General features: G+C 33.4%; 1 long non-coding RNA gene across 4 annotated transcripts; it reads left to right on the forward strand.

Moving 5' to 3' along the window:
- Nucleotides 1-12,620: 12,620 nt before the first annotated feature.
- Nucleotides 12,621-118,256, forward strand: LOC124075522 (uncharacterized). 4 transcript variants are annotated; one of them, XR_009224398.1, is made up of 7 exons: nt 12,621-14,833; nt 17,925-18,087; nt 46,038-46,150; nt 53,524-53,708; nt 55,243-55,372; nt 103,828-103,865; nt 116,888-118,256. It is a non-coding gene; the product is annotated as an uncharacterized LOC124075522 (long non-coding RNA). The 4 variants fall into 4 exon arrangements; XR_009224397.1 differs by lacking the exon at nt 17,925-18,087 and adding an exon at nt 45,393-45,598; XR_009224399.1 differs by lacking the exon at nt 17,925-18,087.
- Nucleotides 118,257-144,179: the final 25,923 nt, after the last annotated feature.

Consider the following 144,179-nt stretch of genomic DNA (forward strand, 5'->3'; position numbering starts at 1 on the left):
ATTGGCTTTTTTCTCTTAGCAACATATGATTGAGTTTCTTTCATGTCTTTCAATGGTCTGATAGCTCATTTGTTTTTAATACTGAATATTTATTTGTCCCTAAAGCTGCTGAAGTACATCTTGGATGCTTCCAAGTTTAGATGATTCTAAATAAACTTGCTGTAATCTTCCATGTGCATATTTTTGTATATCTGAACTCTTTGGTCAAGTCAACAAGAAAGCAGGAAGAGGAAGACAGGAAACTGAGGAAGAGAAGGAGACAGATGGAGGAAAAAAATAGAAAAATGAGGTAGAAGGAAAGGAAAGGAGGAAATGGAAGAAGGGATGGAGGAATGAGAGAGGAAAAGGAAGGAAGGAAGAAGAAAGGAAGGATAGAAAGAAGGAAGGAGGAAGGGAGCAAGAGGGAAAGAAGAAGTCTGTGTCTGCATAATGCTTCAAATTAACTCCATAAAATTATAAGAAAGTGTCAGGCGCTGAAACAAATAGTGTGGTCATGATTAGATACCCAGGAAAGTAAAAAGTTAAGCATAAAATTTGAGCTTGGTGAATGAAAATGATTTAAAATATATTAGTGTACATAACTTCTTGTCAGTCCCAAGTTTATTTGATTCAGAACAGATTTTATTTAACATATATGGCCATAAGAGGAATTCTTAAGCAAGTTCACATTCTACTGATACAATCCAGTAATTTATAGTTAAATATAAAAATATTAACATCTTCTTTCATTTGGAGTTCAGCTTCTATTTTCATTTCTAATGTGGATTCTCTAAGGATATTCTAAATGTGAAATACAGTATAAGGAATGGGATGGTATCATTTCTGATTGTTGAGTGGTCTGTGGGGAAAAATTGTAGCTTTTTAAATTTATACTCCAGAAATGGGTTAATGTGTTCCTTCTTTTCAAGTACCACAACTAGTTGACATGCTTTTGACTTTAATATACACATACTTGCAATGCTGTGTTTACTTTTGCAGTAAATCAACATTTACTTTTATTGAACAGGGTAAGGATATGCTTGTAAATTATTATACACAAGAATTGATTATTTATATATAATTTTATATTTTATAAGATAATTTACACATGATTCAGAGTTATCAGCTCTTTCAGGTTACTCTAAATCTCCTATTTTAGTTGAGAAACTCTCTTTCCACCTTATCACTTTTTTCAAGTTTTCATAAAATTAAGTTTTGTAATAAGCCTATGGATTTCCTAAACAGCTTTAAGATTTTCATATTTTGGGGAAGATAAAAGATAATTTTATCTTTTATATATACATCAAATGTGTGTGGGTTTTTTTTTGTATATATATATATACACAAATATATATATATATATATATATATATATATATATATATATATATATATACAAAAAAAAAAACCCACACACATTTACATTTTGTATATATATATACAAAAACAGAGCGTTAGTTGCCAAAGAAAATAGTGTTAACATGATCAAATACCCAGAAAAATAAACTATAAAGCATAAATTTTAAACTTCATGAATGGAATGATTTGAAGTAGTTCTGGTCACATGGTCTTTCTGATAATCTCATATGTAGACATATAGAGAGATAAAAATTCACATTGGACCATGGGCTTCCACTGGGGAGCCATCCTTGAACAAACTAGTTAGTAACAGGACATGAGAAGGATGGCAGAAAGTCATTGGTCTCTTACTCATGCAGTCAAGGTTTCAGGTGGCAATTTAAATCTTCCCTGTTTTCCCAAAATAGTCTTTTCCCCATTTTATTGTTGTATTATAATTATATATAATAGTGGGATTGATTCAGTGTTACATATTCACACATACACACAACAAACAGTATGATTTGGTTAATATTATTCTCCAGTGTTTCCCTTTACCTCCCCTCCTCCCTCACTCTGGTCCCTTTCCTCTACTCTGCTGGTCTCCCTTTGATTACAAGAGATTCCTCCACCACACCTTTCTTTTTCTTCTTCCTCTCTGGTTTCCACACATGAGAGAAAAAACATGATCCTTGACTTTGAGAGTTTGGATTATTTTACTTATAAAATGTTTGAAAGTTCCATTTAATTTCATTCTTCTTTATGGCTGAATAAATCATTTTTTTACACATAACTCATTTTCTTTATCCATTCATCGATTTATGGACATGTAGGCTGGTTCCATAATTTGGCTATTGTGAATTGTGCTGCTATAAACTTTGGTATATGCGTATCATTAGAGATGTGCATATAAATACCAAGGAGTGATATAACTGGATCATCAGGTTGTTCCATTCCTCGTCTTTGAGGAAACTTCATGTTGATTTCCATAGTGGTTGCACTAATTTCCAATCATATTAACAGCATAAAGGTACTCCTTTTTTGTCCCACACCCTCTCCAGCATTTAAAAATATTTGTGTGCCATTTTAACAGGTGAAATCCCAGTGTAATTTTGATTTGAATTTCTCTAATTGTTAATGATGTTGTCCTTCTTAAATATATTTGTTAGTCATTTTTATTTCTTCTTTTGAGAAGTGCCTATTTAGTTCATTTTGCCCATTTGTTAACTGGTGTCAGAAGAGAAGCTTAAAACAAAGATTTTCTTCCATTCTTTAGTTTCTCTCTTCACATTCTTAATTGTTTCTTTTGCTGTGCAGAAGCTTTTTAATTTGATACCAATAGCATCACATTTATTAATTTTTGCTATGATTTCCTGAGTGTTGAGGAGGTCATTGCCTGTTTCTATATGCTGGATTCTCAAACAGATTTTTTTTTCAGGAGTTGCAGTTTCTGGTCTCATACTTAGGTCCTTTACTCATTTTGATTGGCTTTTGTGTATGGCAAAAGATAGTGATATAGTTTCATTCTTCTACATATGGATATACAGTTTTCCCAGCACCTTTTGTTATAAAGGTTATCTTTCTTCCAATGTATGTTTGAATTGGCACTTTTGACAAGGATCAGATGGCTGTATCTGTGTAGATTTTTTTTATTGTGTTCCACTGATCTAAATGTCTGTTTTTATACCAGTACCATGAAGCTTTTATTACTGTATCACTGTATTATAATTTGACATCAGGTATTGTGATGTCTTCAGTATTCCTTTTTTGACTTAGAATTGCTTTGATTGTCTGGGTTTTTTATTCTTCCAAATGAATTTCAGAACTGTTTTCCCTAGTTCTGTGAAGAATGCCATTGATATTTTGATGGGGATTGGATTGAATCTGTGTGTGAATTTTGGTAATATGGCCATTTAACCAATATAAATTCTGCCATCCATGAACATAAGATATTTAATCATCTTTTTGTGTTCTCCTCAGCTTTTTTTTTTCTTCAGCATCTTGTAGTTTTCATTGCAGAAGTTTTTTACCTCCTTGGCTAGATTTACTCCTAGGTATTTTATTTTATGTTTTTAGGCTGTTTTGAATGATAATGTTTTCCTGTTTTTTTTTTTCTCAGCCAAGTTATTAATGGTATATAGGAAAGCTATTCATTTTTGTATGTTGATTTTGTAAACTGCAACTTTGCTGAATTTATTAGCTTTATTAGTCTTCTTTCTGGTGAAACATTTTGGATCCTTTAAGTATAGGATCATAGTATCTGCAACAGTAATAATTTGAATTCTTCCTTTTCTACTTTTACCCCTTTTATTTTCTTCTTTTGCTCAATTGCTCTGGTTAGAATGTCTCATACTGTGTTAAATAGAAGTGAAAGTTGACATTATTGTCTTATTTCAGATTTTAAAGGACTTGCATTCAGTTTTTCTCCATTTGAGAGTTGGTTTTGGAGTCGTCATGGATAGCCCTGTGGTGTTGATGTAAGTTCCTTCTATTCCTAGTTTATTTAATGAATGGGTGCAGAGTTTTGTAGATTTCTTTGCATCTATTAATATGACTATGTGATTTTTGTTCTTAATCCTATTCATACAGTGACTTACTTATACTCATTTGTATATGGTAAACTATCCTTGCATCCTTGGAATAAAACCAAGTTGTTCATGATGTATAGTCTTCTTAATATGTTGTAGAATATGATTTACCATTTGAACATCACATGGAGACCTGACTTCTGAGCACCAAATTTAAATTCAAGTGAACACTTCCTCATTCTTCCTCCTCCTTCTCATCAGCAGCATCAACATCAATTTCTTCATTGTCATAGCTACCAGTTAGTGGGTATTTTCTTTATTCAGCTTCTCTTCAGAGCCTGTTCTATAGCAGGCTTTAAAAGAGCCACTATGAGTATAAAAATCTACTCCCATTCAATATGCCCAAATATTAGCTCATCCTCTTTTTATAATTCAAGCTATTTATTGTATGCTGGAGTATCAAACCATCCTAATACCTCAGTGGTCTAACAACAAAGACTAAAGACCACTTATAAAATGTTCCTGTCAATACTCAGAGGTGTTTTTCATATGGCGCATGCAACCTCAAAGGTCACCATGAAAAGGGAATATTAAGATAGGGGAAGCACATATTTAAATGTTTTGACTTTGAGTGACTTAAGCATAGCTTTCTTACCAATCTAATGGCCAGAATTAGTAACCTTGCCTTGACATCACCATACTTTAAATATCTGGGGGATTATACTAGTTTCTGGTTTATTTTCACTGGCACTTCACTTCTCCAAAATATTAGTGGATTCTCCACTCGATAAAGGAACATTCAGTCAACATAGATTCCTCAGCAACTTCATCCTCACCTTCTCTCTTGAGTCTTATTAATTTGGTACTTAGTTTTTGTTTGTTTGTTTGTTTGTTTTGTTTTTTTGATCAATAGGTTCAAGATGAGTTTGTCCTTTTCAGGAAAATCTTTGACTTGCTATTTCCAAATGCTTTGACCTGACTGTTCCATAAAAAAAAATCATATCATTAGTAGGTAACTAAAAATGTATAGTCTATGTAAATAATCTTTAATAAATAAAAACTCTTGATACACTTATACAAACACTGAGAGAAAATGTCCTACACATAGTTAATTGTCTTAATGAAAGTAATTGGGTTTAAGGTAGAGCTAAAAATACATTCATGTGTCTACTGGTTTGTAAATTTTAAAATATAGTTATAGACTGACCTTATTAAGTGTATGTCAGATTACTAGGATAGATGAGTATCATCTGTATTAGTATTATCATGTATAGATAAGATCAAGGAAATCATGGAAATTGCCCCCAAGCATCATAGATGAACTGAGACACAATTCAGGTCTTCAGACATTTATTTATTGATAATTTTACTCTAAAAACTAAATTAGACTGGGCACAGTGATGCACACCTGTAATCCTAGTGGCTCTGGAGGCTGAGGCAGGAGGATTGTAAATTCAAAGCCAGCCTCAGTAACTTATTGAAGCCCTAAGCAACACAGCAACACCCTGTTTCTAAAGAAAATATAAAAAAGGGCTGTGGATGTGGCTCAGTGGTTAAGCATCTCTGTGTTCAATCCCCAGTACCAAAATAAGCTGCAGAAGAAAGTTTCAGAATCATTTGTATTGCATAGAAAATAATTTGTATTGCATAGAAAAAGTACCAGCTTATTCTAACAGATTGAACTTTATAAATATATATTCATGGGGTTTTAACAGTAATCCAAAAGATAGATAAGCATACAAAGAATAGGGCACAGGGATCTTGAGAAATAAATGTTATTTAAAAACCAAATGTTATGTTCAATGGAACCCCAGAAGACCATGGGAGTGGGAAGGACACAAGACTGAATGAAATGTAAGAAACCAACCCAGATTTATACTTTGTGTAAGAGTTTGAGATACTAAAAACAAACAAACAATGTGGACTTGGTAAGGACAGGCTTTATTTAAAATAAATGTAGCAAGGAGGGTTATAAAAGAACGATTGCAGTAGGGAATATACTCTGATGTTAAGGTCTACAACTGTCTCAAGCATTAGACAATAAGTGAGTTTCTTTTATGGAAAGATTAAACAAGGCTACACAGAACCAGGTTTATGGAAATGGTTTACTTGTAGCAAGATCACACAGTTGATCTGAGAATGTTTTATTATGAGGTCAGCCTGTTCTCAGGAGGCACTACCTCACTGCTCAGGCTGAGGTGGATTGAAGTTTAGGGGCCTTGTAGAAAGACAAACTTAACCAGAGTTTGGTTAGCAACATTTTTCCCCCCATGGACAAAGGGGAGCAAACAGTTCAGCTAATCATTTATGAGACAAAGATGGATTTTTGAAAGATTTGTGTCTTGCCTTGTAACAAGCAAATAGGGTGCCCAGGAGTCTGATCCAAGTTGCATGGGGCAGGGTGTTTTTGTGTTTTGTTTTGTTTTTGCAGTGTGTCATTTCCAAAGCACAAGAGAATTGGGTCCGGGTTCTTAATTTTGACGATTTTCCAAGCTCACAGAGCTCTCATAAAATTCAACATTGTCAAATGTATTCACCAATTTCACAATACCACCTAAAGAGCACTATTTTTGAAAGCAATACAGGTGTTCCTCAGGGAAATATTGCCAAATTATACATAATGAGATGCTCATTTGCCATTAATGATACCTATTTGTAATTTGCTGATCATTGAGTTTTTATAACTAGTACATTTGATATTTAATGTTGCCAGTGATATATTCATTAAGCAGAATATCTAAATTAGCATGACTATTTTTCTTGCTGAACATCACCTTAGTAGTCTTCTATAATGAGTTAAAAATCTGTAACCTGGCATATTATTCTCCAAGTGTGAGTAGGAAAAATGGGGAATTTTCAAGGCATCCTCTACTGATCAGCCAAAACAACATTGTAATATTGATGAAATGGTATGCTGGAAAAGTGGAAACAAAATCAGTAGAATTTCACTTCAAAACGTACCTTCTATATTCTGAACCAATTATTAAAAATGAAACCCATTTACCTTAGAGTCTGAATGCATTCTCAAAAAAATCAGAAAATTAATTTAAAAATGGCAAATTACAAAAATACACCTTTAAATATACCTGGGCTTTGTGTGTATGTGTGTGTGTGTGGTGTGTGCATGTAGCATGTACATACAGATAGATTGTGTGTACACACACACCATACATAAAAACCATCTATATATGCATCCTTGGATTCTCTTTTGAACTCATTTCGATAATGTTCCTGGTTTCTTCATTAATGAGAATAAAATTTTAATGATCCATTCATGTTTATCTGAATGATGGTCATGATTTAACTTTTTAAGAAAGGTAAGAAAAATTTCTTTTAAAACCCACCTGCATTTTAAATAATAGAATAGGGATTTGAAAATTGGTTTGTCTGGTTCTAAACAGAGTCGATCATTTTTGTGCACTTTCTGCTGCCTACTCTCAAAAGAAGCCTGATTTCTGAAAGAACATTTCCTCCCAGAGCCAGAGGCAATGTGGCTGTTTACCAGCTTAGTCATCCTGGATCTCTAGTATTTGAAGTACTTGACTATTAACTCTATGTTACCAAATAATTGAATGGGCATGATGTTTTTTTCTGAAGAGGAAAAAATGGGCAAAACTTTGAAGTAGCACTGGAGAGTAAAGGATGAGAGACTAGCAGACATTCAAAGAGACAAAGCAGTAGAAGAGAGTGAAGGACGATGAACATCAGCCAGGGGATTTGAGGGCTGGGATGAAGAGATCTGATTAGCTAGCTCAGGGGAGAAAGAAATCAATAGGCAAGATAAGCTGTTTGAAACCATGAATTGAGAGAAGACCAAGTTCAATCTTGGGCATGAATTACTTTTTCTAAGATTCATACATACTATGTTCAGCCAGGTAGGCTTAGGAAAAAAAAACTCCTTTCTAGTCTCCAATGAATTCATAAATGTCTACTGTCTAAAATAAAAGTAGTTTGGAATTAAAATGTAAAATACAATAAAAATACTTAGGACTTTTGTTCATTTTTGGTACTTTTTTAAACTATTACTGGTTTCAAACAAACAGTTGGGGACACAATGGTGAATCAGCTGAATGTTGCTTAAATAAGAGAAAAATCAAACTGAAAGATAATCAAATGGAATTAAATTATAATGACTTATTCTTTTACTGAAAAGAAAAAAAAGACAAAGCGGCTCTTGAAAATCCTTATTTATTGATTTTGTTTTATTTGACCATTGCAAGAACTAATTTAACAAGATTGCAATTTTATCTTGTTAGTACAACAAATTGAACCAAATATTCTAGACACATGATTGATAAGTGACTAGCAAACATACTTCATCACTGAGTATTGAAATTATCCACAAAATAAATTGTCTTTGTAGGAGGAAAATAAGCTTAGAGAAATAAAATAATGCTATTTTGTACAATGGCTTATTAGTTATGGTTTGGATATGAGGTGTCCCCCAAAAGTTCATGTGTGAGACAATGCAAGAAGGTTCAGAGGAGTAATGATTGGATTGTGAGTGTCTTAAACCAATCAGTGAATTGATCCCTGATGGGATTGATTGGGTGGTGGCTCGGGTGGGGTGGGGCTGGAGGAAGTGGTTAATTGGGTGTGTGGCTATGGGTTATATATTTTGTATCTGGAACTAGAGTCTCTCTTTATCCCTCTGTTTCTTGATCACCATGATGTGATCTGCTTCCTTATGCCACATACTCTGCCATATATTTGGCTTCACCTCGAGCCCTGAGGAATAGAGCCGGCCTTCTCAGGAATAAGACCTCAAATAAACTCTTTCTCCTCTATAATTGTGCTGGTTAGGTCCTTTAGTCATAGCAGCAAAAAAACTGACTAAATAAATAAATAGCTCAGAACCACATATTTGAATAGTCTCTAAGATACTTGTCAAATTAACCCATTGACTCAGTGCTTGCATATATTCCCCTCTAGTGCATTTCAAAACACCCCTGTCCATAGAGTTTAATAACTTACAATATTTTAGGCACGCCTTTGGTAAAAGAAAATATATTAAAAACATATGTTGAATTGGTTTGTACTCAGTTTCTTTAAAAGTACAAAAAGTCAGTGACTAAAAAAAATGTAGAATAAAGTTAATTATTAGTGCTTTCTCTTTTTCCATCACCTGTACTTAAGAATATATTTCAGAGTAAATTTCATGCTTCTGTGTATTTTATGCTCAAATGGAAGAAACTATAACAATTTAGGTAAATAAGAATTATCTGTAAATGTGTTTTAATATATTTGAATTGTTCCATGAAAATTCCTTTGTGTGAGTATTTGAAATTAATTTCATTTCTAGTAAAAAAAATAAATGAAAACAATACCATTTGGTAAACATTAAATCACATTTGCAAGGAGATCCTGAAGCACTTAATTTTCAGGAATATTCCAACCTCAGAGGCTGGGGTTGTGGCTCAGTGGTAGAGCACTCACCTAGCACAAACAAGGCCCTGAGTTTGATCCTTAGCAACACATAAAAATAAATAAAATAAGGTATTAACAGAGAGAGAGAGAGAGAGAGAGAGAGAGAGAGAGAGAGAGAGAGAAATATTCCCACCTCAGCACGAATTTCTGAGTTTTTCCATTAATTTCTTTACACATAAAACCAACATCTTTTTTTTAAAAAAAGAAGAGAGAGTGAGAGTGAGAGAGAATTTTTTAATATTTATTTTTTAGTTTTCGGCAGACACAACATCTTTGTTTGTATGTGGTGCTGAGGATAGAACCCAGGCCGCATGCATGCCAGGCGAGTGCGCTACTGCTTGAGCCACATCCCCAGCCCAATAACCAACATCTTTTGATGTTGTCAGGATCTGAGCTCTGTAGTTAGCACTTAAAAAAAGCATAATGGAGAACACAGATATAAAATGAATAGTTATTTAATTTATAAATGTGATAAGATAGTTATTATAGTAAAATGTAAATGATAACCTCACTTGGAATTTTGACTTGATACATCATATACTCTATATTATTTTGAAATCATATAAAAATTAATACTGTTTTCTTATTTTAGGACTTTTCCATGAAAATATAAGTTCCATTATTATAAGTCCTGGAAAAAATATAAGAGAATAGAGCCTTTTCTTGTGAGTGTGTGTGCACGTACGTGTGCACACCTTAATGTGTGTTGTGTATGTGTGTATAAAGGAATGAGAGGTAAGAGATATTTCCTACAAATATGGTAACTAGAAAATACCTTTTCAAAAACACAACATATAAAATGAAACTTGAAGGATAGAATTATACAAGCTCTTTATAAAGAGCTTGAGGAAGGATCAGTCTGACAGGTAAAACAACAGATTTATGATAAAAATCACAGAATATTTCAAAAGCATAAAGGAAGTCAGTGTTGCAAGGGTGAAGTAAAGTGAAAAAAAAAGTGGAAAGAAGTTAGATAAATGGGTGGGAAAGGACTTAGAGCATAGAATTTCATTCTAATTATCAAGAGAAACCATTGATGAATTTGATTGGGGCAAGTCAGCCTCATGGAGTCCCTGTGGTTGAGATGGGCTTACAACTAGGGTCATGAAAGACTTGCTTATAAATTAAACTATGATAATAACGTGAAATAAAATGGTGAATGTGCATCTGGAGGAAAAATAACTTTTAATTCTATTGTAAGTATACTAATAAAAGGATTTGATGAGGAATTGCATGTTTACATATGAGGTTAACATTTTCTCTTTTTCTAGAGAAAGTGGGTAGTAGGCCGAACCATTTTTTAGGGTGGCTCTGACTACATCTCCTCCATCAGCTTTAGAGTCCTAGGTGTCTAGTGCTAAAAGATCAGCTTCTGCTAAAGTCTCTCAGGGTATTGAGGTTGGAGGTGGTGAGAGTCCTTCAAGAGTTAGACTTTGTCTTCTTAGATCCCAGTAGTCTCTACATGTTCTAATTGTTCTTAGTCTTGAACATTATCAGCTTCTCTTTCCAACTTTTGATCTAGCCAACTTGTTGTGACTCTATACCTGAAACAAGACAATAGCCCTGAATAATTTTCTCCATCAGCTCCATTCATCTCTACTACAATTTTTAATTTTTTAAAATCACTTGTTCTACTGCATTTTTTTATCATAATGTAATGGGTAGAAATATGCCTATCAGTACAAGAGGGAAAAAAATGGATTAGAGGTAAGGAAGATAGTGAACAGAGTAATGAAATATACTTCTTGTCTCTCCTCCTATGTTCCCATGATTTGTGAGGTAAGACCATGAGTTTGGTCTTCACAAATGATGGAAAGTTGGGGTTTTCCAGAATGGAGAGCACATTTAATAGGGAAACATATCAGGATATTTGATCACTGTTGAATGACCATATAAGGTTTGTGGTAATTTAAAATTTCCACTTAAAACTTTTAGTTACGGAAAAGTCACCAAGCAAAAACAAATAGCTGAGTTTTAAATCACAGTTGAAAAAATGCTGAAGAAATTTGTAAAAATATAAAGGAGGATTTAAATATTGTACTTAATACTTCTAGTTTGTGTTTTGAACTAATATTATTTTTTCAGGAGGCTATTACAAATTTTAATATATTAATAATTGGTTTTATAATTTATAACATCTTGACAAAGACTATAGTGTTTCAGGAAAATAGTGAGTTTTTATTTTTATTTTTATAATTCTAATTTTCAAAACCACTTATATCAGAAGAAGAATCTGTTGAACTATGTAATGGAAATAATTCATGTCAGAATTTATATAATAATGAATAACCAGAAGAGAATTTGATTTGTCATATACAAGTTTGACAGCACAATTCCATAAAAAAACTGAAAAACAAAATTCATGTTTATATTCTATGCAGATATACCTCCTTTGTAGTATTTATGATTGTGTGCAAATGGAAATATTGCATGCTGGTAGGAAGGATTACAATCTGAAACTACCTGGCATAAATTTTATACTTTTATAGTTAGGTTTTGGATCTCTATTTTCACATGAGATTTTATGGAATAGTTACATTTTCTCTCCAAAGTCTTTGTAGACATTTCCTCTAAAGGTCAAAAATATGTGCATTTTAAATCCTTCTACAATTAATTTCTGGTGAATTTGTATTTTAAATAATTCCTTCTTTGACTTGAAAATGATCTAAATCATCCAAAATTATAGACAAAACAAAAATTGCTGACATTCCCAAGGGTCCCATCTAATTTTACAAGTAATTATTTTAATTATATAATTAGGAAACATATTTAAAGACAAGCCCACAAATGTTTATTAGTTTAGAAGTCAAAGGAAAGAGATCAATATATGAATTTGTGCTCATCAGCCAAACATTGTGATCAGAAAGCCTTTGATGTATCATTTCAAAGGTATTTAAAAATCTCTAAAAAATATAATAGATAATTTTAAGTACCTGTATTAGTCAGTTTAAGTGGAGTTCTTCACTTTAAGTTGTGAATCATTTCTTATCACAAACTCTGTTCATTTCTGTTGATTTTTCTTGACTAAAAGTTTAAAAGCATTTTTTCTTCACAAGTTATCTTATGAATATGATCAATGATAACATTAGCAAAAACATTACAAGCTACCAATATTAATTTTCTTATGTATATGAAAAAATACTGCAAAAATACTTAAAGGGAAAAATAACTACTGTTTGAAATGATATTATTATACACTTTTACTATTGATTTTTCCTTATTTTAAATTATGTAAAATCAAATGCACATAAAAAAGCATATCATAATTAGCATTCATGCACTTGCAGTACAGAATTTAAAGCAATTTATATTTATTTTAGGTAGTTTTAATGTGGTGTGTGTGTGTGTGTGTGTGTGTGTGTTTTAATAAGCTGATGTTTATAGAACAGATCCAGTGTGCTTATAATGCACCAAAATAAGAGATTGTCAGACAAAGTGAAAGTGTACATCTTCATTTGCAAAACAAAAACTCGGGCCAAACTGGAGTCAGGGAGTTTGGCATATTTGAGGATTGGTGAAAAGTTGAGTGAATTAAGAGAATAAGCCTAAACTGTTAAGGCTGAAGGGCTTAGGGACTTTGACTTCTGCCAAAAGATTGTGAGTTTAGATTCCAAGAAAAGTTTCCAAGCTAGGATTTTATCTGTAGGCAAGTAGAAAACAAACAAAGAGGATTAAATTGAATGCTAGTCAAATTAGAAAAAAACTGAGTTGTTGGAATTGAGACTGTCACAGAATGTGAATGAATAGCTGCAGGTTAAATAGAATATTGTTTAATGAGCCAATGCCACCTGAGATTTCATCAGAAGGTGATAAATTGAAAGCTAGTGTTTTTTTAAAATCAAATTGCTCTTCTTCTTAATGTTATAGGCAATTAAGAATTCCTATTTTAAGTAATTCTTTTTAAACTTGTATTTCATCTATTTCCCAAATACATAATGACTTTATTGTTCTCTTAAGGAGGAACATTCTTCCAGTTGTATAACTTTGAGTAAATTTCTGGAAATTTAAAGATAATCTGACCCTGGAAAAATTCTTAAATCTATTTAGTGGAACTTTCTAAATTTATGTGGACAATAAATTTTATTGTTCCATAGGTTGTTCACATTTTCTTTTCTGTAAAATAACACTCAGGTCTTTTTGCTGTGCTTTCATTTTTCTTAAAATTTATTCATACATTCTGGATATAAATCCTTTATAGTTTCTAGGTAGAAAATCCTCCTTTCTATTTTTCAAATCTTACAATAACATACTTCATGGTATCTTATGAATTTTGATAAAAATAAATTTTAATTTTAATGAAATTATCTTCACCAAGCTTTTATTCCATGTTATTACTTTTGTATCTTGTTTAATACATTTCCATAACCAGAACTTATTAAGATATACAGCCTGGATAAACTTTGATTATAGATAGATGTTTCATCAATAAATCAAGGTTAAAAACAAGTAGAAGAGAGAAAGGGGACAGGTGGCAAAATATAGAGAAAGGAAGCAACACAAATGGAAGAGAGTAAACCAACTCCAACATCTGTGACTTTGTGCACTTCATGTTAAACTCCCTGTCTTATCTCGCTCCTCTATGACTCTTATTTATTACACACAACTTGTTACTTGAAATTTATTTATCGTTCACAAGGGCTTGTACAAACAAGGAATGAGTACAGGGTGACGCCCCTAGAGGGATTACAGTGCTGGAGGACTCCTTCAGTGTCCTGCTCTGGTTCTACCACTCTGCTGCTCTCATCTCAGATCCCAGAACTGGCTGATACAAATTCATCAGTTGCTAGTAGAATCCTTATCAAGATACACACACACACACACACACACACACACACACACTATAGTCCACTTAGATGTGTGACCCCATTTCTATTAAAATATGAGATACTGAAACAGAGGGAATATTGATCTTTACTTCATTTTATATGACATAATATCTTAGACACTTAGTAAATACATTAGAACTTAAGTGAAATAAAAAGGTGAGTAGAGTATAAAGCCAACTGAAAAAGTTCTAAGTACAGTAAGGCCCTTGGTCTAGTCCTCTAATTTTTAGCATGGCCTATGGTAATTATGGCCAAGCACATCTGATAAATCGGCCCAGGTATTGGAGAACGTAAGGGAAACTCTGTAATTGATGACTTAATACTTAGAATCCACCTACTTTGTATGGTACATTAGAAGTTTGTGCATATACTTATACTTTCAATAGAAAAATGCCACATATTAGGGCTTTAGTGAAGAAATGTATTTATCTCTTCATTTATGTATTCATGTGCTTTGGGAGAAGAGAAAGAGATACAATTTTAATATATATTTCCTAATTTTATTATGCTAATTAAAATGGGTATTTTCCAGTTGCTTTATTGTGTTATTGATTTTTCTCCATATTTAAATTTCTAAGGAAAAAATGACAATGAATGTTCACTCTTATTTTATAATAAAACCAAATATTCACTTTTCTCTGGCATTAAGCTTCTGATTGCAGGCCTTACCTAAAGAATTCCTGTTGGGCACTATGGATGTACTAAAAAGAAGAGGTAGATATGCAAGTGGAAATGGTATGTTTTATAAATTGTGGGTGAGAAAAGACTAAGAATTGTTGGGATAACACTATGCATTAAGAAAATATAGAGGGTTGGGCTGGGGCTGGGGCTCGGTGGTAGCGCACTTGCCTGGGCATGTGTGAAGCACTGGGTTGGATTCTCAGCTCCACATATAAATAAATAAAATCAAGGTTTATCAACAACTAAAAAAAATGAAAATATAGAGGCTAGATTTTGCTGGGAACTCTTCTGGATAACAAACACTGGATAATTACAAAGAGAAACATAAAAAAGATTTGATGAGTAGGAGGTGATGATACATTTATGCATGAGTCCATCCTGGTCTTTTAAAAATTTTGACCTATTGTATATATATTGTATATATAAAACTCGTTTGTTGTACTTAGAAGTTTTTGAATTGTCAGAATCTCCAGATATTTCCTAACATAAAATCTTTACAGTATCTATCATGTAATGCTAAGACTAAAGCTTATTTTGAGTGGTTTCAACCCACCAGAAAGAGAATGGGTAAAACAATAAATACCAAAATAAATACCTAATGTTAAATATCAAGTATGTACTGCATACTAGAATTCTCTAGGGGTGCAAAGTATAAAAGAACAAACAAATATAGCCTCTGTTACACACACACACGCACACACATTTTCTTTGTTTAAATATGGGGAATAGTGGTTTGAACCAAGATCTCCCTTTTGGGTTACATTGGCTTTGTAATTGGTTTTCTCCAGAAGAAAAGTCAATATAGTATGCTGACAACAGATTAATACACTAAGTTAACTGTCCTTTAGGTTCCTTCAAATATCCATTGTTATAATAACAATCTCATGTTAAAATAGAGTAAACTGAAAATAACCCTATCCTGACAAATAATTTCTGAAGGATGGCCTGAAACAATTCAAAGTCAATTGAAACAAAGATAGATGATCAGTGGAGAAATCCAGTATTTGGAAGGAAGAGGAGGAGGAGAAAGAGAAAGAGGAGGAGGTGGTGGTGGAAGAAGAGGAAGAGGACTGAAAAGCATTTAATAGCAAATACTAATGGTGAGATGAAGAGTGGTTGTTTTCAGTCAAATTTATCTAATTGAAATGGCTTTCTAATTTCAATTTAAGTCATATCTGAAACAAGTTAAATTCTACCCTGCATTGTGTCAGATCATAATGGCATGACATTACAAATCAATGATGGAATAAAAAATAAAAGCTACTCAACACCTGGAGACTAAATAATATGCTACTGAATGAACAATGGGTTGCAAAAGTCATCAAGGGGATTAAAAAAATTGTTAGAGGTGAATGAGAACACAGATACAATGTATCAAAGTCTCTAGGACAGTATGAAGGCAGTACTAAGAGGAAAGTTCATTGCTTGAAGTTCATTCCTTAAAATAAAAAAAAAAAGTCAACAAACAAATGACTTGCCACTACATCTAAAAGTCCTAGAAAAAGAAGAACAAATCAACACCAAAAGCAGTAGAAGACAGGAAATAATTAAAATCAGAGCTGAAATCAACGAAATTAAAACAAAGGAAACATTGAAAAAAACTGACAAAACAAAAAGTTGGTTCTTTGAAAAAATAAAATTGACAAACCCTTAGCCATGCTAACAAAGAGGAGAAAGAAAACTCAAATTACCAGCATACATGATGAAAAAGGTAATATCACAACAGACACTACAGAAATAAAAAATCTCTTATCATAATACCTGTGTTCCAAATATATACTCTATTAAGAATTCCTGTTCATATTCAACTTGATGTCTCTGTCCTTCTCATGAACTCTTCTTGACTTTAGGCAGAATTTCTTACTCTGTCTTCCTTTCAAAAATAGTCATGAAGACTGCATTTAGGTATTTTGTTGTACTTTAATTGTATAAATTCCTTAACAAATAATTACTTCCTTGAAAACAAAGCTGACATCATTTTTTGAAGATTCATCCCTGAGATCAGTATCTTTCACACATTGGACACACGTATATACACAAACAGACACACATATGTGTATATACTTTCATAAAAAAATATCTGTCTTGTGACGGATTTTGTGTGTATGTGTGTGTGTGTTTGTGTGTGTGTTATTACTTTGGTTAAGTAGAGGATCTTTCTAAGCAATTGTAAAGTCAAGGTATGATTTTTATCTTATTTGTTGTTTTCCTAATTTCTTTTTCTCTTACTATTAGAACTCATATAAAATACAAAGAGGCTGTTCATCTATCTATTCAAACATGTTGGAAATTTTGCTGTGTCTATTGACTGGTAGTGCTACTACTGATAGATTCCAAATTCTAAGAGGCATCATAGATTTTCCTGATACTGTGGGAAAAAAAAATCCCAAGATGATTATAACCTAGAAACAGCCTCTCATTCATTCTGAACTGACTTCTATTTTCTTTGAACCCATTATCTTCCATTCTCAAAACAGTTCAAACTCGAAAAAAAAATGATTAATATTTTTGAATTTCATTTCCTTAACCTAATAATATGCCTTAATTACTACTGATGTATGATATACAAATATGGAAAGTGATGTAATATCTAGTATTTAAAGAATGACTTTGGGGCTGGAGCTCAATGGCAGAGTGCTTGCCTAGCATGTGTGAGGCACTGGGTTTGATACTTAGCACTACATAAAAATAAAACAAATAAGATAGAAGCATGCTGTCCATGTACAACTACAAAAAATTTTTTTAAAAAAGACTTTGATATTTGCCTTCACTTGAATTCTTACATTGCAGTTTGTTTCACAATCATAAAAGTCAATTAAATAAGCGATCAACTTTGTTTCCTTGCCTATTTCTTAATGTCCTAAAATGAATTTGGATACCCCCAAATATTATCACATAATTAATTTAATGCCTTAAGACCTATCAAGGAAATTCTTATTATAGTAAAAGAAGTCTGACGAAAGAATGTTAAAGCATACTTCTATGGGGAGGGGCAGGGAAGAGAGAGGAGAGATTGATTTTTTTTCCATTTGAAAACTGTCCCACAGCAGAGGTTTAGAACTTTAAGCTGAGATCAAGCCATGGCACCCTTTGCATGTTATCGGTCATTTATACTAGGTTTGAATGACCCACTTTCTTTTTCTAGATGCACTAAAAGTGAGTAGAAAATACGTGAGAAGTTATTTTCATCAGAAGGGATGCTTGGCATTGAATTTATTTTGAATTTACAAGAAATCACTTCTTTATCTAATGGACCCTTTAGACACCTGCTTTTCTCTTTCCTTGAAGTAACTGAAACACCAATATAGGTAAGCCACTATGTCATCCTCTATAATTAGATGGGTGATCTTATCACACTTGATAATGTATCTCTCATGGTATTTTTTAATTAGCCGAACATGAAATTTTAAGTCTTGACAAGATTCAACCAGTAAAAGAAGCTCAGTTATATTAAAATGAGTTTTTAAAAGATAGGTGAATATATTCATAATATTGAAACAGATTACTGTATAAAATCTGGTATTTGCTAAATGAAAATGGAGAACCTGGTATCAGATTAAGTCAGTTCTCCTAAACCTGTGCATTGTTCCTTGTTTAGATTGTAATTATTAAAAAGAACAAAATTATCATAACATATTTTTAAAAAATAGACTAGGTTATTTTCACACAAAATTGTGAAATCATTCATATTATGATATTCATCAAATATACTAGATTCATACTAAATCACTAAAATTAATGTACCTAGCCAAATGCCATCTTCCTACTATTTCTTAAGCTTGGTTTCTTTTCAAAAGGGTTAACATCAATCAGATACTCATTTTTAAATTTATATCCTTTATTTTTAAAACCTTAAGGTTTAAAGAAAAACTGAACAACTAGTACAGATTTTGCATATACCCAACATCTTCCATTAGTATGAACGACATGCTGATTTTGGTGGTATTATTAACGAAAGTCTGTAGTTTACATTAAGTTTCACTTTGGGTTGTACAGTTCCATGGGTTTCACAGAAGCATATTGCCATTTATCTACTTTTATAGTAATATGCAGAACACATTGCCTTGAAAATGCCTTGTGCTTTACCTATTTAACCCCATTCCCCTCAAACTTCTGGCTATAACTCAACTTACTATTTCTTTCACTTTGCCTTTTCTTAGAGATTTTATCGCATAATTATAATCTACAGTTCAGACTGGCTTTAAGATTCATTTCAGCTTCCTCCATTTCAGTTTCCTACATGAATTAATCTATTTTTTAATTGTGGAATAATATTTCATTGCAAACTATAAACCAGTGATTATTTATCCACTCATCTATCAGAGCACATCTTGGTTGTTTAAAAATTTTTGGTATAATATATAAAGCTATTGAAACATTTATATGCAAGTTTGTTATGGACACGGTTTTCATCCTCACATTGGAAACTTAGAGCACAATTGCTAAATTATGTGCTGAGGCTGGGTTTAGCTTTATATTTTTCTGTTGTGATTTTTTTATTCTTGCCAGTGACAAATATAAGTTCTTGCTGGTCCATAGCCTAACTAGAATTTGATGTTCTCAAGAGTTTTGGATGTTAGACCTTCTAACAGGTGTGTTGTAATATCTTTTCTTAATTTGAAATTATATAATGACATAAGATGTTGAACGTTTTTTTGTGATTTATAAATCTTTGATGGAGGCCTTTGTTTGTTTTTGTTATCCTATCATTAAGTTCTAAATATCTTTGTATTAGGCAAATATTTTCTTCCAGTCTAAGTTTCTCTTTTTCTTTTTTTTTTTTTTTTTTTTTGAGAGAGAGAGAGAGAGAGAGAGAGAATTTTAATATTTATTTTTTAGTTTTTGGCAGACACAACATCTTTGTTTGTATGTGGTGCTGAGGATCGAACCTGGGCAGCATGCACGCCAGGCAAGCGCACTACCGCTTGAGCCACATCCCCAGCCCCTCTTTTTATTTTCTTAACAGTGACTTTCCTGGCAAAGAAGTCTTAAATTTTTGAAGGAAATTAAAGAGATATGGATAGGTAAAGAAGAACTCGAATTAGCACTATTGGCTGATGATATGATTCTATACTTAGAAGACCAAAAAAATTTTACCAGAAGTTTTAAATTTTAATAAAGTTTAACTTATTTTTTAAAAAAAATTATTTCATAGGTCGTGCTTTAGTTGTACATAAAAACTTATCAAACTAGTGATTACCTACATTTTTCCCATTTTACTTTCCAGAAATTTTATAATTACAAATTTTATGTTAGGTCTAACATCCATTTGGTTTAATTTCTAAAGCATAAATTCTGTGTTGAAATTTTTATTTCAGCATACAAATGACTGATTGTTATAGGACCATTTTTGAATAGACTGGGTTTCCTTTACTACTTTGTCAAAAGTCAGTTGACTATATTTGTGGGGGTGTGGTTCTAGGCATCTATTGAGTTTCATTGTTTTACTATTGTTTCTTTTACCAATCCCACAATGCCTTGATGACTGTAGCTTTATAGTAACTCCTGAAGTTGGTTAGCACCAGTCTTCTGAATCTGAATCTTCTTTGGTGTTGCACTGGTTATTCTGGGTCTTTGGATTTTCCTTATAAAATTTACAATCAGTTTTTCAATATCTGCAAATTCAATTGCAATGGCACTGAGTATATAGTGCAAGCTGGAAAGCAACTCCACCTTAGCAATATTGAGTCGTCCTATTCATGACCATGGATATCTGTCCAGGTATTCAGAGGTTCATTCATTTCTTTTATCAGACTTTTGTAGTTTTTCTCATGTGGATGTTTTTATGTTTTGCTAGATATATATACCTAAGTATTAACTTAAATTTCCAAGTATTCACTACTGGTATATATGGAAGCAATTGCCTTGTGGACATGAACCTTTTATCCTGCACCTTGATACGATCCTATATTCTTTCCTGGAGTTGTATTGTTATGGTTGCTATTGTTGATTCTTCATTTTCTACCTCAAAAATCTGTGAATAGGAGTTTTCTTCCTTCCTTCCCATTCTATATATTTCTTTTTTTCTTCTTCACATCTTATTGCCTTAGCAATGACTTCCAGTACAATGTTGAATAGGAATAAACAGTTCTTTGTTTGGAATCATAGATTGAAAGTGTCCAGTTGTTTCACCATTAGGAAAACTGTTAGTGGTAGATTTTCCTTCTCTTTCTTTGTTTCTTTTTATTTTTTATTTTTTGGATGTTCTTCATTAAGCTAAAGATGTTCCTCTATTCCTAGTATGTAGGAATTTTTATCTTGAATAGGTGCTTGATTTTATTAATTTTTTTGCACCTATTGATAAGATTATATAACTTTTTTCTTTAGAATCTTTTGATGTGATAAATTACTTTAACATATTTTTAAATATTGAATCAGTCTTACCTGTGGGATAAATATCATTGGTTTATAATGTATAATTCTTTTTACACAGTGTTAAGTTTCATTTGCTAATATTTTGTCAAGAAATTTTGTATCTGTGTTCACAAAAGATAATAATCAATTTTCCTTTGTTATAATGCCTTTTTTCTGGCTTTAATTTTAGGTAATACTGGCCTCATAGAATGAGTTAGAAATTATTCTTTTGTTTATATTTTTGGGGAAAAGATTACAGTGAATTAGTGTCATTTCTTTCTTAAATATTTGATTAAACTTCCCAGTGAAATCATTTGGATCTGGTGCTTTGTGTTTTGAACGTTTATTTATTTTTTGTCCAATTTTTAAAATAACTACAATTGGGTTTATTTGGATTGTTTATTTTACCTGTGTGAATTTTGAGAGCTTATATATTTCAAAGAGATGTTCTGTTTCATGTAATTTTAAAGTTTGTGAGTGTAAAGCAGTTCACAATTTTATTGTCCTTTAACATTCATTGGATAAGAAATGAAGACCTCTCCTTCCTTTCCAACATTAATAAACTGTATCTTCTCTTTTTTTCTCATGTTCAGCTGAGCTAGATGTATCTTATTGACATATGCAAAGAATGAGCTTTGTTTCCATTGTTTTTCTGTCTTTCTTTGTGCTCTCTATTTAATTGATTTTTGCTCTAATATTAATTATATTTTTTTGTGTTTGGGCTTATAGTGCCTTTATTTTTCTAGTTACCTTAACCTGGAAGTTTGTTTAATTTTAGTTTTCCCTTTGTAAAGTATGTATTCAATAGTATAATAATATTTAAATACAAAATATTTATATTTTAATATCTCCTGAGGCTTTGTTCATAATCATATATTATTTAGAAATATTTTTCTTGATCTCCAAATATGTTGGTCTTTTCAATCTGTCTTTCTGTTATTTATTTTTTGTATAACTCCTATATTTAAGGGCACATATTGTATCATTTCTATTTTTATAAATTTCTTAATGGATGCTTTATGGACAAAATATAGTCAATTCTGGTGAATGTTCCTTATGAGCTTCCCAAGAATGCATAATATGCTATTTTTTGAATGAGTAATTTTATAAATGTCAATTAAATCCATTTGATTGATAGTGTAGTTTGTTCTTTACTGATTTTCTTTTTAGTGGTTATGACAATTACCAACAGAGATGTGTTAAAATCTCTCATAATATGTTTGTACATCTCCTTGAATTTCTATTAGTTTATCAGATATATTTGCTGTACTGTTGTTAGGTACATTTATTTTTAGGATTGTTATACCTTTTTGATGAATTTCTTTCTTTTTCTTCATACAGTGTTTATTGTTGTCCCTGATAATTTTTCTTTTTCTGAAGTTGCCTTTTTCAGAAATTAATATAGCTGCTCTCTTTTGATTGACATTAGAATGGTATATTTTTCTCCATATCTTTATGTTATTTTTTTCCTCATATTTAAAATATTTAAAGTAAGGTGTATTTTTAGGGGGTGAGAGCTACCAGAGATTGAATGCAGAAGCACTCTGCCACTGAGCCATGTTCCCTAGCCTTATCTTGTATTATATTTAGAGACAGGGTCTCACTGAGTTGCTTAGTGCCTCGATTTTGCTGAGGCTGTGTACTCTTGATCCTCTTGCCTCAGCCTCCTGAGCCTCTGGGATTACAGGCGTGTACCACTGCACCCTGCTAAAGTGAGTTTTTTTTTTTTTTTTTCTTTATGGATCACATAAAATGGGTCTTGATTCTTTTGATTGACTTGATAATTTTTTTTGGTAAATCTTGAAATTACATGGTGTGAATTCAGGAACTTTATTCTTGTTTTTGGAATTATCCTGGCTATTGAAATTTCCTATCTTTGTGAATAAACTTATTAATTGTATAAAACAATTGTCTGTATATATTAAGGTGATCATGTGGATTAAAATTTATCCATTGAAAGTGTAATTTTAATAATTAATTTTTAGATATTTAGCTAATTTAGTTTCCCCGGGATGAACTTATAATACTTTTTGTATATTGCTGGGTTTAATGTACTTTTTTTTTTTATATAAGGTATTTTTGTGGAAGTTCTTAAGGGACATTTTGTTATAATGTCTTTATCTCATTTGCAAGTCAGAGAAACTCTTTCTTTATAATATATGTTGGGAGGTTATTCATTTATTTTTGGAAAATTTGTGTAGAACTGACATTTTTCTTTAACATTTGGAATGATGCACTATCAAAGCCATTTAGGCAAGAGATATTCTTTGTTTAAAGACTTTTAACAGTAACTTTAAATTTCAATAGACTCTTTTACTTATCTGTATCTTTTTGAGGCCTGTTAGTTTCTATCTTTAAAGAAATGTATACATTTCATATAGTGCTGAAAACAGTGTCATAAGGCTATTTTTAGTATTTTATTTTCTTCCCTTGAATACCAGTAGTATTTTCAGTAATTCTTATAATATTTTTTTAGTAATTTTTTATTGATACCTTTTCTCTTGTTCTAGATAAATATAGACAATTTATTGGTCTTTTTAAAAACTGTTTTTTGTTTCATTATGTACTGGGGATCAAACTCAGGGCTTTCACACTTGTTAAGTTAGTGCTCTACCACTGCATCATACCCTCACTCCAAGAATAAGATATTTCTTTCTTTTCCTTTTACTTTAAAAAAAGAAATAAAGAAATAAATCTTCTTTAGATTCTTGAGGTAGTAGCTTACATTGTAGACTTGAGATCGTATAGCATTTCTTATATTTAATAGTGATGAAAAAAATCTGCTTCAACATTCCACATGTGACATCCAGAAATAACTCTAATCGAAGGCCACTTTCACCTCAGCAAGACCACAAAAATAGTTGTAGTTGGCTGGGCTAAGGGAATCTTCATTCTTTCTCCATTTATAGAGATCATTTGGTTTTCAACTTGTGTCGTGGCTATGTTATTCTTCTATAATTTCATTTTGAGAAAAGGCTTTTGTCCTCCATATTAATTCATTTTTTGTTAATGTTATCTAAAGTTAGATTCTGAAATTTGTATCCAAAGTACTATAATCAACAAATTTTGAAAATACTTCTGAAGGAAATAGATTAATGGAATGTTGAAATATGAGACACTTTTAAGTTTTCCCTTGAGTTTGAGATGCACTATTAGTGTGTAGTCTTCTCCCAGAGACTAATTTCAATGAGTCAGATATATATTTCAGCAAATGTGCACATCAAATAACATTTATTAAGGCCCCTAATTTAATTTGTGCAAGCAGCTTCTATATACATACATCCATTATAGTCCTCACAACCTTTTGTGATACTTGATATGCTGGGCAATGGTCTTAGTCTGTTTTGTCTTCTTGAGAGTGTAACCTTGAATCATAGACCTGTATGTGAAAAGTTCTGTAAGACTATACTTATAAAGGATTTATGCTCTATAAAGGTTTTTCTTGTAATGAATGGAAAAAAAGATAGTAGGCCTGTAATACAACTTTCCCAGCTTTCTGCATTAAAATAAATGTATTTTCTGTGCCCTATGTTCATTTCTTTTTAGTGCTTTGTTTTTTGTGCACTTTTTTTTTTAGCAAATCCTTCTGTATTTAACTTAAACCAAGATAGTGTTGATATTGAATTAGGTATGTCTTTATCCATATTTATTTCAATAATATAATAAAATCTAAGCATACTCAGATAGTTTAGATGACCAATTTATATACAGTAACTCCAAACTCTGTCAGAATCAGCATTTTTGTTTGTATTTACAATTATGCTAGCACCAGAAGTATGACTTTAATTGTCTATGGGTAATGAGAAAAGAAAAAAGGCAAATTTAATAAGTAAAAGATGACTTTGTGCCAAGTGAAAGCCCATTGATTCACAGCATGCTTTACAAATAAAATTTCCACAGCCCCTTGAATAGAGGAAATGTGGTAGGAAATTTAATCCTCAAAGGACCTGGGAAGTAGAGAAATACTGACTCAGAAGAATTTGCAGCATGGCAGTCAGTAACATATTCCTACAGCAAGTGGCAATTTAGTTCAGAAAAACCCTCAGTTGACATTTTAAATAAATGTTGTTAATTTGGATTTTATTGGTTTTGCAGTTTTTCTTTTATTTAATGTATACATTTGTTTTAGTTTATGGTTATATAAAAGCTATAACATTAGGAGTTTACACTTTGTTTTATGTTGGAACATATTTAAGTAACATTATCATCAAAATAATTTAAAACTGAACATTGAGAGACTGAGACTTTTTTCGCTTTTAATATAGCTTTATATATTTATTCAAATTGGAGAAACACCACTATAGAGCAACATATTTATTTCCAAAGTCAAATATTTCAATAGCATCAAGAAGCAGGGACCAACACCCTGGAAGATCTTCTGATTCTTGTCAGTTTGTTGGACAAGAGGGTAGTTAGAAGTTTTTCTCTACTGTTTTATTTAGTTACATTATTGTTTTTTATTTTTAAATTCTTTCCATTTTATTTTTTAAAATTTGTTCTAATTAGTTATACATAACAGCAGAATGCATTTCAATTCATTATACATAAATAGAGAATAACTTCATTTCTCTGGGTGTACACAATTTAGAGTCGCACCATATGTGCAGTCATACATGTACTTAGGTAATGATATTCATCTCATTCAACCATTTTCCTGCTCACATTCCCCCTCCTTATCCCTCCCTCCCCTCCCATTTTTAATTTGTATTTCATTCCTCTGTTAATATTGTAAGTAACAAATATCAGTCACAAAGCTTTAATTTTTTATGACTTATTTTGCATATTGTTATTAACATTTCTTATACAATTCACTACTTCTTTTACTTTAACTATGAGTTTTTAATATTTTTATTTCTAAAAATAAAAATATATAAGAACTCTGTATTCTGAAGAAGAAAATTTTTATTGAAGCCTCTTCTATCTTACTGTCAATTCTCAAAACCTGTAGCAAAGGCCACTGTGTTAAGCAGGCCTATCCTGGTATTAATCAACTTCAGAACTAGTAATATGACATAGTAAGGAGTCTCTGGTGTATTCTATGAATATAAGAAATTTGGAAAGTAAGTTTAAGATCACATTAATGCCAAATATATCACAATCCTATTTTGCAAATGCAACTAAAAATAAATTTTAAATTTAAAAAAAATAACAAAATATTCTTCTAGGATTTCTGGGAAGCCTTAGGTTGCATGTGTGGCATAAGGTGATTATAGAATTGGCTCCAGTGGTAGCAGAGGCAGGCATGCCACATGTACTAAATGACATTGGCCATGCTGTTGATGCGGTGATAATGTTGATTGCAGCAGGAGCATTTGTGGTAAGTGCTATTATCACCAGTGACATGGCAGTCCATGCTGGCAATGATGCTGGATGTGTGGAGGACAGCACAACTTGGTATTTGAAGATCATATTCCTGCCAGAAGCATTGGCAGTGGTGATATGGATGATCACATCAACAATAGCCTGATCAGTATCATTGGTCGGGTTGAAGGCATGTGTATTCACAGCATTTAAAAACTGACAATCAGTATAAAATAGCTGGGAAGGATAAAGGAAATGAATATTTATCTCTATAACCAATTCCTTTCACTTACCCCTTCTCCCTTGCTCTTTAGATATAAGGTTGCATGTCTCTCTTTTTTTTTCTCTTCTTGTTCTTTGGGGAGACACCTCAATTTCAGACGATGGAAAGCATTAACACACACTATTGAAAGTCAATATGGAATTTATAAAATAGTGCAAGTATCACTTATGTTTAAAATAGTTCTGAAATAGTTCATATTTTTCCATGTTACATTCATCTAAAGGGAATGGCAGAGAAGTACATAAATAACAAGTGATGGTATGAAGTAATCTTGCATTTAGTACATGTGGAGCAGGAATTCTGAAAAGAAATTTGGCTCTAAGTTGAGAATTAAATATATTAAGTCATATGTCCAGAAGTCCCACATATATTCCCACATCGATCATTAAGAAGTTATGTGTGTGGCAAGGGTTGTGGAAGTGGGTGAGGATATCAGATTGTTTCTATTTAAAGGAGGGTAATGGACAACAGATAAGGTGATGTTCCATCACTCTCAACCAGACACTAGGTACAGAGATGTTGGAATGAACAACATAATATGAAGGAAGTGAAAAAATAAACAAGGAATGATCAAATGAATTGGAATGGGAGCATATCCTAGGGAGGTCTTGTAAAAATTACAAATGAAAAATTACAAAACAAAATAAGTAAATAAAATAAGGGGGAAGCCATTAGTGTACAGGTTATGAAATAGATATAATTTAAATATTTTATCTTAATGGAAGGATAAATATATAAAAAAATGAATATTTACTCAGCCATAAATAGTGAAATTAGTTCACTTGTAGGAAAGTAGATGGAACATAAGCCAGTCTGAGATAGTAAAAAAACAAAAAACAAAAAACAAAAAAAAAAACCAACAACAACAAGATTTCAAAAACATAAAAGAAAGACCAGTAGAGTACAGGATGGGAATTAGTGAAAGGAAGGAGGCGAAGAAGAGAGGAGTCATGAGGAATGGAATACATTACTATGACAATACATGAATTATGTATTATATTAGAATATTTTTATTTTGTTATAGAAAAAAGAACTATCAACTAAGGTATAAAGTTTAAAAAGCAATTAAATATTATAATTTATAAGTTAATTCTTTTTTCTGTCTGTGTAGTAGGATCATTTACATTGTAACAACAGAAAATCCAATCAATTTTGGTTTGAGCACAAAGAGGAATGTTTTTCCTTCTATCAGTGAAAAAAAATATGTCTAGTATCAGGTTACCAAAGATTCATGGCATCATCAGAACATCATTTCTTTGTAACTAGCACTCCAGGAGTGGACTCTCCTAAGACCAGAATTAAGATGAGATAAATGAAGTACTTACCTCGTGCAAAATTTAAGTGGAAACCAAAACACTCAAGATAAATAAAATTTTACCAAGGTGATTTTATATGAAGATTAATATGAAAAAATACATGATGAACAAAATATAAAAATTTTAAATAAAGATAGACTCTGACAGCATGATAATGGACCATATTTGGAGCTTTAGGTAAAATGTAAAATGGGAACCCCTATACATATGTTTTTATGAATTTTTTAATAGCTAAGTTCTTTCTATAACTTTATTTAAAATATTATTTATTAATCTGATCTATTAAAGAGAGTAAAATTAAGTTCTAACTTTGTGTAAATAAAATATTTCAACTCAAACTGAAAAAAAATTATGCTATGTGTAGGTGTGAATACATCATAATGAAACCTATTATTATGAATAATTATAATTTACCAATAAAAATTAAAACATCACATAATTATAAATACATGAAAAAATAAACATGCTTCTCTTTGTATTGTATGTCTCTTTATCTTACACCTTAGAAAAATGCAAAATGTTCAGAAAGAATATCTACCACAAATGAAGACAACAATTCCATGGATAATATAAAAATATCTTTAAAAACAGATAATTTAAATGTATAACCTATCCCAGAAATATTTGGGGTCCTGCACAACTTCAGGTTTTGGCACAAAATTATTTTGAAATGAAGACAGAAATTATAATTGCCAAATAATTGTTTTCAGAGTCTTATTTTAGGTTAAACTATTTTAAAATATTTAAGTTTTTTTAAATTATTATTGATCTAAAATGATTTTATTATCATAAATAACAATGGCCAAGAAATGTTTAAACAAGACAAATATGAGCAGGAAATTAATAAAAGTTTAAACAAGCTCTAAGAATGTAGGTCTTTCTTCAATTGGGATATTCTTGTCATTTAGTTATGTTTAACCTGAATTGAAATACAAGAAAGAGTCTCTCTTCATAATTTTTTATTGATTCCAAGTTTCAGATACTACCATAATTTTAGTCAATAATTTTAGTCATAATTTAAGTCAATAATTTTAGTCATAGCCATTGGAAATATTGTAAGGTACCTTATAGGGAAAAACTTGAATAAGCAAAATAAATTGCCCATGATTTCAGATAAGGCAAAGAAGTTTTCACTTTTAATGAGATTTTTTGTTTGTTTGGGGAATGGAGTCTATTAATTTAAAAAGAAATAAGCCCCAACTGAGTTGCTGTGGAGAGAAAGGTAAGGTATAGGTGTATCTCTATGGGGTGTGCATGTGTGCAAGACACACACACACACACACACACAGAGAGAGAGAGAGAGAGAGAGAGAGAGAGAGAGAGATGGAGAAAAACAGGCAGAGACAAAGCGAAAGATGGAAAGAATGGTGTAGGAGAACTGTCTTACAAACTTAGAAGCAGTCTGAATAATATTCCAAAGCCTGAAGAAAGAATTTTAAACCCTGGTTCTTGTTTCAAAATTCATTCATTGGTTCTGGATTAATCTACTACTAAAAACATGGTACTAAGGAAATCCAATGGATTAACCATGTTTTTCTTTTCTTTCCTTTTTTTTATCCTTTTATTTTTCTTTTTTCTTTTTAGATACACATGACAGTAGAGTGTATTTTAACATAAACGTACATGGAGTGTAAGAAAGACAGTACAATGAATCTGACATAACTTTCCTATGTTCTTATATGACTATATCACTAGTGAATCTCTGCATCATGTACAACCACCAGAAGAGGATCCTAATTAGAAAAAAACACGTTTTACTTAACAGATAACATTCATTCATTTCCCAGGAAATTAGCAGATAAGAACAGGACACCTGCCTAGCTTTCTTTCCCTGGGGGCATTTCCCACTTGCAACATAGAATAAAAGGGGTAAAGTTATCACAGGACGGTCTCTTTAACACATTTTCCCCAGTCATCATCTCCTGCCTAAAGTCTATCTTTCATGGAATTCTTTTTTCAGGAATCCAAGAGCTTACTCAGTCCAAAGAGATGGGAAATTCTGCTTCCAAATATTGAGCAAAGAAAATTGGGGAAATTAATATTTTCCTTTAGCGCAATCTCTGTCAGCTCCTGAGGGCGATTTTACAGAGTGATTATCTGTGTATATTGTGGGGACTCAGGTCCACTGACATCATGACTCTGCACCTGATCTCTGCAGAGTATGAAAAGCATACTAGGCAGTATGTGGGAAGCCAGACTCCATGTCACAAACCCCCTCCTGGATTCATTCAAGGTTCTTGATTGCCTGTGTCATTTGAGGTTACTAGTAATATGTGATACCAAGTAAGATGTTGATTTGTATGTCTGTGCTTTGACAATCTGATCCTGAACTTTGGCAGTTGACTACATGCTTATAAATGCAAAAATGAAAGAAAAATAGATATCTAGATTACATATATTTCCAAACCACTAACATATATACTGAAGATAGGAGAATAAATGAGATGAAGGGAAATACAACAATGAGAGGTAAGAGGTGGTTGGGAGAGGGATGAAGACCTCTTCAGAAATAACCTGGTTGTTCAGCATCCAAGCCCAGTGATACTAACTGAAACTCTGTTGAGTCCATAACCAAATCTGGCTGAGGGAGAACAACAATGAATTCTGATGTCCGAGTTAGGATATTGGAAGTGATAATTTTTGAATTATGAAACTCATGATTGTATTGAAAATGATAATAAAAATACATGTATGTACACTTATCAAATAATTATAAGGTGTTTGCCAGATGCCTTAAAAATGTTTTCACTGACATCCTAGATGCCCAATGTTTTCAGTCTTTCTACCTCCTATCTCCATTCCTAATAATCACTGTTGTGCTAACTTTAAAGTGATTTCTTTTTTTTTGCCTGTTTTTGTAATTTAGAGTTGTATTTACAAATTTGTATTTATTGATGAACTATGTATTTGTTTCCTACCTCTCTTAGCCAGTTTTTGTTTTATCAGTATCAGAAAATATTGGTGGTGACTTTTTAAATGGGATAAGAAATTAAAGATAACACTCATCTTTTTAATAAAAATTTGAATAAGTAGAACATAGAAACCAATTTTTATAGATTTCTTATCCTTAGAGGATCTATATCCAAGTTATGTAATTGACAATTCAACAGGCTTCTTCAAGTCGGAAATAGAATTGATTAGAACTTAGAATCTTAATACTTGCCTGTTCTATCTTGTGCCCAACTCTTGTCTGTAGGCTCATCTCACTTGCTACCTGGTCTTTGCACTCACTCAGTGTCTAGTGTGAGTGTCTAGGCTGAACAGAGGTCACATTTGTCTGTTAGTAATGTTCTTAGGCAGTAGTTATGCCATAGGCATATATTCTTCCCTTTCCTTTTCCAACTTTGCATTACTAAATCATATTTTCAAGATAATGCTAAATAATTATTTAGCTATGCCATACAACTCTTAAAGAAAGAAAATCTTATAAGGGGATAATATGCTATCATTATTAAAATACAGTATATAGTTCAACAGGAATAAAATGATATGTCACTACCTAAAGAAGCAAATTAGTAAGGTGTAAATTTTGCATCATTCCTCCATTAAATATGAAGACAATATTTGGGACATTGGATAACATTTTGGTAGAATTAATTCAATTGCAATGTACATTGGTAATTATGTATATTTTCAGTTTTTCTCCTAGTACATCTACAAACAAAACCACAAGATAGTTGTTTATGTGTATGAGGGCAGTTGTGTTTTGGGGTATTCTATCAATATTTCTCAGAACCATGCAGTTCTGAACTATGGGATTAAGGGCTTTAGTACAATTTTCATACAAAAGCAAAACAAGTTTAAATTATAAGACCTACAAAAATTTGATACACAATAAAAACATATTAAAGCTTCTTTACACAATAATCATAAAAAAGAAGCAAAAAAAATTCAGGGGATAAAAATTGGTTAGGGAAAACAATACTGTATCATTCAACCATAAGAAGGAATGGAGTACTACTGATACATGTGCCAACATAGATGAACCTCAAAAATCTTATCAAAGAAGGCAGAAATATAAGATGACACATTGTATCATTCTTTTTATAAGAAATATGCAGATTAGGTATCCTAGGGACAAAAAACTTATTGGTAGTTATCAAGGAATAGAGATTAGGGACAGGGGAGTGACTAATAGATAAATGAGATTCTTGTGAGGTAATGGAATATCTTAGAATGTTTTAGAACTTTTTAAGGCTAGTTTATATGATATTTGCACAATATTGTGGATATACTAAATATTTAATTTTAATTTGATGGTTAATTTTATGTTATAATGAGTTTACTTCCAATAAAACTGTTAGTTACACACATATATGTTTATAAGCATACATGTATAAATACTTTAGAATTTTCATATATTTGATATGTGGATTTCATCCATCCCTCCAAGTGCCTCTCCACTGCCTTCATCCCATTTATGTTAATAATTTTTTAATCATGTTTCATTCCTTCAGATAGGGGGTAGTTCTTTCCTAATACTGTCTGCTACTCTAAGATTAGAATATTGTAATTTAGACCCAAAGTCTGCATCTGACATGCATGTAATAGTAGGGCTTTTATCTAAATTTTCTGCTTCACTACAACTGTCTCATTTCCCCCAGAACCTCTGCATTTCATCAATTACTATACTCTCTTAATTATAGTTAGAAAGACTTTTAAAATCATACCCCTACTTACAAACAATTTGGTTTGTCAGGTCCTTCGTCAGTTCACTGTTATAATCTCCAACATGGAGTCATTTCCAGCAGCTTCTAGCTGTATATAATATTCAAACCATTTCTTCTTTATTTTTCTAATTTTAAGAAAATTGAATTACAAAATTTGTAGAGTAAAACACAGTGAAAATACATACAACCATTCAGAATGATATTGTATGTGCATCCTTTCAAAGTCCCTTCTTTTAACTATTCTAACATTTTTCAAAATGTAATATCATAATACATTTTCCTTTCTGTTATGAATATAACTTTAGATTATTTTTAATGTGATTACAAGAAATGATGAAATGAACAAGCTTGTATATGTAAACAAGAATTACACAAAATGTGCCTGGATAATGTAATTGAAAAATGGAGCAAAGTATGAACACAGCATTTGGATTTGGGGAAAGTTCTCTCCAACATAGTTTCCATACATGTGTCTGCTTCTGAGCTCAGTATCATGTTGCACTTTTCTAGTGATCTTTTGACTATATTCTATTGACTTTACTTTTTTAAAACTTGATAAATATTGACATATAGTGGGTAACTCCCTATACTTCTTAAATGTCTTTGTATTTCTAAAATAAACCTTATTTTTCTAAGGTAATATTGCAAAATAAGTTATATTTTGTAATCAAATATATTTCCAGGCAAAATTAATATTTCAAATAGGATTTATTCACATAAGCCTTTGCATTAATGAGATTGGTTTTTATTTAATTTTCCTTCTGCTATCATGTTTCTGTTTTGCTGTTACTGCTATATTAGTGTTAGAATGACTTGGGGGTAGTGTTGTTTCTTTTAAGATTTCTCTGAGTTGTATGAATTATAATGTAACTATTTGGAAACCCACAAAATTCTGAAAGTAGCACTCAGTTTCTGACTTTTCTGGGATCAATGATATGGCAACAATTTGCATATTACTGTTTATTTTAAAAGTGTTTACACATTCCCAACTTTTCAAGTTCTATAAAATATCTTTGGCACAACATTTTTTATGTGTAATACACTAAGCCTGACTTCTTGGTTTGATTTCCTGCTCTGCATTATTCTCTATACCATTTTCCCCTATGTATCCTACAAGCAACCATATACATATTCTAGATGTAGCTATTATTTTCCAGAATCCAACTTTAGATAGAACATCAAGCTCCAGGAATTCAGTGGTAGTCTTTCTTCCTGTCCTCTGAGGGCCTCAACATCCCCACTTTTAGTTATGGATTTCTTTTCCAATTTCATCACATTGAGACATCCAATTCTCTTTATTATTTTCCTATGCTAGACTGTCTTTATAACTATTTTTTATTAATCTGTCCATTTACCTATTAGGTAGAATACCCTTATCTTGGAAAGACAAGATAAGACTTTCAACATCATTGAGGTCCAGCATCTCATTTTCTTGTTTGAATTTCCAAACATGTCCTGATTATTTCACTTTTGTTCAGTGAATTCTTAGTTGCAAAGGATGTATCATTATGTGAAACACTGTTTGTGATTGTATTCCAACCCACTTGTCCAGCCTTCTTTCTTGCCAAGTCTCCTTCATTTTTGTCACCTTGTACCCTGGTCATAAACATTACTCAGTAAGAGTGACAGAGTTGCATATGCTCTTCTCTCACTGTGGGGTGATTCCCACCTACGTATGTGACTTGTCCTTTCCTATGCACTTCTGATGCCTCGTCTTCTGTAAAGTCCTGATTTAATTTTGTAGAGTTATTTTCTGTGGCACCCTGATCATATGTAATTTATAGCAATTTACCTTCCAGAATATTTTTTGATCCTAGTTTTCTTTTGTTAGCCATCTCTATCATTTTCTTAATCAGGCTTTACACTTGGAGCCCACCTCATTTTTTTTTCCACTTTTATTTCCTATCCAATAGATTCAAGGTTATTTTTGCATGTAGATTTTTAATCTCCCAGTTCAGCATTACAAGTCAACCATGGCTGATAGCATGCTCTAATTTATTGTCTTGGATTCACTCCAAAAATGGATAATGATTAGCACTCCATCTAAAGAAAGTCAATATCTCTACCCTGAACTTTTGTGAAATTGTCAGTAAAAAAGAAAAATGCACATAGTTTTGGAGAAAAGGAGAAAACTGAATCTTGTCCAAGAGACATCTATGTCCTATTTGGTAGGCAATGGTTGGCTATAATGTAGGATAAAGTATATGTTGTTAAATTTGCATTTGGTCCATTTTGTTATTTTTATATTTCCCTGATATGTGATCAGAGACATTTTCATATTCTGAGTTCTTCATAAACTCTTTTCTATGCAAGCAACTTTCTTCCAAGACCAACTTGTCTTATTTTTCTTAATTCTGAAAATGTGAAGTGGATTATTTGCTAAATGTCAGGATACATTGGCACATTTTCAGATAATTCATCTTCTGGTTTAAATAGAATTTATTTTGGCCCATATGTAAATTACTTTTTTCTTTATTCTATTTCAATATATTTCCAGGCATTGTATGAATTTCCTCACAGTGGTATATTCTATCAGATACTGAGCCCACTTAATGGGGATATGCAGAGATGACTAACTTGCAGGTATACAGGATGTTTTGGGAGAGAAAGAATGGAAAGAAAAATAAAGATCAATAAAAGCAAATCCTAGAAGGGAAAAGGGGACAGGAAAGAGGAAAGACAGTGGAATGAACCTGACAAATAAATTCACCACCGTGTATCTCCATTTCATGTACAACCACAAGACTGGGATCCTAATTAGAGTAAGATGTACTCCATGTTTGTATGAATATGTCAAAATATACTCTATTCTCATGTATATTTAAAAAGAAAGAACAAATTCAAAAAATTTTAAAAATACAAAATTTAGAAAAGCAAAAAATGGGAGTGTTTTCTTTGTTAAAGTAATGCTATGGAATTTACATACAATGTTATATTCATCTCTCATCTTAATTATTAATGGAGTTATTATAGCTCCTGTTCTAATTGTGAGATAAATGTAGTTTCACAGTAGATAAATAGTGCACCTGTGGTCATATAGTGTGTTCAACCTCATATGGCATCTAGAGCTGCTAAAGTTTAGAAATTAAAAAAAGGACTATCTTTATTGTACAATCAATTTTCTTTTTGAACTTGTATTTCCATTCCATTATTCTAAGATTTTTTAGAGTGTAGAATTGATTCTAAAACATGTGTAAGAGATATAAAAAAGCATTTCTTATATTATAACAAAAAATATCAGTGTTAAAACTGACAATTTCACTATTTCTACTCCAAAAGCTAATGAAAACATATATACTAACTACTGATGGGTTAATGACACACTATTAAATAGAGTATGCTCCTTTATGGAGATATATCCTGCAATAAAAAAAATAATCTAAACTTTAATAACAAGCAACATAGACATATTTCTTTTCACCATTTTCAAGAACAGTGTACACTTTCTCAAACAATTCTCCTTGTGAGAATGACTGCTAGTTCATTGGGAACAACAGATGCACTTGGCCCCATTGACTGAAGTACTTATACTTCCTCATATTTTACTTCTTGAAAACATTTAAAGAAAACTGTTAAAGTTATTACAGTTAAAAATCTGAAACCAAATTTAGCACAAGTATTTTTTGATACTAAATGTTTAAATATTTGAATGTTCAAGTGACAATAAAATGAACAGATAAATCAGCTTTAGACATATGTTCTGTGCTAACTGCTACAGAATCCAACTGAGTGATCTGCATTTCCCTTGTCACTGTCTTACATATGTTTCCATTAGACTGAAATCCCGGGTTGCATATAACTTATTACTTGTGCCCCAGTTGATTTCTTGAATCATAAAGCTGTATAACATTTGGATGCCTTAATTATATGCTCTTGCTTACAGGAAGAACAGTTTTAATGTTTAAAATAGAGAGTAGGAAAGGAAGAAAAACACCTAATACCAAAATGGACAAACTGGAATTTTTTTTCTCCAATAAAATGTAAGGAAAAAAAGAAACACTTTCAAATTGGCAAATCAGGAGAATCCAAGATGGCATGTCAGAGGGAGGCAGCATTCTGCCTTGCTCTGTGACATGAACCTCACCTAGTGGGAACATTGCATCTCTGAGAATGATAGAGGTGAACTGTACAGCTAATATTGTGCAGAAATCACCAGTGCTGTGTCCCCATCCCGTCCCCATGAAGGGCTCAGGGCCTCAGCATTCAGCAGGACTCCTGGCTCCCGACACCCAACCCCCAAAGTTGTAGCCAAGCAGGGCTCACAGGTGCCTTAGCAGGATCATCTATTAGCACCTCTGCAAAACTCTCAGACTTTTCTTCCACGCAGATCACTCAGCTGCTACCTAACCTCAGCACAATGCCATCACTCAGCTCCCCCAACTCCACCTGACACCCCAGCACTGGAAGTAGACTGCATCCATTTTGGCTCACCTTCCTTGCCATATTTGGTGGGGGCAGCTCTAAGATTGGGTCTTCAGCTGGACAGGTACCTGGTTTCCAACATCCTCCTCTCCCCAACAGCGGTAATCTAGTACAGTAGCTGCCCAAATTAAAACAGCTGTCAGTGGGACGGGTGTGCAGTGTGACTAGGACACTGCCCACAGGAGCCCTGGGTAGAGAGTTCCCTCAATTGAAAACTGCAAAGGGAGAGGGAAACAGGCAAAAGTTTGGAGACTAATAGAGAGACCAGGAACTGGGAAATCTTCAGGCAAAATAGGGTGTTAGGACTGGGTGCTCAAGTCATATGACTGGACCCCAAAAGAGACCCTTGAGGTGCAGTCTCCCTGAAGGAACTAGAAGATGCCACTACTCACTTCCAAGCATCCTGCACCAGGACCAGCCTTCCTACCCTGGTTACCTTCACCATCCTGAGGGCAGAGACACCAGCTAACAACAGACAACCCCACCTATTAGATGAGAAGGGAAGCAGGAAAGATACGGATCTCTAAAACTAGCAACAATCCTGGTTTCTTCCTTTGAGAAATGTTTTTTTCTTTTTTATTTTCTCCTTGTATCCTCCCACCCTCCTATCGCCAACATATGTGAAACCAAGAACTTTGCATGAATTAGGATTTTGAGGACTGGGACATCTAAATAATATAATACAGAGGTATTGTATGTGACACTCCCCCCCCTTTTTTCTTCTTTTGGTTTTCTTTTCCCTTCCAATTTTTACTATTTTAACATCTTCTTTTTTTTTTTTTTTCTAAATACACATGTGTGTTCATTTTATGTACTCGTCTGGCTTCCCATGTTCTTGTCTGCCCCAAACTATTTTTTGTCCATTCTCTTGCTACTAACCCTCTCCATAGATTTCTCTTTCACACTTCCTAAGAAATATTAATTCTATATCCTCACATCCTTCCTCCTCAGCATATCATCCTACACCTCACCCCCAGCTCATTGTCCACTGTCAGAAACTGTAAACCCTTTTATAAACCTACTGATTATATTATAAATAATAATCAAATCCAACATTTCTGTATATTGTGAACAAACTGTAAACATCTTAATAGCAATGAATTGTTCATAGGTGGTATATTGTTGATATTGGGACCTGTTAACATTGTCATCCCCCACAAAGGAGAGGTTGTGGAGCCCTACATGAGCACTACAAATCAACAAGGTAAAAACAGTGACATCTCAGACCCACAGAGTGAGAAGGGAAGAAACACGAGAAACCTGACAAGAGAAGAAAGTAACAAATCAAGATACCACGTTATTAGAATCCATGGCCAGCAAAGCAGAATAAATGACAGAGAAGGAGTTCAGGATGTACATGATTAAAATGTTCTGTGAACTGAAGGAAGATATAAGAGAGCAAATACAGGCAGCAAAAGATCATTATGACAAGGAGCTACATAAACAAATACAGCAAGCAAAATATCACCTCAACAGGGAGATAGAGGTTCTTAAAAACAAAACAAAACAAAACAAAAAAACCCCAGAAATCCTTGAAATGAAAGAAACAATAGACCAAACAGACCACTTGGAATATAGGAATATAGGACATCAGACAATGAAGACAAAATTTATAATATAGAAAAGAATGTAGGCCACACAGTGAAAACGTTGAAGAAACCATGAGCAGAACACTCAAAAAATTTGGGATAGCGTAAAAAGACCTGGAACAAAATTTAAAAAGAAGATCCTGGAACAAAATTTAAGAGTTATTGAAATAGAAGAAGGCATAGAGTTCCAGACCAAAGGAATGAACAATCTATTCAATGAAATAATACCAGAAAACTTTCCAAACATGAAGAATGAGTTGGAAAACCAAATTCAAGATGCCTGCAGGTTGCCAAATTGTACAAAATCACAACAGATCCACACCAAGTCATATTATAATAAAACTGCCCAACATACAGAATAAGGAGAGAATATTAAAAACCATGAGAGAAGGGAATTAGATTACATATAGGGGGAAACCAATTAGGATAATGGAAGACTTTTGAACACAGAACCCAAAAGCTAGAAAATCCTGGAACAACATATATCAAATTCTGAAAGAAAATGGATGTAAACCAAGAATCTTATATCCAGCAAAATTAATCTTCAGATTTGATGATAAAATAACAACCTTCCATGCTAAATAAAGTTAAAAGAAGTTATAGCTAGAAAACTGGTACTACAAAACATCCTTGGCAAAATATTCCATGAAGAGGAAATGAAGAACAATAATGAAAATCAGCAGAGGGAGGTAGTACCTTAAAGGAAAAAATAATCAAATAAATCAAGTTAAATAACAAAAATAAACATATATGACTGGGAATACAAACCGTGTCTCAATAAATTGGCAGATCAGCATGTATCTGGTCACAGTTCCCTTCTGGAATTGATAGTTCCTACATTTATAGTGATTCTGCAAATTTATTCTGAACCATAGAGTCAATAAGTGTTATTAATTTCATTCTTTATTCTTATGCTTGATCTATAACTACTTAAATGCATTTGAAGATAACAATCAAAAACAGGTTTTGGAGGTCTGAAATTTTGAGTATTAAAGGAATGCTCTTCAATGTCTGGATGCTGAGTACTCCAATATTAAATAAAGATTGGCACAAGTTATATTTTTCATGAGTTAAAATATTCAATTATAAAATAACAGGATACAAATTGTGTAACCAATAATCTCCAAAGTGAGCAATATACAGCAAGTATGAGTCTTTGTTTTTCTTCCCTAATATAACTTGCAAACAACAAACTATTAGATAAACCACCTTAGGGAAACCATGTGCTTAAATAAAATGGTATAAAATATTCAACAGCAGAATCGCTGGAGTTTTTGTTGTATTATTTTGCTTTACTTTGAAGGGAGAGTAACTGAACCTAGGACTTGCCTATGCTACACAAGTGCTCTGACACTGAGCTATGTTCCCAGCCCCCGATAATTTAATCGAACCATTTTTTAAGATTTTTCCAATTCAAAGATACATGCTTTGTCAGAATATGAGACTTCTTCTCCTAGTCTACAATGAAAACCATTAATCAGAATCATCTGGAGAATCATTTTATTAAGAGGGTGCAGATAAATAAGCCATTTGCCTTTTACATATTTATTGTTAACTTAAATGAACAGGTTTACTCTTGCCACTCATGAGTTATAGTCATAAATGAACAGAAGAGCTTCCTATAAAATGAAGTTGGAAGATGTTGGGATTAAATATACATCGCTTTCAAATATACTGCTTATATTTTTTCCATACAAAATAAATCTATTAACTGCAACTCGGTTTGAGCATAAGGAAGTAAACAATCCTTCTGTCTATGAATAATTCCAGTTGAACATCTCTTTCTTCTATTAAAAAGCATAGAGACATGGTCGATTTCTGTGATGCCTTTGCAACCTACTTTGTGCCCTCTTCCAAGATAGTCAGGATGGATTCTTCGAAGAACATACTAAAGAAATCATTCAACAAAATTACCCATTTGTCTCTGTTCTTTTATTTTCTCTTTTTGGGGACAGAAGGCATAAATTTGAAGATGTTTTTCAATGGCTTTTTGTTTGTTTTGATTTGTTGTTGTTATTTTTTTTTTCTTGGGACTAGACAGCTGAGAAGGTGAAGAGTGTGAGCCAAGGAAAATAATTAAGTATCAAGCTATTATTGTCTCAGGACATGAAAGAAAATAAACTAAGAGGAAATGCTTTCAGTTCCTATCAATAGTCTACAACTTGGCTTTTAAACAGCAGACAATTCAAATATAATGAATGTGCATTTGATTGAACTTGCCCTTTTGCAGAGGAAGAATAGGAGTAAATGGGTTGTGACAATTCATTTGTCACAAGATGCCACTCATGTTGTAAGGGTCCATTGAGAAGACCTTATGTGAATCAAGGCCAGTCAGGAAAAGAGCCCTGTGAATATTCAATGGAGCTTTTTTCAAACAACAACAACAAAAAATACATAAAGTAAAAATTTTCTGATATGAAGGTGTACTTCATGTTTAAAAGAGCAAAAATGAGGAGAACATATCTGGAGAAGTGGGCACCTAGTGGGTAGGGATAATCGGGGTACACCCAGGGAGATAGTCCAAAGCCAGAACACACATGATAATGAAAGGCATAACAAGGCTTGGTTTTGTTTGTTTGTTTGGTTTTGCTTTGGGTGAGGTTGGGAGTCATTAGACAACTCTGATCAAAGGAGTGGGAAGGTATGATTTAAGTTTGAGGATGTTATTTCTCTATGTAAAAAGATGGTGGACACAGAAAGGGTAGTTAGGAGAGCAAATATAGTAGGCCAGACTGAGAAGGGTGGTAGTGGAAAGGAATGAGTTTCTGGGTTTCTGGTGAAGTGGATCCAGCAGCATTGCCTTAATGGATTAGATGTATGATATAGGGCAACTAGTTGAGTAGAATGGCTTTGGACAAGCTGGGGAAAAAGAATAGTAGCTTTTTCATTATTATTATTATTATTATTATTATTATTATTATTTATTTTTGGAAGGTTTGGGTATAGAAAATTGAACTCAAGAGTTTGGACATGAAGATACTTTGTTTGCAATACTTCTTAAATCTACTTTGAAAGAGAGGCCAGATCTGAATCTAAAATTTTATGTATCCTTTGTGTAGAGTGATTGAACAATAATGCCGGATGAGAGCTCATAGGGAATCAGCATAGAATGAATATGATTCAAGGACTGAATCCTTTGCCCTTTATTATTTGGAGGTCAGAGATGTGAGGAAGGAGAAGCAGAGGGGACTTGGAGTAAGAATGAGGGGAATGAGGGAAAAGGGAGATAAGTAGACAGAAGATGGCTAGCCAGATGGATTTGAATGTTCAAATAATTGACACATTTAAAGAAAAAAGAAAGACAAAGTTAGTTAAATGCTGCTAACAGGTTTAATAGGGTGAAAACAGAAAAAAAATTAATTGTATTTAGCACAGTGGAAGTCATTGGTAAAATTGATAAGACCCTTTAGCAGTGTTAAGAGATAAAGCTTCCCTGCCATGGGAAGACAAGAAATGAAGACAGCATCAATGACTCCACATAATTTTGCTGCAAACTGAAATAAATGAATTGGATGATAATTGACTAGAATCTAGTAAGATGATATCCAATGCCATATAACACTGCAGTGTGTTTACCTGGAGATGGATAAAAGACATCCCAGGTTTGTTTCTCCCACTAGACTCCACACTTCCTGAAGGTCAGAGATCTTCTAATTGTTACTCGTGTCCACTTGCACATTTGAGATCTGTAATGCCTGATTTATCAATTTGCCAGTAAACATTTATGGAATGAAAGAAGACTGTTCTGGGTTTAATTTTGACCAAGTCACTTCATTTCTGTGCCACACTGTTAATAGATCATAGAATTTTAATCCTGACATTCCATCAAAGTCCTAAGAACATTTCTGCATTTGACATTAATTACTCTGACTTAGGGAAACTTTTAACTAGAAGAAAAAATAATAACAGAGAAACATTCAAAACACTGAATCCTTCCACTGGAAACTTTCACTAAATCCCAATGAAATCTGGACCTCCTGGCACATGCTGACATAAATCCCAAGCTTGGGGAATGTTATTTCTCTTTCCTCATTATGTTATTAGAATATACAGCGATTGTAATTGTAAGCAGTGGTTGATAAACAATTTTAAGACTGAGCCTGAGGGAACCAAAAGAGAAGAACTAAGAAATAAAATCAAATTAGAAAGAGCAGAGCTACACATTAACATTCACAGAGATGAAATGTTTTCTTTTCAGTTGGAAAAAAAAAAATGTCTGGCCTGAGCTCGTCCTATTGTCCTGAATTTGAATAACAGGAAAATCTGCATTCCAAATTGAAGATCATCAGATGTGCAATATGGCGCTAATAAAAACTAAACAAACCAAACGGGTTCTTCTAAATCTGTTGTGTAATATTTCCATATGGAAGTGAAGAAGCCTGCACTTTATTCAAAATGATCCTGTAAAGGAAAATTTGAGTGCACAAATCCCTACACTAAAAAGCCCTGAATATGAGTTATGTTTGAAAATGTTAATTGTGTCTAGAAAATTTATGCTTCCTATACTGCAATTCAGATAGCATTATTGGTCTGTAGCTTCATATTAGAGAGCACTGGATTCTGTAAGATTGTATTCTCAGTACTTCATTGGAATTGATTGCTGCACTTAACACTTGAATAGAAAATTCAGAGAGAAAAATTTAAAATAATAATAATAATAAAAAGAAAAGGATACCTATTATTAATCCAGAGGAGTGGGGTCTGGGGAATAAAGTTAAGCTCCATTAATTTTAACAATTCTAGTGAAGGTTTTGTACACTACTGAAACTTTCAATATTAAAATAATTGGACTGCCAATTACTTTTCTTTCTGAGATGGAAAGGGACATACAAAAACTTCATTTTATTTTTTCTCTCTGATATACCCATTCATGTTAAGCACAGTATGGTTGTCTCAGAATGACTACATTTAAAGTCATAAATGTATCCTTAAAGAACAGTATCTACAGAACTACTCAGATCTAATTTCATGTCATGTTATAGATATACAGTGGGCTCTGAATCTACAGATTCTGCATCTTTGGATTTGACCAACCACAAATGAAATATATTTGGGAAAAAATTGCATCTGTATTCAACATGAATAGAGTATTTTCTTATCATTACTCTCTAAACAATATAGTATAAGACACATTTACACAGTATTAGGTATACAAGTAATAAATAAATTATTTAAAATGTAAGGAAAAATGTATATAGATTTTATACATATACCACATCATTTTTATAAGATAGTTGAGCACCTGTGGATTTTTTGGAATGTATCCTCAGAAAATACCAAGAAGCAGCTGACCATATACATTTTATTGTAATTTTTCTTATATCAGAAGTTCTCACAGCAACACAGTTTAACTTTCTTGTTTACAGATAGAATATCTGTGCCCAAAGAAGGGAAATGACTGAAACCATAGAAATCATGAGGGAACAGAAGTTCCTCATGAGTTAAGTTTAGAAGTATTGTAGCTACACTAGGATCCTAGCTGTTGTGTTTAAGATCTATAGTTACCTACCTTAAGAATGAAGAGCAGGAGAGAGATCCAAGATAGCCGACAAAAGGGAGGCTGCATTCCTTGTTGCTCTGTGACTTGGGATTCAAGCAATGAGAATACTGTTTCTCTGTGAGTTATTAGTGAACTCCCAACAGCTGCTCCCATGCAGGAATCCTACCCTCTGTGTCTGCACAGGTCCTTTGGCCTCAGCATCTGTGCAGGACCCCCGCATCAGCACACACACACAGGACGCCCTGACTGCCCACCTGTGCAGGATCCCCAGCTACTGCTCTCACACAGGACCTCCAGCCACCACTCCTGTGTAGGAACCAGGTCGCTGCGCTCATGTGGACTCCCATCTACCAACATTGGGCTGCTATGGTCAACTCCATCTTGAGACATTGCAACTGCTGCCACAGCCCCCATCATGCAGAAGCCTACACCTGGGGACAATGGACAGGGTCTAGAGAGAGTGGCCTGCCACAACATTGCACGCCATAGAGCTGCATCTCTGAACACACTGCCCAATGCCACCGCCTGGCCCACCTGACACTCAATCTCTGAAAGTGGCTGCCTCCATCTAGGGACACCTTTTTCACCATCTTAGGTTATCCTTGCAATCATCATCACCATCTTTAGTTGGGGCAACTTCCAGCTTGGGACATTAGCTGGGACCTAGAAGCAATATCAAGTTACCTATAGTCCTGCAACTCTCCCTTCTCCCCTACAGCAACTAACCAGGCACAGTGCTTGTAATTATGTGGCTAGTCCCTAGCTCACAAAGCCTGGTTCTGATCTTCCTGATAGAAATTAGCTTTCCACTACAGGTGCGCAGACCCAAGAGTGCAGCCCACAAGACCTCTAGAGAGAGATTTCTGATGTTATTTCATTGAATACATTATTCATTCCTTGGTTTATAACTCTATGCCCTCTACTATCCCAATAATTTTTTTTTTAAATTTGGTCTTTTTATGTTTTCCCATAATTCTTGGATATTTTGCTCATGGTTTCTTACCATCTTTACTGTGTTGGTCAGCTTCATTTTCAAGATTATATATTTTGACTTCATTGTCTGAGGTTCTGTCTTCCAAGTGATCTAATCTGTTGGGAATATTTTCTATTTAGTTTTTAATTTGTTTTATTGTTTCTTTCATTTCAATGATTTCTGTTTGTTTGTTTGTTGTTTTCAGAATATTTATCTTCTTATTGATATCAGATCATAATAGAATGAAATTAGAAATCAATAATAAAATAAAAAATGGAAGTTACCCCAATACCCGGAGACTAAATAATGATATTGAATGAAAGCTTCATGGAAGAAAGAAGAGAAGGCCTAAAACTCAGAATTTAGCATTCTTGGTCCAACTAATCATGTGCACAAGTTAGAAAAGGGCAGGTAACTTTGGGTCACAACATTCAAAAGAATTCCGTTTCTTTCATAATCATCTTGCCTGGGGTTATGGAATTCTCTGAGTTTAGCTCTTATTTCACTGAAGTTCAGTTTCAGTTTATATATGTTCAGTAGTAGTTGAAATTCAGAATTCAATTTTCTGGAAAACCCAGTTCACATAAGAGGTAAACAGTTAGAGGCAACTATATTATGTGGGAATTTAGGAAAGGAGTAAAGGTAGGATATCTGGGAAAAGGAAGATGGAGGGAGAAATGTAATGAAGTTTAGAAGATAGATTGGAAAGATATGGGGAAATGGGAAAGAACTACATAAGGAGAGAACTAAAAGATAGGGAAAAGGTAAATTTTTTAAAGAGAAAGAGAGAGGGAGAGAGAGAGAGAGAGAGAGAGAGAGAGAGAATTTTAATATTTATTTATTTTTTTAGTTTTCGTCAGACACAACATCTTTGTTTGTATGTGGTGCTGAGGATCGAACCCGGGCCGCACGCAAGCCAGGCAAGCGCGCTACCGCTTGAGCCAAATCCCCAGCCCCGAAAAGGTAAATTTTTGTTGCTTCATTTTGTCAAATTTCTCATTAGCTTTGGACAAAGAATCTTAGCAAAATAATTTGAGATTCAGAATTTTGTTTGGAGAATTCTGCTTACCAATCATAAAATGTTGTCCATAATAAATGAGAAATCTTAATTCCTTTTTTGAAAAGTGGCTTTCAAAAAAGTTTTTTTTTTCAAGTCAAGCATTCCTCGGATTGGTTGTAGAAGATCCACATTGTTTTTGATAAAGTGTCCATTTAGAGAAATAGGCACATGAATTAGGATTATGATTACAGTAAAAATAAGAATGGAGGAGATTTATTCTCATGCCACTCTATGAAATAGGATAATATTTGGTTAAAAGTGATTCTGTACACCTTGTGACTCGGGCCTCCCATCTGAAAGTCCCTACTATCACTGATCTGGCCTTTACTGATCAGCTGGTGCTGTGTGGTTGCTAATGTTAAATATTCTAAAAGTTATAATTACAAATTTATATCTTATTTTATTTTTGTAAAAATAAAACATTATATTTTATGTCAAGATAATAATGATAGCTATCATTATTAATACCAAATAGTACATATCAATAATCAATCCATCTTAAATATTTCAAGATTTCAAAACTGATGTAACATATAGCTCCTGGAAAGTCTGAAAATGAGATTCTGAGGCTGGCACAAATGAAAGGTGCTGAAACTTTGTATCTGTTATTTCTTCCAGACTTGGAGAAAAAGATGAAAAAAAGATCTTGAATATTTTATCAAGTTTAAAGTAAAACTTCATTAATATAAGAACTCATTTTATATCTCCTAAGAAAATATTCAATGTTTCAAAAAAATGCATGAAAAAAGTTTTTGTTCTAAAAATATCATCATGTCAGATTAGGCCCCAACTTTCTTAATGTGACTCCTTTGGTGCAAGAATTAAAATCAAGAATCATTTACATAAAATCATCCATGTGTTAACCCAGTGGTCCATAATAAAGAATAATGAATTTTGGTATATTGAAAAGAGAAAATATGGAAATTTGGAAATCTGGTTATGACTATCCAGGGGTTTCTGTGGAGTTTCTGACTATGGAGACTGTAAGGACACTGTAACAGATTATGAAATCATTGCAGCATGGTCTCAGGTGTACATGCTGAGTAAACATTGTCTTATTTCACAAAAATATGACATGTAGTTGGTTTAGGATACTAGCTATATCTGAAGAGGTTTGCAACAAAAAAGCCAGAAACATCAGTGGGTAGCTTCTCTTTTACTTATGTCAGTACTGAATTCTTATTGGTTTAATAAGTTCCGATCATCAAGACTGCAGAAACATGTTTCTAGGATTAGTTCTAGGGCCCATGATTTTTTTTCATATTGGTTCTGTTTTTATTAGTAATACAATACATATTTCTTGTGCTCAGGAAGAATTATTACCATATTTAAGTAACATTTTATATTACTAAATTCATCTAATATTTTTATGAGAACAATGTGATTAAAATGATTTATTTTTAAAAGTAGATAGCATATTATTATTATTTTTTATTATTAGTTGTTCAAAACATTACATAGCTCTTGACATATCATATTTCATACATTTGATTCAAGTGGGTTATGAACTCCATTTTCCCTCCTATAAAGATTGCAGAATCACATCGGTTACACATCCACGTTTTTACATACTGCCATACTAGTGTCTGTTGTATTCTGCTGCCTTTCTTATCCTCTACTATCCCCCCTCCCCTCTCTTCCCCTCCCCTCCCATCATTTTTTAGTGCTGAGTAATACTCCATTGTGTATAAATGCCACATTTTTTTATCCATTCATCTATTGGTTCCACAGTCTAGCTATTGTGAATTGTGATGCTATGAACATGGATGTAGCAGTATCCCTATAGTACACTCTTTTAAGGTCTTTAGGGAATAGTCCCAGAAGAGGAATAGCTGGGTCAAATGGTGGTTCCATTCCCAGCTTTCCAAGGAATCTCCATACTGCTTTCCAAATTGGCCGCACCAATTTGCAGTCCCATCAGCAATGTACAAGTGTACCCTTTTCCCCACATCCTCACCAGCACTTGTTGTTGTTTGACTTCATAATGGCTGCCAATCTTACTGGAGAGATGGTATCTTAGGGTGGTTTTGATTTGTATTTCTCTGACTGCTAGAGATGGTGAGCATTTTTTCATGTACTTGTTGATTGATTGTATGTCCTCCTCTGAGAAGTGTCTGTTCAGATCCTTGGCCCATTTATTGATTGAGTAATTTTTTTTTTATTGCTTAATTTTTTGAGTTCTTTGTATACTCTGGATATTAGTGCTCTATCTGAAGTGTGAGGAGTAAAAATTTGTTCCCATGATGTAGGCTCCCTATTTACCTCTCTTATTGTTTCTCTTGCTGAGAAAAAACTTTTTAGTTTGAGTGAGTCCCATTTGTTGATTCTTGTTTTTAGCTCTTGTGCTATGGGTGTCCTATTAAGGAATTTGGAGCCCGACCCCACAGTATGTAGATCATAGCCAACTTTTTCTTCTATCAGACACTGTGTCTCTGATTTGATATCAAGCTCCTTGATCCATTTTGAGTTAACTTTTGTGCATGGCGAGAGAAAGGGATTCAGATTCATTTTGTTGCCTATGGATTTCCAGTTTTCCCAGCACCATTTGTTGAAGATGCTATCCTTCCTCCATTGCATGCTTTTAGCCCCTTTGTCAAAAATAAGATAGTTGTAATTTTGTGGATTGGTCTCTGTGTCATCTATTCTGTACCACTGGTCCACCCGTAGGGCCCATGATTTAAACACACCAAGGATTTAGCAGAATACAACAGTTACTAATAGGGCATTATGTAAAAATGTGGATGTGTAACCGATGTGATTCTGCAATCTGTATTTGGGGTAAAATTGGGAGTTCATAACCAACTTGAATCTAATGTATGAAATATGATATGTCAAGAGCTTTATAATGTTTTGAACAACCAATAAAAAAAATAAAAAAAGAAAAGAAAATCAGAAACAGCATTTACACATTATCTAATATAAATCTGCTATTGTTTTTATTTTATTTTATCCAGATGAGAAATACACATTTTAATAGGCCAAGTAATTTTTAAAAACTCACAAAGGCATTAAAAGAACTTACTTTACTGGATTCCTGAGCCATTTTATATTCAAGAGAATAACTCATTAGAAACATTTAATTAGGGCTGTGTTGTAACTCTACCACAGAGTGAAGTGTAAGGCCTTAGGTTTAATCCCCAGCAACACACACACACACACACACACATACACACACACACAATGGATTTTGGGGAAAAAAAAGAATCATTTAAATAGCCATAATAGTGAATAGGAAGCAAATAATTAAGGGAAGAATCAAGAAATAAGCTTCCTTCAATCATATATAAGATTATTTGTATGTGTGTGCATATATATACACACACATACACATAATATATATATCTTATGTGTTTATATAATATATATGTACATACATACTATATATATATATATATATATATATATATATATATATATTCATATATACTTCCTTCACATAGTAATTTATTCATTCATCTACATATTCAAAAATCTCTGAGTTCCACCCATCATGCATAGTTGCTATAGATATAGACCTTAATATTACCCACTGGGAGGAGGTCACCTTGTGTTCAAGGAGATAAACACAGGAATTGATAATAATAATAACTACTATTATTATTATAAAGATACACATCAGATATCATGGTTACACAAAGGGAAGTAGAAAACGGTTCCACAGAGATGATAGCTGAGATGATATAAAGGTGTTTGCAAATCAATGAAAGGATGGATAGTAAGGAGTTGAGCAGAGAAGGAAGGCCATTGCTGATAAGAGGATGCTCAGTGGACACAAACTTAAAGCTAAGAACCGGCTAATGTTTCTGGGAAGAGCAGGTGATGCAATCACACATATACTCAATAAATATTGTTGACTACTGGTTTCCAGGAACTCTTTTAGATGTCAGACTCTTAAGATTATAAGATTATGTTAGCATTTCTTCAGAAATTTACCATCTATACCTTTTATAAGATTATCACAATTTGTAGCATTTCCCAGATGCTAAGGTGTCTCTGCCAGCTTTCACTTATGATTTACAGCACAGGGTTGGAAACACATATCAACTCGAAAGCTTTATAATAGCTGAGCTTGCATTTGAGCCTACTTAAAGCACTTTTCAAGTGAAAAATCAGGATATCTCCAAGTAATCCCCCATTTTAGACAGTTCATTCAGGGGAAATCCAAGAGATTTTTATAGCATCCAAAACCAACAACCATAAACTCCATCTTTGTATAGCTGGCTCTTGCTGTGGTAACAAATTGCCCATTTAGTGATATTAAACAAAACAAGTTTCTTATTTTTAATTCTGTGGGTCATACATTTAAAATACATTTCACTGAGCTTAAATAAAGTATTATCAGGTCTGTGTTTCTTTCTGAAGGATCTGAAAATGAAAAGAATCAGTTTTCTTAACTTGTTTAATAAGTTAATTTCTAAAGATCACTCAATTTCCGTGGTTCATAATCCCTTCCTTTAATCTCACCACCCTCCTCCTTCCATTATTTCCTTTCATTTCTCTGATTCTCCTACCTCCTTCATATAAACTCTTTTGAATATATTAACTATAATTTTAACTATAAAATTAGTTCAGAATAATTCTAATCTCATAATTTTTAACTTAATCATATCTGCAAAGGTTCTTTAACCATGTAGGATAACATATTCACAAAGTCTGAGAATTCAGATAAGGACATGGTGTGGCTATTATTTAGCTCATTATATAATCTGTCAAATGGCTCACAAAAATTCATATCCATCTCACAGACAAAAATAAATTTATGACATTCCAAACGTCTCAACTTATTATAGCATCAACTCTAAGTCTAAAATCTCATCTTAATTTCAGTTGAAAAGCCTCAAATCTCATCACCTAAATAAAATAAATCAGATATAGAAGTTACTCTGGATGAATCTTCCTGAGGCAAAATTCCTCTTCATCGTTAGACCTATGAAAATAAGTTATATCCAAAACACAAATCAGTAACTACTATAGGATACCATATATAGATATTCTCATTTGAAAAGGAGAAATTGGAAGGGGAAACAGAGTTCTCAGCAATCTTTAAGACCTAACAGGGAAAACTTTATAAGATTTTAAAACCTGGAACAACACTCAGTGACTCAAAGCTCTTCTTCTGGGCCCAAGGAGATTCCTGCAGGGACCTTGGCTTTGTCCTCTGAGGAAAGACTTATTTTGTTAGCAAGGCATGAAGGGCAGTGCATGATTGTGGCTGAGTAGTTTCATTATCCTGTATCCCGGCCTATGGGAAGCAGCCTTTTCTCATTTCAACCTTTCTCTGATCCTTTCAGTGCAAGCTGTCTGTTTCTGCTGTTACAGCATTGCCAAAGCATTCTGGATCTTCTGTATATTTTATAGAAATTTATTCCATTAGTCAAGAGGCTCCTCCACAGATCTTTCTAAATATGATGGGCACAATATGTTTTTGTGCCTTTCCCACTTTCTAAAGTTTGAGTTTATTCCTTGTTGTGTGGCCCATTTATCTTCAAAGCCAAGGATGGATGGCTGAAACTTTATCATACTTTTTTTTTTGCCATTGACTCCATCATCATAACTTCCATGACTCTGACTCTCCTGACTTCATCTTCCATTTGTAAAGACACTTGTGATTACACTGGGCTCACCCAGATAATCCTGCTTCATATCCATCATTTAAGATCAGTTGACTGACAACTTTAATTTCATCTGCATCCTTAATCCATATTGATAGGTGACATATATATTTTATTTCTATTTGGCACATTGTTTATCAGTTTAAAGCTCTAGACAAGTATTGAAATACAATGGAATTCCTGTATTGGGAAGATCTGTTGCTGATAAATTTTGCACATAATAAATACATATGTGCACACACTGAGTGATATATAAATATATAAAAATAATGTCAGCTTTGTGAAAATTGTAAATCAACATACTGCAACACAATACAGTATTATCTCAACACAAAACACTATAGCCTCTGCTTTGTGTTTATTCAAGAAAGTAAATCCTTCCTATTGGGATTCTCATTTACTGCTGGTAGGAGTACACACCAGTGTAGTCATTACTGAGGCTAAATTGTTGGTGCCTGAACAAATTTAGTGTAACTAGAGCCTATGAAAATAGAAGTTTTCCTCCAAGGACATAAACCAAATAAGTTATCACTTTAATTTACAAAGGCCTTGTGCAAAGGATATTTCTTCCAGTTCTATTTATGGGGCTAGGAGCTGGAAGCAACTTGGGTTGTTAGTGTAGAATGGATAGATAAAAATATGATAAACAAAAATGCTTGTTAGAAAGAACTATAAAGAAATTAAAAATAATGATCTTTTAGGTGTAAATAAAATGGGGGAGTCAAAAATACTGACAAGGGAAACTCATTGTTATAAAGTTTAATTACATAAATATGAATATATATTCAAAACAATGCAACAACACATATAAAAGATTCACATCAAATACATTAACATGATTGTTTATTAAACAAGGCATATGTCTCAGCATCTGAGACACCCAAATACTGAAAATTCAAGAGTGATGGGAACAAAGGGAAATGAGAAAAGAGTAAGAAGATCAGTAAAGAATTCTTAAGCAGGGAGATTTGAGAATTGTGAAAAATGAAAACAATTTCAGGTGAATTCAAATGGATTAGCAAAAACTGATATGAAGAAGAATCTACAAACATTTTTTTTTTTTTTGTAAAGGGACAGGCAAATACTTTAGGCTTTGTGGATTTTGTTTTTTATTAAAAATTCTATGTTGTATGAAAGCATACCTATAAAGCATGTGACTGTGATTCTAAAAAACTTTATTTACAGAGAATATTTGAATTTCACATAAATTTCATGTTATAAAACATTTTTTATACTTAAAAAAGAGTATAAAGATCTAATTCCATTGTTCCTACAAAAAAAGAAGTTGGGCCATATGCACATTGTTTGCTATAATTTTCCAATCTGTGTAATAGGAAGAAGAAAGTGCTAGGCATCCATCAGTTTGTCTAGAATATCAGCTTCTTTTTGGATAAAAATATTTACTCAGTAATTATGATGGTATTGTTGCAGAAACCTTAATAACTTTAATTAAAAATTATTCTTGGAGATTATTAGGCTTAATACAATAAAAATATTTGGTAATATATGCAAATTAATACATTGTAATTTCTCCTACTCTTTTTCTATGTTATTTGTAAAAATTAAACATGGGATACTTTTTTGATAAATAGGCTCCAGGATATAGAAATCTTTTGTTTTTTCAACTGTTTGTGTATCACAGTTTTTGTTTACATTTTTTCCAGGAACTGGGCCATGGGAGCATATTATAAATCATTTTCCAGCAACAGAAAAAAAAAAAAACCCAATAATTTAGACCAAAACTTTGTTTTTATGTCCAGTATGCATGCTGTTCCAGTACCACTTTGGCTAATTCCCAACCTTTCAAGGAGAAAAATGTATCCATGGATGGTAATTGAGTAGACTGAAAGTAAGTATATGTCATGTTCCAACAAATTAGTACACTTTAACATTCCCTCAAATAAGTGACGGAAAATGTTACCCATAATCTTGTATGTACGGAAATAAATGTAGATATGTTCAACTTTAATGCAAAATACTTTTTTGAAGTTGAAGAAAACTAGGTCATTATCAAGTTTGTTCAGATGCCAGTTTACCTTATAATTCTATACAAGCTCTACTTTTGTTCATTACAGACTCCAACAACCTCAACTAGTTGCTTATGCATGAGGTTGAATATTCACATATTCACCATGTTGTGAAGTCGACAACTTTAAGAGTTCAGGATGGACTAGGTGTTTGTGACTCAGGAATCTCGAGTTCATAGAAAGCTATTACTTCTATAATCCCAATTGAGAAACAGTAGTGTGTTTGTAAACACACACACACACACACACATAGATGCATGTAAACACACACATACATAAACATGTACACAACTGTGTATATATTAGTAGATATAAATTACTTGAAGAATATGTTATACAAAATTTGGGGTTGTGGTTTCTTTGAAGGTTCATGGATATTTCAGAGATTCCTGAAATCATCTTAAAAAATCGAGAGACCATAGTTTTTCTTAAATTCTAAAATGTGCAAGAATAACGACTGACCTTTTCCTCATCTACTTCAAAAACAAACCCCCCCCCAAACCACTTACACACACCAAAAAAGAAAAAAAGAAAGGAAGGATGAAAAAGGGATTATAGTCTTCAATTTGAGATACTCTTAGAGATACTCTAATTCTCTTAAATCCAAATATGAGCTAAGCTAGATCATGAGAAAGCTACATCAGAAAACTACACCTACCACTTAATTCTGGCTCCACATATAATTTCTTTTTTAAAATTTTATTATTATTATTTTTTAAAATACATGACCACAGTGGAATGCATTACAATTCTTATTACACATATAGAACACAATTTTTTGTATCTCTGTATATAAAGTATGTTCACGTCAATTTATGCCATTATACATGTACTTTTCTTTTGCATTACAATTCTTAATACACATATATACCACATTTTTTCATATCTCTGTTTGCATATAAGGTATGTTGACACCCAATTCGAGTCTTCATACATGTACTTTGTATAATGACCATCACATTCCACCGTCCTTGCTAATCCCCTTCCCCCTTCCTTTCCCTCCCACCCCTCTTCCCTATCTAGAATTCTTCTATTTCTCCCATGTTCCTCCTCCCTACCCCCACTGTGAGTCAGCCTCCTTATATCAGACAGAACATTCAGCATTTTTTTTTTTTTTGGATTGGCTGACTTCACTTAGCATTATCTTCTCCAATGCCATCCATTTCTTAAACTAAAACTAAATTACTTTAGCATCTCTAAGAATATTTTTGCCTTGTTTACCTAGGATGATTTTCATGAATAAAAGTTCATGCACTCTTATTGGAATTGTTGTGGCAATTTTTTCTTTGTTCTGAATTTCAGGAATTGTTCTATTTCCTGTTCATCCTAAGAATCTGACTTTTTTTTTTCTTGAAGGATATTGTAAATGTTAATTTAAACATCCAGGGAGGACTCCCTCCGAAGAACAGAGCTCATCCCTGGAAAGAAGATTGAACTAAGGTCATACTTATCACATGAAGAAGACAGATGATGGTAGATAATCCAGGTACTCAATACTCAATTCTGAAGTTTCTTTTGTTCTTAACTGTGTGGCCAGGTACTCTCTTCTGAATGAAATAATTGCTTCCAGGGCTCATGTATACCTAATTATACTTATAGCAATAAGTATCCCCATACTTAACATCCAAAATATGGTGACACTAAATACAAATTCCTTAAATAGCAAGCTGTACCAAGAGAAGAAAAAATAAAATACAATTTTACAGTCTGTTAATTTTTGCTTCCTTCTATACTCTTTAGACTTTAGTTTTTTGAAAACATTATTTCTTCATTTAAAAAAATCTTTATAGGGTCTAAATAACTAACGGATAAATATTTTTTTTAAGTTCAGTCTTTGATTAACAAATGACTTTGTTGATCACATACTACATGCAATATTGACTGACATTTATTTTTCTAAAATATCTAATTCTACCCATGTTCAGTACACATGTCTGTAATCTGAGCAACTTGGGAGGCTAAGGTAGGAGGATTTCAAGTTCAAGGCTACTGTAGACAATTTAGCGAGATCTTGACAAAAAAAAAATTAAAATATATGACAATAAAAATCACTTAATTGAAAAAAAGTAAGCACAAATGGAAAATATAAAGCAATAAATTAAATAAAAAGTTCTGGGGATTTAGCTTAGTGGTAGAGGGCCTCTGGATTCAAACTCTAAAACCACTAAAATAAGATAAAACAAAATAAAATGAAAAGTCCAATTTAACTGTCTTTCTAACACATCTGAACAATGCTAACAAATCCTAAAAAGCGGGATCAATATAATGTTGCAAGAATATAATTGATTACGCCCATATTCCATTTGCCTATGATCTTATTTGAAAAGAAGGTTCATTCAATGAATCTCTTAGATGCTTTCTTTCCAAGAATTACACTGTTGTTGGAGATAAAATTTTGGTAAGTGCAAAATAAATGTAGTTTTTTTTTTCTTTTTTTCTTTTTGGGATGAAGTGCTGTTAGCTCTAGGAAGGATCACCATATGTGTGACACAGCTGGACCACTGAAAAAACAATTAGTGAAAGTGTGTCATGAAGACAAATTTGACCTGAAGAAAAAAAATCTCAGCTTTTGAAATTTGAAATGTGCTTTATATCTAATAATCAAAATGCCTTTAGGGGATTTTCTTTAATTTTTCTAAGAAACACAGCTTCCTTTGTTGGTAGGAATTGGTAAATATGCATTTGAGGAAGATTTTTAAAGTCTAAGACTACCTTCTGGGGTGATTATTAAAATGTGGAGTGGTTTCTTAGGCTGCCTACCCTGAAATATTTGCAAGGCATCAAGTTCAGTAATTTGCACAACATTATTTCATTTACTCCTCAAAACATAAGATGGACTTTTCTTTCAGGCTTCCAATATTAATAGACATTACTTTTTAGAGAAGTTGAGGTTACAGAAAAATTACCCAGTGAGTAAAGAGGGTTTCCATTTAAATCTTCTCTATTCAGCACACTCACACATTTGTTAAAATGAAATTAATTACATCTAGTACATTATTATTTACTAAAGTCTCTAGTTTACATTAAGCTTCACACTTCACATTGTACATTCTACAGGCTTTGACAAATGCGTAATGTCCTGTATCCATCATTCCAACAACATTCCCCACATGCTGCGTCTTCATCCCTCTACTCTTCACACCAACCCTTAGAATTCTCAGTTCTTTCCACTTACTGTAAGTTTTATATTTACCAGAATGTCATATAATTGGAATTTCATACTCTGCTGTCCTTTTATATTGGTTTCTTTCACTTATCATTTCTCTAATTTAGGATTCCTCTAGTACTGAGTATGGTGGCACATACCTATAATCCCAGTAATTGGGAGGTTGAGGCAGAAGAATTGCAAGTTTGAAGTCAGTCTCAGCAATTTAGTAAGACCCTGTCTCAAAATAAATTAAAAAAATAAGGATTTCTCTATGTGTTTCAGTAGCTTAAGGATTTACTTCCTTTCAGAGCTGAGTAATATTTCATTGGATGTACCATAGTCTTGCCAGTGACCCACGCAGATGAGATGAACTGCGTTTAAAAGAGCTGCATGCAACATTAAGCTAAGAAAATGGCAAAAAAGCACAGGGCACAGAAGTAATTTGCATACTGAGGGTAAGACAGCTCTTTGACCTCAAGGGCCAGCTCCCACACTAGAAAAGGAGCGCTGGAATGAGAGCATGCATATAGAATCTCTTCATTTTTATTTTTATTTTTATTTCTATTTTTAATGTAAATTTTTTATTTATATATGACAACAGAATGCATTACAATTTTTATTACATATATAGAGCATAAGTTTTCATATCTCTGGTTGTATACATAGTAAATTCACACCAATTTGTGTCTTCATACCTGTACTTTGGATAGTAATAATCATCACATTCCACCATCATTAATTACCCCATGCACCCTCCCTTCCCCTCCAACCCCTTTGACCTATGTAGAGTTTGTCTGTTCCTTCCATGCTTCTGCTCCCTATCCCACCATGAATCTCCTTATATCAAAGAAAACATTTGGCATTTGTTTTTTTTTTGTGATTGGCTATTTTCACTTAGCATAATCTTCTCTAACTCCATCCATTTACCTGCAAATGCCATGATTTTATTCTCTTTTATTGCTGAGTAATATTCCATTGTATATATATGCCACACTTTTTTTTTATCCATTCATCTATTGAAGGACATCTAGGTTGGCTCCACAGTTTAGTTATTGTGAATTGTGCTGCTATAAACATTGATGTGGCTGTGTCCCTGTAGTATGCTGTTTTTAAGTCCTTTGTGTATAGACCGAGGAGGGGAACAGCTGGGTCAAATGGTGGTTCCATTCCCAATTTTCCAAGAAATCTCCATACTGCTTTCCACATTGGCTGCACCGATTTGGATTTGCAGTCCCAGCAGCAGTGCATGAGTGTACCTTTTTCCCTACATGGTACCCAACACTTATTGTTGTTTGTATGCATGCATAATAGCTGCCATTCTGACTGGATTGAGATGAAACCCTAGAGTGGTTTTAATTTGCATTTCTGTAATTGAAAGTGATAATGAACATTTTTTTCATATATTTGTTGATTGTACATTATCTTCTGAGAAGTGTCTCTTCAGCCATTTATTGATTGGGTTATTTGTTTTTTTGGTGTTAGTTTTTTGAGTTCTTTACATATCCTAGAGATTAGTGCTCTATCTAATGTGTGAGGGATAAAGATTTGCTCCCAAGATGTAGGCTCTCAATTCACCTCACAGATTGTTTCTTTTGCTGAGAAGAAAGCTTTTTAGTTTGAGTCCATCCCATTTATTGATTCTTGATTTCAATTCTTGTGCCACAGGAGTCTTATTAAGAAAGTTGGAGCCTAATCCCACATGATGGAGATTAGGGCCTATTTTTTTTTTCTATTAGACACAGGGTCTCTTGTTGTATTCCTAAGTCCTTGATCCATTTTGAGTTGAGTTTTTTGCATGGTGAGAGATAGGGGTTTACAGAACCCTAAAGAAAGAAATCAAAGAAGACCTTAGAAGATGGAAAGATCTACCTTGCTCTTTAATAGGTAGAATTAATATTATCAAAATGACCATCCTACCAAAATCACTATACAGATTTAATGCAATTCTGATCAAAATTCCAGTGACATGCCTCATAGAAATAGAAAAAGCAATCATAAAATTGGAAAAATTTATCTGGAAAAATAAGAGACCCAGAATAGCTAAAACAATCCTTAGCAGGTGGCATCACTATACCAGCCCTTAAGCTATACTACAGAGCAATGGTAACAAAAACAGCATGGTATTGGCACCCAAACAGACTGGTAGACCAATGGTACAGAATAGAGGACACAGAGACTAAACCACAAAACTACAATTATCTACAAAGGTGCCAAGAACATGCACTGGAGAAAAAATATGTATGAAAAAAAAATGGTGCTAGTAAAACTGGATATCATTATGCAACAAAATAAAGTTAAACCCCTATCTCTCACCATACACAAAGAATTTCTATTTTTATAAGGGGACTAACAAAGAAGTTTGGATAGAATGTTCTTTGTCGGGGTTTTTAGTCCTCGTTCACTCCCATCCTGCAGGAGAGATAGGGAGAAAACACTCCAGCCAGGACAAGCCAAGAAAGGAAAGGGCCGACTGGCCGCCCACGGAATCAGCCCTCCCTCGCTGGAGGACAATCAGAGGCCTCAGGGAAACCAGTCAAAGCAGGATCTCAGTTTGTTGAGAAAACACACACAGCTAATATAAGGCACATGAGCCAATCAGGATAAAGGTCAGCAGGGTGAGGAGAGTTCATGTGTACACCCATTCTACAGGCAGTAAGGGGAGACACGAGCTGTCCACGAGGGTGGAGGGGTTCTGAGCCTATCCTAGAGGTGGTCTGATTTTTCATCACAACCCACGGTAATGCCTTCTGGCTGATTGCCATGCGCCATCTTAGCCATGTGCAGCTCCAAGACCAGGAAGAGAGCATCAGTCTGCAAGTTAGGTTTCCTTTTCTCCATCATAGGTTTCTATTTCTCTGATGTGACATGCCCTACAGTTCTTCACCAAATAAGGAAGGGGATAAGGTTTCAAAGGTGGAGTCTTGCTTCCTCATGTCTTGTGGTCAGCAGATTGATTGACATCTTGGCAAGTCACACCCATCTCAGGTGCTGTGTGGGATCTTAGGAAGAGCTTGAGGGGAAGGCACACCTGCATCATGCAATTTCTCCCTGACAGGAAGCCTGCAATGTCAGGCCTATCCCCTCATATGGCTATGATTTACAATAGGTCACATACAGAGCCCATGGATGGCTCGTGACACCACAGTATGCTTATCTATTAACTTATTAAAAGATGTCTTAATTACTTCTAACATGTGACAATTATGAGTAAAGCTGTTACAAACATTCATGGTATGAACCTAAGTTTTCAAATTATTTGGGTAAATACCTAGAATGTGATTGCCAGATTTTATGGTAAGCTTATGTTTAGCTTTATAAAAAAATTATCAACTTCTCTTCCAAAGTAGGGGTAGCCCTTTGCATTTTTTGCCAGCAATAAATAGGAATTTCTGTTTTTCTGCATCTTTGTAAGGATTGGTGTTGTCAGGTTTTGGATTTTAGCCGCGGAAATAGGTATGCAGTGATGTCACCTTATTGCTCAAGGAGATAAACCAGTGAGGGAGCTGAAATGAGAGCTTTGGAGCCAGTGTTCCTGGTACAGTAGTTTGTCCTGATACTTCCTAGCTGTGTGCTCTTAGGCAAGTTATTTAAAATCATTATGACTTTAGTTTCTTCATTTGTAAGTAGGTTTGGTGATATTAACTACTTCATAGGGTTACTGCATGAAAGAATAAATTGGTTTGTTTAAGATTCCTTAAAGCCAGGCGTGATGGCACTCGACTGTAATCCCAGTGGCTTGAGAGGCTGAGTCAGGATGATCATGTGTTCAAAGTCAGCCTCACCAATTTAGGAAGGCCCTAACCATCTTAATGACACCCTGTCTCTAAATAAAATATGAACAAAAGGGTTGTGGATGTGGTTCAGTGGTTAAGCACTCCTAGGTTCAATCCCTGGTACCAGGAAAAAAAAATTAAAAAAAGATTTCTTGAACTGTGTGTTGTGTCAGATGTATGCACGAATATTAATATTAATATTAAAATTAGAATATTAGCTGGCATGGTGTGGCTAATTTTTTAGATGAAAACAAAACATCCAAATGTATTGGTTTCGAAAGGAGTGCAACCAGGGTTTAAGTCCAGGTTTGTTTCTGAAGATATGTTCTTCCAGTATTCCATAAAACTTTTTAAGTTGAGAAAGACAGTGCTCCCATTCACCAAGCTTCATGGCCTATCCAGACAAGTGTGAAACAATTAAGTTATAGTTATGCATTTTCCAGAGCTCAAATTCCTAAATGAATGAAGCTGACAGAGTGTATCTTTGGGGCCGTCTATTTCTTTTTCCCTCCTATTCTGTGTCCCTCATATGTCCAAAACTCCATTTCTCTTTGCTCTCATCCTCCCTCTTCTGGTTAAGTGGAAAGTTTGATTGGCACCTAGTGTTCCATCTAATGCTACAACATGCACCAATTAAAATATCACTGAAGATCCTATATACAGTGTCTTGTATTATTACTGTTATTCTTCTGATTTAATTCTAAGAAGACTCATAAATTAATGCCACCCCTTTGCGTATCTTTTAAGCTTATTGATTCTAGGATAGTGTCAATAAGTTTAAAGGAATACATTTGTGTTGTATGCAGAAGACAGGCCTGGAAGTCTCAGTCAAAATCTCATTTCACTTTTAATCACACTGCACCTGTCACATCCCTCAGCATACATGGCACTTGAAACCTATGTTCGAATAAATGAATGGCATGTGGTCCAGGGCTGAGAACTCGAGAGCAATGTGTCAAATCGATCACATACACACATGTACACACACACACACACACACACACACACGCATGCACACACACAAAACAAAACGAAATGAAATTAAAAAAAAACAAAACAAAAACATAGAGGACTTTTCTTCCTGAACAGGAATATAGCAGAAAGGACCATTGGGTTGCTGGGATGCTCCTATCTGGGTGGCATGGGCAGTTTCTCTTAAACCTGGGCAGAATTATACAGAGCTTCTAGTGTGACAGGATAGGCTGTTTATCCTATCACATTGTCAGTGCTGAAACCATTTTTTAAATATTCTCAAAGTTTACTATTTTTATAGAATATTGATATTGCTTAAATATACTTCTATTTGTAAGTCATTATGCAGTTTCTTAATACAGCAAACATTAATTTGGAATAAATTAGACATCAGTTACCTATCATATGGGGCTCTGAGCCCATCATTTGTTGTTCTACTGCTGGTATTCTTTGAAATGAAAATCTCAACTTTGCAAAACAATTACCTGATTTATTTTAATTAGAAGTTTCTAAGTTCACTTTCAGCTTTGATTGGTGATTTGGAGTCATTGCATTATCAAATTATTTCAAAGTGTGATGAGATAATGTATACATATAAATAGTTTGCTTACAAGCTATTTGTGTCTAAAAAGACGCAATATCCTATGTTCTGTAGTATTTACACTTATGTGTGTTTGCACTGACATGTGATTTCTTTATTTTACTGTCCTTATTCCCAACTGTGGTTTTTATTGCTATTACAATATTGTTCATGATGATCCCCTTTAACTTATCTTTAATTATTTCAAAATGTTTTGGTTTCAGAATAAAATGTAAAAATGCTACAGTAAAGAAACCAAATAAATAATTTCTATACTATCATATTCTATCCTATTTAACCATGTGATTAGTTTTCTCAGGAGAATGTTTTTGAATGTAAAGTTTAAAGTCTTGGTCATTATAAGAGATTAATCCTTTAGAAAACGCTTTTAGCATTTGTTACAGAAAGTGTTTGTTTGAAATACAGCCTCATCACACATGGGTCTTTGGTGCAGTCATCATGGAATTTGCTAAATAGGAGCTGATGTTATTATTCCTGTGATTAAATTTGCCATAACTTGCTTCTGTGGAGAAAAAAAAGAAACATGCAGTGGGACAGATGTTAAAAATCTAACAGCTTCATAGCATTGTTGTGGCTCTCAAGGAAGACAATGTATGTGAGAGTTCTTTTTATACTGTCTTAAACTACACAAATGTTAAGTTTCTCTCTTTTACCCTTTCAAGTATTTGGCCCTCTTCCAAAACTTTAAACTTTCCTTCTTAATATTGCATTACTCGATTTAATATTAAACAGTTGTCAGAACTACAGGTTTAATTAGTACAGATAATTTGCTCTAAATTGTGGTTGTTTACCAAATATGCATTTTCTTTGGACTCTTTGGCATCCCAGAAAAAGATACCACCCACCCTCTTTCCTTCTTATTTCATCCTCCTTGATTAGAGATTAATGGAGCCATGGATGTTGGATTCTGTCCAAAACTGTGGCCTGCTAAGTGCCCCATTCTGCTGAATTAAACATATCAAATTAGGCTAGTGCAGGTGTTTAGGAAGGAATGAAGAGCGCACATTCCACCTTGACTAATATATTTTTTCCAGTTGGCCCTGGGCCATCACACCACTTGTTATTCCTGTGGCATTTGTTATAAGCATCTCTTGCTGGTCACTGAGTTCTGTAGGCTTCAGGTCCTTTAATCATGCCTTTTCCGTGGTTTCTACTCCTCTGAAGGCCATGTCACAAAAGTGACTTTTTGAGAATTAGTATATAGATGAACACAAACTCATCAGTCACTAAGTCTCTTTCTTTTGTCTATTTGGATTTTTACCTTATTCTAAGCACTCGACAAGTTGATAGAATAAGTGCAGGCTCAGTGGCATATCTGGAAGAAAGATGTAGATGTATATATAGAATGTATATGTAGATGTATATATAGAAGTGCACAATGATGTGATATAGACAAAAGACCTTGACAATGTAATCCAATCTGAGCTGAATTAATGTTCTAGTGGAAGTGGTAGTATCTGAGGAGACATTAGATATGCAGACAAGCATAAAGATAGAACAATATCAGTAAAGGCCTCTCTCTCCAATACTCAAGTCACTTTATAACACCTCATTTCTTGTCTGACATCTTTAGGTATGCTCTCCCTAATTCTCTTTAGCAAATTTTCCTACTTGTCTAAATTGTCGCACATGATGGCTGCCTTCACATACAACAGTTTCTCCACATCACAATTGTTTATAAAGTTTGGGCTATTTGAATAGATGGATAGTCAATGGCTCACCTATGTTTTTCCTGGGATGTTAGAAGCCTTCCATTACAGAAGCTGAGATTTCATTATGTGGAAAGTCCCCTTAGCGTGATCCACTTGAAAATATTTTATCCCTTGTCCTAGAAGTTCCAGATCTTCTTGCAAATGTCCCAGTGAAATATTTTCTGTTCGAAATTAAACATTTCTTGCTTATTCTTCTCTAATAGCCTGAAGGATTTAAGCCTTTCTCTCACTTAACCTGACATTGTTTCATGTCAGTCAAAGAGCTGTGTCCTAAATTTCTTTCACTACTCAGATTTCTACTGCACATAACAGTTAAGTGCTGATCCTCCATCCTGAGTGTGTCCCAGCTACTCTGCTTTGTTGCATACAGAGTGTTCTCTTTCTATGGCTTTCAGTATTGATAATTTTCCCCCACTTATGCTGTAGTACAGTATATCAACTATTTGGGTTTTACATGGGAATATAACAGAATTTCACCTGGGGTTGTAGACATGGAGCTAAATTAAATAACTTTAGAGACAGTTAAATCAATTTCATAATTGAAAGACATTCCTCAACACTATTGAATATCAGAGAGTACAAACTCAAGAAGACATTATGTACAGTCCTTATAACAGTGAATTATCAATACGATAGTCAATTAATATTAATTGAATTAATGAATAAAGTTCAAGCAAACCAATCAATTAGTTATTTATCCAAGTAGGCTAAGCATAGATGGAAAGGCTAATTAAAACAAGCAGATTAAAAGGTAAAATTATAAGAAAATAAATAATCTTTAAAAAGTGGATAGAAAGCAATTTCTGGAAAAATTCTTCAAGTCTCAGAGCTCAGCTAAATATATAATTTACAGGTTTTTCATGAGGTTAAAGGGAGGACTTTAATAGACTTGCTGACCTAGTAAGGGAACTATCTTAAGATCCAAATTATATTTATCTTTCAAATGCTGCCCATATGAAATTGTGTAGGTTTCTGTACTTTCCTCTCAAATAAATGTAATCTCCTCTTCCTTCAAGTTGTGCCCCCCCCCCGCCACAAAGATGGACACTACTCTCTTATCTTGCCACTTAAAGTATAAAGTCTTTGAGGATAGGCTTTCTGTCTGGTTGATCTTTTTTTTTTTTTTAACTATTTTAAAAATTTGTTCTAATCAGTTATACATGATAGCAGAATGCTCTTTGATTCAATATACACAAATGAAGTACAAGTTTTCATTTCTCTGGTTGTACATGAAGTAGGGTCACACATTTGTGCCATCATACCTATACCTAGGGTAATGATGTCCGTCTCATTCCACCATCTTTCCTACCCCCATACCCCATCCCCATCTCTTCATCTTTTTTTTTTGCCTCTTTGCTTCTTCTTTTCTTCTGTAATGAATGGCTCAATGTATTCTCAACAATATAAACTTGGTCAAGAGCTGCTGAGACTGAGGGATTGAGAGGGTCATAGCTCTGAAGAGTGAAGCCGAGCACTGTCAGAGTGATTAAGGATGAGTTATAACAGACAGCTTCCTAAGGAGGCCTGCATCTGACTGCTTACTAACTTCCAGGTACGCCAGTCTCCTTCCTAACAACATCTTTAACCTTAGAGGGACATGTTACCTTTGATTAGTTGTTTTTTTTTTTTTTGGATGGGTTATCTTTATGTTTATTATTGCCATTTTCAATTTCTTTCAATAGTGTTTTTGATAATTTGTTCTAATTAGTTATACATGTGGATTAGTTTTTAAGGAAAGAATGCATAAAAAGCATGTTATAAGTGCCACATCATTTCCTTGAAGTACAGCATAACTAGTGGAACTTTATTAACAATTTAGAACTTTTTAAATATCAACTGAACAAAACATTCCAGATGTCCCCTCTCTGTGGTAGGTATGGCTGTTGTGATATTTTACTAAAGAAAACACATTTTTTTTAATAGACTTCTTTGAGAAATGCAATTTCTTTAATTTAGGTGCTAAAAAATGAAAAATACTCAAAGTTCCAATCTGTTCAAAGATTTTAATGTTTTAATGTACTAAGCATCTAAGGGAACAAAACACAATTATTTAAGGGCTGCCAACTCAGAAAAGACCACCGGAATAATTGAATAAAATACAAATAATTACTTTAACAAGTATTTGGTTATTATAATATGTCTAATGAAACCATCATTATAAATTGAAGTCTGAAGGTCACGGATGAATTTGAGCATCCAGTGAATATTTCTGTCTATACCTATGAAGAGTTCATCTGTATGTCCCAAAGGAAGAGGGTATCACAGTGAGTGGTAGGTTATACTGCCTGGGTTCTGATCTGGGCTGCAGTATTTAGCCTCTTTGGCTTGTGTTTCCCTTCTGTAAAATGAGGATCATGATAATTTATAAAAGTAAAAATGCCATTGATGAGAAAATAAAACATTAATTCATACCACTAACAAAAGGAAACTAAATAATGCTAACTAACTTATAACTCATTATTTATTGTAAACAAATAATGCAAGAAAAGCCCCAAATTGAAGGAAACAGCAGTTCTCCAATTTGTGCTGCTTTCTTTTCACTTAGTCTTGTATTGGCTGCAAAATTGTTGTGATTGTCTTCAACATTGGTGTCTTGTTTCAATTTTCTGATTTTTGGATTTTTAGTTCAGTATTTTTCCCCTTTGGATTTGTAATTTCTAATTATGATTTGGATTATGGGAATCAAAGAGAAGTTGTGATTCATGAGAAAGAGAACATTTTATTTCCCTGATATAAAATATATTTTAAAATTTTATTTTGAATAATAAGATAAAAGAATGGGAGAGAAAACTAAATTTCCTTCTAATCCCTTTGACCAAATGGTTCAATTTAAACAGTAAATTATTTTGTGATTATATTTAGACATATCTTAAATGACAAAGTAGGGGCTAAATATCACTAAACTATTTGGAAAAGAGCATGAATTAGTTGAAAGACTACTTCAGAACTAAACCTAACAATATATTGAAATGAATATATACCACCCTCTTACAATCTAGTAGTAATTTCCAAGAATAAATTATAAAGCACTTTACACTAATATTTTAATTCAGTTGTCATATTTTTAAATCTCAACAGCTGAATACTGTATTTTCCTTTGTAATTTCCAGTCAGACTTTCCTTTGCAGAGCTTATCCAAAACAAAATGCAAATTTAAATTAAAGAGTGTTTGCCTGCAATTTTGCAAACGACAAATTGAGTGAATGATTTGTCTGGCTTCTACCTTCTATCACTCTGTTTGGCTCACTGCCAATGTAACAAGGTAATCTATTTTGAAAAATCAGAACAAATGGATCCAAAATGAATCCCTACATTGAGAACACTAGAAATTTATATTTTGGAATATATTATATTTTATCAAATATCCACCTTTTGCCTAATACCTAATAGAACTTATATAGTCTTCTGTGATAGTGCTTATTAATCACATGCACATTTCTTAGTTTGGAAAAAAAGTCAGTTTTAGTCTACCAGAATATTTCTAGTTTGGAATCCCACTAGATCTAAAAAAAAATTACTATACTTGAGTGGAAAAACAATCACCAAAAATAAATTTTCCAAACATCTCTAACCAATTAAAAAAATATATATATATATATATCTTAAAGATATAAATGTATATATCTTAAATATATAAATGTATATATATATATATATCTTAAATATATATATATATATATACATATGTGTGTGTATATATATATATATATATATATATATATATAATTTATGGGAGGGTCAATAATTCTTCACATGTTCAAAGTGCTAGAATAATGTTAATGTCATGGGAATTAGAGTAAAAATTCCATAATCTGTCTGTCTCATCTTTCTCTTAACAGATACTAAGCCTGTCAGCTGAATGTTTATTTTTTTCTAATCATAGTTGAAATGAGGACTTCTTTTTATGTACAGCGCAGCTACAGGATATTTAGATTTGGAATATAAGAATTTGCAAATATTAATCCTTCTGAAATATCACAATGTTACACTCACATGTACAATAACTCCAATGGTAATATCATTTAAAAAATTAAATTCAGACATTAAATGGTATCATCCATATATTTCCAATATAATGATCAAGCTTATGAACTTAAAATATATAGTAAAGCCTTAATTCTGTTAACACCCTTGTTTTAATCTTATTTTTGAAAATACATAATATGCAGACGGAATAGCACTTACAAATATGTGAGTTTCACATTTTGAATTTTACATTTCACCAATTATAATGGCACCAAAATTGTTAGTGAGAGAAAGATTCACATCTCTGTCCTATATGAACAAAAGCCATGGGAGTCAACTGTTCTCATCACTTCACTGTCCTCCTGCCCTCTATCTTAAGGGCTCTCTGCACTCATTCTGCCTCTAATATCCAACATAGTTTAGCATAATACACAAATGATTTTTTTTTCTTAGAATGTTCTAAGTATTAGACTACAGATGTTACATAATATATTTCAGTAGAAATTGTTGTAGACATTGCTCTGATATTTGTAACATAATAATATAAAATAATGTTATAATGTTGCTTTGGGAAGACAAAGGTAAGGCCCTTCTCTAGGTTAGCTATAAAAGATAAGAGAACATCTTGAAACAGGAAGGAAGTTATCAAAGAACAGAACAGCACTGTAGATCATGTAAAGAAAATTACAGGTGACACATAAAATTTAATACTCCTCTGTCCTGCCTTTGAAAGATAATGATAATATGTATTTCTTATTTTCCTATATTTTATCCTTTGTTGTATAAGCTTCAAAATTCTTCTCTACAGATTCTTGGAGGTAACAACTTTATCCAGTAGAACAAATGATAAAAAGCCACTTCTTGAATGAAAACTAGGGGCTGAATATGACTTCTCAATTTCTACTTATTCCAAATAGACCATTACCTAGCAATCACTAAGAAACTACTAAAAGCAAACAAAACTACTGCACCTCTTTGGAAGCATTTCTTATCTGTGTGAGGATCCCTCATCTTCTTTTCTCGACAATTTTTTTTTCCCATGATATGGTCTCAACACAAGCACATAGGCACACACTCATGTTATAAAATATTATTCAGAATGTTATTCATAGATAAGTAACAAAAGTAATTGGTTTAAATTGCTTTGATTTTTATAAAGAGATGATACACAGTCTACTTTGTCAAATCAATTTCAAAATAATTCAATGTATTTTAATACTAAAAAAAAAAACACTTAATAGAAGGCAGAGATCATATCCTTTCTAAACTTCAGTACTTTTATCACCTCCTACTTCTAGAAATCCCCATAATATGGTTGCACAAGTAAGAATTTTTGCATAGTTATGTGTACCAGGCAGTTCTTTCGTACATTCTGTAAAAGAAATATAGGAAAATAACAGTAATGACAATTCTTAAATTTCTTTAGATGTTTTGCAACAAGGGTACAGTCAAGAAGATTATATATTCCAATAAACTAGAAAATATCAAAGATATTGACAAATTTCTAGAGACTTATGACCTACCCAAACTGAATGTGGAGGTCATGCATGATTTAAACAGATCAATTTCAAGTAAAAATAGAAAATTCCATCAAAAGCCCACCAACCAAGAAAAACCCATGACCAGATGGATTCTCAGCCGAGTTCTACAAGATTTTCCAAGAAGAATTAACACATACTCCTCAAAGTATTCCATGAACTAGAAAAAGAGGAAACCCTTCCAAACTTATTCCATGAGGCTAATATCACCCTAATACTAAAACCAGACAAAGACACATCAAGGAAAGAAAACTTCATTCCAAAATCCCAGATGAACATACATGCAAAAAGTCTCAATAAAATCTGGCAAATCACATACAAAAACAAAATAAAGTGGGGTTCATCCCAGGCATGCAAGGTTGGTTCAACAGATGGAAATCAATAAACATAATTCATCATATTAATAGAATTAAAAACAAGAATCATACAATTATCTCAATAGATGCAGAAAAATCATTTGACAACATTCTTTCATGTTCAAAACACTAGAAAATCTAGGGATAGTAGGAACATTGTAAAAGCTATAAATGCTAAACCCAAGGCCAGCATCATTATAAATGGAGAAAAGTTGAAAGCCTTCTCTAAAAACTGGAATAAGATAAGGATGCCATTTTTCACCACTTATATTCAACATCATCCTTAGAACTCTATCCAAAATAATTAGACAAAAGAAAGAAATTGAAGGGATACAAATAGGTAAAGAAGAACTCAAACAATAACTATTTGCTGATGACATGATTGTATATCTAAAAGAACCAAAAATTCCATGAGAAAACTTCTAGAACTAATAAATGAATTCAGTAAAATAGCAGGATATAAAATCAATGCCCATAAATCAAATGCATTCCTATACATCAGCAATGAATCCACTGAACGAGAAATTAGAAAAACTACCCCATTCACAATAGCCTCAAAAAAAAAAAAAAAACCCTAAGAATTAATCGAACAAAAAGGTGAAAGACCTCTACAATGAAAACTACAGAACACTAAATAAAGAAATTGAAGAAAACCTTAGAAGATGGAAAGATCTCCCATGCTCCTGGAAATGCAGAATTAATAACATCAAAATGGCCACACTACCAAAAGCACTATACAGATTTAATGCAATTCCTATTAAAATCCCAGTGGCATTCTTCATAGAAATAGAAAAGGCACTCATAAAATTTATTTGGAAAAATAAGAGACCCAGAATAGCTAAAGCAATTGTTAGCAAGAAAACTGAAGCAGGAGGCATCACAATACCAGACCTTAAACTATACTACACAGCTATAGTAACAAAAATGGCATAGTGTTGGCACCAAAATAGACTTGTAGACCAATGGTACAGAATAGAAGACACAGAGAAAAACCCACACAAATACAATTATGTCATACTAGACAAAGGTGCCAAAAATATTCACTGGAGAATATATAGACTATTCAACAAATGGTGCTGGCAAAATTGAAAATCTATATGTAGCAAATTGCAATTAAATCTCTTTCTCTCACCCTGCACAAAAATCAACTCACAGTGGATCAAAGACTTAGGCACCAGAATAGAGACCCTGCACCTAATAGAAGAAAAAATAGGTCCAAATCTTTACCATGTCAGCCTAGGATCTGACTTCCTTAACAAAACTCCTAAAGCACAAGAAGTAAAATCAAGAATCAATAAATAGGATGGATTCAAATTAAAAAGCTTCTTCTCAGCAAATGAAATAATCAATAATGTAAGGAGAGAGCCTATAGATTGGGAGAAAATCTTTACCACATGCACCTCCAATAAAGCTTTAATCTTTAGGGTATACAAAGAACTCAAAAAAACTTAACACCAAAACAAACAAACAAACAATAAATAGGCTAAGGAACTAAACAGATACTTCACAGGAGAAGAAATACAATTGATCAAGTAATATATGAAAAAGTGCTTAACATCTCTAGCAATGCAAATCAAAACCACTCTAAGATTTCATCTCACTTCAGTCAGAATGACAGCTATTATGAAGACAAACAACAATAAGTGTTGGCGAGGATGTGGGGAAAAAGGTACACTCATACATCATTGGTGGGACTGCAAATTGGTGCAACCACTATGGATAACAGTGTGAAGTTTCCTCAGAAAACTTGAACTGGAACCATCATTTGACCCAGCTATTCCTTTCCTCAGTTTATACCTAAAGGACTTAAAAACAGCATACTATAATAATGCAGCCACGTCAATGATTATAGCAGCTCAATTCACAATTAATAGCTAACCTATGGAACCAACCTAGGTGTCCTTCAATAGATGAATGGATAAAGAAAATGTGATATATACTCAGTGGAATATTATTCAACTTTAAAGAATAGAGAAATTATGGCATTTGCCAGTAAATGGAAGGAGTTGGAGAATATCACACTAGGCAAAATAAGACAATATCAAAAAAACCAAAGGCCAAATGTTTTCTCTAATATGTAGATTCTAATTCACAATAAGGTAAGGGACATTAGAGAAGAATAGCATTACCTTAGATTAGGTAGAGGATGTGATGGGAGGGAAGGGAAGGGGATGTGGGGATAGGAAAGATAGTAGAATGAAACAGACATTATTACTTTATGTATATATGTGACTACATGACCAATATGATTCTACAACAAGTACACTCAAAATAAATGAGAAATTATATCCCATCTATGTATGATATATCAAAGTGCATAAATGCATTCTACTGACATGTATAATTAATTAAAATAAATAAAAATTAATTAAAAATACAATTCATTTAAAAAAAAGAATGTACTGGGTACATTTTACCTTAGTTATAGATCCAAATGCAATATACTCAAGGGACTCCTCTACATTTGCAACTGTCTCTTGTGAATATACATGTAAATATCAAGAAAAAAAAATTTGTTGCTTCAATAAATTGCTGTGATTTCATACAGATTGAAATAGAGAATTAGGGCAATGAGATCTAAAAATTAACTGAGGATTTTGCCAACAAAGAAAGGAAAAGAAGCTATTGTAAATGGGATCGTTTTCCTCATTTCCCTGTCTGATGATTTGTCACTGATATATAGAAATGCCTTGACTTATGGGTGTTGTTGATTTTATATCCTGCTACTTTGCTGAATTCATTTACTAGTTCTAGAAGTTTTCTGGTGGAGCTTTCTGGGTCTTCTAGGTATAGAATCATACCATCAGCAAATAGTGCTAATTTAAGTTCTTCTTTTCCTATACATATCCCTTTAATTTCATTCATCTGTCAAATTGCTCTGGCCAGTGTTTCAAGAATTATGTTAAATTGAAGTGGTGAAAGAGGCATCCTTAGGAATCAACTTAGCGAAAGAGGTGAAAGATCTATACAATGAAAACTACAGAACCCTAAAGAAAGAAAGCAAAAAAGACCTTAGAAGATGGAAAGATCTACCTTGCTCTTTACTAGGCAGAATTAATATTATCAAAATGATCATACTACCAAAAGCACTATACAGATTTAATGCAATTCTGATCAAAATCACAATGGCATGCCTCATAGAAATAGAAAAAAGCAATCATGAAATTCATCTGGAAAAATAAAAGATCCAGAGTAGCTAAAGCAATCCTTAGCAGGAAGAGTGAAGCAGGTGGCATCACTATATCAGACCTTAAACTATACTACAGAGCAATAGTAACAAAAACAGCATGGTATTGACACCAAAACAAACTTGTAGACCAATGGTACAGAATAGAGGACACAGATACTAAGCCACAAAATTACAATTATCTTCTATTAGGAAAGGCACCAAAAACATGCATTGGAGAAAAGATATCATCTTCAACAAATGGTGCTGGGAAAACTGGAAATCCATATACAACAAAATGAAATTAAACCCTTATCTCTCACCATGCACAAAACTGAACTCAAAGTGGATCAAGCACCTAGGAATTAAACCAGAGACCCTGTGTCTAATAGAAGAAAAAGTAGGCCCTCATATTCATCATGTGGGATTAGGCCCCAACTTCCTTAATAAGACTCATAGCACAAGAATTAAAACCAAGAATCAGTAAATGGGATGGACTCAAACTAAAAAAGTTTCTTCTCAACAAAGAAAATAATCTGTGAGGTGTAAGAAAGCCTACATCTTGGGAGCAAATTTTTACCCTTCACACATCAGATAAAGCACTAATCTCTAGGGTATATAAAGAACTCAAAAAGCTAAACACCAAAAAAACAAATAGCCCAATCAATAAATGGGACTTGAACAAACACTTCTCAGAAGAGGATATACAATCAATAAACAAATGCATAAAAAAATGATCAACATCTCCAGCAATTAGAGAAATGCAAATCAAAACTACTCAAACATATCATCCCACTCCAGTTAGAATGACAGTTATTATGCATACAAACAACAATAAGTGTTGATGAGGATGTGGGGAAAAAGGTACATTCATACATTGCTGGTGGGACTGCAATTTGGTGCAGCCAAAATGGAAAGCAATATGGAGATTCCTTGGAAAGCTGGGAATGGAACCACTATTTGACTCAGCTATCCCTCTTTTTGGTCTATACCCAAAGGACTTAAAAACAGTATACTACAGGGACACAGCCACATCAATGTTTATAGCAGCACAATTCACAATAACTAAGCTGTGGAACCAACCTAGATGCCCTTCAATAGCTGAATGGATAAAAAAAAAATGTGGCATTTACATATGATGGAATTTTATTCAGCAATAAAAGAGAATAAAATCATGGCATTTGCAGGTAAAAGGGTGGAGTTAGAGAAGATAATGTTTATTGAAGTTAAGCAATCCCAAAAAGACAAAGGGGAAAGGAGGGGGCTCATGGTAGGAATAGATGAACTCTAGATAGGGCAGAGGGGTTGGCGGGAAAAAGAGTGGACAGGGAGTTAGCAATTATGGTGGAATGTAATGGACTTCATTATCCGAAGTATATTATGAAGACGTGAATTGGTGTGAAAATACTTTATATACAAACAGAGATATGAAAAATTGTGCTCTATATGTGTAATAAGAATTGTAGTGCACTTGGCTGTCATGTACTTAAAAAACAAAATCAACTAAAAAAAGGAAAAGAATCAAAATTTGGTTTTCAAAAAATGTATGAAGTAATCATTATCTTTTGAGAACTTTGAAAATTTTACAGAATTTTATAACACTCCTACAACATTCTTGTAAATCTCTTATGTATCTTAAGCAGGTTTAGAGTGTACAAACCATTAATTTCAAATCTCAAATCATCACTCTTTAAATGTATGTCATTTATTCTAAGTTTTTAAAATGCAGATTCTTAAAATTAAAAAAAAAAAAACCCCGAATTCAAGTTTCATTAGATCTGTTGTATCATATGTCATGTAATCCTGGTCAAAATATGAAATAGGGATTATAAACATACTGAATTTTTTAAGTTTTCTGTGATGATTTGAATGTGTTCAAATAGTGGGCTTTGTAATTTCTGCAGATCTAGGTGTTTGGGATTTACTACCATTTGGAAATTGCCAGTATATAACATATTTATAACAATAACACATCACCTATTTCTAATTGTATGTTCCTAATGGATTGTACATCCCATTCATGTAATATAGTTAAAATTTTGTATGCATCCAAATCAACTATGACACTTATTTAAACATAGATACCCAGGCTTTACCCCAGAGTTGCTATACTGAAGTTCTAAAATGGAACCTAATACTTTGTATCTTTAATTAAGTAAGAGATAATACAGATGTTATTGGCCCAGGAACCAGGTTTTTATAACAAGTAATATAGAGCCATAAAAGATACCATGTTTTTTTAGGGATTCAGGAACTAATTACACAAAATATTCAAAAGGCCCAAGTTACTTGTGAATATGTGTGAATTTTATTGTGTATTGGTAGAGGCCAATGGAAAGAATAAGTTAGAATGTGATAGGCTAAATTGAGATATGAGGTGTGTTTACCCTTTTTGACTTCTGAATTAATAACAATACTAATATATGTGCTAGGGTCAATTATGTATCATAGATACTCACATCTAGGAGATAATTGTTACACACTTGCTGGGACAAGACGTGCTTAGAATAAGATCCTTAGTTGTTGCCAATACCTATTGGAGCAATATCAAGATGAAGTAATCTCACAGAACGCAAGTTGATCAAATCTTAGCAGTATATCTGAGTTCCAGTAGAATCTTTCAGTTTCTGAAATTCCATCAGCATGTTCCCAGCCAATATGTAAACTTTAAGTGATCACACTTGTCTACGGGGCAACCAATATCTGGTACTCAAGTCTGTTTGAAGACTTTGTGCAAAAAAATAATTCTCCTCCCTTGTTCTTTAACCCTCTTTCAAAACTCCTGGTTACTGATATTAGCCTGTGTCCGTATTCTCAACAGTCTTTAGTTATAAAATACATTTTTTTCCTTAGATCCTTGGGATGAGTTCTTGGACATTTCTTTTCTGGTTCTTTTGATTTAAGGGTCCTAGAGTAAAACAAGTTCATGATTATATCCTATGCTATAGTTCCTGGGGGCAAAGCTTCCATTCATGGAGATCATGCACTTGTGTGGAGCTGAACAAATATCATTTGAGGGTCCTATGAAGACTGAATGCTTGTTAACTTCCACTTTCATTACTGAGTTCTTTAGCATGTTTTATTTCTTTGTAAAAATGATATATTTTCACTGCCAAGGTCAGGACTAGAAACATATTATGTACTCATAAATATTCATTGATTTATTGTTTAAATTATAAATGGGGTAAGGACATATTTTACTTGGAGTATTTACATACTTAAAACACTTGTAATAGATGCAAAGAGATTTTTATATACTTAAATAATGGGGTCAGGAATGATCAATGCAAAATCATATCTTCTGTCCCATCCTTCCCCATGTGCTGTCTCTTAAATTAAGTTTCTGCTGTTGTCATTTCTATTTATTTAAATTCTGATTAGAAATAAAACATTTGAAACACTTTTCTTATATATTATTTGTTCAACTCCCAGAAAAACTCCTTTCCAAGAAAGCTTACCTCCAACATAATGAATTCTCTATTTAATTTCTTATCCTACGTGTGCACAAAAATATGAAAACGATCTTCAATTTTCACATAATGTGAACATCTTTTAGGGTAGAAATGGAACAAGAACAACTTGAGTAAATACAGTTCCAAAGCTTTATGTTTAATAGAAAAAAAATATTTCATTTAATCCTTCATTACATTAATTATATTTTAACCTCATATTTGTTAATATGTTTATATTATGTTAAAATGTTAATATTTGTTAATATGTTCTGCTATGTTTTAGCTAGGTATTGTGCTAGATGATTAAGAACTACTTGGTATAGGTTAATGAAATATGAGGAAGGTATATGGAATCCAAAGTGTTTCTCTTTCCCCTTCCCTTCTCTGCTGCATTTCAAAATAAGAAAATAAGATAATCCTCCAAATTTTGACGTATGGCCATTAGAAAGAGCAGACCATCATATTTAAAACTTTTCTTAAAGATAGTGTATGTTTCAATATAATATTTAGTATCAATATATTTAAGACATTAATAAATACATTGAAAATATGCTATTCAATTTGGATCATAAAAACAGGTTAAGATCCAAATGTTAGCAGGGACTTTCATGGGTAGGCCATTTGTATGTGTCTTAATATAGAAATTCTACACATATTCAAATTAAACATCTGATTATAATTTGAACTCCAAACTCCACTTATTTACATCAGATAGAATGTTCTTATCAATGGAGATCATTTTCATTTTTTGATAGTTATAGCTCTTGTAATCTAATTCACATTTCTTTTACATTGTACCATGGGATGTGAGGGTTAGGTGACTACCTTACATTATATCAAATTAATATCTATACATGTACTAAGTGTCTTAGCTTACAATATGGTGACACCTAAGCATCTACTAATCCCTTTGTATTTATGTGTGCATAATCAGTTGCCAGTCCTAGATAGTATACCACTGCCCACTTAACACAAATTTTCACATTTAAGGCTTTGTAAACAAATGAGTATAATGTATTGTGAATGTGCTGTAAAATGCAGCATGAATATTAATCTTGTCTTCTAACAGCAGAGTTAGAGAATATTTCTTCAGAGAGAAACATTTCAATTATTAATAAACCCCAAAGACATGATGACTTCTAAGAGAAATTCAGGGACATTGAGAGTTTGGAGATGAAGGTTTGGAAGCCAAACATAATGAGAATTCATGACATTTTGAGAGTAGACAATAATCATGACAAAAAGATTATGGAGAATTGAAGGCTGAATTCAGCTTTATATTAAGAAAGGAGGGAAAGAAAAAGAGTTTGTAAGAGAAACAGAAATGTGATCAGAAGGATAATTGTTAAAATATATATTATAACATCAAGGGAGATGGCAGGGGGAAAAAGTTCAAGAACAGGGTACTCTATATTAAAACTGTACAGAAAGTTGTAGACCAAGCAGACCCAAAAATGGCAGAAAAAATACCTGAAATGTAACTGTATCTGGGGTGGAGTGCAGACACTTACTGACATTTGAAAGAAGAAGTTTCAATACTTTCTTCTCCAAATAATACTTGCAGGGCTCTCACAGTTTTCAGTCTTACTACTCTTCCAATCTTATTTGGAAACTCTTTTCCCCACTTGTATTCATTCTATAGAATTAAAATCATCACTGCTTTAAAAGAATTCTAAAAATAATTATATCAGAAAGAATCAAATGAGAAAAAAGATCTGTAGGGAATATTTGTGTTTGCTTTGGCAACTGTATTCTCATCTTGAGATATAACTACATTTACTTTCATAAGGTATGCTTCTCATCCAGCAACTGTATAAAAAATTAAATTTTTCATGTGTGATTGATTCTCGTTTATAAACCTAGTGAGTCCAAATGTGGAATATTCCTTGCCAAAAATAGTATTTTACCTCCAAATAAACAGAAAATCATATTTGGAAAATATCTTCATTTCACAGATAGTTTTTTTCTTATGGGTACAAAAATGTAATCCTCACCATATCTTTGATTTGCATCCTTGCTGTCTACTGGTAATAAGACTGGATTTGGTGTTTTCAAAGTGTTAAAATGCTTATTTTCTAAATCTATGAAAGAACACACTACAATCATTTTCAGTTATGATCCAAAGAGCAATCTGTGGGACTGGAACACAATCTCAAGCTGTTCTTTCTCTAAGATCTTCCTCCAAGTACTTGAAAAATACCTCTGAGAATTTTCATCTCCTTATATATTGGCCTTATTCCTTTTCCAGATTAGCCCCTTGTTGTCTAGAAGCTTTGCCTGTGTTCTAATGCCCACTTAAGAGTGTTACAACTCCAAATGCAGACAGATCCGAGACAACACTTCATGGGAAGTACCCAACAATGAGATCAGTTTGTTGTCAATTAAGGGTGGTTGGTAAGTGGAGCTTCAGGCTTGAATATGGGGCTATGGGACTGTTATGAAGCAGAGGGAAATCCCAGTGATTAGAAGAATAGCCCATAGATTGGTCACTCCTACCCCTAAAAAAGTATGATAATAGCAAGGAGGAAAGCTTAATGCAAATCTGGAGCAGAAAAAGAAAGAACTGCAAGAGAATAGTGATTAAAATACCTTAGTGTTCTGACCTACTGAAACATAACATAGATCCAGGAAGTGGTCTCACTGAGAGTATAGTGGATGCTTATCTGTTTGGGATATTTCTATAAAGAGGTGTGTGCAGGTGACATAGGCATCCATAACCATATGAATTGGTTTGCATGGAAAGCAGGAGATTTGAGAATATAACAGGGGAGATAAGAGGCAGAATACACAAGAAGGGAGGAAGAAGAAGTACAGTATTTTCTCTGCCTTATGGTACGTGTCCGAGTTCAACAACAAGAGCAACTGAAGGCAGAAAGTTGTTTTTATTTGTGAATTGCTGTATGAGAGCAACAGAAGCAAGGGGCCCTTCTTAGATTCCCACCTGACAAAATTTGACAAATTTGTCCATGTTTTCAAGGATATTTCTGAATATTCAAGTGTCAAAATTTTGAAAGAGCAGCCCATTTGACATGGAACTTCACAGCCAAGGAACTAGTGAAATGCTTCCAAAAATTGGCCCAGGATAGTAAAAGTCAGAATTTTAAGAGCAGAGGGTACATTGGTTATTGGATGGTGACTACCTCATGATGTACCAATTCAATGAAATGTCCTCTGCAGATACAATAAAGGGAGAGATTCCATGACAGGTTGTGACAGGGACAAGCTGTGAAATTAGACTGATACTGTTGTGAAGTGAACAGTATACAGTTATTTTTATTCATTAAGGTAATCATAACTATTTAAATATCCTGATTTTAAACCATTTTTAACTTTTTTATAGCAAATAGTGGGTCAATACAAGTCATTATATCTAAATAATATCAAGTAAATTGTCCATGGTCATTTTTTCTTTTTATTGACAGCTTCCCACCTAAATCAGCATATAGCTTTTCTGTATCTTACATCTGGTTTGAACCTTGGCATGCGAGTTCTTGTGCAATGGCAGCATCAATAGATATGACAAGGTATTATGAGAAACTAGAATTACATATTCTACACTTAAATACAGGGAGCAATAAGCATTTTTGAGGAAAGAAAATGTGTGCTATTCATAAGATTGATCTCCTGTTTTTGTTTTTTTTTTTTTTTCTGTTCTTATTTTGGCTGTTTCACTTTTTATGGTACACATTAAAATTTGTTGAGACTTTTCAGAGTCAATCAGGTCAAACTTATGCAAAAATGGTCTTACAAAGATAAAGAGAAAAACAGGATTTTCAATTGCTCTCAGCTGAAGAAAAATTGGGATGTCAGGGCATTTGATAGAATAGATGGAGGTAGGTCAGGGTGGAGGGATGCATACCTGGGCCTTAATCTCATCACTTAAGAAAGTTACAATTAGGGCAATATTAAACCCTGGAGCAGACAGACTATGGGAAAGAGAATGCCTTATCAGTGAAGGAATATAAAGATCACCTAGTACTCTGTTAGGTGAAATCTTTGAACCTTAGCATATTTGTCAAGGTTTCCAACACACAGAGGTCAACAAGTCATTTTTCAGAAGGGACTTATTCCCAGAATTGCTTTCCTGTAGCTCGAGAGGACGATAGTTCCGTCTTTGCTGTGTGACATCTTCTTCTGCAAGGTGGATGAGTGTTATGGGAGGAGATGAAATAGTTCACAGACTGTGATCAAAAACTGAATTGGATTTGATGACTTGACATGTCATCTGTACTACACCACTGCGATAGCTTTGAAATATTTTCCCAGATAACTCTTTCAATACCACCTGCAATTTCAAGTTCCTCAGATAAAATCCAGAGGGTAGTAAGGTGAAGTTTGTCTTGCAAACTATGAAAGATACTTTGTGAATTTAGTCAGTGTGTAAGTCAATCAATCAATCAATCCATGGATCAATCCTGAAGCTTGTTTCTTTTGTCAATAGTGTCTGATGTATTATTAAATTAATGTGGTATTAAATTTTAGAAGACTGCATTGAATAAAAAGCATCCAGAGAAAATTTGTATTGATTAGATAGAACAAAAATAAAAACAGTTCATTTGGTAAATGACACAAGAATATCTTGGAATCTATTGTTTGTAAATTAAACTTACAGTATACTATCAAGCTTTTCTCAGTCAAGTTATATAAATATTTTTATATTTGGATTTTTCATTTTTTTCTATTTTTTATTCTGGCACAGAACTTAAACATTTTTGCCAGAAAAATCGACATTATGTGAGGTGATGGATTTGTTAATTTTCCTGACATTTAATCATTCTGCTTTATAAATATATCAAAACATCATATTTTATCTCAAACATAATTAATTATATGTCCATTTAAGATAAAATTTATTGTTAATTCTTCTGGGTTCTTTATATATTCTGGATATTTTTTTTGTTAGATAAATAGCAACCATTCCTTCCCATTCTGCAGGTTGTAATAAACCATATACAAAAAGAAAAGTACAGCATAATCTCTCTGTATGTGGAAGCTATACATAGTTGACCTGAATGTAGAGTAGTGATAACTAGAAGTTGGGAAGGGGTTGAGAGATAGAGGGATAAAGAGCATGGGTATTTAATTAATTGCTCACTGTGTACCTGTATTAAAGCTTATTAATATGTACCATTAATGAATGCTAACTACAAATAAAATATTAAAACTGAATATGTGTATATATATATATATATATATATACACATACATATATATGTGTGTGGGTATATATATACATACACACATATATGTGTGTGTGTGTATATATATATATATATATATATATATATATATATATTAGATAAAAACACTTCAGAAGTGTTGTATGGGAATAAAATACATAATTCAAGTCAAGAAGCTCTGATTAAGTTTATGGTGTGTGTGCTGAACAGGCTTATGTACCAGTTTCTGCTGATTATGTAAATATAGCATTTCTTTGTGGTTCCAGACTTTCACTTCCTTCTGCACAACCATCACCAGTTTGGGTTATAGATTCATCTGGAGCAAGCACCTAAGCCAACTTGAACTAACCACAATATTTTTCCAAGTTTTTATTTTTAATTCAATTTAACTGACATACAAAACATGAAATATATATACATATACCTCAGTGAGGTACCCTGTGAGGCTTGAATATATTGACATATTGTGCAATATTTAAATCAGACCATTCACATACATCTCCTCAAACATCAGTCATTTCTGTATGGCAAAGACATCCAAAAGCCTTTCTGCCAGCTTTTTGCAATATACATGTTGTCATCTGTAGTTACCCTCCTGTGCAATATCACAACAGAACTTCTTACTCTTATCTAACTGTAATTTAATATCTATTGATCAAATTTCCCATCCTTCCTTTCACTGTTCCTTTCCTAGTCTTTGGTAACTACCATTCTATGCTCAATTTCTAGGAGATCAACATTTTAGTTTCCACATAAGAGTGAGAACATGCAGTACTTGTTCTTTTGTTCCTAGCTTATTTCACTAAACATGTCTTTACTCCATCCATATTATTACAAGTGACAGTATTTTATTCTTTTTTACTGTTGAATATTATTCCATTGTGTATAAGTACCACATTTTCTTTATCCATTAATCAACTGATTCATACTTAGGTTGTTTCCATTTCTTGAACATTGTTACTATTGCTTCAATAAACATGAAACTGCAGAATTTTTTTTCTTTTGTTTTGATTGTATAGCCAGTGGTGGAATTGCTTGATTATATGGTACTTCTGATTTTTGATTTTTGAGGGACTTCTATATTGTTTCCCATCATGCTCACACTAATGTACTTTCCCACCAATAGTATGCAAGGGTTTCCCCACCAGCACTTATTATTTTGTCTTTTAGATAATAGCTATTCTTAGTGGAATGAAATGATTTCATGATTTTTATTTGTATTTCCCTGATGATTAGAACTATTGAGTATTATTTTTTTATATGTCTATGGTTCCTTTGAATGTCTTCTTTTGAAAAATGACTATTTAGGCTTATTGCCTATTTTTAATTGGGTTATTTGTTTTATTTCTATTGATTTTTTTTGAGTCCTGTACGTTCTGCCTAGGAACCTCTTAACTGATATACAGATTGCAATTCTTTTTTTTTTCCTTCTGTAGATTATCTCTTCATTCTGATGATTGTTTATTTTCTTTGCTGTGAAGAAGCTTTATAGTTTGATTTAATCCCGCTTATCTATTTCTGCCTTTGTTTCCTGTGCTTTTTCAGGTATTCTTCAAAAAACCCTCATCTATTCTACTGCACTGAAGCATTTCCCCTTTGCTTTTTTCTAGGAGTTTCATTGTTCCAGGTCTTACATCTAAGTCTTCAATCTATTTTGAATTTCTTTTTGCAACTGATAAGAATGAAACTGGGTAGCTTCATTTTTCTGCACTTGCATGCCAGATTTTCTAGTAAAACTTATTAAAAAGATTTTCCTTTCTCCAATGCATATTATTAGCACCATTATAAAAAATCAGTTTGCTGTAGATTCATGCACTTTCTTCTAGAGTCTCTATTGATTCCTTCGGTATGTCTTTTTTATGCCAATAATAAAATGACATCTTTTTAGAAGTCAGGTAAGTGTTGTGCCTCCTGCTCTGTTTGTTTTGCCCAAAATTTGTTTGGAATTTCAGTTTTGGGGTTTGGTTTTGGTTTTGGTTTTCTAATTCCATACAAATTTTAGGATTTTTCAAGTTCATTGAATAAAATTCTTAGTATTTTATGAGGATTGCATTGATCTGTAAATCTTTTTGGGTGGTATGGATATTTTAACAATATTGATTCTTTCAATCCATGAACACTGGATGTCTTTTATTTTATTGCATGCTTCCCCTTCAAATTATTTCACAAACATTTCATAATTTTCATTATATATGTACCTCTTTGGTTAAATTTATTCCTATAAAAATTTGTAGCTATTTTAAATGAGATTGTTTTCTAGATTTCTATTTTAGGTACTTTGCTATTGGAGTTTGCTAATCAATAGCAATTTTGTATGTTAATTTTGTATCCTGATTTGCTAAATTCTTGTATTAGTTTTAATATAAATCACATATGGGGAGATGTGGTTTTCTATATATAGACTCATACCATCTATAAACAGTGACAATTTGGCATCCACTTTTACAATTTGGATGCCCTTTATTTTCTTCTCTTGGATGATTGCTCTGGCTAGGACTTCTAATAATAGTTTGAAGGGTAGTGGTGAAATTTGGCATCATTAGAGGAAAAGCTTTAAGCTCTTCCCCAGTTATTATAATGGTAACTATTGGCTTATATAAATGGACTTTTATGATGTTGAGATATGCCATCTATAGCTAAATTTTGGAAATTTTTGTCATGAAAAGATATTGAATTTTATCAAATTCCTTCATGCATCTTTTGAGATGATAATACAGCTTTTGTACTTAATTCTACTGATATCTGATGGCAATTAATCTCACTTGATCAAGGTGAACAAGCTTCTTAATGTGATGTTGGATTCAGTTTCTGTGTGTGTGTGTGCGTGTGTATATACACACACGCACACATACACACGCATATATATACACACATACACATACACACATATATAATGTGTCCCATTTCATTTCTTATTATATATATATATATATATATATATATATATATATATATATATATATATATAGATATAGATATATAGATAGATATTTTTTGGAGGATTTGTGCATCTATGTTCATCAAGAATATTGGCCTGTATATTTTTATTGCTCTGTGTCCTTATCTGGTTTTGATATCAGAGTAATGCTTGTCTTATGGAATGTGCTTGGAAGATATACTTTCTTCAATTTTTTTGGAATAAATTAAGAAGACTTGGTATTAGTCCTATTTCAATCACTTAGTAGTACTAATCAGTTAAACCACCTGGTCTTTTCTTTGATAGGAGACTTTTATGGCTGACTCAATTTTGTTACTTTTTATTGATTGGTTTATGGTTTTTATTTCTTTATGATTCTATTTTGGTAAGATGTATATATGTCCTTAAATTTTTCCATTTCTTTCCATTGCCAAATCTGTTGGTATATTACTGTTCATAATCATCTCTAATGATCAATTTTATTTCTCTGGTGTCACAATTTAAATGTGTCCCATTTCATTTCTTATTTCATTTGAATCTTATCTTTCTTTTTTTTCTTAATAAGTCTTGGTAAGTGTTTGTCAATTTTGTAATCATCTTGAAAAACCATCTCTCTTTTTTAGAACTTTTGTAACTTTCTTTCTTTCTTGTATTTCTCTCTTTCAGTACTTCTCTCATTTTTCTTTCTTTCTTTTTCCTTCTACCAATTTTGAATTTGGCCTCTACATGTTTTTCTAGTTCCTTGAGATGCAGTGGTGGTTTATTTGAAATGTTTATTCTTATTTAATATAGGAGTTGATTTCTATAAATTACCCTCTAATATTTTGATGAATCTCTCCTTTTCCTTTATATCTCCTCCCTCCCTTTCTCTCTCTTTCTCCTTATTTTGGACTCCCTACCGCATATCAGAGAAAACATTTGACCTTTATTTGACCTTTGGCTTTCTGATCCTGGCTTATTTCAATTAGCATGATAGTACCTAGTTCCAACCCAGTTACCCCCTTGCCAAAATCTAAAAGTAATTAGCAGAAAGACAGCAGAATAGAAATAGGGAACAGACGGAGGAGGGGAAGGAAATGGGAAGTACTGGGGACTGAAATTGGTAAATCATATTCCATGCTTTCTTAATTATGTCAAAATGAATCCTTATGCTATTCTGCATAACTACAAAGGAACAATAAAAATAAATTTAAAAAGCTTTTCCTCTTAGTATTGCTTTTGTTCTGTCTCACTTTCAATTGTTTCAGTATATATATTTTTAATATTCTTCTTGGTTTCTTCCTTGATCCTTTGGTTGTTCAAAAGTAAGTTCTTTAAATAAAATTATGGCATTTTTCCAGTAAATGGATGGAACTAGAGAATATGCTAATTGAAAAAAGCCAATCCCAAAGCACCAAAGGCATAATATTTTTTCTGATAAGGGTATAAGAGTGTAGGGGCTAGGGAGGAATAGAGATTCTTTAGATTAGACAGAGTAGAGGGAAGGGATGGGAGGGATTCTAGGGGTAGAAATGATAGTAGAATAAATCATACATTATTACCCGATGTGCATGTATGATTACACAACTAGGGTAATCATGTAGAAGCAGAAGAATGAGAATTATACTCCATTAATGTATGGTGTGTCAAAATGCATTCTACTGTCATGTGTAAATAATTAGAATGAATTTTTAAAAAGGAACTTCTTTAAATTCCGTGTATTTGCATAGCTTCCAAATTTTTTTCTCATTATTGATTTTTAGTTTGATTTTTCTATGTTCAGAAAAGATACTCAAGAGATGCGGCCCAAACCAGTAGACTGGAAGAAACAAGGGATCTCACACTTAAACTAGATTCCCATCCTCCAGCGTCTGCCACCACTGGCCTCCTCAGAACAGACAGAGGGTTCTTCTGAGAGCACAAGTACCACTGCCAGCTGTAGACCTCCCTGAAAGCTGAAAATGGACCTTATTCCTCATGTCTCTTCTGAGGAGAAATTTAATGATTGGGCTTTTTATGTCACTTCCCACAGAACCTAAGAGATAAAATTCCTAAGACTGAACCAGAGTTTGAATTGAGAGTCCTTACTCTGTCAGACTAGCAACAGTAACTGTCTTTCTGTTCTTTGATGAATTACATGTTCCATTTCAAAAAGAAGAGAAGTAGAGAGGTGGTGGTATTGGAGAGCAAGGCGTGAAGTATTTTTCCCCAAGACTTTCTTTAACATTTCCTTCTCAGAGAGGTCTTCCCTGAATACCCCACCTAGAGCCCCCAGGAGGGAAGTCAGCCAGAAGAACAAAACTTGATGAGGGTTTTGGAGGAGTATAGGGCTGAAAATATCTTACAGAAAATTGAGTCAAAGAGCTTATGAAGACATTCTGAAGCCTGATTCACCTCTAAATTTATTGACAACCAATATATCATTGTAATTTATTTGTGAGTTTTGTACTTTGCATTTATAATTTCCTAACTAAAACGGATGAATAGGGTTCAACAGGTAGAAATATTAGTGCCTCACATTTTCATGGGAGTTTCGTTTGGAGAATGCTGCGGTGTGTTACAGGCAGAGGGTGGGCCAACATGAAAGATAGGAATGTAAAAGCTATCATAGGTTTCTGCAAGGTAAGGTATGAGTTGAGAAAAATAAGTATAAAAGGTAGGCTAGAACTAGGAACTGATTTTAACATTCAGCTTGATAGAAGAAAATAACCATAAAGGTTTTTTACAGAAGGTGCTTTACACTAATAACTTGTCACTGGGCATGGTGGCACATGCCTGTAATGCCAGTGGCTCAAGAGGCTGAGGCAGGAGAATCACAATTTCAAAGTTAGCCTCAGCAATATAGAACCGGAGATATGGCTCAGTGGTTAAATGCCCTGGGTTCAGTCCCTGATACCAAAAAATAATAAGAAGTGTCAAGGTTGGAAGAACATTTTAAAAAAAAAAAAGATACTTAGTATGATTTCCATTTTTAAAAAAGTTGTTGGGACTTGTTTGGTGACATATCATATGATCTATCCTACAGAATATGCCATTCAGTGATGACCAGAATTTGCATTTGGCCATTGTTGGATGCATTGTTGTGCAAGTGTCTGTTAATTCCATTTGGTCTAAGGTGCAGTTAATTCTGCTGTTCCTTTGTTCATTTTCTGTTGGGATGATATGTTCATTGTTAAAAGTGGGGTATTAAAGTTCCCAACTACTATCCTATAGGAATCTATCTCTGCTTGTAATTCTATTAATATTTTCTTTATATATTTGGGTGCTCTGGTATCAGGTTTATGTGTATTTAGAATTATCCTCTTGCTGAACTGATCTCTTTATCATTACATATTGACCTTCTGAAACCAGTTTGAGATGAAATTCTATTCTCTATTTCTATTGGTAGGTGGGGCCAGCAGCTGAGAAATGTTTCAGCTTTTAATGGTGGGCTATACATTCCAAGGTTGCAGAAAACCCCAACAATTCACCGCCAATTTCTTCTTTCTGGGTTCTTATCTTGTGAATAAGAAGAATGAAACTCAAGGAAAATCGAAGGCAAGAGTGAATGGAATAGTATTTACTCAATAATAGAAACAGAAGAGAACTCTCAAAGGGTGAGGGTAGACCCAATAGCACCACTGCCATCTAAGACTGCAATTATAGAGGTGTATATAACACTTGTGTCAGCACTATTGATCCAAACTTATGCTAGTCAGGGGTTGGAAAAGTGCTAATGCTATTAGTTAGCCATGCAGTCTGATTCAAGTGTGTCCTGCTTCTGTTTTTCCACTGCTGTTGGGGAAACAGGAGGTTAAGGTCGTGGGTCATGAATGCTCAGGGTTGGGAGATGCACTACTGTGTGGAGCAGCTTCTGCAACAGGAGTGTGCACCAGATTTGTGGTGAGTCCCCACAGCATGCCCTGACTTGCTTAGGAGCTGGACCACTGCACCTCAGACCCCTTCTTGGTGGTGATTAATGGGCTGGCTGTGAGGCTCAGCAGTCAAGGAGACGTGTTACTTCCTTTTCTTCTTTTTGTTCCTTTTGTTATTGTTGCTGCTGAGTATTGAACCTAGAACCTTGCACATGCTAAGCAGGTTCTCTACAAATGAGCTGTACTTCATCCCATATTTCTTTTGATTTAAAGTCTATTTTATCTAATGTAAGAGGGGCTACTTACTCTTGCTTTCTTTTAAATTATATTCCATTTGCAATGAATGTATTTATTGTTTCCCTTCACTTTTAAATTCTGTATTCCCTTAGAGGTGAAGTGAATATCTTATATGGTTGGGTCTTGTTTTTTTTTCATATTTTGTCACTCTATTTCTTTTAATGGAAAATTTAATCTACTTACTTACATTGGAGATGATTATTCATAGCCAAGATCTGACTACAGTCATTTTATAATTTGTTTTCTAGTTATTTTTTTGTAGGTCTTTGTGGCCAAGGAATCTAACCTTGTAGTCTGTTACCAAAGGACACTAAAAAAGTAGATTATTTTTTTATTATTATTTACTATTTTAGGGCTATAATAGATCTTTTCTTTTTGGTTACCATGAAGCCTACAAAACTTATGTTTTGATTATAGAAAGCTATGTTGATTGAAATCATACAACTTAACATGATCATAAAGAAAATGCATATTTAAAAAAAACCTGAGATCTGTACTCCATTTCACATTTTGAATATTAGATGTTTCATTTTATAATTTTTTATACTTATTATATTAATGTGGTTATTATTATAACTTTTATTTTTTAATGTTCTTATTAAATATATTAACATTTTATGCTCCATGTTTTCAATGTTAGAGTCTTTTCAGTTTTTCTGTGTAGTTACTCTTAACAGTGATTTTTATATTATCTGCTGTTTTCTTCTTACTCAATGTCATCTTTCAGTTTGAATATCTTTCTTTAGTGTTTCTTGTAGAGCTGGTCAGGTGTAGATACATTCTCTCCGCTTTTATTTGGAAATGTAGCTCTCTTTCATTTCTTAAGGACAATTTTATTGGAAACAGTATTCTTGCTTGGTGGATTTTTTTTTCCTTAAGTACTTGGAAAATTTTATGCCATTGCTTCCTGGGCAGGTAAGATTTCTTTCTAGAACTCTGCTCTCAGGCAAGTTTGGACACCCTTATGTGTCTTTTGTTTTCTTATTGCCTCTAGAACCTCCCTCCACCTTTCAAGTTTGAGAACCTGATTTAAATATGTCTTGATTTAGTTGAATTTGTCTGTTTACTTTTGACCTTTTGTACCTGGATATTTGTACCTTTTTTTCTAGTTTTGGGAAGTTACATTTTTGAATAAGCTTATTGAATAAGCTTTTTACCTTTTTGATATCTTCAAGTTCTTCTTCAACCCAAATATTTAATGTTTAATGCTCAAAGATCCTGTCATCTTTTTTATTCCTCTTCATTCTCTTTTTTGTTCTCTAGTAGTATATTTTCAAATAACACTTTTTGAGCTCTCTGATTCGTTCTTCTATTTTATTTATCCTGCTACTGATGACTTTCTATTGCATTTTTCATTTTGCTTAGTGTATTTCTTTGACTCAAGGATTTCTGTTTAAATTTTTTCCATCTCTGGGGTAAATGTCTGTGGGACTACTGTGGGACTACTACTGTCAGTGGGACTACTGCTGAACTCTAAACAAAGCCCTGTGCTAGTTCTCAAGCCCTGCTCTCTGGCATGTGTAATTTTGGTTCTTCCCTTCTGCTGCCCAAGGCTGAGAGAGAAGTGGTAGACTTAGCTACATCACTAATGCAGTCTCACTGACATAGTTCTTGGTTATAAGCCTGGGGATAGGTATTTTTGACATGTCTGCCTGGCACCAGTTTTTGCCATGGTGAGCCTAGTATTTTGCTTCAGGTTGAAGCCCTGACTTAAATCCCTCTACCTCCCCTAAGCATGAAACATTTCTCTCCAACTGCTTGGAGTTGGGAGAATTGTGATTCCTTCTTTTCTTTTCAATGCATCTCTTCTTTTTATTACATGAAAATTAGGTACTATGGGTTTCCATCTGGCTTCCTTAGTCCTTATGAAGATAGTTTGGTGCATGAATAGTTGTTCAAGCTGGTGTGCCTGTGGGAAGAAAATTGCTAGAAGATTTTGCTCAGCAACTATCTTCTACCCAAACCCAGTAGTTTTATCTTGAGAAACCTCTACACAGGTTTCCATAATGGTGTGCCAATTTGCATTCCTACCAACAGTGTGAAAGGGGTTCACTTTCTCCACATCCTCACCAGCATTTTATCTTTCATCTTTTTGACACTAGTCATTCTAAAGATGTAAGGTGATATTTCATTACAGATTTAATTTTTCATTTCCCTGATTAATGAGGTTGAGTACTTTTTCATATACATATTGGTCATTTGTATGTCATCTTTTCAGAAAAGAAGGTCCTTTGTCTGTTTTTTTGTAATTTATTTATATTTGGCAGCAGAGTTAAGTTCCTTGTTTATTTTGAATATCAACTCCTCAAACGATAATAGTTTGCAAATATTTTTTTCCTATTAAATGTGAGGGCTCTTCATTTTACTAATCATTTCCTTTTCTGGATAGTTGATTTTTGTGTATGAATAAGGATCAAATCTTATTTCTCTGAATAAAGATATAGTTTTCCTAACACCATTTATTGAAAAGGTAGTTCTTTCCCAATTGTACATACTTGGCAACTTTGTGGAAATCAGTTGACCTTGAATGTGTGAATTTATTTGTGGACTTTCTCAATTTTTTTTACCTTGGCCTTTTGTTCCATTGATCTGTGTTTCTTTTATTTCACTGGTTCATATTATTTTGATTACTATATTGTGGCAATGTATTTTTAAATTAAGGAATGGGGTGCCTCTGGCTTTGTTCTTTTTGCAAAAGACTGTTTGGACTATTCCTAGTTTTCTGTGATTTTCATATATTTGTTTTTTTTTTCTATTTTGTGTAAAAATGTTATTGGCTTCTTGGTATAGATTACATTAAACCTGTGTATCACTGTGAGTGGTATGCTTATTGTAGCAATATTATTTCAATCACTAATCACAGGATATCTTTCCTATTGTTAGTGCCTCCTTCAATCTCTTTCATCAGTATTTCATAATTTTGGTTAAGTTTATCCATAAGTACTTTATTTTAATTTTTGTATCTATTTTAATTAGACTGCTTTCTCATTTTTTGGGTTAGGATATAGAAACACAAGTAATTTTTGTTGTATATTACAATATTACTGTATTTATTTCTTAATTATAACAGTTTTAGGCATAATTTTTAAGTTTTGTTTAGTAAACAATTATATAAGAATTAGCATTAAGTTGTCACTTTTTTAAAAAAATGCTAGATAAATAGATAGAGGGATTCATAAAATTTATCATTCTAATTCTTCCCATAAGGGTGAGAATTTTCGACATATCTGAACATCATTGACTATTTGAAGAAGTTATTTAAAAAAATGTTCAGGGCCTTTTAAACTAAAAGGCTTAGTAAAAGCAGCCAACCAGAAGATGTAGCATAAAGAGTATTTTTAGTTCATATTTTCTCTATAATTAATTAATTCTTTACTTTCTTTGCTATGTCAAACCCTTAACCTTTTTAAATGTTTCAGTCCTAATTAGTTTGTGCTGTGCATGAACTTATGTGTTAAGATATGTTTTGAACTCACAGGGGATAAAACAATTTGATATTAAAAATTTCCTAAAAATAGTTCAAATTGTCAGACAAAATGGACTCTTCATTAAATTAACTACAAAGATGTTAGAGTTCTTATACTTACTTCCTCCCCAATTTTAATGATATTATTTACTGGGTCAATAAAATACACACACATGCACACACACACATACAAGCTCAATTGATACTTAAGTAGAATAAATATTTTCTTCATATTTTAATTTACTTAAACTTTTGAAAACAAAGAATCTGGTGTATATTTTCTCTGAAATATATACAATGTGTGAACATTTAAACTGAAGGAAAGTTTTCCTTCTTTTTCTTCAGTTTACTTTCTGTTTCTAAAAATATTCCACAAAATGGAGTATATTTCCATCCCATAGGCTTCAGTTGGTTCTCCACTGAACAGTATGCTGGAGCAGATAGCAAGGTTAGACAGCCCTACTTACCATGCAGCATGGAGAGGTTTTACTTCATAAGGTCCTTTTCAGAATTTTATCACTCAACTTCTTTCCTTAATGCTTCTGGTGGTTCTAGTGAAAGTGTTACTGATGGAGATGAGAATACATTCTGACAATTCCTTACCACATCAGAATCATTTTGTTTTCTTTTTCTGTTACTATTCAAAGTGCACAAGAGTTCTTCCATGTCCAGGTTTTTGTTACCAGGTAGGAGAGACCTGTTTAATTGGCCAATTCCATGTAGATATGATTGTTGCAAAACAGGCTCTACTTTCCAGTGATCCTGATTACTAAATTGGTTCTAAGTCTCCTACTCCCCATACCACTTTGGTTCTCTCAGAACCTTGGTGTACTTCCTGTAATGCACGGGTCTGAGTGAAATGCTGTGTTTTCTTACCTGTGGTTGCTGTCTGAGCAGAGATTGCAGAGCCTTAGGAGAAATACACTGAAGAATTTTGAGTGGGTTAGGGCAAAACACTCAAATATTTTTAATTTACTTCAGTTATTACTTTATTACTTTTGTGGTTTTGTTTATTTTTGCTTCCCCTGAAGCTTTCTCTATTGTAAATCATTAGAGAAAAATATAAAAAAGGTCTGGTAAGAACTATGAAATTATATGATGAAGAAAACAAGTCATTGACATTAATAATTGAAGATTTAAAAAAGAATAAACTAAATATAGCTGAGAAGAGGCTATGGCTTTCAAACAACTATGCATAATTCTACATAGAACTACATATAATATATAAAAAGTAAAGTAAAATAGGAAACTGAAAATACATGGAGTTTAGATTGAGAAGACACATATATAATTAATAGGAGTTCCAAAAATGAAAACCAAAATGGAAGGGGATGGAAAAAAAGAGTTAAGTGTTGAAAATTAAAATTTCTATTATCAGAAAGAGAAAAAGAATCCTTGTCTTAAAGAATCTCATAATTTCACCTGAATAAAAATAATATCTATGTGAATTGTAAAAAATTATGTGGCATCAGAGACAAAAGGGAATATCTAATTAACTATAAATAGAAAGATTGCCAAAATAGGTTATGAATAATATGGAGAGCAGGTGTATTATCAACAAAATAGATGTAAATAAAGCATATCTTAAATATGGGTATTAACAAAAGGTTTAATTAAAAGCAAATATTAAGAATTCTAGTAATCATGTTTTAAGTTGAAAAAATTATTAGTGTCTGGACTTTGATAGGTAGTTTAATTAGTTTAGAAAAAAATGGATATAGGATGCAATAGTAAAATGAGAAATGAGTTAATTCTAAAAATGACTTAATTATAAAAATGTTAATGATTAAAGTGGCAGTGATTCAGATGTGAAATATAAAGAGTATAAATATAAAGAACAAAATATTGGGATACTTGATGTTAAAATTATAAGTTATCTGTATTCTGCAAACGCAGAAAATTTCTAATGAAATTCAGATTTTTTTTTGTCAGTTATGCCTGTTAAAATACCCAGGGTATCTACTTAAATATAAGGAGATGAAAAAAGAGCAACAGGATAAAAATGAATTGAATTCAAACAGTAGATCAAAGTAAAAAACAGTCAGGAAAGATGAACTAATGATGCCAATGATGTGAGGTAAGTTAAACACACAAAATAAAATAGTAGGGATATTTCTAAATATATCAGGAATCAAATAATTTTTTTATATTCACCCAATGAAAGCAATTGATTTTTGACATTGAGTAAGAAATACCTGAAACTATTCAATGGGAATATTTAAACAACTGATTAAATATACATTTTTAAGCAATTTGTTTGTGTGTAACAGGAATTGAACCCACAGGTAACCTAACCCTGAGCTGAATCCCTATCCCTATATGGTTTATTTTGTTTTATATTAATTAAAGTCAGAGTTTCACTAAGTTTCACAGGCTGGCCCTTTAGATTATTAGTGCAAGCAAAGATTAAAGATAAGTAAAATATTATTAACCAAAATGTGTATAGAATTCCTATAAAAGCAACTAAAATATAATTCAAATAGAAATAGGTTAAAACTAAAAAGAAATGGTTGGCTAATAAATGTGTCAAGAAATATTCATCTTGACTGGTACATAGGGAATTTCATATTAAATTATGTTACCATAGAACATTGCAGGACTGGCCAAAAATATTAATTTTTTTTTTTTTTACATAGGAACTCTGGTACAAGTGTTAAAATAAAAACTCATGCCTTTTCCACACAAGTGGAAAATTAACTAACAATTTAATAAATCACTACATCTTGGATTGCTATTTATCTGTAGACATTTAGATTGCATATTTGTACTCTGACCCTGTGGTTTCACTTCTGGATATATTTAATATATAAAAATTCTGATGAAGAACTAAAGGAAAACATTCATAATTATTTTTTTCAACATTGCTAGTAGTAGCAATGTGAAGAAATTCAAACAATGGATTATCAACATAGAAATGGATACACATACACACATATATTTATGTTAACAGTAGAATTCTATACTATTCAAAATTAATTATCTAGTTCAATAAATAACTACAAGCATAAATCTCAAAAGCAAAATAATACAAAAAAAGCAAGATGCTATGACATTTGTAATGCTCCATAGGACATAATTCCATTGTACTCACAATGCATGAAAGTTCAATGAGACAAATAAAATACAGGATAAATATTTGGTATCTACAACTTAGTACACTTTGGTACTGTCAGTGCCAAAGGGCCATGCTTTCGATTAAAATCAGAGCTTTGTCCAAACATTAAATGCTGGTAATAACATCCTATGATACACAAATTATTAAGATATTCCTTCATATCTTCTCTTGAAGTATTAGTAAAACATTTGATGTATTAGTCAATCATTTACACACACACACACACACACACACACACAAATGATACAAAGGAAATGAAAAGAAAAAATGACACATATTTCCAGTCAGCTGAAAGTAGAGAGGATTGGTAAGAGATGTGCTCATCAAGTAATGAAAGAATAGTAATTGGGTCAGTATTATCCAAAGTTTTCAGTATCCTGGAAAGAATCAAAATCATATGAAATATAAATGGTATAATTTTGGTGAATTTAATGTGAGTTAAATGCTCTTGTACATTTAATATCAATTTTATATAAATAACAACAAATTGTAAACATAACTAACAATTTAAATTTTTAATTTGTGTTCTCTTTGATCTAAAATAGCTAATTAAACACACACACACAAACACTCACACACACACACATCATGGCAAATCCAGACACAGACAAAATAAGAAAGGGGAATGCACTATAGGACTAACAACAAAATCCTTTTTTGCTATAGAATTTCTTTTTATTAGTACATAATAGTGAGGTTCATATTTATATATTCATAAGTACATGTAACATAATCTGTTCTGCTTCAATTTTATTTATTATTTTGATGGGTGCATTATAATTATATATGAAGTTGGAATATTTTGTGATATATTCATGCATGAACTTACCATGATTTGGCCAACTCTGTTCCCCAGTTATTTCCCTTTCCCTCTCCACCTTCTCCTCAACTTGGTCCTCTGCTTCTACACTGATCCCCCTTCTCTTTTCAGGAGATCCCCTTTTTATTCTGTTTTTCTCTCTAGATTATGCATATAAGAGAAAACATTTCAACCTCTAAATTTCTGAATATGGCTTATTTACTTATCATGATGTTCTCCAGTCTCATCTATTTGCCAACAAGTGACGTAATTTCATTTTTTATGGGTAAGCAGAATTCCATTGTGTATATGTGTGTGTATATATATATATATATATATATGCATATGTGTATATATATGTATGTACATACACACATATGTAAATACACACATCACACATACAATTTTTCTTTATCCAAATTTTCTATTGAGGGACACATATATTGGTTCCACAACTTGGCTGATGTGGATGGTGCTACTGTATACACTGTATGCATGTATCACTATAATACGTTGATTTTAGCTATTTGGATAAATTCCAATGAGTGAAATATCTAAATTTTATCATGTTTCCATTGTTAGTAGTTTTTGGAAATTACAACAAATGGTTGTAGTACTTTGCAGTCCCACCAACAATGAACAAGTGGACCTTTTCCCTTAATCCTCACCAGAAATTATCAGTGTTTGTATTCTTGATTTCCATTATAACAGGTGTAAGATGAAATCCCAGTGTAGTTTTAATTTCTATCTCTCTTACTACTAAGGTTGTTGAACATTTTTTTCATGTATTTTTTGATCATTTCCTGGTTATTTATCCCTTGTCAGAAAAGTATCTGGAAAATATTTTCTTCTGGGATAACCAGACTCACAGACAAAAGGATCTAAAAGTGCAAAGGTTCCGAGTTAGAATAATTCTTGCCATGTTTAAAGAGCCCAGATATACCTGGAATGAAGTGAGGGACAAAATCTAGATGGGGTGAGCAGTATTGGGAACGAGTAGGGCACAGCTAATCACACTTCTAGACGTTGGGCTGCATCTGTGGCATGGGCTTATCATTGCACTAATTGGACATTAATTATTTGGCTACACATCTGTTTTACTCACTTTCGTAACTACAGCAAATCCTCCTTTCAAACAGAGCATCTTCTTTGTTGCTTCCATTCCTTGCCCAGTGAAAAAACACCAAATAGATCTTCTTTTGCATTGCTGAAAGAATTAGAATGAAGGATTTCTTTCTCAATTTAATATTCTAAGAATATATAATGACTGTTGATTTCATGGGAGAACCATCTCCCTCTTTCTGAGGGGTTTCTTTCTGTTTCCAGTTGCTGAAAGGTACTTGCCTTTCAAGGCATTGCTGAAACTGAACTGAAGAGTTTATGAGGAAAAATTGACTCATGAGAATCACCTTCAAGGTAAAGGTCAGAATCTGAGTTAAGTTTTGGAAATGGAGATTTCTACAAGAAGAGAAGATCCAAAACACTAATAAGCATGTTTAAAAGGCTTGTTCCTTCCTTGCTCCCAAAATGAATTTGTGGCCTGGATATGCTTTCCTAGTTAAAGGTGTCTTTATCTTGTGACTCAATGGGTGGTCGGGAGGAGTTTCACAAATAAGTAGTTTGAAGATATTTTTTATACTCCCTCCTACTTCTTATATTATAGCCTTATTAAACCACAATGTAGATTCTCTACTCATGTTTGTGTTTCCTTGATGTGCAGAAACTTTTTAATATGATGCCTTCCTACTAATTGAGTCTTCATTTTATCTCTTGAGCTTTAGCATTGACCCTGTGTTTTATACTAGTAGTTGCAATGTTTCTGGTCTAATTCCTAGGTCTTTGATTCTCTTTATGGTGACTTTTGTACAGTGTATGATATGGGAATTAAATTCCATTTTTCTAGATATGGAAATCACATTTTCCCACCACGAATTGTTATAAATATTATCTCTTTTCCAACATGCACTTTTGGCACCTTTGTCAAGGATAGAATGACTATATCCATGCGGATTGACTCTGTGTCTTCTATTCTATTCCACTGGTCTTCATGTCTGTTTGTATGCCAACACCAAGATTGTTTTTTTTTTTTTTTTACTATAGTCCTGTAGCATAATTTGAGATCAGATATTCTTTAAAGAAAGCCATTTGATGAACTTTGAATCTATAGACGGTTTTTGGTTATATATTCATTTGAATGATGTAATTTCTCTTATCCAAGAACATGTAACAGTTTTTACAGCATCAAAGTCCTTCGTTTTTTTTTTTTTTTTTCTTTAGTGTTTTACAGTTTTCACTGTAGAGGTCTTTTGTCTCCTTAATTAGTTTTATTCCTAAGAGTTTTGTTTTGTTTCTTAGGCTTTTGTGAGTGGAATAGTTTTCTTCTTGGTAGATTCATTATTAGAGTATAAAAAGCTATTGATTTTTGTATGTTGGTCTTATATCCTGATATTCTGTTTAATTTATTCATCATATCCAGAAAATCCTTTGGTGGAATTACTTGGATATCCTAGCTACAGAATTATATCAGCAAACAGAGATAGTTTGACTTCTTTTCCTCTTTGTATCCCTTTAATTTTCTTCTCCTGCCTGATACCTCTGGCTAGAGTTTTAAGAACTATATTGAAAAAGAGGGGTGAACCTGGATGTCTTTGTCTTGTTCTTGATTTTACAGGAAATGCTTTCAATTTTTTCTCTGTTCAGTACGATGCTGGTTTGGGGTTTGTCAAATGTAGCCTCTAAGATATTGAAGTAAGTTCTATCTATCTCTAATTTTTCTGGTGTTTATAAATGAATGGGTTCTGGAGTTTCTCAAAGTTTTTTTTTTTCCTGAACTTATTGAGATGATCTAGTGATTTTTTTTTAAAAAAATCTTTGATTCTATTTTTATGAAGAATTACTTTTTTATGTAAGTATTGAAACAACCTTGAATTCCATGGTCCAACTAAATCTTCTTAATGTGTTTTTTTAATGTGATTACTTAATATTTTATTAAGGAATTTGACTCTATGTTTATCAGAGATATTAATATTGGTCCATCTTTTTTGTTTGTTTGTTGGTGTTGTTGTTTTTCTTAATATGTCTTCCTTTATCTGGTTTTAGTATGAAAGTGATACTGATTTCAGTAATATCTATATTGATATTTCTGCTTCTTCTCTACTTTTCTGTGGGTCTTCTCTCTCATTCTTATGGTTAGTTTGGCTAAGGGTTCACTAATTTTTTTTTTATCTTTTCAAATAACCACCTTTTAAAAAAATTAGTTGTAGATGGACACAATACCCTTATTTATTTATTTATTTAATTTTATTTTTATGTGGTGCTGAGGATCAAACTCAGTGTCTCACATGTGCTAGGCGAGCACTCTACCAGTGAGCAACAACCCCAGCCCCCCCGCCCGCAAACCACCTGGTTTTTTGCATTGATCCTTTGTATATTTTTTTATTTGAAATTTCATTAATTTGAGCTCTCATCTTAATTATTTCATGTCTTCCACTGGTTTTGAAATTAGTTTGTTCCTGGTTTTGCTTCAAGATGTAACATTAGATCATTTATTTGAATCTTTCTTTTTAAAATGTGGGCACTTAATGCTATAAACTTTACTCTTACTACTTTCCTCATAGTGTTCCAGAGACTTTTGTATGTTGTTTTACTGTTCTCATTTGATTTTAGGAATCAATGGAGTTTTGTTCAGCCATAAAGAAGAATGAAATTATGTCATTTGCTGGTAAATCAATAAAACTGTAGAACATCATGAAACCAGACTCAGAAAGTCCAGGATTGGATGTTTTCTCTTATATGTGGAAGCTAAAGCGAAAGAAGGAATTAAACAAAAGGGGGATGTCATGAAAATAGAAAGGAGAGAAAAGCGAAAGAGTGAGGGAGAAGAAGGATAGGAAAGGGGAGAAACAGCATAATAAAATAAAAACCAAACTATGTAATGTACATGTATGAATATATTCTAGTGAATTTCCACTTTTTCTGTGACTATACTGTGCCAATTAAGAAATATAAATTTTTAAAATGAACTAAAAAATAAATGCTCTTTCACCTTCTGTAATTGTTCTCTTAGTTTCTTCATTCATTCACTAGATCTTCTTTCAACTCATTAATAATTTAAGTAACTTATTTATAGCTTTTTTCTGAAATTCATCCCCTTCTATTTCTGTGCATTTCTTTTTTGGGGGATTGTAACTTGGGGGTGGGAGAATTATTTGTTTGTTTACTCATATTTTCAGAGGTCTTGGACTTAAAGTATGTTCAGATGGATTCCTCTTCATCTTCTGTGAGGAAGTTCTCTGGAGTGAAATAATCTCTTATGTTAAAAGTCCTGTATATCTCTTAGCTTCGACATGTAGGCTCAGTGTAATCCAAGTACTAGTTTCAACCTCCAGAACTCAGTTTGCTGTTGCAAGAACTCTTGAATGAATTTATTCTGTAGAACTGCTGCAACATTGTAGATTCTTCTAAGCCATTATTTTGGATACTTTTTTCTGATTTTGCAGAGGGTGTAGATGTCCATGCGTGGGATCTGAGGTCCTCTTTAATTATTCCTACTTGGGGTCCAGTCGTTGCTTTGTGTTTTTGTTTTCCCTTATTCTAAGTACTCTTCTAAGTACTTTTAAAGCTTCAGCAGGGTTACTTCATCTATAGTGTCTCTGTGGATTTGTAGTGTACCAGTCACTTCCCAGTCACTCAATAATAGTAGTGATCAATATACAACATTATAATAAATGTTGAGTATGTACAGCATGTACACAAACAATTACCACAAAAAGAGGAATGGCAGGGTCAGCTCTTAACAATAGTAACAACAATAAACAATCATGAACTAGGTATATCATTAAAATATAGAGGTGTCAACTATGTACTCCTCAGTACTAAACACTGCATCAACATAAATGGTGGGGACAGCAGTTATGTAAATTAAATTGTCCTTAAAGATAATAAATGTACAGTTCACTAACAGTAATGAAAACAGGGTAAGATAGCAAAAAATGTTTAAAACTTTTCAAAAGCAGACAGATTTGTAGCAAGTGATGGCTATAAAGAGTTAAAATAAAAGAAATAATGCAAGAAGGAACAAGTAAATTTGGCTATTGGAAGGGGAAGAGTGAAAGAAGAAGTAATCAGAAAAACAAAAAAGCAAAAAATAATATAGTCATATTTATTCCCTCTCTACACACATATACACACACACGCACATGCATACATACATACATTGTGGAACCAATTAGGACACACACATACACACACACACATGCTTAATGAAAAAAGAAAAACAAACAACAAAAATAAACCCTTTATAAAAAAAGAAGGGATTATCTCACTTCTGCTGAGGTGTTCAATGCTGTTGACAAGAATGGATGTTCAAGGCATATGCTGCTCTCTTTTCCATTTCTTCTTCTTTTTTTTGCGTTTTTATTTTTTTTATTAGTTGCTCAAGACAATACAATGATCTTGACATATCATTCATTTGATTCAAATAGGGTATGAATTCTCATTTTTCCATGTGTACAAATTGCAGGATCACATTGGTTATACATCCATGTGTATACATACAGCAATCCTCGTGTCAGTTGTACTCTGCTGCCCTCCCTATACCCTCCTCCCCTCCCCCTCCTCTTCCATCACCATAGCAAGGGTTGGGCATTGTTAAATGCATCTTCTTTGAGTTGCTCACTAAGCCCTCTGTTGGAATGGTCTGGAATGGAAGCTGAATGTAATACTTTTCTACTTCTATTCTCACAAGTTTAATGTAAGACAGAAAGGAAATTAGTGACAAATTAAAGTTATGTCCATGCAAATGTGGTAGATGCACTCCCAGGACAGGTCTGAGTTCTAAATGTGAAGTTCAGGCAGCTTGTGTTTAATTCTGACCAACCTTTCCATTTTTTCATGAGGTATTCAGGTAGAGATAATACTTCCATCCACCCTATTGCTAGACTGATGTCAATTTCTGCTGAACATATTGATCTAGGGCAGGGGTTCCAGGAACTCCACTCTTGGGGCAAAGCAATCAATTATCCATAAATTTCATATAATCCACCACCTACATATGTGACCTTCCCAGGATCAGACCCCAAGCACAAATGTACCCATCTTTCCTTTCTGTGTTCTCTCTGGCTAACCCCCACAGCCACCAAACCCAACAGAACAGAGCTGCATTCAACCCTGTATCCCTAGCTTGAGTCCCACTGGGTGCTGTTCCTTATTTTTCCACCTTTATTGGGCCCTACCAAGCAGACTGTATAAGTCACATGGCAGGTACATGTAGGGACAGTCAGCTAATGCTTGATAAGAAGAGTCCCCCAGCAAAAAGTTACCACCTGGCCATTTCAAGTTGGTGTCCCACATGAAATCTCCACTTTCCCCTTTCAGCAGAGAAGCATGAAGCACCCTCCCACATCAGCTCACTGTACTGCCTCTGGGTCACTCAGAAAACCCCTCTGTTCCCTAGTTTTCCCCAGGTCAGATTTTCTTCACAGATCTCTCTCTCTCTCTCTCTCTCTCTCTCTCTCTCTCTCTCTCTCTGGGTCACTCCTCCCCTCCACGGTGAACCAATGTCACAATTGTTATCAGCTAAATTCTCTTTATTCTTTCCCATCCTACCAAAATTTCTGTGTCTCTGATTCTGATATTGAATTTTGGTGTATTCCCTCTGTCAACCACCTGCTGGGAAGCAGTATTTCTGCTGCTTGAATCTCAAGTCATGGAGCATCTAGAAATTGCACTCTTATTGTATTCTGCCAACTTTCCCCCACTGCCCATTTTCCTACGTTTTAAACAAGGTGTCCCATATTTTCATTTGGTACTAGTTCCCATCAATTATGTTACTGGTAAGTAGATATCAATCTAGACAGAAACTTAAAATTATTTTCAAAGTCTTCTCTATGAACTTTCAGTGTATCTGAACTTGTTTTCATATTCCTGAATGCTTCTTCTCAGTTCTGCAATGAAGAACAAGCCAGACCATGCCAAAAACTGCTAGCTTTTTCTTGATTAGAGTTGGATCCTAGTGAAGCAAGCTTTGATTTCACTCTAATAGCATCCTTACTATCCATAAAGCACAATGAACAGCACTTTAAATATTAATATCAATTGTGACAGAATAGTAGGAAATATTTTTAGATAGCTGAGCTTTACAGAGGCTCCTCCAGTGATATGTTATTAGTATTTAAGACCTAATTATTCATTATTGATTCCTTGCATAATACTGGCAACTGAATATAGAATTCATCTATTTTTAAAGAGGTCTGATCAAAGTGCATTTTTTCAGTTTGATAGCTACAGTCCACAGACACTCTGTGCTCCTATTCTTTTTTTAGTTTGAAAGATATTCAAAACATCTCTGGAGTTGTGTTTATTTGCTAATAATTTTTTTCAACAGTTGGACATGGGTCATTTGCTCATTTATATAATTTGCCAAATTCACATAAGGATCATAAATAGGTACACATAAGAAAATCCATTTCTCATTTTGAATACAATATCTACCCATATAAATCTACTTGTGTATAGATTCAGTTCATGATTAAATGATGTTTACATTAAAAATGTTTATGAAATTTTTTATAAAAACTATAGGTTTTATGATCGCGCAAAGGTATCTGTTATTTTCTGAAATTAATTCATTTTTTCCTCATATTTTTTAAGGTTTGCAGTTTTGACTAAGAATATCAGCATCTTTATGGGTGAGTGATTGCTCATTGTTATTTATACCTCCAGAAAAAGTATCTCAATGGTGGTAATGTAGAGATACTTGGCTACTGAGTGACTGTTTCTTAAAAATACCAATGACTTTCAACACAGATTTTTTTGAATATTTTCACAAGAGTATCTAAAAAGTACAAAGTCTTCAATGAATTTTTTGAATCTGCCAATCATTTCTAAATCCAATATGTGTTATTTTAATATGGAATGTAATTATTTGATCCAACATTATCTTTTTACTTTGATCCTATAGTCACTGTTAAGTTCCATGCTGAAGGATGAATATGGAATCTAAATAAAATACATCATATTATATCTTGGATGGAATAATTAAATTAACTAAGACCCACTGATAGATCATTTTTCATAATGACATGTTTGCTTGTAGGTTTATACTTAAAATAATACACTAAGTACTAGTACAGTCATTTCAATATAATTTGTAAGAGTAACACATCTATTACAACATATTTTTCCATCAACAAAGACCATTTTGACTAAAACGGAGGATAGTTTTAATCTTAGAACTGCACTTTTTAAAAACACAATTATTATTTTTCTGGAGAGATAAAATGAGTCTGTTAACAGTGGATATCTTTGAAGAAGAAATGTTGAATTTATATACCAATATTGATTCTTGAAACTTCTATTTTATACCTATTTTTAACATTAATTTATTAATATTATTTTTACTCTTTAAATTTTTAAGTAAATGGGAACAAAAACAAACTAAGTTAGGTCAAAAATAGCCAAAAACATGTTTCTAGTGGTGAAAAAATTTTAGAAAGTGTCATAAGATATATTAAGTTTGAAGGTTTCTTTTATTTTTCTTTTTCACCCTTGCTCTAGTCTTTAGGATTATTTTAGCTGTCTGTAATAGAAAGCACACATTTTTATGTGATTCCAAGATGATTTTATTTAATGACACTACTAAGTCATCAGGATTTGATTTCACATTGTTTCTTAAATTTTTATGGTGTGGTGTCAGCATCAGCCTACTTCTGATTTCTCTTTTGCTGGAAAAATAAAATAGCTGCTTAAATTCTCAGATGTGTATCTAACACTCAATAATACTAAAAGGAAGAGTCAAGGATCTTGCTTCTGATAGATGTCTCAGAAGAGTGAAAGACTTACCTTCTGTGAAGTCCATAGTCTTAGCCCTACTGGCATTAATTGGATCATGGAACAAATTATGTGGCTATCATCTTAATCAAGGAAATTCCATGCCTTGTTTTTAAATCATAAGAAAACTGTATTAATTATCCAGGTGTGGGAAACAGGATAATTCTGAATGAATGAGGTAAATATGAGATTACCTGTTCCTAGGGCTGCAGAAAATAATGCCATCCATCTTCTCATGACATGACAATGAGAAAAGAAAACATTTTTGACTACATTTACCCTGATGCAATTATTTTGCTCAAACATACTATAAAAGTCTGTTGTGTGTATATAAATTTAAACTCAAGTGTGCACCATACACACATTACACAAATTAAACAAAACTATCTGAAAATCACAATCCTTACTTAATCATAGTTGCCCTGCTAGGAGGTTACTACTTCAATGTACATGTGTATTCACAATTTGGCTCCAAGCCATTACCCTAGTTGCATTCCCTAACTACTAAATGTTCAGTGATGTGAGAGAATTCTCGCCATTCCTCAAGAGTGCCATGCCCTTGTCTTTCTTCTGTTTTCAAGTCTATTCTAAAATCATTCTATTTCTGGAAGACTTCCTTTCATTATTCAAAACTCAGCATCTCTTCAAAGTTACTTGATTCATCCAGTTAATGTAGTTACATTTTCTACTGTGTCCTTATAGACTTGTGTTTATTATTATAGATTATTATTGGATATAATTTACACATAGAGAGGTCATCCTTAGGATTGGAGCCTTGTTAACTGCCCTATATATATTCCCGGGGCTACCTGAAGGCCAGTATTATTCAGATTTAATAGAACTGAATAAGAAATGAACATTTATGAGAAGTGAATTTGGGTAAGTAAGGAAGGGGTTGCATCAGAACAAAGATGATAGGATGAAGATCTGGGTGTGATGGAGTTAAGGTAACTTCTTGTATTAGGATATACTGTCCATGTTAGGGCTTGAAAATTATACCTCAGTCATAGGGAATTAGTGTGAAATTAGTTTTTAATAACCATGATCAGTTCACATGACAAACAACATTTCATAGCTTTAACAAATGAGTCTATCTGAAATAGTGGCTCAAAAATTCTTAGCATATATACAGAATCCAAAGAGGGAATATTCTCAATAGCTCAGTCATACCACGTTGGTATTCCGTGCCAAAATCTAATTAGAGAAAGAAAAGTTCATGGGGTGAAAGACCTAGTCAAAACTACAGCGTAAAGTCCCTTAATTGGCACATTGGGGAAGACAGACAGGGTTTACATTAAGGAACAGGGAAATTGGCTGTTTGGATAACTCATAATAAATTTGGGGTATTTATTATCTCCATGTGCCTGATTCTGAGCTGAATAGCAGAATCAGGAGCCAGGGTTAAAAGCAGCTTCATTTTGCCACTGAATAGATGAGAAGAAAGGATGAAAATTGATTTGGCATTGAGAATAAACTAACAGATATTTTAGCTAAAGCTATCTAGAAGGTTGTGGGGCTGATTTGCTGATATGCTTAGAGATTAATTATGAAGATCTACACCATGAATCAGATGAGGAGTTTGAAAGTTTGGCAGGCTTTTCAAGTCTAGGAAGTGCTGTCTGATATGTAGAATGCATAATGTATTAGAGAGCTTCTTAGGGGTGATCCAAGAGTATAAAATATATGTGCTCTGACAGTAACCCAGTGGAGCTATTAAAGATGTTGGGGGTGGAGGGGTAGACATGAGGGTGGGGCAGATAGGAAATATTGGCATTTTATAAAATTTTAAAAGTTATAACTATTTACATTTACAAGATATATCATATTTTGTTTGCTTTTGAATTTTCCCTTTATAATCATTTCTGAGAATGCTAGTATGTTAGACAAGATATCTTCACCATATGTTTGTGATCAGCCTGAATTAAATGTACAATAGGTGAAAGATGATATTAACTCCATCTGGTCCATAAAACAAGCATTCAATGAAAAGAACACATGACACAAATATTAAATTTTGTGTCCATTCTGTCTTTACATTTCATATCAAAATATCTCATATCCTTTACCTACAAGGTAGAAACTGGTTAGAAATGTTCCAACTGTTCTGGAGTAACGTGGAATTTATATGCAATATTGTCTAAGAGTATCAAGATAAAATTTGATACTCAGATCTGGCCTTATAATATGTCTTAATTGGCACTGAAGAAATCCAGTCCATCTTAATTAGTATATTCATCAGATTGTAAAAATGTAAGTCCTAAAGAGAGAAGAAATGAGAACAATATATTCCATCAAATCATACATAAATTATAAATCTACAGAGAAAATTACTGATGAATATCCACGTTAACTACATCAAAAGAAAATGTTATTTTACACGTGCCTTTTATACTTTAGCAATACTAAAAGCTATTTTTTTAATATGTTGTGTCAATTGATTTCAGGTTTTTATGATGTGATTAAAATATTTGTGTGTCTTTAAAGAATTTGATTCTGTCTATAAAATTGACAAGTTCTTCAATGACTTTCTCCATGTGAGTCATTGTTGAAAGTTAAGACAACCAAGGACACTGTTTTTCAAAAAGTTTCAGTAGAGTACTTCCTCCAGGACACCCAGTTTATCTTGGAAATGATGAATGTCCCAATCTTTTCTTATAAAAACCATATCCTATTCTTATGTTTGATTTCACATTATTTTCCAAATCTTCAGAGGCAGAATCCCTGAAAGAAGTTAATATTACCAATACAGTGTTTTCAAAAATTGTGACCTTAAATACAAGCAACACAAAATTATAAGCTAAATGTGAGAAGCACATCTAAATGGAAAAGGGTATTTATTAATTAACTTATTACTCCTTAATTATAGTCTTTTATGGTAGTGGTGAATTTCTGGACTTGTATTTATTTTTCCTTCTGTCTACTTTGCATTTAATTTGTTTTTCTTTTTCCAGCTTATTCATTTTTAAAATATTCATATAAGCTCCTTTACATTTAAAAAATTAAGTTACATTTATTTCTAACTGCTACACAAATTTATGGAGCATTTGTTTTTCTTCTTTTGAGAAATATCTCTTTAGTTCTTTCACCCATTTATTGAGTGGGATTATTAGTTTTTTGGTGTTAATTTTTTTAATTCTTTTTATATTCTGGTTATTAATATCCAATCAGAAGAGTGAGTGGCAAAGATTTTCTCCCACTATGTGGGCTTTCTCTTCATGCTTTAGTTTCCTTTGCTGTGAAGAAACTGTTTTAAAGAATCATAAAAAAAGAATTAACTTCTGTCATTTGTGGCAACATAAATGGTTCTGGATGTCATTATGTTAAGTAAAATAGACCAGGCACAGAAAAATAAATGTTATAGGATCTCATTCAAATACTAGAATCTAAAAAAGCTGGTCTTTTAGAAATTGATAGAAGCTGGTTACCAGGGACTGAGGAAAATAGGGAAGAGAGAGAGAGAGACAGAGAGAGAGAGAGAGAGAGAGAGAGAGAGAGAAGGGGGAGAAGTGGGTATCAAGTGACAGAAACAAGAAGTTCTTGTGTGATATTGCACAGTAACAAGCTATAGGTAACAATAATGTTTTTACATTTCCAAAAGCTAAAAGGATTTCAAAAATTTACAGTGTAAATTAGTAATAAATGTTTGAGGACATAAATGGGCTAAACCTGATTTAAATTTCACACAATGTATACATGAACTGAAAAATCACATGGTACCCTATTGATATGTACAGTTTTTACGACTTTTTGTTTCTCTAGCTCCTTAGGTTGGAATGTTAGTTATTGCTTTTGGGACTTTTCCCTTTTCTAATGTAGTAACTTAAAGCTATAGATTTAGATACTTTAGTTGATTTATATTTATATTAGATGATTATTTATAGATTTTACCTTTCAAACAGTTTAATTTTTTGCTTTTTTAATTAAATACATTGGTAATTTAAAAATATTGTGTCTGTGTAAAAAGTTAGGATTTTTCAGTGCATTTAATTTTTAGTATAGTGAAAATAACCCCTAGGGCTGGGGATGCGGCTCAAGCGGTAGCATGCTTGCCTGGCATGCGAGGGGTGCTGGGTTCAATCCTCACCACCACATAAAAAAATAAAATAAAGATGTTGTGTCCACGGAAAACTAAAATATAAATATTAAAAAAGTTCTCTCTCTCTCTCTCTCTCTCTCTCTCTCTCTCTCTCAAAAGAAAGAAAGAAAATAACCCCTAATATTTCTAATTTATAAATTATCATTACTTGTTTTACCTAGTGTAGAGCTTATTTTGTAAATCTACATACATATTTATGAAGAATGCATATTGCCGCAGTCTGGCTGGGCACAAAATAACCTAGCTGCCACAAAGGCTTGTAGGTTCAAACAGCAACTATTTATTTCGGAACTCTCACTGGCACTCTACACACTTCTCTGGAATACACTCCCTCCACCTGGCTCCCCGCGCCAATTCTCTCCAAACCCTGTGAGAACTCAACAGGAACTCCAAAGAAGCTAGCAGGCACCAGAGGCAGCAGGATCTGCCCTAATCCCAGCAGGATCCACCCTAATCCCAGAGCAGGGTCACCTTTCAACCATTCCCTCTAGCAAAATGCCAGGTGTCATTCCGACTAAACTGTGGCTCTCAACAGCATATTTTCCAAGTGTTGGATATATTCTTCTCAAAATTATTAATCATTTCAAGACAAGTGATATAATTTTTCTGAACTTCTATATATTCAATAATTTTTAGTCATTATTTTAATTTCTGTTATAAGGCTATCAAAAGTTCCATGCTATGAACTGAATATGTCCCTTCAAAATTCATATGTTGAAGCCCTACTTACCAATCTGACCAAATCTGGAGGTAGAGTCTTTAAGAGGTGATTAAGGCTAAATAAAGTCTTAACAGGCGTATCCAATGCTAAGAGGTGCTAATAAGGAGATGTAGGTAGAAATTGCCATCTGCCAATCAGGAGGAGAGTCCTCACCAAAAAATGCTGGCACCCTGATATCTGCCTTTTTTTAGTCTCCAGAATTGTGAGAAAACAAATTCTGTTGTCTAAGCCACCTTGTCTATGGTGTTTTGTTTTGACAACCCAAACTGAGAGCAGACATCCTATATATTGTGAAATTGTCTTTTGTGTGAATAGATGTGATTATTGTGTTTTTCTAATGAATCTCTATTCTTATGAATCATTGCTCTTTTTCTTTGGTAATACTCCTGCCTTAACATTTGTAAAATGTATTTAATCTTGATATAACTGTTTAGTATAATGGAATATGAAATGTAATATATAGCTACTCAGCCCCTTTATGCTGACTATTTACACTCCACTTAGGTTCAATCGGCTTCTATATTTAAGTGAGTCTTGCTTTTCCCCCGCCACCGACTTTTCTTGCATATTTAATTTCAATATTTAGTTCATTATCACTCAGAGTATTGAATGATATGTTCAGAATTAGGCCTACATACATTAACAGCTATTTATTTGCTCTTTTTTCCCATTCTTTCTTTTCCTCAAAATTTTAAATAATATTTTTCTAAAATTTCAGAATTCCATTTTAGTAAATCTATTGGCATTTTAACTACATCTTTCTGTGTTTTCTCTGGGGATTAAAATTCATCTCTTTAAATTTCACAGTATTTTAGACTTATTATTCTACTGATCTATTTAAAATTTAGAAGCCCTGCAGCTATATAGACCCTTTAACTCAATTTATGTTAGAAGTGCTATGAATATTAAATCTACTTGGATTAGAAACTCAGAAGATGGTTTTATCACTTTTGTATTAGACAGTTTTATGTATTTTAAATAAATTTTTAAAAAATGTTCACTTGTATTACCCTCATATGTATCATTTGTGATGCTTTTTATTGCTTCCTAATATATTCTTTAACTTCAATTTGAAGGACTTCCTTTAGCATTTCTTTTTTCTTTTTTTTAAATTTTATTTTATTTTATTTATTTTTTTTTATTGTTGGTTGTTCAAAACATTACATAGGTCTTGATATATCATCTTTCACGCTTTGCTTCAAGTGGGTTATGCATTTCTTGCAGAAAAATACTCTTAGCTTTCATTCATCTTGAAAGGGCTTAATCTTGTGATTACTATTCAGGGATCTTTTTTCCTGAATATGAGATTCACTGTTGACATTTTATGCTATTCCTCACTCATATTTGATATTTCACAAACTATTTGTGTTGTTTTGTTTGGTTTTTATACCTGTTGACTATGATATGCTTATGGTCGATTGTGTAGTTCCTCTTATTTGCTGAGCTTCTTGAATCTTTATATTTATTACTTTGAGCATTGGGAGTGCATTTACAGCTATTATTTTTTCAAGTGTTTTGTTTTCTGCCCATTCTCTCTTCCTATTTTTTTTTGTTTCTAAAAATAAGATGTGATAAGTTTTTTATATTTTTCTATATGTCCCTGAGATTATTATTTTTTAATTCTTAAATCTTTGCTTTTCATATTGGATACTCTTTGTTGCTTTATCTTTAAGCATATTCTTTCTTTCCTATGTCATCTCCCACAATTTCTCTGTTCCACCAAGTAGATTTTAAAGGTTTTAATTTTTAGCCTAGTGTTTCCTTATTTTAATTCAAAGTTTTCTATTGTGAACTTATTTTTTATCATTATAAACCCATTTTTCTCTTCATCCTGAGTATAGTCATAATAGCCATTTTAAATCTTTGTCTCCTGGTATCTACATCTAGGTCATCTCCAAGCCAGACTGTATAATTGTCTTCAGGGTGGGTCACATTTTTTTTCTTTCTTTCTTTTCTTTTTTTTTTTTTTGTTGTTGGTAGTGGTGTTGTTGTTATTGTTGCTTGTTTGTTTTTGTAGGATGTATGTTGGCTAATATTATAAGCTTTGTAAATTTTATTTTGTTAAAACTCAGCATCCTATGTTCACCAGAATTATACTAATTACTGTGTTGCAGCATGCAATGTACTTTGTTGTCAGATTAAACATTCTCTTTGTTGAGCAGAATTTCAATAATATCTTAATAATTAACATTCACTAATCTGTATATTTTCATCTTGAAATTTGATTCACACTTTACTTTTTCCAAAAATGTATGTAATATAGTTGTAAATTTGATTTTTTTTTTAAACAAATCATCCTTTCTGATTTTTTAACAGCTTATGCATGTGTGCATGCATATGTGTGTTTATACAGGAATTTTATGAAAATAAAATTATAATACTATATTTCTTGATTTATCATGGTGCATATTATTATAAGAAATTAAGTCAATAGGAATATTTGATATTTTATCAGTGATAGTAACACTTAAAATGTTATTAGAAATCTACTTTTTTATTTAAATGGCTAGATTTTCAAAAATTCCTTTATTAAATTTCATTTTATGATATAGGATCAATATCCATTAAATTCGTCTTTTTATTTTGACAGAGGTAAATATAAAGAAACATTGTGTGTAAGTGCATTCGAATAAAGGGAATTTTAAGCAATGTCATGATTTTTCTATTTCTACTTCATCTATCAAAGTCGCATAGCAACTTGTTTCTAAAATTATTTTTAAAGAGAAGAAATTCTTAAACTATGTTGAAACAAGGGACTATGCTCTATCTCAGATGGATAACTTCATTATATTCACTTTCTAGAAACAACAATAGCAACAGTCTTAACTAACATTTCATATATGACAATATGATGATAGATTGGCTGAATGTTTAACTAAAGGTAACATTTTTTAAAAAAATATATTTCTTTTAGTTGTCAATAGAGCTTTATTTTTATTTATTTATATGTGATGCCAAGAATTGAACCCAGTGCCTCCCACATGCCAGGCCAGTGTAACTTTTATATCCTCATACTTTAAATAAAAAGTGGACATTACTTTTTGCCAATATAATAGTTTTACTTTAAAAAACTATCATGGAAATTAGTCTTCTTGTAATGTAAATGGGAAATTATATTCTTAATATTAAAGTGAGTAGAAAAAAGTAAAATTACGGGGCTGGGATGTGGCTCAAGCGGTAGCGCGCTCACCTGGCATGCGTGCGGCCCGGGTTCGATCCTCAGCACCACATACAAACAAAGATGTTGTGTCCGCCAAGTACTAAAAAATAAATATTAAAAAATTCTCTCTCTCTCTACCTCTATCTCTCTCACTCTCTCTTTAAAAAAAAAAAAGTAAAATTACTTTGTTTTAAAAAAAAGGCTTTTGAAATAATTTTAATAAAATATTTGGATATAGGTTTTTCAGGAAAATGTTGCACTAACTTCTGTGATAGTAATTTTTACATTTTACACAATATATGTGTTAAGCAATATTACTAAAAAGCCAATTCAAAAAAAATTGACAACTAAAGTAAATTTAATAAATAATGCTTTTAATAATATATTACACATTTATCTCTAAATGTGTTTTATTATGCAGTTTGAATAATTTAAAATTTGTTGTGACTAATAGCATATAAAAATATAAATGAGAGGATTGAACTCTATCGTTTGAATGTAATAATAAGAAACCAGAAGTGTACTATAAAATAGATATGACCCCATCAATTTCTTTGTAAATTATGATCAATATTTTCTATGTTTATGAGAGCAAGTAATAAAAATGCTATTAAATATTTGGTGTATGAGTTATTGTATAATTTGTTTATCTATAAATAAGCTAAGAACTATTTAACATTTAGTAGAAAATTAGATTAGGACTTAGCTTCAAATAGATATGTTTATAATGTAACTATCTGAATACTATTGAATATCCTTTGCATTAATGGGAAATTTGAATATGAGAGAATTACGTGAATTTTGTTTATGAAATTTATCTGCAGTATCTGAAAAAATCATGTAGTAGTCTCAGAATATATTTGTTACCCATTTCCCAAGGACCAGATCACTTCATTCTTACAATTATGCTATATCATATTATATTCATTGTCAGTAATTTTCAAATCTTAATTCTTTCTTGCTAATGGTAGGCCCTATTATGAAGAGTTGAAAACAATTCTTAATTTTGAATAAATGGGGAAAAAGCTGATTATTAAAAATGCAGTGTTGCTTATTTCTTTCATGGAACTCTCCTCTAGTAGTGCTACATTCTTGGTAAAGTGTGAAACCATTAACAAAAATTTTCTTTATTCTGAGTACTAAAACAAATTCAGTTTTATGATCCTTCACTAAATCATTCTCAGCCAACATACTTTCTTATTTCTGTGCTAAACAATATTGTAACCAGGCCAAAAAAAAATTATCTGTTTTTTTCAAAATGTACTTATTCCCAGAGCACAAAACTGTGAACCAACTAAAGTGACTTCCATGATCATGATTTATAATTTTTTCTTAAATATTGCTTGAAAACCCTCATCTTGTTGTACTTGACTATCCAAAGCTGTCATTGCATAAATTCTGCTCAATACCAATCAGTTCTCCACCTAGAGAAAAAGTCTCAGTGTTACACAGCCCAGTCCCTAGACCTCTATAAAAATCCTCTATTAATTTTCTCTCTTTAACCCACTATGTATCACTCTATAAAAGTAGTATGTTCTCATATTGCTATATATTTAATGACCAGGTGTTGCTTGCTGATAGGCTTTCTGGTTCACATTTTTTAAGGAGTAGATAGCTATCTATCTTGTCAAGTTTCCTCAGGATCCTTTCCTTGTCAATTCTGGAGACTCCAAGATTGCAAACTGTGTTCCTTCAAGGCCCTTTGAACTCTGTATTGGTGGATCTCTCCTACCACAGGGCAGTAAGTTTACATTGCATCCAAGCTCTGACTACTTTGCATTGAACTCAAAATGTTACATTCATTTGGTTTCTGGAGATAAGGAATCTTTCCATGTCTTTTGTTTGTTATATTAGATTTAAGAACTCTGACACTCACTAGAAACTTGTCTGCTATGAACAACAATGCTGCCTATCTTTGTGTATGTCCTCCTCACTGTTTGTCACAAATCCAAAAGAGGAAGTTCTTAGGGAAAAAGGTGGTAATCAGTATGATAAATCCAGCCTCAAGATAGTCCTGAGGACCGAAGAGCAATAAAAGTTTTCTCAGACTGAGATGCTTATAGAATGCTCTTATGAGAATAAAATAGATTTACACATATTTTGCATTATCTGTGAGAATATAGTGCAGGTATAAACATTCTTTTCAAAACTTCTGGTTAAGTCAATTTTTTGGGCTTTTAATTGGATATGACAAGTATTGGATCACTGACTTGATGCCTGAAACACTCTGGATCACACCTGACTGATCACTGTGTGCAGTTTGAGAAACTGACTATAGAAAAGATAAATGGTCATACCATATATGAAAACAGAATTCTGACCTAGTACTTCTGCAATAAACAGTTCATAAAGCCAAACTACAACTTCTGCAGCTCTAGGAAAGGAAAGCCAGGACTGGCTTAATGAAGTCCTTCTTCTTTAATTTTTTATTTCTGCTTTCAAATGGATCAGTCTCATGTTTCTTAGTCACTTGCAAATTTTCTTAGTCTATATCTATGATCTTTCAAGCCAGATTATTACTTCACGCCTGTATTTACTCTATATTGTGATTCCTGTGCTTATTGTTTTCATGGTATAATTTCAAAATTCAGAAGGAAAAGAGGAACTAGAAAGAATGTAAAAATACTCTATGTACCTTTATATTTCTCTTCCAAAAATTGTGCTCAGAAAGTAGCAAGAAAAATAATAAAGAATTGGCTCATGTGATTATGTAGACTGAGAAGTCTAAATTCCAGTTTTAGAGTCTGAGGCAGAATCTCTACATCTCAAAGATCACCAGGCAGAAGGAAAAAATTCTCACACTTCCTCTTATCCTATTTACTTTTTCAGTGAATGGGGCACACCCACATTATGGAGGGCAATTTATCTTACTCAGTCTAGCAATTCAAATGTTCTTATTATTCAGAACAATTCCCGCAGACACACCCAGAAATGTTAAACAAAAGAACTGGGGACACTGTAGCCCAGTCAGGTTGGCATAAAAAATTAACACTCACAGGGAATATTTATCATTGGAATTTTGGCAGTATTCATGTTTGGTGCCAATTAAATGTCATTAATGTTCCCTTCCTTGTCGCGACCCCTCGCAGGCAAGGGAAAACACGACACAGGATTCTTCTTTCAGCAGTTTATTCAGGCCTTGATTCATGTATCATCTTCTAGTGACCCCCCGCCGAGCGCCCAAGCACAGCCTAATAAAGCCTCCCGCATACCAATCCCAAGCTGCCACGTGGACCTTTCTCATAGGGTGGGAAGGGATTGCATGCCAACTCTCCAAAAAAGGAGTTGTTTATCACAGGCCACAGTGGAAGCCAGCGCCATCTTCTAATGGCGGCCACGGTCTTTAAGAATGGCTCACCACACTTCCTCACTTGTGCCATAGACCTTGCTTGACAATACTTTAGTGTGACTTGACTAAGCCATGTAGGTTTATGAAATTCCCACACTGAAGCAATCTGTTTTTCCATCTCAGGTTATCCACTTGGTTTCATGTTGACTAACCAGTCAAGACTAACTTTGCTTTTCTTGATTTCATTGCTATAATAATATGATACATTTTGTAAGATCAATTTGGATAATGGAATATAGGTCCTGAAAAATCCATGTCTTCATGGATTAATTATTAATTAAAGTAATTTAATTAATAATTAAAATAATTAGTTATTAATTATTTTATGTAACCACTATTCTGAGGAGAATCTTTTGGATTTTGAACAACCAACCCCAGTGCCCATAGTCTGATGGTTCTTGTAATAATAGCACTGTCATGCAACAGGCTGGATGTCCAGAAAGCCACCAGCCCCTGCATTTAACCAGGCTGATTAGAAATGCTTTTCAGACAACGTGCTTGCTATCAAAATTATCATGGATGAAAACTATCATAACCTTATTTCCTTCCCCCTAGGTCCTGGAGTCAAATGCCATCGTCAGGCTTTCCAGGTTTCCAAATAACCAAAGAAGACTGTGAATGGGGGTGCCAAGAATCGGGGAAATGAATGAACTTTCTGAAGTGTGACTACCATATGATCTAATCCTATTTGGTTGAAAACTATTTCTATAGGCCAACTACAGTAACTTACATAATAAAACTAACAGCTTTCTCATCCAGGCTGCTTCAAGAACCAACCTTATTATGAATGTCATATGCTCCACCAAATCTCAATTGGTTTCCTGTATGTTTATATTTGTCTTAAGATCACCTCAACTAGGCTGTACAAACTTATACTCTCCTGGAACTTGTTCCTCCTTCTGTTATAAAATTACACAAAAACTATATTTTCTGGCACTTTGAGGAAGAACTTAGCCGAAACCTTCCAATAAGCCTGAACCTTAAACTGTGTATGAGTCAGGGTAAGAATTCTAATGGAGGCTTTTGAATCCCTTGTCCCAGAAGTTAAATGTCATAAATCAAGCCTATCTATTACCTACATACATTCTCATAGAGAGTCCTTAAAATTGTTCCCTCGGACTACTGTTCTAATCCAGAGGCATAAGCCTACCTGCTATCTGCTGGAATATCCTTTGGCCCACCGTCTGAGTGTTGGCAGATGTTGACTATAGTAGGGCAGAACCTGGGCCTGCTCCCAGGAATCCTGGGTAAGCACTGTATCTTTCTGAATGCAAGATACAGTTGTTCCTGTCAAACTACCCACAGGGGCAGGGCTGTTTCTAAGTCTTTCTTTAATAACTTTGCATTTCTATGCAATTATAAGTGTTTTCCAAATTTATTTACTCCAAAGAACAAAACTGTACAGTTATTTGAGGAAGATGGTCTGTGGAGACCTCCACTTTGGAAGGTTTGTAGGTGCATGATTTTTTTTTTTTTTTTTTTTAAGCAACTTCTTGTCCGTTTCCCACAGGGGAAACATGCCTTGTACTTCACCAGTTGTGATATGCAGGGCACTCTCAATCCTTTCTGTTCAGTATTTTCTACAGAGCAACCAAATCAACTTTCCCTGGGAGACTGATAGAAATGTGCTGTTGCAGATGGGCCCTAACAAGATCCCCAGGTGATTTGTATTCACATCCAAATTTGGGAAACTGCTCTAAAGGCAGAGCACAACCTACAGAAGGGCTTCCACAGCTGGAGTCTAAATGCAGTACCCACTTCCACTCCACTATTCTCTCACATACCACATATAAATTATTCACAAATGGGAAAAAATATTCATTTCGCTCCACTCACAGAACATGTATGTATGAGGCATGGAAACCCCAAGGCATACTCCCTGCATATGGTTCACTTATTAAACATTAAAAGAACATTGAAAGAAGTTTTCCCTGTGTCTGACAGCCTTGTATGTTTTTAAATCCTGGGCAAACACCTTGTTGAGATATTCAGAAAGAGTGGTAGTGTGTGTGTGTGTGTGTGTGTGTGTGTGTGTGTTTAAAAGGGATATTATGAAAATAATAACATTTTTATTCAGATTTCTACAAGAAAAGGAATTTGTGTCAGGCCTGAGATTATAAAAAAGGAGCAGTGTTATAGTTTGGATCTGAAATTTCCTCAAAGCTCATGTGTTCCCAGTGCAATGGTATTGAGCGATGGATCATGAATACTCTGATCTCATCAATGAATTAATTCACTGATGGGTTTATACTTGAATGGACTATGGGAGATGTTGGAAACTACAAGAAGTAGCACCCAATTGGAGGAAAGAGATCACTGGAGGTATGCTCTGGAAGGGCATATCTTGTCCGCAGTCTTTTTGTCTCTCTCTGCATCCTGGCTATTAAGAGATGAGCTGCTTTCCCTGCCGTGGCTTTCTGCCATGATGTACTGTCTCACTACAAGCCCAGAATCAAGGGAGCCAGCCAACCATGGTCTGAAACCTCTGAAACAATGAGCCAAAATAAATTTTTCCACCTCCATGTTGGTTTTCTCAGGTATTTTGTCACAGAGAAAAGAAGTTCACTAATACAGGAAGTGTCCAAGTACAAACATGGCAAAAAATTTAAATAGATCAAACATTCCAACAATCTCATGAACTTTGATTGCACTAACTGGCTTAAAAAAGGGAAATTAGCTTTCTTCCATTTCTGAAGGATGGACAATCAACATCAGGATGCAGGCATGGTCTGGCTCTGATATGGTCTTTCTTCCAGGTTTACAGATAGCCACCTTCTTGTTGTGTCCTTACCTGGCCTTGTATGGGGTTGATGGCCAGCATCTCATTGGGGGATTCTTCTTCTTGCCAAAAGGGTGTAAGCCACCCTAAAACTTAAAGTCTCAAATAATTAGTGAATAAAAAAACCCCACAAATGATCAGAAATATATTTACAAAAGGTGAAGCCCCTGATAGATCCAGTCCACATGGGTGCTGGAACTAGACAAAGATGGCTCCGGTGGTTTATTTAAGGGGGTACATCAAAGGCAGGGATAAGGTTTCAAGAGTGGAGTCTTGCTTCTTGATGTCTTTCAGTCAGCAGGTTGACTGATATCTTGGTAGGTTACACCCATCTGAGTTGCTGTGTGGTATCTTGGCAGAGCTTGAGGGAGAAGTTCACCTGCATCAGGTGATCAATCCCTGTGGGGATGTCATTGGAGGTTTCCAATGACAGACCTATCCCCTCATTTGGCTACTATGTGCAGTAACCCACATGCAACCCATGGACGGCCTCTGACATGGCCTTACTTTGGTACATGCACATGATTAGAATGTGTACTTGTGTGTGAGTATGTGTGTGTGTGTGTGTGTGTGTGTGTGTGTGTGTGTAGAGGGAGAAGGAGGAGGGAAGAGAGAGAGAGAGAGAGAGAGAGAGAGATATCTGGAGCCAAAGATAAGTGATCTTATAAAGTGAAGATAATTTGAAATTTCTTTTTCTTCCTCTTTTTATCAGATCACCAATCCTATCAGAATATATCCCCACATTTGTGAACTCATTTAACATCAATTATCTTTTAAAAGTCTTAAATCCAATACAGTCCTATGGGAGGGTAGGACTTCATTCAACATGTGGTTTTTGTAGGGACACAATTCACTTTCTACCACCCATGAAGATATTCATAAAATTCAGAATCTCCATTAAGTCACAAATCATATTGGAGAATCAAATCAAATTTTTCATTTTGCATCAATGAAAATTTGATAAAATGTGACCTAATAGTCTCTCCTAGATTTCACAAATAGAACAATTTGGTGTTGGATAAGGTATTACATTTTTTCATTAATTTAAAAAGAGATAAATATTTTTGAAGTTATTTTTCCTGATTGAAATAATCAAGCTTGAAGTTCTCTAGCTCAATTCATTTTCTTTTAGTTAAAGTGTCCTTTGAAAAATGTTTAAAGCATTATATTTTTTAAAAAAGCTATAGCAAGGCACTAAAGTGAAAAATAAAGCATTATTTTTCCCTTTATTTCTTAAAACATCTCTTAGAAGAAAATAATGAAAGAATTCAGAATGTACCCTGCTGTTTTTCCTATAATTATAATTTTGTTATCTTATGGAAATACAACTGTGTAATAGTTCTTTACAAGGTATTATACTTTTTGATTTTACAAGCAAAATGTCTCATTTCTTTATGGGAAAAATAGAAATTTTCTCATATGTGTTTACTAAACTTCCTAACAGCATTTCTTGACTATCTCTGTCAATGACATAATTACTTAGGAAATAAAGTTCAAATGGGCTTGTTAAATACCCATTTTGCTTCTTGGTTTTTCTCTCTTCAGTTATTTTATAAAATTATTTAATATGAATTCTCACGATTCAAATGAAAGATAAAAAGATATCAAGTGACCCACCCTTCATTGAAACTTGAAGTTTTTGTTTGTTTGTTTTTTAATCATACAGGTCATTACCAAAGTGGCATTATATGACTATAAACAAATTTGCTTTAGCAAGCAATAGAAGGAGAATTTCTGTTTTCTTTAGCAAAGACAACAACAGGAAGATAAAGCTAAAATATGTGACAGAGGATATCCTTGAGAATCAGCAACTACAGGCCTCAGAAGAAAAGTATCATTTCCTCCCCAATTTCCCAGAGAGTTTTGACTGTGATCGATGTAATTATCAATTCCCGGAGAGGTTAGGTACAAGATGGCTGTGAAAAACACTGAATTACATTCTTTCTCCATTTACTGGGATGGTAAAGTAACAAGCTCAGTCAAAAAGAATTTTCATATTCTCACATTAAGTTAATCAGTGACAAAGAATTAAGAATGTTATATCACTAGAAAGATATAGATTCATTATAATTCACAGAAATAAATGGATAAATAGTTTGATACCATTTACTGGAGTGTAAAAAAAATCTAGAAAATAATGAGGAATGGCAAAAAATAAAACAGAAGAAAAACAAAAGTCTTGTCTTCTATTCAATGCTAATCAAAAATTCATTCTAAAAAAAAAGTGGCTCTGATTTTTAGAATTTGGCAGATAATGTATATTACAAGCACAGAAGGTATCTAAGAAATACAAGGAAATGAGATAGAAATATGAACTATAAAAACATTTTTTAGTGTATAAGAAAAGTCAAAGATTTATTATTTGTTCTCAGTTAATGGAAGAAAGATGACTTAATATTTCGATTCTATTATCTGCTTATCAAAAACACTAAGAAAGTATTTAGACTAAATGATTTCAACTCTTTGTTATGTGAGGGTTGCTAAATATCTTAACTTTTCATAGGAAACAGAAAATGCAGTCATTATTCCATGACATCTTTTAAGCCTATTTATCCTAAATCAGACAATATTTTATCCTCATGTGCTGAGGGGGGCCTGCCCTTCCAGCATTGCCTGTGGGGAGCTTGAGGGCACGAAGAAACCCCTCCAGAGACAGTTTCAGAGAACAGTGTCTGTTCTTTTGCACAACAAAAATAGCTTTTATAGTGGGTATGTGCCAATTTACATATAATAGTCATAATAAGCCAGAGGTGATACACAACATATCATCTTACGGGAATCCAGACACTAAGAGTCCAGGAACTACCACATAGGCTAACCTTGCTCCAACAGAAGTATAACTCCTTGTCAAGGGAGCAAGGAAATGGTCCTTGCCAGTGTTCTGAAGCACTCTGTCCCCAAACACAGCATTCTATGTTAGGATTTCCCTGCTGCAAAATGAGCAACATAAGCATTATTCCAGGCAGGTCTAGAGTTAGGCCCACAAGCACCCACCCCCAGCCAAAATTCAAGTTCTAAATAATAATAATAATAATAATAATAACAACAACAACAACAATAACAATAATAATATACATTGCACAGGAAATTTTGACTTTGCATTCTATATTCCACAACATAAAGATATATAAAACAACTTCATTTGGCTACTCTTTCATCAGCTGAGAACCCATATTCTTTGCTCCTTTTATTTCCTTAATGAACATTATTGGATCTTTAGTCTTCCTAACTTTTCTGACACCTTAAGAACTCTAATTCTTTAAAAACGTTTTTAGTGTATTGTTCTGCCTGAACTACAGAATTAGTATGCCTCCAGTTCTGTTGACCTATTGTGACATAATAAACCACACTAACATTTGTATTGCAAAGCAATACCATTTTTTTTTTCTGCTCACTGATTACCAACAGGACATAATGAGGATTGTTGTAGTCCACAATGTGTGAAGCCTCAGTTGGGAAAACTGAAATGGCTAGTGGTTTGAATTTGAATTTAGGATTCTTCAATTAATGTTTCTAATTCTCTTCATACTTTGCCCCAAATATGCCTCTCTTCAAAAAATCACAATAAAGTCTCTCTTGCGTCCTCTTTTTCTCTCTCGATCTGTGACCAACCTTGGTCTCTCTTGGTCTCTTCTTGCCTGATGTGGTATTTCCCCTCTGCTGCTAGGAACTGTGAGTAATAAACTATGTTTTTAATGGCTATCCTCTCCTAATACATTGGCCTCACAATACCTGAATAAAATAAAATTCATATTTATAAACAAGTTGTTTCATACTTTTAACATTTCAAAAATTGTTACTTTATGTGATACCTTGTGTGACTTTATTAGAGAAACATCATATGTTTTATGAGGGTCATGTTTAGTTTACTGGTCATATGCTCTTTTAACCTGCCATTGACAGAAATGCTTAAATGTTTAAACATGGCCTTTTCAATTTTTTGAAATAATGTTTTGATTTGGCATTTTCTACGATAAGATATGTCCCTAATTATGTAGTTGCATTATCCTGTAACACAACTTTTGAGATGTATTTTCCAAATATTTTCTACCCAATTCCCAGTTGATTGATTCAATGTATTATCTATTTATTCTGTTATTTATCTACTTCTTTTCCATTCCTCTCTATAATGGTGACTCATTTCAGTGAGTATTAAGTTTTTATTAGGTTTTATACATGGACACTGAGTATGATTATATACACAATATCAGAGTTTCAAAAGGTGAAACCCCTATTTTGCACAAATATCGATCAATGCCTATTTTGTGACAGGCTTTGAGAATATAAAGATAATTAAAACCAGTGTTTTTACTCAAGTAGTGTGAGTACATTCACATAATCCCAAATTTCATGTTTTATTCCTGAGAACTTTAAGTTACACTTGATGAAAACTTCCTGGCAGCATGACATACTGAAAACATTTTATATCTTCTTATCCTTTTGATCCAAACTATGTTTATGTATCTTGGCTTCTTCTAGGGGTTTGCTTTCAAATATATATTATAGAAATAAAATGAAGTTTAAAAAAACTTTTCAAGATAAAGAACTGATGAGTCATTAGTCACATATAAGAACATAATATCTTTGTATTTTAAAATATAAATAAAACTTGGAAAATGAGGGGTTTTATTTATTTGTTTTTGTTTTGTTTTGCTTTTTATTAATCCAAAGTAGTTTTGTGATGAAAATTCCAAGAAGTCTAATAAGCTTATTAATTTCATGATTTTGATAGCACAGGCAAAATAACTAATAATGCTCTGCAGTGGTCATTGACTTTGCCATTTGGATTGGAAGCAGTTCAGCTGAGACCTAAAGAGAACTGATGTGGAAGGCTATGGATGGGTAGTACAGAACATGCCATTGGCAGGAAACAATGAAAACAGACTTGAAATGCTGAGATTTGGCAGAGTACTCAATTACTGCATATTTGTAAAATAAGCCAGGTATATAGTAAATTTTTCTGTGCACTGTAAAAAGATGGATAAGAAGAGTATAAAGATTAAAAAAAAAGACTGACAAAAGGACAGTGAGATAACAATTCAGATTACTTTATAAGTAAAAATAGGTCTTGGTATTCAGTTCCTCAAATAAAGTGTTTTTCTTTCTTCAATAACTATTTTTCTTGGGTAAGCAATTTAAATAGCTTTTTAATCAGTAACATGAATGTACTCTAGCCCCCAAATGAAGACTTCTCTTTGCTGGACATTGCTTTATTTTTACATGTATAAATATAAACAGTTCAGTATTTTAAGTGAGGTTTATATTTATGATTAATCAGATGTAAAGCCATATATAATGTCAGTGTTTGCATTGATTTGGCAACATACATGGTAAGGCATGACATACTGCAAAACTTAAATTTACTGCATATTATTTTTTAGCTTAATAGCATTCAGGGTCTTCTTTTTTTATCAGAAACATTATTATTTTTTTATTCGATATAAATGTAAGTTTCCAAAACATCATCTCTTTTGAAAAATAAAAAGCTGCCAATTTTAGCATTCTCATGCTATTAAAACTGAAAATCTCATTTGAAAGTGAGATGTGGTGCCTTTTCAATATAGGTATTTATTTGGCTTTGATGTAGAAACAATCTCTTGAGGAAAGCATTCATTTGGTTTACCTTTATTATAAAAGTATACACAATTTTTTCTGGTATTTTTATTTGCCCATTTGAGAATTATATTACTTTTTGAGAAAGTATGATTCCTCTCCCTTTTCTGCTGTCAGTTGTCATGTGACTTTTCTCTCCTGAATTTAAAAAATAGCTAAAGGAGATATCAGTTATGTTTAAAAAGAACTTTAGAAGCCACATGAACTTCACCATGCTTTTTTTTTTATCCTCTGCCATAGTCACCTCAATTTTCTCGCTAGTAATTTCTCTGCTCATCAGTGCCCCTGGAGTGAGGATGATGAAGATATGTAAGCAATATGCTTAGGTAATTCAGGAGTAGACTGTTAGCACAGAGCAATAAAAGGCCTTGGTTCTTTTAAGGCACTTAGGTGTGAGGGGTATTTCTTTGGCATATCTTGACCATTGCAATTTCCATTGGTTAGAAATAGCATTTAAAATAATTTATTTTAAAGATAAAATAAAGTGCCCTGTAAGAAAACATCAATCCTGAAACCAAATTTCTTTCTATTCAGATGTTTATGGGAGAATGGACATGCCTGAGTGTTATGAAGAGTAAGCACAGCACCTCAGAGTGGGAAGATAAGAAGAAGGATTTTACCTAAGCAATACCCACTCCAATATTACACTCCAAATTACCCTGAATCATTTCAATTCCTTTAGTGTTCATAAACTGTTTGCTGAAAGTATTTGATTACATTTAAAAAAATCACATTGTTCATTTCTTAATTTTTTTTTATTCAACAGACATTCACGGATCTGCTTTACAAAATAGTTTTCTAAACAAACTACTAGGTGCAGATCTCAAGATGAATTGTAATAGTGATGAGAGAAAATGCAAACACTTGATCTAAAAGGAAGAGAGAAATGAAAGTCTTCTTGGAGTATAGAAAGAAAGAGATTGATTCGGATGAGGGGATGAGAGAACACACCATTTAGATTGAACATATTTAAAGGAGGCATTTGATGGAAGAAGGAAAAAAGAAAACAGCAGGTAGTTCATGCTGTGTTGAGTTACCACAATCAAAAAAGAGCAGTGTTTAAGATTCACAATATATCTAAGAAATTCTAAGTGAATTTTTAGAGAATCTGGTAGTGATGCTAGATTGGTAGTGTGGCTTAGAATTATGGTGGAAGGAAACCAAAATCTGAAACTTCAGATAGCACACAACTATATACAGACTTCTGCTTTTACATTTTTGGAAAGGATATCCACAGTATATACAGAGAGTGAAGTGATATCAGGTTGTGACATCCTCAACCAAGTCTTTAGAGGAGACCTTGAAAAAAAATGTCATAGGTCATTTCAATGAAGAAAAAAATAGCATTCATGGGGACTCCCAATTTCAGCTTTGATAAGCAAAAAACTCCAAAGTTTTGATAGTTTGAAGTAAGAAAAGTGAAAAATGAAAAGCAAAATGAACATTAATGATTTCCTTGAACCCTTCAGAGAACTGAGGTCACAATCAAAGCAACCTCAAATCAATAGTATCAGGTAAGCTGGGTGCAGTGGTGCACATCTGTAATCCCAGCTGCTTGGTAAACTAAGGCAGGGGAATTTTGAGTTCAAAGCCAGCAAAAAGCTAATGAGACTCTGTTTCTAAATAAAATATAAAATAAAAAATAGAACTGAAGATGTGTCTCAGTGGTCAAATGCTCCTGAGTTCAATCCCTGGTACAAAAAAATAAAAATAAAAATAAAAATGCAATACCAGGGACTGGGGTTGTGGCTCAGCGGTACAGAACTCACTTAGCATGTGTGAGGCCCTTGGTTCAATCCTCAGCACCACATTAAAATAAATGAATAAAATAAAGGTATTATTTAAAATAAATGAATTTTTAAAAAGCATTACCAGGTGAATATGAAAGGCCAACAATTTTCATTGGCTCTACTCATGACATTTTAACTTTATAATGTTACAAGAATGGTATACATTCATAGAAATTTCAATTTTAATTTTGAATTTTAATCTTTCTCCAGGCTGGATGTGCATTATGATACTCTCTTGCAATGCAGGGCAGTAGCACTAAGCCACAGCTCCTGTCAGTCATACAATCACCAGGCCAAGCAATCTGTACCATAGTACTGTGTGACTAAGCTCTGACATTTGGTAGCCTTGGGAGTATTAAATACATTTTCAACTTAACGATATTCTTAATTTATAATCACATTAGGGAGAGACATAACCCTATCCTATGCCAAAAAGAGTTTGTATAAAAAATCACAGCAGAAATCTACATAAATGGAGTAGAAATTTCTGGATACACACACTAGAAATGTTTAAATTAGCATTTTGATTAAAGCTGAAAGCAGATTGTGAACTAGCATGAGAATGAGAACCACCAGAGGAGTACAATCTTAGAGCATTCTACACATTTTTCTGGACTTTGTATCCAGAAACCTACCACATTCTCATGGTTAATGCATGCTCTAGCTCAATATGTTTTACTATAACAAAGTACCTCTTTCTGGATAACACATAAAAAAAGAAGTTTATATGACATTATTCTGGTGACTAGAAAATCTAAACAACATAGAGCCACTACTGAGGATCCCCTGGTTGCATCACAGAAAGGAAATGTCTGGGTACAAAATAGGCCAACCATAATGTGTGACCTTGCTTTGTAATAATTTAGTCTTGTGAAAATTCACTACTTTTTTGAGACTCAATACATTCAGTGAGATGAGCATTAATCAATCCATTCATGAAGTTGGAGTCCTCATGACCTAAGAATAGATTTATTCCAACTCTATTTTGCTTTATTCTTTAATTAAAGTAGGAGTAGAGGAAAGTAAAAAGTCTTGAAAAGATGCAACTCAGTGACATAGGCCCACTAAATGATGGAGACTTGTAGACTATGGAATGATCACCTCACTTTTTTTTCCATCTAATTTTTTTTATTCTAATTAGTTATACATGGCAGTAGAATGCATTTTGACACATACATAAATGGAGCATAACTTCTCTTCTGGTTGTACATGTGCTCACCTCACTTAAACCTTACTACTTCATCAAAAAGACTAGTGTAATAACAGCTGAAATAGCTGCAAGAAATGACTTTATTTCAAAAGTCAAACACAAGGGCAGAGGAGGAGTTAGGAGCCTCTGGTAACTATAGTAATATATATATATATTACTATATATACACATATTACTATATATACACATACACACACACACACACACACACAGAGAGAGAGAGAGAGAGGAAGAAAGAGAGAGAGAGCATCCAAGATAGCAGGCCAGAGGGAGGTTGCATTATGTGTCATTGTGTGACCTGGGACACAAGTTGTGAGAATACTTCTTCTCTGTGAGTAAAATTCCTACTCCTGTGTGGAAATCATGGCCACTGTGCCCTTCCAGGGCTCCAGGCCTCAGCATCAGAGTAGGTCTCCCAACTACTTGCTCATACTGGACTACTGGGTACCCGAGCAGGCAACATCAACACCAATGCAGAACTTTCAGCCACCCACATGAGCAGAAATCACCAATGCCATTCGCATGCAGGACATCTGGAAGCTTCCCACACGCAGGAACTCTGGCCACCACTCTTGTGTAGACCCCCATCTAGCAATGTGGGGCTCCCCTGGTGGCCAACATCTTGGGATGCTGCAGCAGCAAAGATAGTCCCCTATGCGCAGTAGTCTGCCAGCACTCAAGAACTTCACACAGGCTCTAAAGTCAGCCGACAGTCACACACTGTATGAGCTCCTCTCTGAACTCATCATTCAATGCCATCAGTTGGCTCCCTGAAAACAGATTCCTGCTTACACCTCTAAAACAGTATACACCCTAGTGTTTAGGGTGTATACTGTACTGCTGAAAACAGATTTCTTCATCTTTGGCCACCTTCATCAACATCTTCAGTGGGAGGCAACTTCCAATTTTGGAACTTTGGCTGGCCAGGTACCCAGTTTCTAACTCCCCTCTCTCCCCATAAGCCGCTACCCTGGCACAGTGACACCCTGGTTAACTTCACCACCCTGAGGGCAGAGATATAAGCTAACAACAGAGGAACACATATTGGATGAGAAGGGAAGCCAGAACGACATGGATTTCCAACCAAAACAATCCTGTTTCTTCCTTCAAGATTTTTTCCACCCTCTCCCTCTCTATTCTCCCGCCCTCACATCCCAAACATATGTGAAACCAAGTACTTTGCATTAATTAGAATTTTGAGGACTGGGACATCTGAAAAGCATATTACACCTGAGATATTTATATATATCTCAGGTGTAATATGCTATTTATATATATGTAATATATATATTTCTTTTATTCCATCAATTTCTACTATTTTAACTCTTTAAAATTGTTTCTCAATATGTGTGTTTGTTTTAGGTACTCTACTCTCTTCCAACTTACTTGTCTACCCAAAATTACTTCCTCTCCCTTCTCCTGCTACTACTCTTCCTCTTTAGATTTCTCTTTTACATTTCCTAAGATATAATGACTCTATATCCTCACCTCCTACCTCCTCAGCATATCATCCTACTCCTCACCCCCCGTTCTTTGTCCACCATCAGAAACTATAAACCCTTTTATACACCTACTGAGTATATTGTAAATAATAATTGAATTCACCATTTCTGTGCATTGTTGCCAAACTGTAAACTTCTTAATAGCAAAGATTAGTTTTCAGGGTGTATATTGTTTATATTGGGATCTGATAACATGGTCCTTCCCCTCAAAGGAGAGGTATTGAATCCCTACATTGCACTATAAGCATATAGGGTAAAAACAGTATTGCCTCAGATCCACAGTGCTAGAATGGAAAACACACAAGCAATATGAAAAGACAAGGGGAGAAATTGCCCCAAACATATCAAGATACTACATTATTAGAATCCATGGCAAGCACAGCAGAATAAATTACAGAGAAGGAGTTCAGGATGTACATGATTAAAATGTTCTGTGAATTAAAGAATGATATAAGAGAGCATATACAGGCAGCAAAAGATCATTTTGACAAAAAGCTACATAAACAAATACAGAAAGCAAAAGTTTACTTCAATAGGGGATAGAGGTTCTAAAAAAATCAAAACAAAACAAGAACAACAACAAAGACAGAAATCCTTGAAATGAAAGAAACAATAAACCAAATTGAAAGCTAAATTGAAAGTATCACCAACAGATTAAAACAGTTGGAAGACAGAACCTGAGACAATGAAGACAAAATATATAATCTTGAAAAGAATGTAGACAATACAGTAAAAATGAGCAGAACATTCAAGAAATATGGGCTAACATAAAAAGACAAAATTTAAGAGTTATTGGGATAGAGGAGGGAATAAAATTCCAAACCAAAGGAATAAGCAATCTGTTAAATGAAATAATATCAGAAAATTTTCCAAACATGAAGAATGAATTGGAAAAACAAATTCAAGAGGCTTACACAATGCCAAATGTACAAAATCACAACAGATTCACACCAAGACATATTATAATGAAAATGCATAACATACAGAATAAGGAGAGTATATTAAAAGTCACAAGAGAAAGGAATCAGATTACATATAGGGGGAAATCAATTAGATTATGTGCAGATTTTTCAACCCAGACACTGAAAGCTAGAAGATATAAACGTCCTGGAACAACATATATCAAGCTCTTAAAGTAAATGAATGCCAACCAAGAATCTTACATTCAGCAAAATTAAGCTTTAGATTTGGTTATAAAATATAAACCTTCCATGATAATCAAAAGTTAAAAGAATTTACAACTAGAAAGCCTGCACTACAGAACATCCTTAGAAAAACATTTCATGAAGAGGAATTGAAAAACAACAATGAAAATCAGCAAAGAGAGGTATTACATTAAAGGAAAAACTAATTAAAGAAGAAACTAAGTCAAGTTAAACACACACACACACACACACACACACAGGGCTGAGAACACCAATCATGCATCAATAATAACCCTGAATGTTAATGGCCTAAACTCACCAATCAAAAGACATAGACTGGCAGATTAGATTTAAAAAAAGACCTAACAATATGTGACCTCCAAGAGACTCTTCTTGCAGGAAAAGACATCTACAGACTGAAGGTGGAGTTGGGAAAATCATATCACTCTCATGGACTGCAGAAGCAAGCAGGGATCTCTAACCTCATATAAAATAAAGGAGATTTCAAGCCAAAGTTAATTAAAAGGGATAAAGAAGGACATTTCATCTTGCTTAGGGTAACTCTTCATCAACAAGATGTAACAATAATAAATTAATATGCCCCAAACAATAGAGCCTCCATGTTCATCAAACTCTTCTCAAGTTCAAGTGTCAAATAGACCACAACACAATGATTCTGGGTGACTTTAACACAACCCTTTCACCACTGGATAGGTCATCCAAACAAAATCTGAACAAAGGAACTATAGAACTCAAAAATACAATCAATAACTTAGACTTAACTGACAAATATAGACTATTTCATCCTACAATGAAGGAATACTTTCTTCTCAGTAGTACATAGATCCTTCTCTAAAATAGATCATATTTTATGTCACAAAGCAACTCAACATATATAAAAAAGTAGAGATACTATCTGCATTCTATCAGATCATAATGGAATGAAATTAGAAATCAATAATAAAATAAGAAATAAAAGCTACTCCAACATCTAGAGACTAAATAATATACTACTTAATGAACAATGGGTTACAAAAGACATCAAGGAAGGGATTAAAAAATTCTTAGAGGTGAATGAGAACACAGATACAACATATCAAAATATCTGGAATTCTATGAAGGCAGTTCTAAGAGGAAAGTTCATTACATGGACTTCATTTCTTAAAAGAAGAAAAAGTCAACAAATAAAGGACCTAATATTACATCTCAAAGCCCTAGAAAAAGAACAAATCAACACCAAAATCAGTAGAAGACAGAAAATAATTATAATCAGAGCTGAAATCAATGAAACTGAAACAACAACAAAAACAAACAAACAAACAAAAAACAATTGAAAAAATTGACAAAACATAAAGTTGATTCTTTGAAAAAATAAATAAAATCTACAGAATCTTAGCCATGCTAATGAAGAGAAGAAGAGAGGAAACTCAAATTACTAACATATGTGATGAAAAAGGAAATATCACAACAAACACTACAGAAATACAGATGATAATTAGAAATTATTTTGAAAACTTGTACTCCAATAAAATAGAAAGTATTGAAGGTACTGACAAATTTCTAGAGCCATATGATTGTCCCAAAACAAATCAGGATAATATATACCATTCAAACAGATCAATTTCAAGCAATAAAATAGAAGACACCATCAGTAGTCTACCAACCAAGAAAAGCCCAGGACTAGATGGATACACAGCCAAGTTTCACAAGACCTTTAAAGAAAAACTAATACCAATATTTTTAAACTTATTCTAGGAAGTAGAAAAGCAGGGAGCACTTCCACACTCATTCTATGAGGCCAATATCACCCAATATCACCAATATCATCCAAAAATAGGCAAGGACATATTAAAGAAAGAAACTTGAGGCAAATACCTCTAATGAACATCAATGTAAAGATTCTCAATAAAACTCTGCCAAATTGAGTACAAAAACATATCAAAAAGATACTGCACCACAATCAAATGGGGTTCATCCCAGGAAGGCAAGCTTGGTTCAAGATATGGAAACCAATAAATGTAATTCATCAAATCAGTACTTAAAGATAAGAACTGTATGATCATCTCAATAGATGCAGAAAAAGTGTACAATAAAATACAGCACCCCTTCATGTTCAAAACACTAGAAAAACTAGGGATAACAAGAACATATCTCAACATTGTAAAAGCTATCTATGCTAAGCCTCAGGCCAACATCACTCTAAATGGCTAAAAATTGAAGACATTCCCTCTAAAATCTGGAACAAGACAGGGATGTCCTCTTTCACCACTTCTATTTTATGTAGTTCTTGAGACACTGGCCAGAGCAATTAGACAGATGAAAAAATTTAAAGGGATACAGATAGAAAAAGGAGAACTAAAATTAGCAGTATTTTCTGATGATATGATTCTATACCTAGAAGACCCAAAAGATTCCACCAAAACATATCTAGAACTAGTAAATGAATTCAGCAAAATAGCAGGATACAAAATCAATTCCCATAAATCAAAGGCATTTCTGGATATCAGTGACAAATCCTCTGAAAGAAAAATAAGGAAAACTACCCCATTTACAATAGCCTCAAAAAATAAAATAAAATAAAATAAAATAAAATATTTGGAAATCAACTTTTTTTTCTATTCTTTTATTTAGAAAATACTGGTTAACCATAAAACATACAGAAGATTGTTTAAACATTAAAGCCATTTATTTCGGTCTCTTCTTGAAAGGTCAGTGTGTAGGAGATAAGAAAGATTCTATTTTATTTTTATTGGTTGTTCAAAACATTACAAAGCTCTTGACATATCATATTTCATACATTAGATTCAAGTTGGTTATGAACTCCCAATTTTACCCCAAATACAGATTGCAGAATCACATCGGTTACACATCCATATTTTTACATAATGCCCTATTAATAACTGTTGTATTCTGCTACCTTTCCTATCCTCTACTATCCCCCCTTCCCTCCCCTCCCATCTTCTCTCTCTACCCCCATCTACTGTAATTCATTTCTCTCCTTGTTTATTTTCCCATTCCCCTCACAACCTCTTATATGTAATTTTATATAACAATGAGGGTTTCCTTCCATTAACATGCAATTTCCCTTTTCTCTCCCTTTCCCTCCCACCTCATGTCTCTGTTTAATGTTAATCTTTTCTTCCTGCTCTTCCAGCTCTGTTCTTAGTTGCTGTCATTATATTAAAGAAGGCATTTGGTATTTGTTTTTTAGGGATTGGCTAGCTTCACTAAGCATAATCTGCTCTAGTGCCATCCATTTCCCTGCAAATTCCATGATTTTGTCATTTTTTAGTGCTGCGTAATACTCCATGGTGTATAAATGCCACATTTTTTTTATCCATTCATCTGGGTTGGTTCCACAGTCTAGCAATTGTGAATTGTGCTGCTATGAACATCGATGTGGCAGTATCCCTGTAGTACGCGCTTTTAAGGTCTTCAGGGAATAGTCCGAGAAGGGCAATAGCAGGGTCAAATGGTGGTTCCATTCCCAGATTTCCCAGGAATCTCCATACTGCTTTACAAATTGGCCACACCAGTTTGCAGTCCCACCAGCAATGTACAAGAATACCCTTTTCCCCACATCCTCGCCAGCACTTGTTGTTGTTTGACTTCATAATGGCTGCCAATCTTACTGGAGCGAGATGGTATCTTAGGGTGGTTTTGATTTGCATTTCTCTGACAGCTAGAGATGGTGAGCATTTTTTCATGTACTTGTTGATTGATTGTATGTCCTCCTCTGAGAAGTGTCTGTTCAGGTCCTTGGCCCATTTGTTGATCGGGTTATTTGTTATCTTATTGTCTAATTTTCTGAGTTCTTTGTGTACTCTGGATATTAGGGCTCTATCTGAAGTGTGAGGAGTAAAGATTTGTTCCCAGGGTGTAGGCTCCCTATTTACCTCTCTTATTGTTTCTTTTGCTGAGAAAAAACTTTTCAGTTTAAGTAAGTCCTATTTGTTGATTCTTGTTATTAACTCTTGTTCTATGGGTGTCCTATTAAGGAATTTGGAGCCCGACCCCACAATATGTAGATCGGAGCCAACTTTTTCTTCTATCAGATGCAGAGTCTCTGATATGATATCTAGCTCCTTGATCCACTTTGAGTTAACTTTTGTGCATGGCGAGAGGAGAGGATTCAGTTTCATTTTGTTGCATATGAATTTCCAGTTTTCACAGCACCATTTGTTGAAGATGCTATCCTTCCTCCATTGCATGCTTTTAGCTCCTTTATCAAATATAAGATAGTTGTAGCTTTGTGGATTAGTCTCTGTGTCCTCTATTCTGTACCATTGGTCCACCTGCCTGTTTTGGTACCAGTACCATGCTGTTTTTGTTACTATTGCTCTGTAATATAGTTTGAAATCTGGTATCGCTATACCGCCTGATTCACACTTCCTGCTTAGAATTGCTTTTGCTATTCTGGGTCTTTTATTTTTTCATATGAATTTCATGATTGCGTTCTCTATTTCTACAAGAAATGCTGTTGGGATTTTGATTGGCATTGCATTAAACCTATAGAGAACTTTTGGTAATATCGCCATTTTGATGATGTTAGTTCTGCCTATCCATGAACAGGGTATATTTTTAAATCTTCTAAGATCTTCTTCTACTTCTCTTTTTAGGGTTCTGTAGTTTTCATTGTATAAATCTTTCACCTCTTTTGTTAGGTTGATTCCCAAGTATTTTATTTTATTTTATTTTTTTGAGGATACTGTGAATGGAGTGTTTTTCCTCATTTCTGTTTCAGAATTTTTGTCGCTGATATACAGAAATGCCTTTGATTTATGCATGTTGATTTTATATCCTGCCACTTTGCTGAATTCATTTATTAGTTCTAGTAGTTTTTTTGTAGACCCTTTTGGGTCTTCTAGGTATAGAATCATGTCACCTGCAAATAGTGATAATTTAAGTTCTTCTTTTCCTATTTTTATGCCTTTAATTTCTTTCGTCTGTCTAATTGCTCTGGCCAGTGTTTCGAGAACTATATTGAATAGAAGTGGTGATAGAGGGCATCCCTGTCTTGTTCCAGATTTTAGAGGGAATGCCTTCAATTTTTCTCCATTCAGAATGATGCTAGCCTGAGGCTTAGCATGGATAGCTTTTACAATGTCGAGGTAAGTTCCTGTTATCCCTAGTTTTTCTAGAGTTTTGAACATAAAGGGATGCTGTACTTTGTCAAATGATTTTTCTGCATCTATGGAGATGATCCTATGGTTCTTATCTTTAAGTCTATTGATGTGGTGAATAACATTTATTGATTTCCATATATTGAACCAGCCTTGCATCCCAGGGATGAATCCTACTTGATCATGGTGCACAATTTTTTTTTATGTGCCTTTGTATCCGATCCACCAGAATTTTATTGTGGATTTTTGCATCTAGGTTCATCACAGATATTGGTCTGTAGTTTTCTTTCTTTGAGGTGTCTTTGTCTGGTTTTGGAATCAGGGTGATGTTGGCCTCATAGAATGAATTTGGAAGTTCTCCCTCTTTTTCTATTTCCTGAAGTAGCTTGAAAAGTATTGGTATTAATTCTTCTTTAAAGGTTTTGTAAAACTCCACTCCATCCGGTCCTGGGCTTTTCTTGGTTGGTAGTCTTTTGATTGCTTCTTCTATTTCATCCACTGATATTTGTCTGTTTAAGTTGTGAGTATCCTCTTGACTCAGTCTGGGCCAATCATATGACTTAAGAAATTTATCGATGTCTTCACTATCTTCTATTTTATTGGAATGTAGGTTTTCAAAATAATTTCTAATTGTCTTCTATATTTCTGTAGCATCTGTTGTGATATTGCCTTTTTCATCCCGTATGTTAGTAATTTGAGTTCTCTCTCTTCTTCTCTTCGTTAGCATGGCTAAGGGTCTGTGGATCTTATTTATTTTTTCAAAGAACGAACTTTTAGTTTTGTTAATTTTTTCAATGGTTTCTTTTGTTTCAATTTTGTTGATTTCCGCTCTGATTTTAATTATTTCTTGCCTTCTGCTACATTTGCTGTTGTTTTGCTCTTCCTTTTCTAGGCCTTTGAGATGAAGTGTGAGCTCATTTATTTGTTGGTTTTTCCTTTTTTTGAGGAATGACCTCCAGGCGATGAATTTCCCTCTTAAAACTGCTTTCATTGTGTCCCATAGATTCCGATATGTTGTGTCTGTATTTTCATTTATCTCTAAGAATTTTTTGATTTCCTCCTTTATGTCTTCTGTAACCCATTGATAATTCAGTAACATATTGTTCATTTTCCATGTGATGTAGCATTTTTCCTTCCTTCTTTTATCATTGATTTCCAGTTTCATTCCATTATGATCAGATAAAATGAAAAATGGTATTATCTCCATCCCTTTATATTTACTGAGGGTTGCCCTATGGCATAATATATGGTCTATTTTTGAGAAGGATCCATGTGCTGCTGAGAAAAAAGTATATCCACTTGATGATGGTTGATATATTCTATATATGTCAGTTAAGTCTAGGTTATTGATTGTGATATTTAGTTCTATAGTTTCTTTATTCAACTTTTGTTTGGAGGATCTGTCCAATGGTGAGAGAGGTGTGTTGAAGTCACCCATAATTGTTGTGTTGTGGTCTATTTAATTCTTGAACTTGAGGAAAATTTGTTTTATGAACGTCGCAGCACCATTATTTGGTGCATAAATATTGATAATTGTTATGTCTTGTTGGTGAATGGTTCCTTTTAACAGTATATAATGTCCTTCCTTATCCCTTTTGATTAACTTAGTCTTGAAGTCGATTTTATTCGATATGAGGATGGCCACCCCTGCTTGCTTACGAGGACCATGTGTGTGGTATATTTTTTCCCAACCTTTCACCTTCAGCCTGTGTATGTCTTTTCCAATCAGATGTGTCTCCTGGAGGCAGCATATTGTTGGATTTGTTTTTTTAATCCATGTTACCAGCCTATGTCGCTTTATTGGAGAGTTTAAGCCATTAACGTTTAGAGTTACTATTGATATATGGTTTGTACTTCCAGCCATGTTTGATTATTTATCTTCTTTTTTTTTAAATTTAGTTTGTTTCTCCATGATTAGCTTTCCCCCTGCCCTCTGTCTTTACAGAGGCACTTCCCACTGATGGTTTTGGTTATTGTTTTTCATTTCTTCCTCTTGTAGTGTTTTGCTCAAGATGCTTTGCAATGCTGGTTTTCTGGCTGCAAATTCTATTAGCTTTTGTTTATCATGAAAGATTTTTATTTCGTTGTCGTACCTGAAGCTTAATTTTGCCGGATACAGAATTCTTAGTTGTCACCCATTGTCTTTCAGTGTTTGAAATACGTTGTTCCAGGATCTTCTCGCTTTCAGCGTCTGTGATGAAAAATCCGTTGTTAACCTTATTGGTTTACCCCTGAATGTAATCTGCCTCCTTTCTCTTGTAGCTTTTAATATTTTCTCTTTGTTCTGTATATTGGATATCTTCATAACAATGTGTCTTGGCGTTGGTCTACTGTGATTTTGTGTGCTCGGTGTCCTGTATGCATCTACAATTTGTATATCCGTTTCCTTTTTTATTTCTGGAAAGTTTTCTGTAATTATTTAATTCAGCAGGTTACTCATTCCCTTGGTTTGAATCTCTGTACCTTCCTCTATCCCGATGACTCGTAAGTTTGTTTTTTTTATGTTATCCCATATCTCTTGGATGTTTTTCTCGTGATTTTTTACCAGCCTTTCTGAGTTGGCTAGACTCTTTTCAAGATGATATATTTTGTCTTCATTATCTGATGTTCTGGCTTCTACTTGCTCCACTCTGTTAGTGATACTCTCAATTGAGTTTTTAATTTGGTTTATTGTTTCCTTCATTTCTAGAATTATTGTTTGATTTCTTTTTATAATCTCTATCTCCTGATAAAGATGCTTAACTTCTTCTTTTATCTGTTTATGTAATTCATTTTCAATGTATTCTTTCACTGTTTGGATTTGCTGTCTCATATCCTCTTTAAGGTTCCATTCCATCTGTCTAAGGTATTCCTTGAATTCTTTATATGACCATTTTTCTGATGACTCTAGGTCCTCCTGAATATTTAGGCTGTCCTTCATTGTTTGTACTCCTTTTCTTCCTTGCTTTTTTATGCTGGTCATGTTATTTCTTGTTCTGTTTGACTGCTGAGTTACTGTTTACTCTTATAAATTTATTTGATGCTTGGGAGGAAAGATATTAGAAGGGAAGGGAAGAAGTCACTGAAGAGAATGAGAGTAGGCAGGTAGAATTCAAGGAAGGGGGAATAAGAAAATTGAAAAGAAATGAAAAGACAGAAGAAAAAAATAGAAAATAAATAAAGAAAGAAAAAAAATTTTTAAAAAATAACAATGACAATAAAAAATGAAAATTAAATTTTAAAATAATAATAATAAAATCAAAAAATTTAAAAAAATTAAAAACATTTTAAAAAGTTAAAGAACAACAACAACAACAACAAATGAAATTGAAAGAAAAAGAAAAAAAAAATAATAATAATAATAATTGCAGTCATAGAGTTCGATTAACTTCTCTTCCAGTAGGTGGAGCTGTGCCCACTGGGCCAACCTTCTCCTCTCAATAGGTGGGAACCAATCACTGTGCAGCAGCTCTTCCTCCCAGACTGGGCAGGTCTCCAATCCTGAGTGCCTAGGGCCTTCTCTTGTGTTTCCTCAAGCCAGGCCCCGCTCACCGGTGACGCTCACCACAATACTGGCTACACGCCAGGTCTGCTGCTCCTGGGAGCCCTGTTTTCATGAACGCCTGGGCACACTCTCCCTGTTTGCCTCCCTCAGACCCTAAGTTTGTAGAGCTTGGGGCTGAGAACCCCCAGCGAATTTGCTTGCCCTCCGGTAGCCATGCCCCCGGTAGCTGGTGCAAGAGACCTCAGTTGTCAGCACTGGTGGGAGCGGTAGCTGGGAGTTCCGCGCCGTGAGTCCCGCACCACTCCTGATTCCCTTGGTCTGGATATCACTCTCACAGGAGAGCTAGGAGGGGCCCTTAAGGTTTCCCCGCTGTGTGGAGAGAGATGGCTAGGGGATTACACACCTGTTGCGCTGGTTTCAATGCAGCTATCTCCTCTGCCCGTGATGTCAGTTCTCTGCCATGGTGGTATCCCATGCAAATGGTGACCGTTCGTTCCCTTTGCAGGGTGACCAATGCAACTGGTGGGTCCTGACTGTCTCTCACAAGCCCCCTTTCAATTCTGTGGCCACTGCCTATGAAGGCTTGGTTGGCTTTTACCTCTGTAAGTTCAGAAGGGCTGACCAGTTATTTCAGCGGGATCGTTAGTGCTGAGTCAGGAGAAGCAGGCGAACCGGAGCTTGAATGCAGTGGATCTGGGCTTGGTGTGTGTTCTGAGGGGCCCAGACTGTTCGCCCCAGATCCACATCAGCTCAGCATTGCCTAGTGATCCTGAGCAAACAGCATTTAGACAGTTTATGACTCCCTATGCCCACGCAGCTGAAGAGGTCAGAGACTTGATCTCTCTGCGCCCGCCACCATGTTGGATCTCCCGAGAAAGATTCAGTTCAGAGGTAGTGACTGGAAGTTGTAGCATCGGCAAATCCAACCAGAGGGCTGCAGTAAAAGATACACTTTTACTCCACGAACTCAGAAATCTGAGGATTCACCCTAATTAATAAGAGATGCGTCAGACCTTTGGGGCCCAGCACTTCTCCCCTGGTTGGGATCGTGCAGGTGATAGAGGGTAAATTGGAAATCAACTTAACAAAAGAGGTGAAAGAACTTTACAAAGAAAACTACAGAATGCTAAAGGAAGAAATTAAAGAAGACCTTAGAAGATGGAAAGATCTACCTTGCTCTTGGATAGGCAGAATTAATATTGTCAAAATGGCCATACTACCAAAAGCATTATACAAATTCAATGCAATTCCAATCAAAATCCCAATGACATTTCTCATGAAATAGAAAAAGCAGTCATGAAATTCACCTAGAAAAATAAGAGACCCAGAATAGCTAAAGCAATCTTTAGCAAAAAAAGTGAAGCAGGTGGTATTACTATTCCAGACCTTAAACTATACTACAGAACAATAGTAAAAAAAAAAAAAAAAACAGCATGGCATTGGCACCAAAATACTTGTAGACCAATGGTACAGGAGAGAGGACACAGAGACAAACCCACATACATAGAGTTATCTCATATTAGACAAAGGCACCAAAAACATACATTGGAAAAAAGATAGCCTCTTCAATAAATGGTACTGGGAAAACTGGAAATCCATATGTAACAAAATGAAATTAAATCCCTCTCTCTCACCATGCACAAAACTCAACTCAAAGTGTATCAAGGACCTAGGAATTAAACCAGAGACCCTAAATCTAATAGAAAAAAAAAAGTAGGCCCAAATCTCCATCATATCAGTTTAGGCCCCTACTTCCTTAACTGGACTCTTACAATGCAAGAATCAAAATCAAGAATTAATAATTGAGATGGATTCAAACTAAAAAGATTCTTCTCAGCAAAAGAAATAATCTGTGAGGTGAATAGAGAACCTAGATCTTGGGAGCGAATTTTTACCACATGCACATCAGATAGAGCACTAATCTCTAGGGTATATAAATAATTCAAAAAGCTAAACTCAAAAAAACAAACAAACAAAAACAAATAACCCAATCAATAAATGGGCCAAAAAACAAAGAACTGAACAGACACTTCTCAGAAGGTGATATACAATCAATCAACAAACATATGAAAAACGTTCAACGTGTCTCTAGCAATTAGAGAAATGCAAATCAAAACTACTCTAAGATTTCATCTCACTCCAGTCAGAATGACAGCTATTAAGAATACAAACAACAAGAGTGTTCGCGAGGATGTGGGAAAAAAAGGCACACTCATACATTGCTGGTGGGACTGCAAATTGGTACAGCCAATATGGAAAGCAGTATGGATATTCCTTGGAAGGCTGGGGATGGAACTAACTTTTGACCCAGATATCCCTCTCCTCAGTCTATACCCAAAGGACTTAAAAACAGCATATTACAGGGACACAGCTACATCAATGTTTATTGCAGCACAATTCACAATAGTTAAACTGTGGAAACATTCTAGATACCCTTCAGTAGATGAATGGATAAGGAAAATGTGATATATATATATATATATATATATATATATATATATATATATACATACAAACAATGAAATATCACTCAGCTATAAAGGAGAATAAAATCATGGCATTTGCAGGTAAATGGATGTAGTTGGAGAAGATAATGCCAAGTGAAGTTAGCCAATCCCAGAAAACCAAATACTGAATGTTTTGTCTGATATAAGGAGGCTGATTCATAGTGGGGATTCAAGGGGCGGGGCATGGGAGGATTAGACAAACTGAGGATAGGGCAAGAGAGGGAGACGGAGGAAGGGGGCAAATCAGTAAAAAAAAAAAAAAAAAAAGATGGTGGAATGAGATAGACATCACTACCCTAAGAACATATATGAAGAAGACATGAATGGTTTGAATATATTTTGTATACAAGCAGAGATATGAAAAATTGTGCTCTATATATGTAATATGAATTGTAATTCATTCTGATGTCACATATAATAAATTAGAATGAAATATATAAAAAAATACATAGTTCAACTCTTAGCAGAGTAACAAAATTCCTCAAACTAATGACTTTGATTGATTTGAGTACTAATTCTTCTGAACTAGGCTACCAAATATTATATTCTGATATATATATATATACACACACACACACATACATACACCTATTGGCTAACATTTCTTTTATATGAAGAACAAATCAGTTCAAAGATACTGTGATATGAAAAAAAAAACAATATTTGGTTAATCATACACATTAAAATCACCAAATATTATTGATAATAAAAGATAAGAAGGGAGGAAGGGTGGGATGAAGTGGTGGAACAGAGAGATTGAATACTGAAGCTATTTTTTTTCTTATTGACTGTACACTTCCATTGTGAACAATTTTGAGGGTTATCATCATCTGTCAGTCATGAACCTCAGCTACTGGACCATATAAAGGGAACAATAGTGTCTCGTTTATGTCATTAAGTCACACCCAAAACACATTGCCCATGATGGTGTTACTCAATCCCTTTTGTGAGTAGGACAAATGACCATTTGAGGTACATTTCTAGATATTTATGACTTACATAAAAAGATGAAAACTTAAACAGTGTGAATAATTTAGCTAAGGGATAATCTACTGGCAACTTATGTAGGTACTTTTCTTATCAAATATAAATTTTATGCAGAATATCGTAGCTAAATAATTTTCTCATGGCAGTTAGCCAAAATTTTGTGTTCCTATTCTGATTTTAAGGATTATAATGTGGGAAAAATAAAGAATAATCTAATACAATGCCATTCTTATACCTAAGCAAATAGACTTCTTTGACTTGCATTTTAGAAGGATCCATGTATCAGAGAAAAAAACATATACACATCCAAAGAACTAGATTGTTTAAAAAAAAACAAAAAACATGGAATTTGTACCTTAGGATCTGGCACTCAGTGTGGTCAGATGTGATCTATGTCTTTCTACTTTCATTCTCTTGAACAACATCCTGAAACCTCAGAGGAAAGCATTTCCATAGCCCATATGTTGGGTCCTCTGACAACTGTGTCTTGATGCCATAGGAGAGTAAACTGTGCTAGTCTGTGAGAGTTGACAGTATTTCAGATTACAAGATTTGCATGCTGCCACAATTTTGTTCAATATTTAATTGGTTCAGTTCCATACTGGTTGCACAGTAGGATGAGGGACACTATGTAACATTAATAATTTACATCAATCTTAAATATGTAACATGTAAAGAGATGATACCCTTTCTTCACATTATTAAATTGGGTTATATATTATTTTAAAGACCATAAAAATTGTGATACTAGTGATACCTATTTATATAATGAAATGAAATTATTTGTAGTGTTTACTTATCCCTTTCCAATCTTTAAAAAAAATGTGAAATTTATTATGTATTTTTCAAGTTAAAGTTGTTTATTTAGTTGTTTCTTTCCTTCAAGGGAGTAATATTTATCTGTAATGATTCAAAAAGATCATTCTGTTTGCCATAATTTTCTGTAATACACAGTAGGTAAAATAGTGACTATATCAATATATTTGTAATTATGCCAAAATGAATACAGGAAAAATAAATTATATGAAATAAGAACTTAATTTCTGACATATATGTGCATATATATATATATATATATATATATATATATATATAATCTGTTTATATTTATACATAGATTAATATATGGATTACATGTAGATAATATATAAATATTGTTATATATAGACTATAATCTATATGTAATCTATGCTATATAATCTATATATTAGGTATAATTATGTATAGATTATATATAAATATATAATTATATTAATATGTAATATTAATAATATAATAAGATAGATTAATATATAGTTATATATTATATAAATATTATATATAATATATGGTTATATATAAATTGATTATATATTTTATATAATGTATATATATTTTATTACTTATTCAAAATTCTCAGAGATCAGAGAAAAGACACATGCTCAAAAACAATTAATTGATATTCTTTGATACTTACTTTATTTTTAAAACTAAAGTTTTGCCCATGTTTTTCAATTTTGTCCATTTTTTCAATTTTGCCATTTTCAAAACATTTTTAAAATACAATAAAAGAATAAGATACATTTAATAATTTATTTGCTAGATTTGCATCTTTAAATATTTAGACATGTGGTCTGTATTTAAACTCACATCTCCAATTTGTACTCCAGCCTGGGCCTCACAACATTTAGTGGCAGGCCTGAAGGAAGTGTAAGATTTCATTTTGTT

This window comes from Marmota monax, unplaced genomic scaffold, assembly GCF_021218885.2.
Source record: "Marmota monax isolate L192 unplaced genomic scaffold, Marmota_monax_Labrador192_F-V1.1 WCK01_AAM20220418_F8-fsc00391, whole genome shotgun sequence".
Lineage (NCBI taxonomy): Eukaryota > Metazoa > Chordata > Mammalia > Rodentia > Sciuridae > Marmota > Marmota monax.